This window comes from Ahaetulla prasina, chromosome 1 (assembly GCF_028640845.1).
Source record: "Ahaetulla prasina isolate Xishuangbanna chromosome 1, ASM2864084v1, whole genome shotgun sequence".
Classification (NCBI taxonomy): domain Eukaryota; kingdom Metazoa; phylum Chordata; class Lepidosauria; order Squamata; family Colubridae; genus Ahaetulla; species Ahaetulla prasina.
In genome coordinates, this window is record NC_080539.1 from 92,329,509 (window position 1) to 92,473,687 (window position 144,179).

Genomic DNA, 144,179 nt, shown 5'->3' on the forward strand with positions numbered 1-144,179 from the left:
CATTCTCCTCCCTTTGCTTCTCTTTTTCTCAGCTTGATGGTTTTATTAAAGGAGCTGGCCTGGGTCTTTGTATAATGTGCTCAAAATATGACAACTTGAGCCTGATTTTTTAATTTGAACTCGGGATTATTTTGATCATTTGCATTTTCAATGATCAGAGTAGTATCATCATTATAGTCCAAAGATTATTGGTTTTATTTCCTCCAGTTTTAAAACCATACTTATTTTCCAATCCAGTTTCCAACAATATATATTCGGCATATAGGCTGTCTCCCTCCTTTGCTGACCCAGAGGTGATCTGTTTCACCTTGTTCCACCTAAAGTTGGATTCATGTCCTGTGTATAGATTTCTCCCAAGGACAATGTTTCAGAATTCTAATTTTTCTGAGCACATTCCACATCTTGATATGGTCAGCACAATCAATTGTTCTGTAATTAACGAAGCCCACATTAATGTCTTTTTGGTATTCTTTGACTTTCTCAATTATTAAGCTTATTTCAGCAAGGACATTGCTTATTCCTTGCATCATATATATATATATATATATATATATATATATATATATATATATATATATGTAGGTCTTTGGTTATTCAGGTTTTCTCCCACTTCCAATTTTACGTGGGAGAAAACCTGAATAACCAAAGACCTACATACAAACACCCGCGAAAACCTCAGAAAACATATATATATGTAAAGTGTTCAGTTTACTTTCAGTCACTTTAACAACAGAATAATCAGAGAAGCCATCGAGATAGAAAAACGCCCACACAGCATGAACAAACGAGATGATACCTCCCGCCTACCAGCCATTTGGAAACCCGCCCTTATTGACAAACGAGTCCCTAACACGAGGAATGACACCAGACCCACACTCATGAGGTCCACACAGGATGTCACCACCACACATCCACCCAGAAAGCGGACCCAAACCCACACTGATCAGGAAGCACGACCAAGGACCAGAAGTCAGACCGCAGCTGCAACATTAGCCATTTCAAACCCCTCCAATCCATACATGCAGCAGACTGACACCCACTATGAAGATGTAGCACGACCACAAACACGAAGCCAAACAACAGCAATGCAACTTACCAGCTCAAATCCCCCTGCAACTCACATTAATCTGAGCACAACCAAGCCCCCACCCAAACAGGACACACACCCAGCCAATCAGAGCACAAAAAAACCCCCATCCAATCAGAGCACAGCCAAGCTCCCACCCAATCAGTTCAAACCCCCACTAGCAGTTAAAAAGGAAGAAACAGCTGCAATCACACATTGCTCCCAGAAGCACGAAGCTGAAGCCTGAAGATGACGAATGAGACTTCGTCGAAACGTCGCCAAGACACTTCCAATTTTACGTGGGAGAAAACCCGAATAACCAAAGACCTACATACAAACACCTCAGAAAACAAACAAACAAATATATAATATTTTCTAAAGTATTTTGGATATTTATATATCTACTGTACAAAATTTCAGTATAGGTAGTCTTCCATTTACAACAGTTTATTTAGTCACTGCTCAAAGTTACAACAGCACTGAAAAAGTGACTTATAACCGTTTTTCACACTTACAACCATTACAGCGTCACATGATCAAAATTCAGATACCTGGCAATTGACTCATATTTATGACAGTTGCAGTGTCCTGAGATCACGTGAACACCTTTTGCGACCTTCTGACAAGCAAAGTCAATGGGGAAGCCAGATTCACTTAATTAGCCAGCATTACTAATTAACAACTGCAGTGATTAACAACTGTGGCAAAAACAGTCGTAAAATGAAGCAAAATTCACTTTTGTTTTTTGTTTTTTTTGTTTACATTTATACCCCGCCCTTCTCCGAAGACTCAGGGCGGCTTACAGTGTATAAGGCAATAGTCTCATTCTATTTGTATATTTTTACAAAGTCAACTTATTGCCCCACCAACAATCTGGGTCCTCATTTTACCTACCTTATAAAGGATGGAAGGCTGAGTCAACCTTGGGCCGGGCTTGAACCTGCAATAATTGCAGGCTTCTGTGTTCTTAATAACAGGCTATTACCAGCCTGAGCTATCCGGCCCTTAACAAATGTTTCACTTAGCAACAGAAATTTTGGGCTCAATTGTGGTTGTAAGTTGAAGACTATCTGTACTCTTTCCATCTTTGATTTTTTTAATTTACTCTCTATCCATTAGCATCACTTCACTTACTAATTTAAGGTTGGAATCATCTTGTGAGTTAGAGATCTTTTGGAAAACTTTCCTTATTTTTCTGTGTTTGTTTCCATGGTGGATGCTTTTATATATGTCACTATATTCCCGCTTCTTGTCTCTAGTAACAGCTCTCTGAAATTCTTTATTAAATTCTTTCTGGTGATCTTTGCTTTCCTGGCTTCGATTTCTTTTCTTGGCAATTTCTGTGGTTTGTTCTGACAGCCAGAGTGTTTTCTTCTTTGTCTTGGTCCTCGGCAGTCTTTTCTTACCGTTGTCCTTAACAATGTATTTGATTTTATTCCATAGTTTCACTGATTCCCTATCAGTGAGGTTAAGGACTTCCAAGTGATTCCTCATGTTCTCCTTGAAAATGGCAGATACATGCTCAACCTTTTATGATTGAAACTGGTTGACTTGTAACTTTCATGTGAGCAATTTGTCATTTGTCCTACAGTCAGCCCTGGTCATATCTTTGCTCTCCGCCAATTTATGACAATAAGATAGTCAATTTAATTTCCATGTACTTGCCATTGGATTGATACTCAAGGATGTTAGACCGTAGCATATGCTGGAAATATCAGTCTCCATTGGCTGAAAAGATAGGCCTAGCACAGCTCCTTCCAGTGGTGGGTTGCCCCCGGTTTGGACCGATTCACAAGAACCGGTAGTAAAACCAGTGGGAGGCTCTGCCCACCGACCCCGACATCATCAGGAAACTTCTGCACAAGCGCAGAAGAATGTGCATGCGAGCAAAGAAAAGCACACACACACGGCCCCATTGTGAACGGGTAATAAAGGTAAGTACAACCCACCCCTGGCTCCTTCATGCAATTTTCCAACTAATAGCACTGTGATGGGATCGTTCTTTATCATTCTTTAAGAATATAGGGGAGGAAACCAGATTACTGCAAGAGATACATCAGCCATAAGGAGAAAGGAGCAGGAGAAGGAGACCCAGTAACTCTGTCTTAATTATGTCAGGTGTAAGTTGATCTGGAAAATTGCTTTAACAAGCTTTCAAGCTTTTGCAGCTTTTGCAGTTTACTCTACAAGCAGTAAAGAACTTTTCAGAAAACCACACATTTCATTTCTGAGTATGGCTGCCTCAATGCTGAGCTGGACAAACATTGTCAAGACAGTAACATTCCCCTCATGGGTGAAATTCACTTACGTTCCTTACCGGTTCGCAAATGTGCGCATGCCGCACATGCGCTTGCTTTGCTCACGTGCGCCGTTGTCCACGCATGTGAAAAGCCTTTCTGCATGCGCAGACGCTGAAAATCATCACAAAAAAGGGACGTCATGATATCCGCATGGGTAGGCGGGGCTTCGTGCAGTCGGTCTTACCGTATCTTACGATCCAGGTAGAACCGACTGAATTTCACCCAATTCCCCTTCTGTCGCACTGTGTCACTAACCTTGGCTGACATTTTATTTTATTTTATTTTATTTATTTTATTTATTTATTTTTGTCACAACATCATATAAAAAGGATTATTGACTCAGTGGTCAAGAGGCAATAACTCTGTGGAAATCAGTTTGTGAAGAAGATCCAAAGAAATTGCTTTATCTGAAGGTTGCCAGTCCAGCCATACAAATGCATTGCATGTTTTCAAGGAATGAGGCCTGTTTAAAAAAATGGCCTGTTTTTGTTCTTTAGGAACTGCAGGGGGGGGGGGAATCTGTTTTGAGATTTTTGAATTTGCTCAAGCAGTCAATGGAGATTTGGTTCAGTGAAAATAAACCATGTGGGAGAATGCAGAGTAGATCACAGACATTCCAGTCCAGTTTCTATTGTAGGATAGGCAATGGATGCAGCATACTTAAACCAGGATATATTTTTTGTCAGCTCTTGGATTGTTAGATAACATTTTAACTTGGCTATATAGAAAAGCCCTCGTTGTATCTAGGATTACATTTTCAAATTTTTATTTGTATAGTGTGGTGTTTTGTGTATTGGAGTAAGGATCAAGTCACCCTTTGTTAGAGAAAAAGTCCAAGCCAGGAATTTTCTGTCCTGTCAACCAGTGTCATTGAGTTATTGTGAAGAATTGCTGTAATAAAGATGGGATATAAACCTAATAAAACAAATAATGCTAGCCATAATTCAGACTGACTGAATGGGATGATTACTCCCATAGTCCACCAGCCATCATCATTAGTCATTTTTAGGTCCTGTTGATTCCAGCAGGAAAAGCTTAACTACATGCTCAACTCCCCAATAAATCGGTGGAGTTGGATAAGAGTTATGACTCAGAGTTGTAATTTAAAACATTTGATTTGTCAGTTGTGGAAATTTGTTATGATGAATAAAGCTTTTGGAAAAAATGTCACATGTACTGTTGATTTAGCAGCACAAAGAAAAATGTCACAACAACGTAGGTTAGGATTTGGACACTAAAATCAATTAGCCGTTACATGATTTCTTTGTGTTGGTTGAAAAGACATGACCTCATCCTACTGAGTGACAGTTTCAAGCAAAGTAGTTGATGGACGATCAGACATATTCCAAGCACTTCCCAGGAATAAAAACAATTGCTTTAATCAAGGAGAGCATGGACTAGAACAAAGACTAAAAGTACTGTCACTCTTCCATGTTTAAAGGAAAAAGGATCTCATTTTTTATTATTCCTAAGTATTTTCATCTGTAGGGACAATAGAACAGAGATAGCAAACCTTTTGGGATTGGTATGTCAAAAATTTGTCATGCCTAATATGACTCAGCTGGTGTGTCATCTCCATCAAACGAAAGAGAAACAATTCTTTACCTATTATTATTATTATTATTTTTAAAAAGTTACAGTCAAATTGAGGCAGCTCTGGGTTGCCTTTGTTCTTGAAGTGGCATCAGAGAATGCTCTTCCATAGCCTCTGCAGCCCCCAAGAACCATTCAAAAGCACACCCCATCCTCATGCGATTTTTGCAGGCTCCAAAGACTGCTCAAGGTACATCCCATTTTCACATGGTCTCTGCAGCCTGTGAATATCCTGCAAGAACAGGAAATACAAAGATTACACAACTTTAGTTGCTTATAAGGAGACCTGAATCAGGTCCTAATATCCCATGCATAAAACTGATTATAAGTAGTCCTTGAGTTATGACTATAATTAAACCTGGCAATTACAGTTACAAGGCACAATGGTCACAAAGCAGGCCACCATTTGACCAGACCCAATTTTTTTTTTGCAGAGATTGTTAAGAACAATATGAACCCATTATTCATTATGGGGTGATTTTTTTTTGCTGGTAACCGGAAGTAAATACCAGTTTCAGGCCAAACTGTTATAAATCGTGATCATGTCACTGTGGGGTGCTGCAAATGGCCGTAAATGCAGGCCAATGACCAACTGCTCAAAATGTGGTCACACAACCATGGAGTGAGCATGACAGAAACCAGGATGTAAGCAGCAAGATTACTTTATGCACAAAATGGAAGGACATTTAGATTCCCACAATGGATGAATGGCTGCAAAAGTTGATGGAGTTAGCAGGGATGGATAAATTGACTGTTTTGATAAAAGAAAAAAAATATAGGTACTTTTGTTTCTGCTTGGAAACCACTTCTGGACTTTGTGCTTATAGTGGAAAAAATGAAACTTTGATTTTGGGGTTTACCGATTAGATAGATTTGTTGCTATAGAAATGGCTAGTTTGTACTAATATGTAAAAGTAAAAAGTTGAGGTTTGATGTTACTATATTATTTTACTGAACCAAAGTCAACAACTTTTCTTTCTTTCTCCCTCCTTTTCTGCACTTTTCCCTTCCTTTTTCCCCTTCTTTATTTTTCCTACTATTTATTTTTATATTTTTGTATTTTATACTATAAACTAATAAAAATAATAAGAAACCAAGATGTAAGTAGATTTGGGGGGTCTGTTTGTAATTTCAAATGGTTGCTAAGCAACTGGTTATAAGTCAAGGACTACCTGTATTCAAAGTTCTGTCTAAAGCTTTGCAGACTCGGAGGCAGTGTTTTGCTATCATGCTGCAAGCCTCACCCATTTCATCCATTCACACAATCTCAAGATAACATATATCAAAAAGCCAGAGAAGGCGTGAGGACAGTGCAATTCTTCCCTCCTCATTGACCCTAACCCACCTCCTGTGGGTGTTTTTGGTTGAATTTAAAATCTAAAACCCCAAACCAATAAAACAGCAAAATCTTTGTCTAAAAACAGAAGATCTTTGGTGCAGTAGTTTTAAAAGACATTCATATCATTGTTGAAATTCACCATTCCTGCTGTTCTTAACTTGTTTTCCTTCCTCTCTTCCTCTTAATCTCTGCCAACTCTCGTGGAGCAGGTCAACAGTGCTATTTCCCCAAACCCCATGGAAGTCATGCCAGAGAAAAACTCGCAGAATTATTGTCAGTGCATTAAGTCTACTCTATCTTCTGAAAACAGACAAATCAGCTCATTTGCTTTGTCTTGCTGAGACATAATCCCTGTCATGCAATAGATCACACAGCACCTTATGTGGTCCAGAGTTCTGGCTAATAGAAGGAGAACAGATATATCTGGCCTTACTTACTTACTTACTGTCCTTTCTCGGGCTTTATAGGTGGGTAGATCTGCCAAAATTAAACTGCTCCTGGGGTAATGGAAATTTAAAAAAAAAAATTGCTACAACTTCATGTCATTATTTTGTTCATGACCACAGTCACAAAAAGTAAACAATCCTGCTGGGAACAGATCTTCATGTATATTACCTTACTAAAAGTAATTAGATTAAATATACATGTTAGTCCACAAGTTCCAGCCCATTATTCATATTCAGTCACTCACTTTATTTTATTTATTTATTTATTTATTTATTTATTTAGATTTTTATACCGCCCTTCTCCCGAAGGACTCAGGGCGGTGTACAGCCAATTTTAAAACAGTACAATATACAATTAAAACAAAGACTTAAAAAACATATTCCATAAATGGCTGAAATTTAAAATAATTAAATTTAAAACCTTAAAATACATAAAATAGTAACCCCAATTAAAAAAATAATTAAAAATTTAAGCCAGTCCCGCTTGAATGAATAAGTGCGTTTTCAGCTCACGGCGAAAGGTCCGAAGGTCAGGTAATTGACGCAAGCCAGGGGGAAGTTCGTTCCAAAGGGTAGGAGCTCCAACAGAGAAGGCCCTTCCCCTGGGGGCCGCCAGCTGACATTGCTTGGCAGACGGCACCCTGAGAAGACCCTCTCTGTGAGAGCGTACGGGTCGGTGGGAGGCGTAAGGTAACAGCAGGCGGTCCCGTAAGTACCCGGGCCCTAAGCCATGGAGCGCTTTAAAGGTGGTAACCAAAACCTTAAAGCGCACCCGAAAGACCACAGGTAACAGAAACGATTATTTTAATCATTTTGGCTAATTAAATTAGTTGCAATTCCATTTGTATTCTTTTTATATGAGCAAACCTGCTCAAATACTTTTTTATACTGGTCACTGTTTTGCATTCAATTCACATTAATAACCTGCCCATTCTGTATGTTTCTGTATGTTTCTCCTGACAAATCCAATGCTCACTACCATATAACAAAGGAGGTTCTTTGAAGGATGCTCTTATATATATAACTCAGTTTCACTACTTTCACATTCATTCCTCAGAAAAGACCACATTACTACCAGAGGTGGGTTTCAGCAGGTTCTGACTAGTTCTGGAGAACCAGTAGCAGACATTTTGAGTTGTTCTTGAGAACCCGTAGTAAAAATTCTGACTGGCCCCGCCCCCATTTATTCTCTGCCTCCCAAGTCCCAGCTGATCGGGAGGAAATGGGTATTTTGCAGTAACCTTCCCCTGGATTGGGGAGGGAATGGAGATTTTACAGTATCCTTCCCCTGCCACACCCACCAAGCCATGCCACACCCATCAAGCCACACCCATAGAACCGGTAGTAAAAAAATTTGAAACCCACCACTGACTACTACTATTCTGGCTTCTCATCCAGCATTTGCACATCTTAAAATTTCCCCATTCATGTCCCCAACATTCTACCAACTTACACAAACTCATCTATTCACTTTAGTGTTTCTCTTCTAATCATTCATTCCATTTTCCATGTCAAACACAACCATCTTTTCTTTCATACAACGATTTTCAGATCCATTCTCCTTATTGCAATGCTTTGATTGCAGCTCATTCAGGTTCTTAGCTAGGAACACAGCCTCATTTGCGTACAAACTATACATATATTCAAGTTTCCAAAAGCTTATATCTCATGTCATCACAAGCACTTCCCTGTTTCACTTCCAGATTCAAGTAAAACATTCCATAACCGAAGTCTATTTAGTTTCCCACATGTTTACTCTAATCAACATTTAGTAAATCTTCTTTCCTAAACACATACTGTATTCTCAATGTCTCATTAAAGTCTGCCTAGTTTTCCTTCACTTGAGTTTTACCCAAAATCATCTCTGTTTTTTTTTTAAAATTTCATTGCCCAAGACTCTTTGTTTAACCTCCAAATCCATTTCCATAACATTTTTTTCCATTTCCATCAGAATTATTCTGTATTTTCTCTTTGATTTTTAATTGTAAGCATTCCATTGTCCTCCCGGACTACATTTTTGTCTCCTCATTTATGAATCTAAATTGGAAATTAATGTTTTTGATCTTTGTTTCAAAAATTCACCGAGAAACACATTTTTGCACCTTCTGTGATCTTTCTGACTTTAAGGGAGAGGGGGATGCTGCCATTGATCCTCTGCGCTTACAGGACAATGATTTTTTTAAAAGATTCTAAAAATGTTGGAAAGCAGCTAATGAAAATGGCTTTCAATATGCCTTAAGGAATGATCTACCAAAATGCTCTGTAGAGAGAGATTGTTGATTATAGGAAGAATGATTTAAAGAAGAGACTGCCATTAACGGTGTTGATTTTCTTTCCTTAGATTCTTATCCTTATATTTTGCCCTAATTTATTGGTGCCATTTGCATTCATAAAATAAACTGTATCAAGCCAAATAAGAAAGGCAAAATATAGGCAGGGTTCAAGATCTTTTACTTTTGAACGCTATAGTCTAATTCCTAAAAATTAGAAATTAAATTAGAAGTTAAAATGCCAATTTAAATTCTTCAGCATATTCAAGGGACCCTTTGTAATGAACTTCATTCTAACTTCATAATCAACTATAAAAATAAAACTTGAAACCAAAGACATTGTTCTTATGCCAAGCAGATGATATAGATTATCTACATTTCTTCTTTTTCCTCCTTTCACTGTTAAGAAATCATATCCCCAAGTTGGAAAGAAAACTCACTGACATCTGGGCTGTAATATAAAGAAATTCTCTTCGAGAACTATAAATATCTTTTTGTTCTTTGCTCTTAATATACTCATAGTACTTAGTTTTGTACTTTAATTATATCCATCACAAGGCAAACAATGAACATGGGATGAATAAACTTGATTAGATTTTGTGACCCAGGGTCAGGGAAGAAGATAGCCGACTATGCAACATTGCCCTCAGAAACAATAAGATTTTACTTCCTTCTTTCTGCTCTCCCCAGGACACCCCAAAATTGCCTTTACAAGAAAGAGAGTATAAGGGGATAGAGAAGAAGGAGGCATTCATTCCTCAGTAATATCTATTGTGCTGGCAGAAGACACCATGGGAATGCATTGGCTTGAACTGGAAGTAGTATCCTGATTAATAGAAACTCTCTGCTGTAGTCTTACAGAATCAGAATACAGTATATAAACCTATGTATGGTGGTTATAGTATTGGACTAGAAGCAGGAAAAAACAGGCACCAGTCCCTCCTTGCCACGGAAGCTGACTCTGTGATTTTCAGCCTGTCATATTCTCTCTATAGAGGAATATAACTTTGAAGAATGGAAACAAGCACCATTAAGTAAAGATCAACCTGGGTCAGAAGGGGTGAGAAAGAAACTCAAGATGACCCTGTCTTGAGACTTGTTTTGGTATTAGAGGGATCCAACTCTACCAGTCTGGTAATTTACACCACAAACAATAGAAGTCCACCAGTCCTTGTGGTATCTGTCTCCTGACCTAGCAAAATATTAAAAACATTGTTTCAGTAGTTATTTGGCTATTTATGTACATTTTAAAACTGTTTTAAGTGTCTTGAAAGTATGTCTTCTCTAAATTGTCTTAACTGAATGTATATTTAGATGGGTTTCCTTATGCACTGAAAAGACAATGATTTTAATTAAAGAATTAAACTGCAGACAAAGCCATAATTGCAGGACAATAACCAATTAAACTTCTCTGTGTCCTTGGAGTTTGAAACAGATGATGACAAGGGACAAACAAACTACGTATTTCACACAAATGCATGCTTAAGTTTCTTGTGAATAATAAAAAGCAATACTAATGGGAAACTGGAGAATGTCCGTTTGGTATAGTGGTTAAGGCACCATGCTAGAAGCAGGAAACTATATTTTCTAGTCCCACCTAAGGCATGAAGACTAATTCGAACCTGTCGAAGACTACTTCATCCTGTTGAAGACTACTTCAGCTTCAACCACAACAATACATGAGCACACAATAGATTCAAACTTAAAGTGAACCGCTCCAATCTTGATTGTAGAAAATATGACTTCAGTAACAGAATTGTTAATGCCTGGAATGCACTACCTGACTCCATGGTCTCATCCCAAAATCCCCAAAGGTTTAACCAAAGACTGTCTACTGTTGACCTCACCCCATTCCTAAGAGGTCTGTAAGGGTCGTGCATAAGAGCACCAGCGTGCCTACCGTTCCTGTCCTAATGTTCCCTTTGGTTGTATTCAATTTGTGTGGTTATTTCATGCTTATACTTATATATATTGTTGTGTTTGACAAAATAAATAAATAAAAATAAATAAAAATGAAGCCAGGTAAGTCACCTTTGGCCAGTGAGTCCCTTGCTCTCTTACCCTAGAAAGAAGGGAAGGGTAAACCACTTCCAAAAATCTTGGTAAAAAACCCATAGGAACTAGTCTATGAAGTTGTCACAACTCAGCAACGACTTGAAAGCACATGCATGTAGATGGACAGAAAGAGAGAGAAAGACAGAAAGACAGACAGACACGGAAGCTGGAACAAAACCTGACATACTCTTAAGTCAGACTGGAGGCTCATGAGATTTCTGATTGACCTTTGAGGTATTTGGACTGTCAGAAAACCAGATTAGTTCTCAAAGATCTATGACTGTGTCTTAGTCATTCTGAAAAAACACATCACACAAAGGGAATCACCAAATTTTACTATTACAACCCATTCAATCTGTAAAATTTATGGACGATCGTGTAAATCCAAATTGATTGATCCCCACATGGAAACACATTGAAATAGCTGAGGAAAAATGGAGTGTCTGGAGCAAGAAGGGAAACAGAGCTCCAAAACACAATGAGGACTTATTTATTTTACAGTATTTATACCTTCATGCCCACAATCCAATTGGACTCTGTGCAAGTCAACAAAGTCAAAACAAAACAGGGGGCTAAAATCCATATATTATTATAAAAAACCAATACATCATGGATTCCATTAATTAAACTAACCTAAATGTCAAATGCTTGCAGAAACAATGTCTGCTTTGGCTAGTTTTTGTAATACAAAGGGAAGAATTTTCCTTTCCTTCAGAACAGGGGTGGGCAATTATGGCTCCCTTATGACCTGCTGACATGAACTCCCAAGAATTCTGGGAGTTGAAGTCCACAGGTCATAAAGGAAACATAATTGCCCACTCCTTCTTGAGAAGGATACGGTTTCATCAGATGGACATCCTCAGGATTTGAATCTTAAGAATGAAATATTCTTAGTCATCAACTGCAAATATTTTGACTGCTGCTTATACTGAATAAATCTTATACTAGATTCATGAAAAACCCTATGAGACAATGGTATGAGGCCTATCTTGATCAAATAGAAATGGGAAAAATCAACTGATGCATTTACTGAAAATCTTGGTATGCTTTTAAGAATGAAAATAAGAAGCAACAACAAACACAATTGGGTGTTGGAACAATGCATATTTTGCTGACTGAACAAATATATCTTCTTATGATTACGGTGTATATTTCAATACATTCATAAAACCTCTCAGTAACAATCGCTAATGAATATGTCCACATTTCTGGATGAAAATATAAAGTAAAATAGGCAGTGATTGGTGCTTGTTTATAAATCTTAATAGTGCTAAAAAAAGCAACTATAACAGGAAACTGGCTTATCAAGTTTCATTCATTCTTTTGCCCTCTCTTTTGTTTGATATAAAACTACTGAGATCAAACTGAAAATATTTTGAAACAAACTGGGCTTCTCAGGCAGTCCTTGCTTAACAACCACAACTCGGACCAGCAACTCTGTTGCTAAACAACATGTTCATTAAGCAAGACATCATATGATGTGACTTGCAATTCTACCTCCAGCTTCTCCATTGACTCTACTTGTGAGAATCCCATCCTGAAGCCCATAAATGGTGGTCATGTGACCACAGGTTTCTCTGACGGTTGTAAACACCCACCAGTTGCAGAATGCGTGAATCTAGATCACATGACTGCAAGGATGCTGCAAAGTTTGTAAGTGTAAAGACCAGTCATAGAGTTACTATTTTATCACAGTTGTAACTTCAGTTGTTAAAAAATAAATAAACTCAAGGATTTAAGGATTTTTCCATTGCAGAGGGCATTTACTTCTGTTCTGGGCTTCCCAAAAGGCTTCCCAAAAGGCTTCTTATCCAGGTAAGTTACTCAAGAGATGAACCAGAACATCTCTAGAACTTTCAGAAACATTTCAGTGATTAAAACTATAGGACATAAGTAGAGAATTGCAATGTGATTGTGGCCTGTTTTATACATTTAAATTCGTGATAGTTTTATTAAAACAGTTCAGAAGAGGAAGAGGAAAAGCAGTTCTCTTATGTTCTATGATATAAAAAGACCAAAGAAAACAGATGTGTATTTTATATATGTGCTAGATGATAAGTGAACAGGCCTATTCAATGATTCAGGGAGACACGAGCCATTTCCGGTTTTATAAATAATGTGAATATAAATAAGCAGGAATTAAAAAGTGACGAGATAATAAAATAAGGCACTGACCACCTCAATCAATTGAAAAATAGTGACAGATGATACAAACACAGACACATATGAGACTTAATAGGTCTTAAGATTTAGGCTATCTGCAGTGGTGGGTTTCAATTTTTTTTTACTACCGGTTCTGTGGGTGTGGCTTGGTGGGCATGGCTTGGTGGGCGTGGCAGGGGAAGGATATTGTAAAATCTCCATTCCCACCCCACTCCAGAGAAAGGATTCTGCAAAATCTCCATTCCCTCCCAAATCCAGGAGAAGATTACTGCAAAATTCCCATTTCTTCCTGATAAGCTGAGACTTAGGAGGCAGAGAATAGATGGGGGTGGGGCCAGTTAGAATCTTTACTACCAGTTCTCCGAACTACTCAAAATTTCCATTACCGATTCTCCAGAATTGGTCAGAACCTGCTGAAACCCACCTCTGGCTATCTGATCCTATCTCAGCTTTCACAGATCAAAGATGAATCTTTCTTGAAGATTGGCCTTCACAGACATAAGGACAATGGAGCTGGTTAAACCTCAAATGGTTCTTTTTAATGAGTTTAGGTAACTGCGTTGAATCAGAATCAGTTGCTGCATGTAGACATCTCCCTGTAGGTCTGTTGAGTTTAATTTTTTTATTAAAAAAAAAAGAAAGAAAACAAACTGTTTTAAGCCCGCCAGTCTTTGACTTAAATTTAAGGAGATTTTGATTGTCTACCTGAAATAGAGAAGATTGCTTTGAATACAGTAGTAAGGATGATTTAGTAACAGATGTGGCTTGTTATATAAATTGGCTTTGCAATATTCAGAGCAGGCAGTTCCTAGTATGGAGGGAATTGTACTGTAAATTGTTCTATTAAAAAGATTTAGATCACAGTTGGAATTAGTAACGAAACATTCCCCCCATCCTGGGAGCCACATCCTCTCAGGTTGCCCATCACTGGACACTGAATAATCCAGCATGATCTATCACAAATGTGCTGACAGCTGCTGCACTAGATGTTTATACTGACTTCACTAAAAAAAATATTGTTCCCCTGAATATGAAAACCTTTTTATGCTTTCTGCCATAATGGGAACCAGGCCAAGAATGGTTTAACTTCTGCTCGGTTAGTTCTATTTGATATTTTTCTTTGGGGATTTCTGCTGGAGTCAACCGAAATAATTTCTTTTGATTATTGGGCTGGTAGTTATTTAAGAAGGAGCAATAAACTGTGGATTCTGATGAAGTTTCTACGAAGACAGAGACTGGAACACAAACCGATCACTAGTATGAGAACAAAAGTGTATGCCAGCAATAACAGTCCTAGCTTTACTTATGAATATTTGCATATTTATAGCGGCGCAACATGCAGACTTCAAAAATGATTCAGATGAAGTGTTTTAGACCTCACATGTACATGTATGCAAGTCACTGCTAAAAGCATCACAACATTTTTTTTTGAAAGTGTAAGTCTGAAAAAAAAATGAAATCAAATGGCACATTAAAGAAATATAAATAAATAATAAAATTTCATTCAGTTCAGCGCTTTTTAAAAAATCATTTCTGAAGCATGAACAAGGTTAATCTATAGCAGGGGTCTCCAACCTTGGTCCCTTTAAGACTTGTGGACTTCAACTCCCAGAGTCCCTCAGCTAGCAAAGCTACTACACAAAACTACACAAGATAAAGTAAATTAAAAACAACTGTTTCATCCTAACAAGTGAGGACAAAACTTTACAGTAGACTCAAGAAGGAGACGCATCTCTACTTTCCTCTAATACTCACTTTTTTCTCCAAGCACTAATTTGAATATGGCTACCACAAGGTTCAACAGGAAGTTTTTGCTTTTTTTTAACCTCCATTTTAAATAATAACAGTATGATTTAAAAGACCACTCCACCTTGAACAAGATTGTCCTAAGAAGAGTGACTTAATAAAATTGTGGCTGTCGTGCACAACTCATTTGCATCTTGCTACAAGATAGGCAACGATTGTTCAAGAGAATAATAAAAATGCTAATCATAAATTTACTTAAATGGACTCGTTACTGTTTACTACAGGAAGAAAAGCTGGTCCATTTTTACTTCTTTTTTGTTGCTGAAATGCTGAAAACATTTCTAAATTACTCTAACCAAGTAAATATGCATTAATAAAGGATAATATTTGTAGCTCAGGGTTGAAATGAGGGGCCTTAGTACTCTATGAGCTTGCTTGTTTTCTTGCAGATGTTTCATTACCCAAACTAGGTAACATCATCAGTGCACTGAGCTACAAATATTCTCTTTTATTAATGCTTACTTACTAGGTTAGAATCAGAGGTGGGTTTCAGCAGGTTCTGACCAGTTCAGGAGAATAGTGGAAATATTGAGTAGTTCAGAGAACCGGTAGTAAAAATTCTGACTGGCCCCACCCCCATCTATTCTCTGCCTCCCAAGTCCCAACTGATCGGGAGGAAATGGGGATTTTGCAGTATCTTTCCCCTGGAGTGAGGTGGGAATGGAGATTTTACAGTATCCTTCCCCTGCCACGCCCACCATGCCACGCCCACCAAGTCATGCCACACCCACCAAGCCATACCCACAGAACCGGTAGTAAAACATTTTGAAACCCACCACTGGTGAGAATAATTTGAAAACATTTTCAGAAACAAAAAAGAAGTTTAAAAAAAGGACCAGCTTCTCTTCCTGTAGTGCACTGATGATGTTACCTAGTTTGGATAATGAAACATCTGCAAGAAAACAAGCAAGCTCAGAGAACAGCAAGGACCCCTTTAATAGGCATTTCCCAATAAACCCAAATTTCCTCTAGTACCTTAGTTACTTAAATGTATCTAATTCTTATGACCCTCTTGATGGACTGTTGCCTTATAGTGTTGAAAGGGCTTCTGCATCCCAATGATACTATGAGCATCCCAGAAGAGTTATTGTAGAGGGGCTGGTTTTAGGTAAGTGGCCAATCTAAGTTCTATCTACTGGAGGAAAAAATGGCAATCCATTGCCTCGAGTCAGGACAAAATCAAACTGATACAGGAAATTGATTCCATAGATCAAAAAGTTTCAAATGAACTATTAGGGAAGAGCAGGGGATATGTGCAAATGGCACTGGTGCTTGTAATATGGCAGAAAGAACATTCAGCTGTTGATGTTGCCAGAGGCAAAAAGTAAATCTGATGTTATAAAAAATATATATACCACACTGGTATGTGGAATGTCAGAACAATAAATCAAGGCGAACTTAACATTGGCAAAGCAGAAATGTCAAGACTGAATATTGACATTCTGGGAATCAGTGAACTGAAATGGACTGGAATGGGTCACTTCACTTCAGAGAATCACCAGATGTTCTGTAACATGAGCTTGCAAGAACTCGGAAGCAATGACTGACAGACATTCCTGGCAAAATAACACCCATCGGAACATGTAAGCAACTGAACAAATGAGCAAGAATGAAGTCCTTATGACTGTGGCTTCTTCTTCAGTTAGATATAATTGTAAGACTTGCAGATAAACCAGAAGGCGTCGACTGCTACAAAGCTAGGATACTGCACCAGGATATCAATTTGTGGCAAACTTGTGAGCACCAGCAGATCCTGTATTGAGGGGACATACATTTATCACACTAGTTCTTTTTTTTTTATAAAAAGTTTTTTTTTTATTTTTCATCATTATATTTAAATGTACAGTCTCTTATCCATCATTAATCATTACTCGTTCATCTTATCCTTTTCTTTCATTTGTTAATTGTTTGGGCCTGCTCTTTTACCATTTCCTCTCCTTTATTTTACAACCTTTCCTCTTCCTCTTCCCTTCTCTTCCTTCTTCTATCTCTTTCTATTTTCCTCATTCCTCCTCTCTTTTCCTTTTTTACTCCTTCTCCTCTTTCCCCACTCCTCTTCTTCCTCCCTTTCTAAGACTCTTTCCTACTCTTCTTTCCCCTTCCTTCTCTCCTTTTCCTCTCTTCTTTCCTTCTATCTCCTTACCTCCCTACTCCCCTCCTTCCCTCTCTCTACTCCTCTCTCCTTTTCCACTCCCTTGTTGTTTCCATTTTCAATTCAATCTAAGATGGTATTCGAGCAGCCCCGATTTTCTATTTATTTTTTCTATTTATTTTTATTTTATTTATTTATTTATTTTGTCACACAGTATATATAAGCATAAGCATGAAATAATTATACAATATATAAGCATGTATATGAGTATGTAATAACTATATTAATTGGAAATAATGAAAGGAAACAATAGGACAGGAACGGTAGGCACGCTTGTGCTCTTATGCACGCCCCTTACAGACCTCTTAGAAATGGGTTGAGGTCAATAGTAGACAGTTTTTGTTTGCAGCTTTTGGGATTTTGGGAAGAGACCACAGAGTCAGGTAGTTTATTCCAAGCATTAACAACTCTGTTACTGAAGTCATATTTTCTGCAATGAAGATTGGAGTGGTTAACATCAAGCTTAAATCTATTGTGTGCTTGTGTATTATTACAATTGTATTGTTGCAATTTACATACATCTTCATTTTGAATTCTTTTTTGCTTTATAATTACATCTCCTCTATCATTCCTGTACATCATTAATCAATCCGTTATCACACTAGTTCTATGTTTTACCATCAGAATGAAAAGAATATCCAAAAATTGTGAGCTTATCAGGGAATTTCTTCATTTTACCATGTGTTGTTCATTTAGAGATATTATCAGAACTGTTCATATGCTGCCAAGGTAGGGACCACATTTTACTCCATAAAATCCCAAATTGATGGCAAATTAATTTTACAAAGTTAGGTCCTAATACATTTATCTGGTATAAAGTTGCATGCTTTAGTTGGAGGATTTATTTATTTAGTGTATGGCTTTTCTGTATTTGCTCACTAGTGCATCTTGCCTTCATAAAGCTTGCGGTGCTTTATGGCTCAGAACTGGAAGCCAACAGGTTGGAGTGGTTTTAATACATCCGCATATATAATCTTCATGGCGTCATTGAATCTGGCATCTAACTTACTAGTATAGCTGTTGTTAAGCCATACAGGGGCACAGTAGGGGCACATAGAAGGGCACAGCTGCAGAGAAGACCAAATAATGCTAATGACCTGAGGGTGGCAGCAGAAGCTCTGCATTTAGTTCCACATAATTTATGGAGTATGTTGTTGCTAATATTGATTTTTGCTGCCGGATTCTTTAGGTGTATCTTATAGGAGAGTATCCGGTCCAATGTTACTCCAAAGTATTTTGAATGGGATCATAGGAGAGTAAATTGCTGTTTAAGTAAACCTTTGGGGCTTCATATGCTGTTGGAGGACATAGAATGCTTTTACTCCCAAGGAAGCACATCATTGTCCAAAGACAGGCACATTGAATTATGGGTCTAGTCACCATGGCTCAAAAGTTGAGAAAGTTTGCCAGAGGTCAGTATAGAAATAGTAGGTATTGTTCACAAATTCTGTTTAGAAAATGTTTTGCCCAGTGCATGTTTCAGATGAAATTTTTCACATACCAAAATAAAAAAAATGACCATATTATTTTTGAAGAGCAGACTGCTACATTTGTCATCCCTTATGTTATTAACACTTAAATAAGGCTGTAAAGACACATTGTATTCTATTACAAAACTTTTAAGGAAAAAAGCTGGTTTAGAATGGATCAACTTTACTTGCTAGATATTGATTTATTATTGATGTTGGCTAATTAATTTTGTCAAATATTGACGGAACATTGACCATGCCAGACAGAAACTCCAACTTACTTTTGGATTTACAGACAACAGACAGCATCATGGACACAGTAGAGTTTAAACTGGGCACCCAGTTAGGATGTTAAAAAAAGTTTACTTAAAGCAAGTAGATGTAACCTTTCAAATGACCTTTTAATCAAATGTGTGCCCACAGAAGGAAATAAAGGGAGTTGGATTGTGAAAGTCACATGATCATGGAAACCCAGGTGGCCTTCCCTTGAATAATGAATATGCATACTGTTGTGACCCAAGTTCCTGGACTCGGACTCCTGGACTTGGATGATTCAGAAAGTGAGGAAGAAGACCTGGCAAGGCCTGCTTCTCCTGGGCCCTCTCCCTCCCTGGCACCCACCCAAAGGGAGGAGGAGGGGCCGGCAAGGCCTGATTCCCCCGGGCCTTCTTCTGATTTGGCAACGCCCCAAGAACAATTTTGGCTTGATGCAAGACTGCGCAGACGTGTCTGGCGCACACAGCAGAGGAGGCGTTGGGACAAAGTCAAAGAATGATGAGTCACGGAGTGACACCCACAGAGGCTATAAAAGCAGGATGCGGAACTTCCTGGCTTTTTGTCTTGGACAAAGCAGTGAATTTGCAGTTTGCGCGGGCAAACTGTTTCAATGGAGGGAAGAATATCTTAGTAAGTAACTCCGGCCTTATCTATAATTTCCTAGTTATCTCCAGAGACTTGGCAGGCGCATGGGTAGACGTGGCCAGAACATTTATCTATGTAAATAAACTAGAAAAGAAGGCCTTTGACTGACTCTTTGTTGGGAGTTTTGGGGGAGGGAAACAGAACACATACACAGTGGAAAGTCCCACCTTCAGCTGTTTCTACTACTGTAGATGCAGTGTCTTCATTTTTCCACTGTTCAAAGTTTCTCAGTTGCTTCTTACAATTGATATTATCCTTCAGATATTCTTAAAAGCATATTCTGTAAAATATCTATGAATGTATATTCTGCTTTCCCATCCAAGCAAGCAGGGGTGAAATGCTCCCGGTTTGGACTGGATCGCCCAATCCACTAGCGACCTTGGCGGGTGGTTCGGAGAACCGGTAGCAATTGCAGTGCGAGGCTCCGCCCACCCACCAGGCTGTCGTTACTTTCTGGTTTTAACCAGGAAGTAATGTGTTTTGTACCCTCTGTGCATGCGCAGAAAGGTTTTGCGCATGTGGTGCGTGCACTTCCGAACCGGTAAGGAAGGTCAGTAGATTTCACCCCTGCAAGCAAGTGATTAAGAATACAATAAAAATGAGCAGAGAAATATATTAAAAAAACATTGTTTTAAATGCAATTCAAAGTATAGCCAAACATAATCCCAAAATCTCTTCTCATAATCCCAAAAGCTTTAACCAAAAACTTTCTACTATTGACCTCACCCCATTCCTAAGAGGACTTAAGGGGCGTGCATAAGAGCACAAACGTGCCTACTGTTCCTGTCCTATTGTTTTTTCTTATATATACATGCTTATACTTCCTTATATTTCCTCATATATATGTTTATATACTATATAATCATTTTGTGTGATGCTTGTGTATATTGTTGTGACAAAAAAAAAATAAAAATAAAGATGATGTTGAAAAGGCAAAATCTGTATGTGAACAGAGAGGTTATAACTGCTCTAACATGTTCTACGTGAGGCTAAATGTAAATAATTTCCAGAATATTTAACTGGTAAAGATACTGCTGCCAATTTGCTGGTTGTGAGTGGATTCTTGATATATGTTATTTGAACTGTATTGGTTGCTCTTAGGCAGAACTCAAGATTCTGAATGGCTTGGAACCACATATTTGAAGGACTAAACTCTTGTGTGTTCGAGCCAGGTTTTTCTCCTTAGTTTACTCTCAATTGGGCCTTTTTGGCTCTACCATCTACTACAATTTCTTGCCAAAGGAAGCCCAACTTGCCACAAACAATATACCTTCAGGTTCCAAATGGAATTTGGCTCTTTCAGGGATACTTGGAAGTGGCTGAAAGTTTTATTAGACAAGTTGTGTTTTCCTGGGCTTAACTGCCATTTCTTGTTTGTCTTTTTCCACTGTTGCAGTGGTTTGTTTTGATTAACTGGATTTTTAATAAATATATATATAAAGCTAACAGACTGGTTACCACAGGCAGTAGCTGATGGTTTAGTGGTAGCATTGGCAAGACTATCTGACCTAAATGCCTGGAATTATTGGTGCTACCATTCTACTAAGCTGGAGACATTGCATTCTGTGGAAATTAAAACACTCCCAAGCAATCCCACTTCCCAGTCCCAACTCATGCGATAGTCCTACTGTATTCGTTAATTTAATTATTGCATTAGGTATTAAGAATTCTAGGGGTTTTTTTCCTCCTCTAGTCTAAGTATGCTCTAATTTGGTCTCAACTAGAAGTATTAAGTTAGCATGGACATCATGTTCAAATGTTAAATATTCCTGATTTTGCAGCTAATAAGAATAGACCTCCAAGGGAATTATAGTAAACATTCCAATACAATAAAAGATAGAATATCTAGCTTGGAAAGTTTCTTGGACATAGGAAGAATATATATTTTGAAAATATTCCTTCAGTTGCTTGTAATCTCCGATTACATATTAGAGCATTCTGAAGCTGAAAGAACAGCTGATGTGTAACAACTATCAATTTTTTGCCAAATTTTTTTCCAGCTGAATAACTTTATGATTTAAGGTAATATTCAATAGAAACAAATACAGTTCAATGAAGGTATAAAAAACACAAAGTAGAAGAGATGGAAAAGCAAGAAAAAGACTACTAAACTGCACCGCCAATATGAGCATAAACATAATCAAGAACAGATTGTTGGTGTCAATTCAGAATATATTAAAGCATTTCTAATTTTAAAATCATATTGCCAATGCTTAGAATAAGAACAAGCCAGCTAGAAGATGAACAGACTTGTTGTACTCTACCTTTCTTGTAGAGATTGTAAGACTTTTTCTTTTCTTTTTTTCCACATTTCAGTAGTTGTTGTTTTTTAAATCGGCCATTCTGTAAGATTTTAACTAGGCTTTAGATGACTTTTCCCACAATTCCCTCATAAAGTGTGTCCAAAAAGTGAATAGTAGGATTATTTTATACTTTATTGTCCTGCTTATAATGCTAATATATTTTGAAAATTTTGAGTGAATTGAAACTTATAAACTCAAGATCCACCAAAGATTTGAGAAGATCCATCATGGAAAGTTTTTTGATGCTACCATGTAAGCGAGTGGAATGTATTTATGAGGGGTGAGGATTAGCGTTAATGGATTTATAACTGGGATCACCAAAACTGAAACAATTTCAATGGGGCTCCAATCAGCTCCAGAAGGCAACATTTTCAATTGGTACATAGAAGCAAAATATTATTTCTCCAGAGTATAATCCAAGGCCAGCAACATCAAGGACTGGAAGAGCAAAACAACAAGAAGTCAACATGCAGCAGATAGTCATAATTAAATGCAATAAGAAGCAAGTCTGCAAAAAGTTGATTAGGCTGAGGAGATTGCTTTGAATATTGAAGGTTACACATCCTTACGTTCTGAGTTTGATCACATACACCTGAATATATTTCTGAACTATAAACTCTTCCAGATGACTAACTATTTCCATCTTCCAGCTCTGCTGAATCAAAATTAAAACACACCTGGGGCTATGCTGAATTGTTTTGACTATTTTCAGATTTGCTTGGAAAACTGGACTTAGGCATGTTAATATTTTTGTGTTACAATTTGAGCCAGATTTCTACTCTTGCTAAATACAAAGCAAAACCAGCCTATCTGTTGCTAGACCATTTCTGACTACGCATACATCTCTTCAAGCTTTGTTTTTAAAACAAAGTAATAAATGTTCCTGTGCATCCAGGGTTATCAAACATCTGGCAAAAGAAGGATATATCCTCATGTTCTCTGACAGGCATGGCCTTAAAAGAAAATCTTGTCTACATTTTTGAGTATTTAATAAGCTTATCTCTTCCTGAGCTGCTTTTCTCTGAGGTGTAGAATAAGTGCTAAGCATAAGTTAACAAGCTCTGTGACCTTAATTAGTTGATGAAGTAACCTACTACTAGCTTGGGCTGTTGCCTGAAATTTAACCAGCTAGATGCTGAAGGCTTTTGTCTCCCAACTGGCCTTAGCACATTCCTCTCAAGCTGTATTCTCCATTCTGTGCCTGCCAGAGGTGGTTTCAGCAGGTTCTGACCAGTTCTGGAGAACTGGTAGCAGAAATTTTGAGAAGTTCGGAGAACCGGTAGTAAAAATTCTGACTGGACCAGCTCCCATCTATTCTTTGCTTTCCTAGTCCCAGCTGATAGGGAGGAAATGGGGATTTTGCAGTAACCTTCCCCTGCCATGCCCACAAACCCTGCCCAGCAAGCATGCCATGCCCACCAAGCCACACCCAGATAACTGGTAGTAAAAATTTTTGAAACCCACCACTGGTGCCTGCCTACTCACTTGTAATCCCTTCCTCTCCTGTGAATATAAATACAAATATTAAACAGGTAGCTTGTTCTCCTTTCCCCCATTTGTTCTCCTTTTCAATTGCCAATCTCCCCTTTTGCCTGTTCAAAAATCTGGTAACTATGTGTACCTGTATTCTCCAATGGTAAATTTCTGATGCCTTCTGGTTTCTTATGCTTTCACACCCAGCTAGCAATTCCATACCTGTGTTCCTTAAGTGAGGCCAGAATGCTGCTCTAATGCAGGGGTATCCAACCTTGGCAACTTTAACACTTGTTAATTTCAACTCCCAGAATTCCCATGGCTGTCTGAGGAATTCTGGGAGTTGAAGTCCATAAGTCTTAAAGTTGACAAGGTTGGAGACCCCTGCTCTAATGTGATCTCAGAAGTGTGCCAAACCAATAGAATAGAATAGAATAGAATAGAATAGAATTTTATTGGCTAAGTGTGATTGGACACACAAGGAATTTGTCTTGGTGCATATGCTCTCAGTGTACATAAAAGAAAAGATACGTTCATCAAGGTACAACATTTACAACACAATTGATGGTCAATATATCAATATAAATCATAAGGATTGCCAGCAACAAGTTATAGTCATACAGTCATAAATGGAAAGAGATTGGTGATGGGAACTATGAGAAGATTAATAGTAGTGCAGATTCAGTAAATAGTTTGACAGTGTTGATGGAATTATTTGTTTAGCAGAGTGATAGCCTTCGGGAAAAAACTGTTCTTGTGTCTAGTTGTTCTGGTGTGCAGTGCTCTATAGCGTCGTTTTGAGGGTAGGAGTTGAAACAGTTTATGTCCAGGATGCGAGGGATCTGCAAATATTTTCACGGCCCTCTTCTTGATTCGTGCAGTATACAGGTCCTCAATGGAAGGCAGGTTGGTAGCAATTATTTTCTCTGCAGTTCTAATTATCCTCTGAAGTCTGTGTTTTTCTTGTTGGGTTGCAGAACCGAACCAGAACCAAGAATATTTTCAAAAAAAGAGCAGAAATTGCTACTTCTGAAGCAGCATTTCTACATTGATTTAGCACCAGCGGCACTGGGGAATATCAGAATTTATTTATTTTATTTATTAAATTTCTATGCTGCTCAACTCCCCTACAAGGTGATTCTGAGTGACTAGTCATCCCACCTAACTACATTGACTGCATCACCAACTGGAAGATCTCAAATTTCTCTCAAACAGAGAACATTTATCCTTCATAATATCAGAGGTAGAGTATAGATTCCTGTAGGACCAAATATTTTCAAGTTATTTTATTTCAGAGCTTATGGATACCACACTGACACTTCAAAGAAAATAGGAAAATGGGTAAGCGCTGAGTCTCTTTTCAAAAGATCCCTTATCTATGAAAATAGAGAGATAAGCTTAAATGGCAGGCTTCCCATGGTCTCTTTAGAGAAAGATGTGATGAGAGGGAAAATGAGAAATATTGCTGAGTATGGTTGCAAAGAGGCCTGAAAACAATCAGAATGACAGTTGAACTCGAGAGAAATTGCTGTTTCCATTAGTAATATATAAATTATGGCAATATCTTTCAGGAAGGCTACTGTCAAAGCAAAAGGAAATGGAATTTTTGTAATACAGTCATTTCGTTACAGAGTGCACTGGGATGTTTGGTAGTTGAGATAAATGACATGCTGTCTTCATATATTGAATGCATTGAAATCCACAGTATAAAATACAGGAAGGTAGCAGGAAATAGCTTGGCTAGTAAAATGATGAATATTCCAGGAGGTATTTTTCTTTTCTTTTCAGGATGCTGCTAGAAAAGGTGGAAGAAATAACAATCAGCTGTGATAGAGAAAGATCTCCTGTACTGGTGCTGCTTATTAACTCCCACAATTTACATAGTGGCCACTGTTATTGTTCTTTCACCCAGGATTCTTGCTCTTTTGTTTTGCACCACACTCCAAAAGCAGCAGATGCAGAGAATCAGGTTCTGTCTACGTTGGGAAAATATTATTGAATGGAAAGTGTTTGCTGGTTTCTTAAACAGGAGGGATCCCTTGAGCCAGTCTCTCTCGGAAGTATAGCCAACTTGGTTGATTATTTGGGAAGACTGTAGGGTCTTAGCAACTCAGGGATGTTTTACAATTATGGTTCTCCAATGGAGGCTGCCAGAAAGCACTTAACTATGAGCATTTCATGTGCTGGAGGACATAAACCAGTGTTTTCTAAACTTGGCAACTTTAAGATATGTGGATTTCAACTCCCAGAATTCCCCAGTTCCCCCGTGACTTAAACTTTCTAGTGATTTTCAAGAAAAAGCTCAGATGTTCCTATCTGGGACAGTTCGTGAACTTTTGGATTACAGTAGTGACTTGTTATGCACCATTTATGTTCCAGAAAGAGAATTCCAGGTTTATACAGACGGTCAATAAAGTCTGCTTTGAAGGAGACATTTTCCTACATTAGCAAATCTTGTACAGAGGCTCCGGCTACAAGTCACCATGGTATCATTCAAGATATCGTTATGCACTTTCTCTGCTTTCCTCAGGACTACCCATGAAATATACCTGGCAACCACATCAAGAAGGAATACTGCAAACACTTATCAGTGCCTCCTTTTTTGGGATTTGTCTGGTATTACATTTGCACAATGTCCCTGAGATCGAAGATTAGAGTTAATCCTACGGATCAGTAATAAGGCCTTATTAGTGATGTCAAGGCTCTATAAGGCTTGAGTTGCTTTATCAGGGTGTTGCATATTGGTGCCAGGCCTAATGTTTGTATTTACAAACCCTCAACTATCTTTTTCTAGAAAAATACTGCATCGGCACAGGAAACACCATCTGGAATATGCAATTCTGGTTTTAATGGAGATAAGTGAAAAGTAAAGTCCAATATGTAAAGTATGGACATAAACCAAAAATAATAATAAACAATCATGCCTTCCAGTGTTTTCATACAGTAGCCATATTTGTCCATTGGCAATATCAACTGGGGCTCAGAGACATGGAAGCCTGGAAACCACAAACTTTGTCACACTTTGGAAATTGGTTATTTACATCCAGCTCTGTGGCTGCTTCCAATTGTTTATTGTTTATTGCTGGGAGAACCTGCAAGTCTGGCTTAAAATCAAGTGTTCTTCATGATTTTTTTCAGTTGCTTTATTTCCCAAAACTTTTGGTCTTTAATGGAGAGACATTATTTAGTACAAAAAGGTACACCCATTTTTAACAATTTCCTATTGCTTGCTTGTAACATCATGTAGTGTCACCCAACCAATGCTACAGAGATGTAAAGTCTGTCCTCGTTACTGTGATTTTGACATGATGTTGAATGACTGTAATTGACCAACTGTCAACTTTGGAAGCCATGCTAGGCCGAAGGCTTCCACACGCTGCCACTTTCTCCTGTGTGGGAAAGTAGGAGAAGGGGGTGGTGGTGGTACAAGGGGCTATTAGACATAACAACATTCTTTCTGCCAGTCAAGGTCAGGCTGGGCTTGCATCTGGAGGAGTGGCCAGAGTGATGTCTTGGGATGGAACAGTTGAAGATTGGAGCATGTGATTGGCAGACGGGTCATGAAGGTGGGGATTTTGGAGTTTGTATTACTGAGGGAGGAACCCAGATCCCCAGATTCGGATTTCAACCAACTGTGCCAGTTTACCTATGTTAATAAAAGTACTTTGAAAGATGTTTGCTTCGGAGTCTTTTCTGCAGGAGGGGTTTTCTGGAAGATGACACCAACACTGCCACAATTGTGCAATGCAAGAAAATTATACTTTCTATTTAGATTTCCCATATAAAATAGAAAGGAAAAGGGAAGTGTTATGTAATGTATATAGTTGTCAGTTGAAGTTCTCAGTTTGGTCCTCAGAATGGGAAAATATTCTCTGATTGGTTGTGGGCTGATCAGCTTCCCTATAAAAGGAGCTGTGTAAGCCAGGGAGCAACAGTTGCCTCACAGGCAGTATTGAATAAAGAGCTATTAGAAACCACTCTGCCCTCACCTCCATTCTTCACCCAGAACATTACAGGGAGGAAGACCCTTTCATCCAGCTAGGTTGGAGGGTCTCTGTCTAAAAATGCAAGGCATCATCAGCTTACTAAAAAAAGCTGAATAGCAAATTGGAAAGCAAAAAAATACCAATTTAGTATCTATACAGCTGTATCTGCATCCTGTACTTTTTAAACACATATGAAAATTCTGTGTGTATACACATGGTTCATCTGAGCAGAGGCTACATCATTATTTTTAACAATTTGGTTATACAGGAAGGATGTGACATAAACAGCTTGGTTCCATATGTGCACTGGAGAACTGCAAAGTATCTCAGATATCTCTTCTTAGAGAACAAGAAAGTATTGCCATACGGATGGGATTAGGATGTTAACAACATAAATTAAAATGTGAAAATAAGTCCTGCATAATATCTGGCTATATGTTAAATCAGAAGTGGGCAATTAATATTCCCAAGAGGTCACATGAGCAACTGGGACTATTGTGGAGGGCCACTGACGCCCCACCTCCTGCCAATGATGATGCCACTTAGCTCCCACTGCTGACGCCAACCCCCCTGCCGATGCTCCGCTGATTCTACAAGCTAGACAGGGACAGCCAAAAGGGCCAGATAGGGCCTGGGCAGTAAAATGCCCAGGTCTGTGTAATACTGTTGGTGAGGGGCTTTGCTTCTGAAAAAAAATAATGAGATACTCAAAATCTGAGTGACTCAAGCTATGTTTCAAGCGCCACATTTTTCTTCCTCTTTTGAAGCACGTGATCTCCAAGCGATATTGTGAACTGTTTTGAAACTTTCATCTCATCAAAAGGAACTTGATACTGTTCTTCATGAGAAATAAGCCTCAAATCCACCAGGTTCAGGGAATTCATTCTCAGAGTTTGACTTTTAAACACATATGAAAATTCTGTGTGTATACACATGGTTCATCTGAGCAGAGGCTACATCATTATTTTTAACAATTTGGTTATACAGGAAGGATGTGACATAAACAGCTTGGTTCCATATGTGCACTGGAGAACTGCAAAGTATCTCAGATATCTCTTCTTAGAGAACAAGAAAGTATTGCCATACGGATGGGATTAGGATGTTAACAACATAAATTAAAATGTGAAAATAAGTCCTGCATAATATCTGGCTATATGTTAAATCAGAAGTGGGCAATTAATATTCCCAAGAGGTCACATGAGCAACTGGGACTATTGTGGAGGGCCACTGACGCCCCACCTCCTGCCAATGATGATGCCACTTAGCTCCCACTGCTGACGCCAACCCCCCTGCCGATGCTCCGCTGATTCTACAAGCTAGACAGGGACAGCCAAAAGGGCCAGATAGGGCCTGCGGGCAGTAAAATGCCCAGGTCTGTGTAATACTGTTGGTGAGGGGCTTTGCTTCTGAAAAAAAATAATGAGATACTCAAAATCTGAGTGACTCAAGCTATGTTTCAAGCGCCCACATTTTTCTTCCTCTTTTGAAGCACGTGATCTCCAAGCGATATTGTGAACTGTTTTGAAACTTTCATCTCATCAAAAGGAACTTGATACTGTTCTTCATGAAAAATAAGCCTCAAATCCACCAGGTTCAGGGAATTCATTCTCAGAGTTTGACTTTTAGGCGAAACAAATGTGTGTCTGGAAAAGTCTAAAAAGGTTTCAGCAACTGAATGCTTGATGTTCAAGTTATTTAAATTTTCAAATTTAAGCACATGTTGTGCAGCCAGGGGACAGGGTATATATACTAGTTGTGATATTGTATGTTACACTGCATTTAATATGCATTTTAAAAATAACCACCAAGGGAAGGAGTGTCTAACTGAGGCTATGTGGGCAAGGGGAGAAAGAGGTGGAATTAATTTTTTAACCCTTTCAACATTACAATTTTGTGTAGCCTCCTTTTGTGCAAATGTACATAATATGGCAGATTAAGCAGCCTTTGGTTTCACTGAAATCAAACACTTTTTCTCTTCCACTTAAACAAGTTTGTGATTTAGGCTGCAAAGACCATCTACTGTAAAGTACCTTTAATGTACACTTGCTTAAATTTGTACTGATGTTGGACTCTCAGCCACATTAGAATATGGACCAAATAATCACTGCTGCTGAAACATGCCATGGTCAGAATTTGAAGCTGAAATTTTCCATTTTTTTCTTTTCTACGTTTTCTATTCCACTAGAGTTCAACCTCATCCACAAAAATAAAAGCCTGAGTCATATGCGATTAATGTATTGTGCATAGTATATTTTTCACAGAATATTTTCAGAAGATTTGTTATGAATAGCACCTTTTACATAAACATTAACCCATAAACATTATTTATCTAAATTCTTTTCTTTACAAAATCTCAGTTTTAAAAAGTATTTCTGCAACCAGATTGTACTGGTTGTTGATTGTTCGTGCTAGCTGAATTTACTGAGTGACCTGGTATTTTGTTCAGCCATGTGCAAACCCCAGAAGAAGTTGTGAGAAACCCTTCCATTTGGTTTTCAGGGGTGTCTTGTAACATAGTGCAGCTGTAAGCCAACATTCTGAAGCTCACAACCCAAAGTGGATAACAATAAAGAATTCTATTAATAGCAGTGGAAAGTGGTTAACATTCCATAATGCAAGCACAGCATGCTTAAGTCATCTTCTTGCAAGATATATCACAATTCCATTTTTTTCCTGTGTGGTTAATCAAATATATTAGGCTTCACTGAGCATAGATAACTGTTCATTTCAGTTACATTTCCAGGCCTATTACAACCAAAGGGTAAAAGGGAGGACAACCCCAAATTCATCCTATATATGTCCTGAAGCAAAATAACCAAGCAGCACCATTGATTTAGGATAAGGGCATCATTGAGTTCCAGTGAGCTTCTCGTGTTTCTTCTTCGAGGGATTTTTGTTTTCTTCCATTCCCAGATGCAGTTGCTCCAAGTCCTTCAGTGGTAGTTATTCAAAAGTTGTGATTAAGATCTGCAGAGGACCACAACACAACTACCACTTCCCTGGAATTGTTACACCACACTCATACCAGCCCACGTAGTAATAGGGTGTCATATATCCAATGCGTCCAAATGATACAGGCTCCTGTCGATACTGGCGATAATAACCTGAAGGAACCAAAGTATCGAAGTTAGTAGCAGAGGGATGTCATCACTTTATTAATTTTACTTAATACTTTTAATTTTAGTTCAATAATTACTTAATTTAATTACTGTAAAGAAAATGAAGATGGAGGGGGGAAAGCGAGATACACCTTGCTAGCTGAGCGTTCTTTAAAAATACCCAATTGGGAGGGATCAAGTAGGGAGTTAGCTTTGAGTCACTGCGCATCCACAAAAAGACTGACTTTTCCTAAATTCCATGGCACCTTATCTGCTTGTTCCCAAGAGAAGGCAAACAGTCTGAGCAATGTATTTTTGCTTTATAGGTAGAATAGAACAAAGTAGCCAATGTATACCCTTCACATGTAACTCTGGTTACTTGCGCCTGACAAGATTAAGGCCAGAGAAATATGTTGCATAACCACATTTCCATTCTCAAAACTGCTTGAGTGCATTGAGTGGCTGTATTCCAAGGCACTTTCTGGCTTATTGTGAGAATTAGAACAACCCACAGTAATATATGCCAATTTGAACAGACAGAAACATTATGTATCACATACTAACACAGCTTGCCATTTCACATGTTAGTGGGACTCGTTCCAAACTAATAGGCAGAGACAACTGTGTCCTGTTCTGATGTACCATTAATGCCAATAACGCTTTCATGTCTATTAAACGTCTAATTTCATGTCTAATTTCTATTAAAGTAGGAACGGCTCTTGCCACGTAAACACAAATTACACTAGTGATTTAGCAGATCATAGCATTTTTCCTGCAATCTGAAAAAAGTTGCAGAGGTGCATTCTGGCTCCGCCCCACAATCAGAGGTGACCAATGGAGAGAAGGGAACAGAGAAGGTTGAAATATCAGTGCTAGCATTAAAAAAAGAGTAAAATTAAGAAATCAAAAGGAATCAAAGATAACCATTTTCAAATGATGGACAAGCCTGTAGAAAGAAGAGGAAATGTTTAAATGTTTTAAAATGTTAACAAATTCACAGCACTCCTTTCCACACAGATGGAGGGCTACTTGAAACACTGCCTTCTGTGCTAGGTCCATTATTTCAGGGTATTTTGTGATTCTTCTCCATAGTAGGCCCTATCTGGATCACTCAATCTTGCATAGAAAGCAAAGCACAGCATGAAGCTAGGATTTCAGTAATTAAGTTATTTCCTTTTATGTGCTAAAATGCCAAGGGTTCTAAAAACTCTGCCAGTCACTGCCTAGACTGAAAATGAAATAATTTGCCATAAGCTTCCCCAGCCTGGTACTTTGCTAATGTGTTCCATCTCTAATTCTGTTGCTAGTTGGAAGTTGACATCCCAATAGATTTAGAGAGATCACACTGAAGGAAGACTGGCTTTTAATACTGAACTGCCTGAACACATTTGCTGATGTGTTGGGGGATCTGGGAAGAGAAAGTCCAACTTTAGTATTAAATTTATGTTTTACCCACGAAGAAATAAATAAAGGGAGATTAGTATAGATCTATTTCAAGCTATTTAGTTCTCATCAGCTAGCCATAGGTTTAGAGGTTAATACATCTACCTAATATGTAAGCAGCCTGGTTCGAATCCCAGAAGGGTATGGCTAGCTGATTATTTATTTATTTATTATTTATTTAATCATATTTATATACCGCCCTATCTCCTGAAGGACTCAGGGCGGTTTACAGGCACTTAAAAAACACATAAACACATAAATACAATATAAAAACAATTAAAAAACTTATTCTATAAGCCCGTTATTAAAATATAAAAATAAAACCCAATTAAAACCCATAAATTTAAAATCTAGCTCAGTCCTGCACAATTAAATAGGTATGTTTTAAGCCCAAGGAAGGTCCGAAGGTCCGAAAGCTGACGAAGTCCGGGGGGTAGTTCGTTCCAGAGGGTGGGAGCCCCCACAGAGAAGGCCCTTCCCCTGGGCGTCGCCAGACGACATTGCCTCGCTGACGGCACCCTAAATAGATGAGAACTAAATAGGTTGAAATAGATCTATACTAGTCTCCCTTTATTCCTTTGTCGGTCAAACATAAATTTAACACAAAAATAGTTTGTCGCGAATGCAACTACCTGTGAAGGCCTCTGGATTGGGGCTGAAAGGCAAAAATGGAAGTAGTATGCTCCATCGCATAATTGGGTAGACCAGGTTGACCTGATAGACTGGTCCCACTGGAGAAAAAACACTCCAACTTTAGTATTACAAAATCATAGTTTTGAAGAACTGGGCATAAGCTGCCTTTATTTTACAACCTGTATGCAATGTAAATCTCCAGGGGCCCATCAAATTAATGTCGCACTTATTTTTTCTTACCTTGAATAGGAGGCAGAGCATTCACATAGGACTGTGGTCCTGTTCGTCCATCCAGGTGTGAATCTACAAACTGACAGTGATCTTCACATCTTCCCCAACTATCCCCAATGCTGTAAAATGTATCTGGAAAAAAAGTGAGGAGGGTGAAAAGCACTTAGAATGAGTTTGCTGCAGCCAAGACGAATCCAGGGCGAAGAATCTTCTGTCCCTTCCTTGGTAGTAACTTATTTATTATGCTTATGAATTTCTGCAGTAATAGGAACATTAAAGTGAAATAATCCACTGTCACAGTATGAAAGTGAACCAATGGTCATTGCCAACATTCTTGCATTCGGTCAAAAATAGTTGGCTGAGAATCACAATTAAAGTTCTCTTGCCTTCAAGTGGCACATTTGCCATTGGGCTGGCAGCAGTCTTTTTGTATTGCGGTTACCTTTTTTCAATGAGTTAGGAACAATTAATATGTATATAATTAAGAACTTAATTTACACTAAAATGGTGTAAAGAAGAAGACAGTACAAATAGCCATACATGAATGCATGGAGAAATACTCTTCTCTCCCTCACTGAACTGAACCGAGTCTGAAAATTACAATTTGAGATGAGTAAATGAGTTTATTCCCAGACTGCATTTTTCCCCCCATGTGTAAACCCTTAAGGCTTACATATTTTACTGTACTTTTAAAAAAATCGCTTCTAAGTTACATGCGTACTATTTTAAGCATTTTCCCCTAAAAATAACCCATTTAAATTTTTTTCTATAACGATTTAAACATTAAAACGTGATTATTGCTTCTTGGTCTGGCTCTTTTTTAAAAAGTGGCACTGACTCCATTTAGATCAGAATTAAAATATTACAGCATCTCTTTATCCGCTTGCTAAAAATGAAGTAGTATTTCTCCGATTTTTAAGAATGTGAGGAAACAAGAAATCTCCAAATTTCCAAAACTGGTGAATTTAACTGAAATGATTGAGACTGAACTGATATTGTATTATGCAGCAAAGTGTAAATCCATTGTCTTGAATGATCCTACTTAGGGCATAGCACACAATAGCCTACTAAGATATAGGCTTGTTACTTTTTGAAGGGACCCAAACCACAGTTTTAACAAGAAAGAGGAAAATCTGCAGGCATCCCTTGCTCATTGCAAAATATAGCCTTTTTTTCTTCCTGCTGCATCTCATTCACTTGAAAGTGGATTAAGAATTCAAATAATAGAATTTCAGATTACCCCAAATTATTAAAACAGACCAGGAGACAATCTAAAGTGTTTACAAAATATATCTTGGTTAGGATTAAAAGGGAAAATGGGGGGGAAATGATGGAGCTATTTACTGTATGCCAGCCAATAGCTCAGATGCATTTTAATCACGCAAGGTAGTCAATTTATTTTTGAGACTTTACTGTATTTTACTTTTATTTATTTTATTTTATTTTATTTTATTTTACTTTTACTTTTACTTTTACTTTTACTTTACTTTACTTTTGAGACTTCAGCACTGCCAGATGACCCAAATACACACCTCTTAGATCATCACTGAGGTAAATCTTGTATCTCAATGAATTACAAAGAACGACACCTACAAATTTCCTGTACCACGTCCGTTTCACATATTGCTTCCCACTGCATTCTGAGTATGTGGGATCATATTTAAAATTGAACGGGATCCAGATGGGTTCGCCACCTACAAAACAGGTTAAAGTCTTGACTATGAAATGTGATAATATTAAACAACAGTAACTTAACAATAACTTACTAAATGTTACTACTTGACCAGACCAGTACATAATTTACTAAAACAGATTTACTTCTATTTGGAAGTGATCATGCAAGCATAATGGTATAAGTGGAAGTAGATTATTAAATGCTTTTATTTCCTTCATTATGGCTCTCGTTACCACTTCAAAATGTCTAGAAGAAGTCTAAATGAATAAGAAGAAGAAGTCTGAATAACCCATTCTACTAGACAGAAGTTCCCTGAGGATGGGCTCCAGCACAAATCCAAAAACTCAGAAACCTAAACTTCTAATCCTGGTGACCAACCCAGATTGGATCCTGTAACATTATCCTGGGACACATATATTTGCCTTCATTCAAAGTCTGAATGGTTACACAGCAAACCACAATCTGGGCACCACAGATTAGAAAACACTTCAGTGTGTATTCAATATTCATAGCAAAATCTGATACTCTACACTATACTCCCAAAGATTATAGGAATTATCTACCTTTCTTTTTGAAGTCAACTATCCCAATCAGCTAGCCATACCCTTCTGGGATTCGAACCCTGGCAGGCAGATCTAGCTGATGAAAGCTAAATAGCTTGAAATAGATCTATACGAGTCTCCCTTTATTTCTTTGTCGGTAAAACATAAATTTAACACAAAAATAGTTTGCTGCAAAAGCGATTGCCTGCGACGGCCCCTGGATTGGGGCTGAAAGGTGAAAATGGAAGCAGTACACTCTGTCCCATATTTGGGTAGACCAGGTTGCCCTGATAGACCCAGCCTACCGGAGAAAAAACAGGAATTCATTAGAGTAATTTGCACAAAATACTTCAAATTTAAGCATCTGATTTAGTAGGCTCCCTAGCAGATGATATAATAGTAATAGCAATAGCACATAGACTTAGATATCGCTTCATAGTGCTTTTACAGCCCTCTCTAAGTGGTTTACGGAGTCAGCATATTGCCCCCAAGAATCTGGGTTTTATCCACCTCGGAAGGGTGGAAGGCTAAGTCAACCTTGAGCGGGTGAGATTTGAACTGCTGAACTCCAGCTAGCAGTGAGCTGAAGTAGCCTGCAGTACTGTACTCTAACAACCGGGCCACCTCGGGTCATAGTAGCATAATAGCACATAAAAGTGCCTTCTTGCTTACAATGGTCTTTGCTTCTAAAATATGGCCTTTCCTTTTTTCTCTGATCTCTTACACTGGTGTCAGTTGTCCCAGGGCATGAGAAACATATTTTTTTAAAAAAGAGAGGAAACACCTACCACAGCACTATTTGGTCTTTTTTTTAATAATTTCTTTTCAACTTGAAAAAAAGGCATAATCCTCTAAGCACCCATCAATTGAGGAATAACATGCAAAGATAAGCCCATTGAGCTCTGACTGACATTATACATCAAGCTTCTCACTTTTCCTAGCATTTCAGCCACAATGTTATTGGAAAAAGGAGGAGTGGGAGAAAAAGGAAAGAAGAAAGAGACCTATACAATGAATCTGGATCACAAGCACTCCACATTCCTGCACTGTTCATCAGCAGCGTGGTTTCCCATAAAGAGGTGCCAGTGAAATCGACCATATACCACTACAGTTGCTGTTGTGAAGCCAACCATATGGTTTCTCTTATGCACTCAAAAGCAACATGCCCAGAGTTATTTGGCACTTTCTGCATTTTAAATATTAAACATGAAAACTCAGGAACAAATTATGATTCCAAGACATAATTTTAATCCATTGTACAATAACACTGTGCTAAAAATGTATTAAATGTCAAGTGGATAATCTAAGCTGGCATTGTCTTGAATTGTATAAGGAAAGATACACTGCAATATTCTAATCTAAGTCACTTCTAGAACTATAGCAAATACACAAAATTCATTAGCCTGAAATATTGTTTACTAAGTTTGACAAACATAGAGTTCTGTTCTTCCTCTACTCCAAGAGCTGATAAACCCTTTGGAGTTTCTTTGGAGTAGCCACTCATTCAAATGTTGATGTCATATTGGAACTTTTAACATTACAGAGAGTGAAATGACTAATCACACAGAGAGCAATTATACTGACAGGACTTACATTTTAATGAATCTAATTTAATTACAATAAACTGGATTAAACAAAGTGTAGGTCTCTTGTAGATGGCCCGATTAAAGTGCTATCCACTAGTCCTTTTTAAGGTAGACTAGACTAAGATACTAGAGTTATGAATGGTAATACTTTATTATAAGGTTATGGTAACAGAATCTTGCAACTCTGAATGTGTTTCCCCTCTATCTTTAAGAGAACTAGAGAAGAACATGTCTGAGATGCTAACTCAAATTATATTTTTGCCCTTCACTCAAATTTCTTTTATCTAAACATTGTCTTAGTTGTGGTTTTTCCACTGGTTCCTCAAAGTTATTCCTACTGCCTGCCCATTACTGTATACAACCAGAGGGCAGGGCTGTGTGACTCTCAGAAGCCTAAGTGGCCAATAGGACCTGAACAAATCCTAATTCCTGAATGCCATGTATCAGTGAAGCATGCTAGATCAACCCGAAATATATTGGGAGAAAAGGAAAAATATGACTTTGGAACATGTTCCCTCAGATACTGGAGGGGGATGAGACAAAGGCAACATCATGAGACACAGCAGAAAAAAGGAGTAACTGCAGTATATTCATGCAATGGTTAGAGAGCTGTGGAGAAGCTGTCCTGACGTAACACCTGTCCTGATGTAACACCAAGTAATGCTATTTCAAGGGCAAGCATGGCACTCAGATTGAACAAAGTTCTGCGTTTATGTTGTAAGGGCTCTTAAGATGAGGATACTCTTCCAAATGCTGCTTTTCACTGATTATTTCCTTCCTTCCTTCCTTCCTTCCTTCCTTCCTTCCTTCCTTCCTTCCTTCCTTCCTTCCTTCTTCTCCATCATAGATATTGAGACACAACTTTAATCTATGCTGCTCTTATGAGAAAACAACAAAGCACCAGAAAGCAAAACTGAAACTTACCTGGTGGTCTTACAATAAGAAGAGGATTATCTGTAAGGAAATAACAAGGAAATGTTTCAATGATTTACTTAAGAAATCAGCATCCACACTCAAAATAAGATAAGCAATTTCTGAATCTTCTTGTTGATTTGTATAATTTATATCCTGCTTCTTAAACTCTCAATGGCTCACATACAATATCATATAGAAATCAATTAAAGCAACAAGTGTAATTACAAACAGTTTGACATACTTCAAGAGCTTGACAAAACTGCAGTGTTTTTACCACCTTCCTTTACTGGAAGGTCATTTGAACTTCAAGGATAAATTATTTTATGCTTCACTTATCTTAACGTCTCTGATGAAGAAGACCCGAAGCACTGCTGCCCCTTTGTAATTTCTCCATATATTTAGGATATATATTTCGTTTGACTCCTCCTTCCTTTTCTTTTCCTTTTAAAGTCTCTACATTATACTAGTGTTTATACCTATAAGTGAAACCCCTTTTTTCATTGCACTTGCCATCTTTTATCTTTATTTTTCATTGATTGCATTATAATTTCTTTCATTGTTGTAAGCTGGCCAGTCATTGAACGTCAGGCAAGATAGAAATTTAATAAATTAGGATAGCTTGTTGCATAGTCACTCAGATGTTCAGACTGTATTTGGCATTTTTATCCACCTACTGAGTCCTTCCCACGAACCCGGGATAGGTAGGTATTGTTGTTTGTTGGTGTTCAAAGTATTTCTCACAGGATGTAAACTGTTCTAAGTAAAGCTACCTTTTGCAAGTGACTGACGGCAATGTTATCAATGCCAATGCAAATATTGAGAAATTCAAGTGGTGCTCCAGTTGTTTTGATATTATTATTAATTCTATTTTTGATAATGAAATCTCCACATTTGCACATTTCACTGCCATAGTCATGGTATGCCATAGTCAGGCTCTTTTTTAAAGTGCTGGAAATGATACCTTAATGTATGCTTACAACAAGTTTACCAAAATGATTCTTCAGTAAGTGTAGAAGCCTATTTTTTAAAAAAAATTTAATCAGTCTTATCAACTGATTAGGTATCTGCAGGCTTCTGGTGCTTTCATGATGGTTAGAGAAACAAGATAATCACTTGTGCTGCAAAATGTCCCCCTTTTCATTTGCACGTGACATCACTGCGCATGTCCAAAATGGACAGGACTTGCAATAAAATGATGTAATTGCTCTTTTTGCCATGCAGCCATGTTGATTTCCTTGCAGATATATCTGCTAACTAATTAAGGCTTCAATCAATTTTTCCAGGAATCCATGTGAGGGTACTCAGATGGACATTATTTTTACCTCCCACACATGCAAAAACTCCTATTCGAAATCCATAAGAACTGTTGAGTTCATCTGGATGCAGATTCATTGAAATATGGTTATGTATACAAATTCCAAGTCAGGAACTCAGGAATCTAAGGGTGGTGGTGGAGGAATAACCTTGGAATTATCCAGAGTTAGTTTAAGGCAGGGGTCTCCAACCTTGGCAACTTTAAGACTTGTGGACTTCAACTCCCAGAGTTCCTCAGCCAGCTTTTCTGGCTGATGAATTCTGGGAGTTGAAGTCCACAAGTCTCAAAGTTGCCAAGGTTGGAGACCCCTAGTTTAAAGTATCAAATTCTTCATTGGCCAAGTGTGATTGGGTACACAAGGAATTTGTCTTTGGTGTATATGCTCTCAGTAAATACTGAAAAATACATATTGCATTTCTAAATAAATAGTTAATATATTTATATATATAAATAAATAAATATTTTATAAATACAATATCTATTTGTATTTGTTGTTACATTATGCCAAATGACCTACCTATGATCAACCTTCCAAGTAAAAGTAGCATGAGAAAATATGTTAATAGCTGGGCATATTTTAAAATTATTTAAAAGCTTTTAATTTCAAAAAACAGAATCAGCTTTATGAAATGAAAACAAGCTTCAGATGACAAGGGGGAAAATCTAAAAGAAAATTTGTTGCCCAAACTTCTTGACAGATACAATTGTTTCCAATTACTCAGCTGCTCAGGATTAAAAGAAAGAAAAACTACAGTTACGTGTCTTGCCAAGCAAGGAACAGAAATGGAATTTCCTCTTTTCATTTTTTAATGTAACCTTTCTCCCCGCCCCCACTACCAGGGTAAAAGGTAAAGGTAAACTTTTCTTTGTGCTGAGCTTGACCCCTGACGACCTAATGGAAACAGTCATGTAGTTTTCCTGAGAAGAAAATAGAAGTGAGCTGCCATTCCTTTTCTTTATTACAGGATAGAAAAACTAAAGACTAAATCCACATCGGGCAACCTGAGAAGCTGTTAGAAAACATTGATGTTGGCTTTCTGCACTGAAAGAGCAAAAGCTGAAGCACGAATTCACTCCTATTTGGCCAGAGATGATCAGTACTTCATCATTTGGTTTTTGTTAGTTCAATTCTTAACCAGCCCTCCCTGACCAGTATTGTCCAAATGTGCAAATTCAAATCCCAGAATTCTCAACAATAACCATTCTGTCTGGAGAAGTTTGGAAATAAATCCACATATCTGAAGAAAGCTCAAGCTGGGCAAAGCTGCCTTTATTTCCTAACATGCCAACAGCTCCTCCTCCTCCTCCTCCTCCTCTTACTGGGTAGTTCCCTGATCATTCCTGTTGTCATTTGTTGTTTTTATTCTGAAAAATTAACACCCGCTGCATTCTTGTTGACAGTGCTCTAATTTGCAGTTTAAAATGTTTTGTATTTTAATACTATATTAAACCACCATACCAGATTCAGTGATATAGGTGATGGATGAACTTATAGGACCATAACCATAAGGATTCGTTGCTTGGACCTTAAAGTAATACCTAAATCAAAGAAAGAGAAAAAAAACCTCAAGCATCTATTAAAATGGCAGAATAACAGCTTGTGGTAATAAAATTAGACAAATTCCAAACAGGCTTTTTTAGAAGGAATCCTGAAAAGTTCCACAAAAGCTATAAAATACATCTTATTTTTTGAGGCACCTCTAATGATAGCTTCATCAAAACACGTTTTATTCAGTCATGAAACCATGCAAGAACCAACAGCATTTGATAATGAGCAAAGATGTTGAGACTCTAGAAAGAGTGCAGAGAAGAGCAACAAAGATGATTAGGGGACTGGAGGATAAAACATATGAAGAACGGTTGCAGGAACTGGGTATGTCTAGTTTAACAAAAAGAAGGACTAGGGGAGACATGATAGCTGTGTTCCAATCTCTTAGGGGCTGCCACAAAGAAGAGGGAGTCAGACTGTTCACCAAAGCACCTGAGGGTAGAACAAGAAGCAATGGGTGGAAACTGATCAAAGAAAGAAGCAACTTAGAACTAAGGAGAAATTTCCTGACAGTTAGAACAATTAATAAGTGGAACGACTTGCCTTCAGAAGTTGTGAATGCTCCAACACTGGAAATTTTTAAGAAAATGTTGGATAACCATCTGACTGAGATGGTGTAGGGTTTCCTGCCTGGGCAGGGGGTTGGACTAGAAGGCCTCCAAGGTCCCTTCCAACTCTGATGTTATGTTAAAGAGCTGACAGTGGTGAAACACAATAGGTGAAGTGTTTAAATACTCAGCATTATCTCAAGCACTATGTTTACTTTATGTGAAATTGGTTGATGAAGACAGATGGAAATCATCAAATGTTAAACTGCCATATTAAATTCTGTGGCATGGGCACATCCATGAATTAGCCCATACTTTCCTTGGAATGAGATGTATCAATATTTCCCCAAAGAGTTGGGGGCAAAAGAAAAATCTGGTGAATAAAAATAGCCTTCTGCATAATCCTGGTAATGTATATAAAAGCCACCTTGTCAATTTGAGTTGGCTCCAATTTCAGGCCTTATTTTAACAGCAATTCTGAGCTGGAAAGATAAATTGTCTGATGTCTGGTTTAAACTGAGCCCTCAGTTGTTCTACATGCACTGTTAGCTAACCAGGGCACATACAGCCAAGATAACTTTATGTGAATGAAATCCTAGAAGTATTCATCCATCCATTTTTTTTACTTTTAAAATTACCAAAGACTTAAAATATTAATGTAAACAATCAATTTCTGAGGAAAAACAACAATAATAATATGTTACTAAAAGTCTTATTTCCCAAGGATATTGATTTCATGGCAAGACATGCAGTGAAACTTGTGATTAACTGTAGGAAAATATATTATTTTGTTAAATGTCCAGCACTTGACATACTATTAAAAGCTGCAGAAGAAAAAATTATGCCAGAATTTGGAAACCAAAGTTGCTTTTCAATGAAGTGCAAGAGCATAAATGAAGCCCCAATCTTGAAATACTTAAAACATTTGCCTCTTCTGTATACTTTGAATGCTGTTACAGCTGCTCCTGCATGTGTGTTTATGCCCAGTCACTTCAGATTGTTTGAAAGAAAGAAAAGTACATCCCTTGAACAATGAATTATATATTGACACTGACACTTGCCATATTCTCAAATATCCAAATGAAAGGTAGGTGTCCTTTCAAAACTACCTGAAAGGGCTGTAAATTCTCATGTTGAAAGAAAAGAGAAACTATCAAAGATAAACTTTTGAGTTATCACTCTTTCTCAGCTCCTGGAAGATGGCACTGTCAAACTACCTCTGAAAATCTTTCCAAAAAACTGCAGGAACTAGTTCAAGTGGTTACTAGGAGTCAACACTGACTTGAAGGCACACACACAAAAATCATACTGCAATATAAAGACATTTTAATAGAAGAACATATGTGATATTGTTGGGGTTCTTTAAGCTTGATCTTTGGTTTACAGGTGTTTCATTTCTCTAGTAAGTAGCCTCATCAATATAGAAATTTTGGAGAAAGATTTCCATATTTCCCATTTGATCTTTTTAAATAACAGTCTTTGACAGAGCAAATGCCACCCAAATTTGGATGAATCCCATCGGCAATATCCCCTTCAATTTCTAATTAAATGTTGTACAGAAAAATCTGATATGATTTCAGGGCCAGATCTTAGTACTTCAAACTAAAGTTGGGCTGAAGAGAATTTTTTAAAAAAAATAATGTTGAAAAAGAGCTGACATCATCAGTGATTCATTTTTGGACAACTACATTTTTTTTCCTAACAAAAATGTAGAAATTTCTAACATCATCAATGATTCATTTTTGGACAACTACATTTTTTTTTCTACATTCATTTTTTTCTAACAACTACATTCAGTTGTTAGAAAAAAATCTGCCAGAACATTAGAAGATAAATCATGTAATTAATTGAATTGCACACAATATTTTAATTCTTATTTGCTTTTGGACTTGACTACTACTTCTGAAATTCAATAACAGTGACTTTATATCACCGGAGATCCAATATGATGGAAAGCAAAAACAAATTCCTTAATTTTAATTGAAGAAAATGTTATAATATATTATCTGAGCCACAGTTCTGATTTAATTATTTAAAACGTATCATGTGGTCTGTTTTCCAAAAAGAAAAAATACAGATCAGCTTAGACACAATATTTCTTGTCTTCCAATATTGTAAAAATAAAAATTGAGAAAGAAAGAATCATAGCAGAATAAGAAAACTAAGGAATATTTAAAGTTAAGTTTTACCCAAAATCTGAATAAATAAAGCAGTATTCAATTGCTATTGCAAAATTGCAAATTCACAAGAAAGCAATTGATTTTGTTTAAGAAGGGCAACTTTTTAAAATAATAAAATGTTTTATAGATTCTTTGGATAGCTGAGACAACCCTGCCCACATTAAAAGTAAATAATATTAAAAATAAAACCATACTCTTCCTTTCAGGGAAATAAATACAGTATAAACACTATGGCAAAGTATTTTAAACTTGATAGATGAAGCAATTTACAACATAGCTCGAGATTTAGCCATCTCTTTAATTACAATCCATCATAATTCTGAGTTCCAAATTCTTTAGCCAACCTTGGCTGATCCTTGGCTAAACAGGATTGGCCCTGATTAGAAATTGGATGGAGGAACACCTGGGAATTCCAGAGCTTCTGACTAGACTGGAAAGTTGAAAAAACACAGCAAATTACTTCTGTAACACTGCCACGATGGTCGGCAGGAAAGAGTAATCAGGAATTAAGCTCAACTCGAGGGTGTTTATGCTTCTACCTTGGTGTCTACAGATTATTTTTTACATTTTTCTAAGTATGATTTTTTAAGTAGGCAAGAGCTGAGGTATTTAGAAGGCAGATATCAAACAGTTGCAGAGCTTAGAAGGTACAGAGGTTAATAATAGTTAAGAGATAATAATATTAAAACAATGGCTTGCCACTTATTTGTATATTTTAACCTTTTTCTGACTATATTAAAATGTATACTAAATGAATGACTGTACAGTGTAAAATATCTTAGCCAGGTATTTAGCCAAGCAACAGCCTAAAGCTCAATTGAACAAGTAGACATAAGATCCTTCAAGCAGGAACCACAACAAAGCCTGAGGAACGCACCTCAGGCAGCTAAGTTTCTGTGAATCAGAGTTTCCTCACAATCTGTGTATAATCATGAACACAAGAGTTGAAGCTAGCTTAATCTCCCAGTTCAGGTTGCTATATTGCAGATATTTTACAGTGGTTGAGGGGCAATTTTAAAGTCACAAGTTAAGGAGCTATTTTTGCCTGGGAGTTCTGGGAGAAACACAGCACTGGTGATGCAGATGATACTTAGCTGTCAAAGAAAAGGCAAAGGCTTCAATCCTATTCTGAAATTCTGTTTCCTTATTACATAATCTAGAGTGGGAGCTTCTTGGTTAGCAAATATAAGCAACTGAGCATAAGGTCTTGAGTACAAATAAGTTCTTGGTGCTTTCTGAGCTTGGTTGAACTAAACTCAGAGAGCACCAAGGGCCCCTCATTTCAACCCTGATCTACAAATAGTCTCCTCTATTATTATTAACAAGTTTGTCATATGCTAGTGTCACTGCTACATTTTTTAATTTGTTGTTGTTGTTGTTGTTGTTGTTGTTATTCCTGATTGTTCCCCAGATTCTGAAAGATGAACATCTTTGCTTACAATGTTCCCCCACAATTGGGTATTGTTAGACTCAGATGTTCAGCCTTATTCTCAGCACTGTGAGACTTGGTGGTGGGTTTCTACTGGTTTGCCCCAGTTCGGGAGAACCGGTAGTGGTGGTGGCAGGAGGCTCCGCCCACCCACCCAGATGTCATCATGGATGCTCTGTGCATGCGCAGAAGGTTCTGTGCATGTGCGGAAGCGCCATGTGTGAGCAAAGCAAATGCACACACATGCATGCTCACAGTTTCTAACCGGTAGCGAAGGTAAGTGAAAACCACTACTGCTGTGGGTGCAAAAATGATTGTGCCCAACAAGGAGCAGAGGGAAAATGCCTAATAGCTACAAAATGACCCAAAGTATATGGAGATTCTCAATCATTCAGATCATGGTTGTCCCAAAAGTGCTTTTCAAAAGGCAATTGGACTTTCTTTTCAGTTGCCTTTTGAAAAGCGTCTTTGGTCTCCAATGAAAGGCTCCAAGTGGAGAATATTGGCTGATAGCAGTGGAGCTTTAATGGGAAGGAGGACACAAGCAGTGGTGTTTCTAACAAGCCACAATGATATCAAGATGACTATGTACAAAATGACATCCATTACATTATGACATCATAGTCCTTGATACAAATATATAAATGGCATATTTTAAATGATAGCAATGATGATAGCAATAGCACTTAGATTTATATAATGTTTCACAGTGCTTTACAGTCCTCTCTAAGTGGTTTATAGAGTCAGCATATTCCCCCCAACAACCTGGGTCCTCATTTTACCAATCTCAGAAGGATGGAAGGCTGAGTCAATCTTGAGCTAGATGACATTTGAACTGCCAAATTGCAGGCAGCCGGCAGGCAGCAGAAATAGCCTGCAGTATTGCATTCTAGCCACTGCGCCACTATGGCTCATATGCCCTTATTTGTTTCCCCACAATAGGCATATTAATGTTTCTATATCCCTTTCCCTCCCAACCCCTCCAAATCAGGCTTATTATCACATGTCTTTTGAAATAATACCTTGTATTTGGCTTCAAGTTTTCAATGGGCAAATTACTGTTCACTGCACTCTTGGCTGACCATTTGTTCCTGATGACATCTTCATAGGATGCACTGTAAACTAAATAACCTGCCAAGACAAAAATGTCATGGATATATTAGACCCCAAGGTATTTCAGCAGCCTAATACATCACGCAGCATCATGTGGCAAAAGTATTTCATTAGTATGTTCAAAGCTCAAGGGAATTCCCATTTCTGCCAAGAAGAAATGACAGCAAAGCTAGTTGGGGAATAGGGCTCAATCAACATTATGCAAGTATGCATTAGCTATCAGGTACTAGGTACTTCCCATGTCCAATAAAGATGTAGAACATTTTGGATTCTACCAGAAAAAAATGCTTCAAAATGTGAAGGGGTGCACACATAGCACTGCTCTATGGCTCATTAAAGCAACTGTACTTTTTCCCAAGATTATATGGCTCCTATAAACCTTTGAAAAATCCTACTGTCCACAGCCCCCAGAAGAAGGCCATGGCAAACCACTTCTGAAGGACTTGCCATGAAAAACACAAGGATTAATCCAGGCAATAGCACTTAGACTTATATACAGCTTCACAGTGCTTTACAGCCCTCTCTAAGTGGTTTACAAAGTCAGTATATTGTCCCCAACCATCTGGGTCCTCATTTGACTGACCTGGAAGGATGGAAGGCTGAGTCAACATTGAGTCGCTCAGAACTGAACTCCTGGAATGAGCAGTGAGTTGGCCTGCAGTGCTGCATTCTAACCATTGTGCCACAAGTTGCTAGTAGTTAAGATTGACTTGATGGCGCAAATACATAACATTTTATTAGTGGAGGACGAAAATAATAGCCATAGATAAGAGATCTTAGGCTTCTAAGGGCACTCAATTCTTCAACATTGTAATTTCCTATCTCTTTAGCAGCTTTTAAACTTTCCCATCAAGTAAAACTACACATTTTGGTTCTGAATCCAGGAAATAAATTAGCAGTATTTATAAAAGCAAAACATAGAATACATACAAGTCTGCTATGTATCCTCAAATGAGGCCCTTCTCCAAGTACTGTCAAATGTGGGTATCTGATATACATTTATAAGGGGCAGAGACTTTTTATGGTGGCATCTTAATTCTGAAAAAAGCCTCTCAATTAATAGATCAATAATGCCACTCAAGAAACATAAAGTAGGGAGACTGGTCCTCACAATTTGATTTTTCAGTAGCATGTCAAGACATTTTATTTATTTATTTAGTCATGTTAAAAAGAGTTTAGCTCTGTAGTTTAGACCAAAATTTATTTCTTATTGGAAAGAAACCAAGTGGAATATCATTGGCTGAAAGAAATCGGTGAATTTATTGAAAAATAAAATGCAGACAAAAAATGGGGAAAAAATGTTCTGTTCAATTCAGCCTCCATTTACCAGTCTAACCATTGCAGCAAGCATTAGTGTACCTGTGACCAGATCTCCATGGGTAGGTGCAGCCCAGTCAACAATCACAAAAGAATGACAGCCTTCCACAGCTACTATGGTGATGTTGTGAGGAGTCTTCTGAGGTTGCATTCCTGTATTCAAGTTCTTGGGAACAAGTTCATCCAGGCTCTCTACTTGGAAGTGATCTAGTGCCTCTGTCAAAGAACATGGAGCTGCTGGGTCTTTGTTTAGATAAGTCACATAAGGAGCTGGAAGAAATCACAAGAGGAGACCATTCAGTCTAAAAAGATTGTGGTGATGATGGATTAGTAAAAGGAAAACTCAAACTTGACATTCAGACAAGTTTCCAAGACTAATTGAAAGTGCAAATTGGGTTAAAATATACCAAAGACACTTCCTGAATTTAGGAATGATCTATTTTCCTATCATTTGCTAACTTTGCAAATTGAAAAAAAAAGACTTATTTTAAGTCTGCAAAAGAAGGACACAAAAATTTAAGGGGATTTATTTAAAAGATGCACAAAAATGGGCTTAGCCACTGCACTTATGTGTAGCAATGAATGGAGCGGGCAAATTTCTGTAAATTTAGACTAATGAGCCCTGGAAACATGTTGTATATATAAAGGAATATTGTGTTTGTTTTTAAAACTACAAATTAGGATAAATTACCTGTTAATTTACCTCATGATATTATCTAGTTTGAATAATGAAATGTCTGCAAGAAAACAACCAAGATCAGGGAGCACCAAATACCCTCATACCTACAGTGTTTCCCCGAAAATAAGACCCTGTCTTATATTTTTTTGAACTCCGAAATAAGCGCTTGGCCTTATTTTCGGGGAGGTCTTATTATTTTGGAGCGTGTGGAGCAAGATGGGGCTCCTCTTGCCATCTTACCTGATTTCCAGCTCTGTGTTTAAATATTTTCAGGGAGGGCTTATTTTCGGGGAGAGGCTTTTTTAGCACATGCACTCAAAAGCCCGATTGGGCTTATTATCAGGGGATGTCTTATTTTCAGGGAAATGGTATTAAAACACCTGTATAGCAAATAAAGGGATTTACAAAGCTCTGTATATTAGACAAAGTTGCAAGCAAATACAAGGTTGAATTTTTTTTTTTTAAAAATGACCAGAATATACCATATATTATATATATATTATATATATATGTAGGTTTTTGGTTATTCATCATCTTCAGGCTTCAGCTTCATGCTTCTGGGAGCAATTGCAAAAGAAGCACGAAGCTGAAGCCTGAAGATGACAAATGAGACTTCGTCGAAACGTCGCCAAGACACTTCCAATTTTACGCGGGAGAAAACCCGAATAACCAAAGACCTACATATATATATATGTTTTCTGAGGTTTTCGCGGGTGTTTGTATGTAGGTCTTTGGTTATTCGGGTTTTCTCCCGCGTAAAATTGGAAGTATCTTGGCAACGTTTCGACAAAATCCCATTCGTCATCATCAGGCTAGGTGCTTATAGCTTTGTATTTCTAGGAGAAATGCATGATCGCAACTGTTTCTTCCTTTTAACTGCTAGTGGGGGTTTGAACTGATTGGTTGGGAGCTTGGCTGTGTTCTGATTGGGTGGAGGTGTGTTCTGATTGGTTGGGGGTTTGACGAATGGGATTTTGTCGAAACGTCGCCAAGATACTTCCAATTTTACGTGGGAGAAAACCTGAATAACCACACACACACACACACACACACACACATATATATCATTTTTTTAAAAAAGCATCAGCATATAAAATTTATATACCAATAATGTTTCTACTTAATGTTCCCACATAAATTGAGCTTTATCTTCTTTTTGAATAAACTCAACACAAAAAGTAAGCAATTGGTGGTATTAAATGTTGGCTCTTTCAGCAGCACACCATTCTTAGAAGGAAGCTTAAGAAATAAGTAGGGTTGTATTGGTGACATTTTTTTAAATAGCAGTAAGCAGAAGGTGGGTTTCAGCAGATTCGGACCAGTTCTGGAGAACCAGTAATGAAAATTTTGAGTAGTTCGGAGAACCAGTAGTAAAAATTCTGACTGGCCCCATCCTTATCTATTCTCTGCCTCCCAAGTCCCAGCTGATCGGGAGGAAATGGGGATTTTGCAGTAACCTTCCCCTGCCATGCCCACCAAGCCACACCCACCAAGCCACTCCCAAAGAACCAGTAGTAAAAAATTTTGAAACCCACCACTGGTAGTAAGGCTGCTGTTTGCATATGCCTCACAACAACAATTAAGTGTGGAGGATTTGGTTGTTATACAGGTCCCCCACCTCTGGTGATCACAGAAGATGATGTGCAAGATCTATTTCACAGACAAAAGCCTGGAAAAGCACCAGGCCCAGAGAAGGTAACTCCTTTTGCTTGTGCTGACCAACTGGCCCTCATTTTCACCTACATCTTTAGTAAATCACTAGAGATGTTTATGTCCAGGGGTGAAATCCAGCAGGTTCTGACAGGTTCTGGAGAACCGGTAGCGGAAATTTTGAGTAGTTCGGAGAACTGGTAAATACCACCTCTGGCTGGCCCCAGAGTAGGATGGGAATGGGGATTTTGCAGGATCCTTCCCCTGGAGCGGGGTAGGAATGGAGATTTTGCAGGATCCTTTCCCTGCCACGCCCAACAAGCCACACCACACCCACCAAGCCACACCTACAGAACCGGTAGTAAAAAAAAATTGGATTTCACCACTGGTTATGTTCCTTCCTGCTTCAAATGCTCTACTATCATTCAAGTGCCAAAGAAACCCTCCATCAAGGAGATGAATGATTACAGGCCGGTTGCTCTGACATCCATAGTTATGAAAATCTTAGAAAGGTTAGTGCTGGCCCACCTGAAAACCATTGGCAGGTGATGCTGTTAATGTGGCTCTGCATTACATCCTACAACATCTTGAATCTCCAAGGACCTATGCAAAGGTCCTTGGTTTTAGGTCCTTTTTGTCCATTCAATACCATCATTCCAGATATTCTTCTAACTAAACTGATTCCGCTAGCTGTACCTGACCACACTTGTAAGTGGTATATAATCTTTCTAACAGACAGGAAGCAGCAGGTGAAGCTGGGGAAAATCACATCAGATATCTGTACAATTAGTACAGCCCCCCATGTTCTCTTCTCTCTATATACTGACTGCATCTCAAAGGAACCCTCTGTTAAAGTAGCTAAAAGCCAAGAGAATGGATTGTACAAAAGGTTATGATTATTATAGTCTCAACTAGAGATCACCATATTTTCAAACACCTTCTTAGAATATGAGTCTTAAGGGTTAATAATAATAATAATAATAATAATAATAATAATAATAATAATAATAATAATAATAATAATAATAATAATAATAATAATAATTTAATTTGTATACCGCCCTTCTCCCGATGCTCAGAATACTGCAGAGAAGGTACACTATGGACCTAAAACAATTTTAAGGTTATTCTTTTCTCTCTAAATTGAAATGTGAAATGATTAAATGATCCCTGATTGGCTGCACCACACATAGGAAACACACGAGGCATCAATTGTATTTTCATGGCCGCCATCTTGACGTATCTTTTTAACCATACCTTGTGAACAGCCTTAAGCAGCAATCTACAGAAATAATGAAGATAAATAAATAGTAGGCTTAGCAAGTATGCAAGAATGCCAGTTTGGCTTTGTGTCCTGAGACACAAAGTTCACCTTCCAAGTTTTACGAAGAATATTGCTATTCCAGTTCAATTTATCACTTTTATATTTTATAGCAATAAGAAAGGTTCACACAAACAGAACTTGTAAATTAATGGGCACACACATCTGAAAAGGTCAGCTTGAGGTTGAAAAATCTCTTTGCATTAGTCAGTAGAAATATTTATTCTGTTACAGTTTACATTTCTTGTTAGAACAATAATTTTTCCCTTTCTCCCCATGAATGCCATAAAATGTTTATAACAAAAATGTCAGTTAATCTTATTAGATTTTTGTCACTGTGAAGGAATTATTTCCAAGCATGCATTTATTTTTAAGCACTGAGATTGCTTTTTGTTCCCAAATGACCCAATCTCTGTTGGTGAGAGTAAAGGAGGACTTCTTGATAGCCTGATAGACATACCTCGTCAAAGGATTGATTGAAACCAAAGCAAAAAGTAGTTTCTTCAAAGGAACAAACTGATTCAAATTTACCACCTAAAAATCATTTTTACAAGCACTCCCACCCCCTTTTTAAAAACAGCTTTTTCGGAGACAAACTTTACATGCAGTTTCGTATCCTGTTATACAGACTGCATTTTAAAAATGAAAGTAATTCTATCATCTCTCTCTCTTTCTCTCTCTCTGTCTCTCTCTCCCTCCCTCCCTCTCTCTGTGTGTGTGTGTGTGTGTGTGTGTGTGTGTGTGTGTGTGTGAGAGAGAGAGAGAGAGAGAGAGAGAGAGAGATTGTTACTGAATGCTGTCATAAGAAAGGAAATTCAGCTATTTCCTCTCAAACCTTTTAAAAAGCTCTTTTTTAAAGAGAACATTTGCTTTGAGAGAAATCTCCCAAAGGATCACCATCTGATATAATAATAATAATAATAATAAACTTTGGATACATCCCCTCTTTTCCTTTTCACATGATGCAGTTCTTAATCCAGAAGTACAGCATTTTTCTAATTATTTTTCAAAAATACAAGTTTAGATTTGTTTTGTTCATAGATGTAAGTTAGACATTCAAGGGGTGTGCCATTTATTGCATTATAAAGAACTTTAAAAAACAATTATGCACCACAGCATAAAACAGAAAATCAAAGGCTTGCAATTACACTGAGGAGCAGAACATGTTGTCCATCACTTAATAACTATGGGTATATCCTTTCAGTTTTTCTTTGTTATGCCCAAAGGTTTGCATCTATGAAACAAACAAACAAACAAGCAAACAAACAAACAAACAAACAAACCCTGAAGAAACTGTATTCATTCCGACTATTCTTTTCTCAAATTCGGTTTAAGAGTTAAGACTTTGGAGCAGTAACATAATTCATAATGTTAAAATCACAAGTCCATATGAAGCTGAATCTATATCAAAAGAAGGAAAATGAATTGCCAGATGAAAGACGTTTACTGGACTGAAAAAATTCCTATATAGGACAACTTCTACATTAGAACAAGACACTCAGTTACTGTATAATTTCCACGTTTTCAAGAGGTTGATGAATACTGTACAGATTTTGAGAAAATATCATTCTCTTTGCCAATTCCAGTGAGAAAATACCTTTAACATTTACCACAGAATATGCTTTATTCTTAGAAGGAGCAGATAATGACTTGATTTTTCTCCTCCAAGTTGTTTCAAAGAGTGTCAGAATTGGGAGCACTATGTTGTCAAGTTCAGAATGAAGATAATTTCTTCACAACAAAAGGCAACGATGTCTGAATTACTTAGTATAGGGGAAAATGTGTGTAAAAAGGAACAGATCTTTGTCAGGCCTTTTCCATTTCAAAACTTATGTGGGAGAAGACTGCAAGAGTATTGTGTCTGCGCCCCCTGAGCCGGGCCCCCTGACTCGGAAAGTGAGGGGGAAGGGCCATCAGGACTTATCCCTGTTCAGCTCCAGGAGCCAGAGGCAGGTCAGGTGGAGGAGATAACAAGGCCTCCGTTCCATGACTCTTCCCCCCCAGGCCACGCCTCCAGACCCGGCTGATGGCAATCAGGCCTGGCTGGACCCTAGGTTTCATAGGCAGGAGAGGCAGGAACATCAGAAGCAGGGGTGGGGCAGGCCTAGGAAGTGCTGAGTCATGGAGCCACGCCCCACAGGATATAAAAGCAGCAAGGGCTGATATACCACTTCGTAGCAAGCAAATCAACTGCTTAGAGAGAGAATTAGAGCTGAAGTCCTGTTTGTTCCTGGTTTCCTGGCTGATTCATCGGCATCAAGAGAGATAACAGAGACACTTGGCAGACGCTCGCTAGTTTGCTGCCAGAGCTGATAGTTGCTGGCTAATTAAGTCATCATTCGTGTCTCCCGGACTGCGGAGGGGGACAGAACAAAGAGTTTTTAATGTGCCTCTCGTGCAAGAACATGTACATTTCTAAAGAAAGTGCACAAAACCAGAAAAACTTCGTGAGATTTTGTCAGTCTTCTAAAATCAGCATTCTAGTGCAAGACCTTAGATTTTGTAATCCTTGTACAAAATGATAAAAATCTCATAAGATTTTCCAATTTTTCAAGAATTCAGAGTTTTAAAGTTTTCCTTTGTTTTATCTTATGCGCAGGGAGGCAGAATTTCTATAGGGAGGAGGGTTCAGCAAAAGTTCTGATGCTCACAGATACACTATGCCAGTCCTTCTGACAGATGTTTAAGATATGAATTTGTAACTTTATCAATGGTGTAGAGAAGTATATTTTTATTTCCTCTATTTGACTATGATTCTTATGATCTCAAAAAGAAAATGGTCCCCAGCTGGTGTGCACAGGACGTGTCTGCCATTAACAAAATAATCTTGCTGACAAGTTATTGTTAGTTGCAAAGTCGTGTCCAACCCACTGTGACCCCATGGACAACTTTCCTCCAGGCCTTCCTGTCCTCTACCATCCCCAGGAGACCATTTAAGCCCACTTGCTGACAAGACGGACAGTCAAATGTTTAGCTTCGGAAGCCCTTATCATAGGATTGGTAACCTTTGTTTTTTAACCGAATTTACAGACTTACCAGTAAATCGTTTCTTTCCAGCAGAATCATATTCTGATAAAGGGTCTGTGCCTGTCACACTAAACTCTGAAAAGTTGTTTTCAGGCAATGCCTCAGTGGTGGTAATAGTAGTAGTAGTGGTAGCGGTGGTGGATGGAGGCAAAGTAGTTTCGAAAAGCTCATAATCTAGACAAAACAGAAAGAAAGAAAATGTGATGCATTTGTTTAAAGAGTGCCCAAGCTGTGTCATAGGTCACTGAAGAAGCAGAAAAGTTCTTTGGTCCATACTTCTATTGCAGAAGTCTACACAGCATCTCTGGCTATTCAGCCTCTGCTTGAAGACCTTTAGTAAAGGAGAATCCATGATTTTATGTGCAGTCAGTTCCACTGTCAACTTGCACGGTCAGAAAGTTCCCCCTGAACCTCTTTTTTTAAATCATTTTTTTTAACCTACTGGTTCCAATTCTGCCCTCCAGGGTAACAGAGAACAGAGAACAATCTACTCGCTTTTCTGCGATTGTATTTCTGCGACTGTATTTCACCTTCGTCCTCTTTTCTGTAGGCTCAATGTGCCAGGATCCTTTAACTGTTTTTTTCATAGTACTTGGATCCCAGAACTCTCTGGAACTCTCACCATCCTGGTAGTCCTATTTTAAATTTGTTCCAATTGTTACTGATCTTTTTTAACTGTGGGGTTGCATACGATTTCGTAATAAATGGACATTCTTTTAAAATTTGCAGTGTAGCACTGGAAAGAATTTCTTGCTTAGCGAAGGAGATCACCAGATGCTTTCTTGAACAGATCACCCTGTTTCAGTATAGTTTCTCATGAAGTGACAAGGAATGTTGATTAGTGACTAGAAAAGACCCAAGGCCAATATACAGGTAAATGCTATGTCCAATTAGGTCATTTATCTTGGTAAACAGTAATTGGAAAGAGATGGGTCTGGTTATAAAAGCTACAAGAGACTCCCAATATACATTAAGTCATCAGTGATATCTTGCTAATTGTTATCGCGCTCTCGTTGCAAACCGGTAGTAAAGGTAAGTGGAACCCACCCTTGACCAGTTCACCCTGGTTCGGGCGAACCAGTAGTGGCAGCGGTGGGAGGCTCCGCCCACCCATCCAGACGTCATCACAGACACTCTGTGCATGTGCTGTTTCTGCACATGCACAGAAGCAGTGTGCATGAGTGAAGCGAGCATGCGCGCACTCACAGTTCTGAACCAGTAGCAAAGGTAAGTGGAACACTACTGGAACCTACTATACATACTTACGGGACCGCCTGCTGTTACCGTTTGCCTCCCACCGACCCGTACACTCTCACAGAGAGGGCCTTCTCAGGGTGCCGTCTGCCAAACAATGTCGGCTGGCGGCCCCCAGGGGCAGGGCCTTCTCTGTGGGAGCTCCCACGCTCTGGAACGAGCTTCCCCCTGGTTTACGTCAAGTGCCTGATCTTCGGATCTTTCGCCGTGAGCTGAAAACGCACTTATTTATTCAAGCGGGATTGGCCTAAAATTTTATAAAATTTTATTGGGGTTATTTATATTTTTATATTTTAATTCGTTTTAAATTTGGCCACCTTATGTTTGTTTTAATTTCTTTTAATATTTATACTGTGATTTTTTACTTGGCTGTACACCGCCCTGAGTCCTTCGGGAGAAGGGCGGTATAAAAATTGAATAAAATAAATAAATAAATAAATAAATATTGGACATCACTGCTGAAAACTCCTTCTTTACCCAAATCTTCCTAGATGAATGTTGCATAAATAGTTTCTGTTTTATTTTCCTGCCACCTTTTTAATAAGCATGTTGTTTTAAACATTTTATAATATTGGATTTTAATTGAGCTGGGAAGTGATATATAAATGAATTATGATAATGAAGTCCAAAGTATACTGTGCATGCCCAGACCTCCACTAAATATTATTACAAGTGGACAGATCGTTAATAATTGGAGAGAAGTTTACAATGACATAGGGGAACCCATCAAGTATAATTGGCCCCATAAAGCCCCATAAGATATGGAGATGGATTTCCACCATGAATTGCCATCTCATATGTGTTCGCAACCAAAACAGTCCCAGAAGGACTTCTAGCTATGTGTGCCTGCAAGTTGGACAAGGTTCTTGGCATTGCACAATGGTTGTGTGGGGTTAGCTGGGATTCCTCCTGGGTGTCCTGCTGTTGCTCAATTTGCAATGATCTATTTTATGGACAACTTTACTCATAGAAGACAGTTTTTGTCTCCTGCTTGGAATGTTTACATAGAGAGCTTTAAATTTCTCGCTTGAATGCTCCAAGGAATAAAATAAACACAACAAAAAGTGTCCTTGGCCAATCAGATAGCCACTGCTGAAGGAAAGCAGCATTGTGATATTTTTTCCAGAGGGCACAACCTCTGGAAGAACAAGAGACAAAAATATGATCAATATTATTAACCAAAGGAGCAAAACAGATCACTGGGATATTTGCTCTTGATTTTGTCTTCTGTTCTGTAAAAAAAAAAAAGTCCATGCCAAATTTTAATCACTAAAAGTTCATTTAAGCCAAGATTAAGACACTCCTTCTGGTCTGTAATTTTTTTGTTTACTTATTTTCTCCATTACATTAATGGCATTATCCAAGCTTAATATAAAAAAAAATGAGCATGAATATAGATTAGGTCTTAGAAAGTAATGAATGAGCTAATCCTCAATCGATACCCCTCCCCCCAATTCCAGCTATTAAAATCTGCTTTCTCCATCCTGTTTCTACATGGTTGGAACAAACATTATTTAAAACTTTGTTTAAACAGACAAATCTGTCTGTCAAGTTTATGTTTATGTAGAAAGTCATGCTGCCTGCAGACCTGCTAATTTTTGTTTGGCCTGGAGACACTAAAATCAGAATTTGGAAGTCAGTTTTCATGCTTAGACCTATTTAGATTGGAGTTCTTTCTAGGCTACCAGTGCGTTCTTAGAAATGTGTTATATCTTTCTGGAAATGCATTTCTAGAAGCAAACAAGAAAGGTAAAACCCATTTTGGAAAAGGATTTTTCAAGTAATCAGTACCTTCATCATAAACCACATAGGATTCTGTAGTTCCCGTTATATCTGCATCAAACCCTGAGAATACATCTATGGAAAAAAGAATACATTCAAACAGTGAAACAGATTCTCTTTCATTCAATGGCTATTGATTATCCCTATCTAAAGTCAATGGCCTTTATTGTAAAGTACCGATCAAACAACAAATTGATCTCTATGCTGAACTGCTTTGGAAGGATAAAGAACAAGGTGGGATTTGTGGAGATAAATTCAGATGCATCATTTTTGCCAAAAATATCACCTTCCATTTAACTAGCTGCCAATATGGTAGTGAAAACTTGGGTGGGGAAGACATATTTTGTTTACATTTTGTTGAATTTTACCCTCACTGCAACGTATCTGTTTTCCCATAGGAATCAGCATTAGCTACTCACTTATAGGTAATTAATAAATAGAGGGAGGGAAAGATGTTCCACAATTAATTATTGATTAAGAAGCACCCTCAGCTCTTGCCTGAATAACTCTTTTCTGCATTCTCTCAATCAGTCTACAGAAAGAAAGTTTAGAATTTTTTTTCATAGCTAAACACATTTATCAGCAATCTATTTCAAAACATTAAGCTATAGATATTGATCGGCAAGCAGCACAATGAGACAAAAGATAGCATATACAGGCCTAGAAACATATATCGTATCTGTCTGGAGTAACTATTATATTACACTTTTAAAGCTCTATATAAGATATTCATTGCTACTCAAACAACAGTCTACTGCTAGAAAAAATTCACATGAATCAGAATCAGTGTTAAGGCAATCTTCTTCAGTTTGATATTCTCCAATGTGTTGGCTAAGATCAAGGAGCATACTGGCAAAGGATGATGGGAAATGTTGTCCAACACCTCTAGAAGATATTACAATGTGGAAACTGGTAAATCCAAACTAGTCCACTTCGATTACTCAACCTCAGTTGCAACACAGCCTCGTTTCTAAGCCTAAACTCTTCATCTTGGGTCACTTTCAGACTTAAGAAGAAAAATACAATTTTAGGAGCCATGCCAAAGCAAATCCTGGGAGGGGCAAAACAAAATTGACCATTCATTCTTCCAGAGCTGAGTTGCCAATAATTCTTCTTTGGCATATATTACCCACTTCATCTTTCTTCCCAGATCTCTTCATAGACTGAACTCAACATGTATAAAGGATCGAAAAGGATCATCTAATCATAAAAGGTAACCTAAAGGTTCGTTCACAGTTTCATGAATTCTGAGTACAGCTAGTTCAAAAGAATGCTTGCTTTACTAAACTTTTTCTTTTTTTAAAAAAAGAATGCGGCCTAGAAACTACTGGTTCCTTAATACGCTCATTACTGTTCGTGTTTACAGGCCTCTATTTTCCAATAACATGATTTTCCAGTAACATGATAGCATGATAAAAGTGGATTTAATGTTGTCTATAGTTCTTCAAAGATGTTGAGCCGTCTGGGATTTCACTACCGCATCATTTGGGCTTCCCAAATGTTCTTGTCTGTGAAACACAACCATCTCTGCTAAACTCATTTTTATAAAACCCCAAGGAGAAAATTGGACCAAAGGATTTGAGTGAAACCCACAGCAGCATTCTTTTCACACCGCATTTTCCTGAGTCCATTTGGAAGCCATCAATTGATTGGATTCCTGAGAAATGACAAAGTGTTTGACCCAAAATGCCGCTGCATTTTTCCATCCCCAGAGAACTTTCTGGAAGGGCCACTGGAAAATTATATTGATTATATTTGGCAGGACTGTGGTAAAGCTGTTATCTATCTTCCAGCATCAAATAAGGAAAAGTAAGATTCTTGCAACACATTGCCCGCTGCTTCTGCCAACTAGCTGGCATTCAGAAGATGCTCATCACATTCAGGTGCCCAGGATACCTCAGAAGCTCGGTCAGTAAGTAGCAAAAATAATTCACTCAGTATCTGGCCTGTTGACATGTCCATCTGAATGGCTGGCGAACCCAAAGTTCTTGAAATCCTGGTCTTTTGAACAGAGTCAGGTTTTGTATATTCCAGACTGGTTCTTGTGCTTTCAATCACGAATGACAGCATGTAAAAAACAACGTTAAGACCGTTGGAGAAGTGGTAGCTGGAAAAATGAGAGATAGAGAGATTGCATTTCAAAATATGATTTAGGCAGATCTCTGCATATGCATCACCAAAACAAACATCTCTCCATAGATACTACAAGTAATTTATATTACAGAGAGAATTCCACTGACATCTGTGTTCTCATTTATTCTCTTTACATCTACATCTACAGACAAACTCCCTTTTTTATTCTTTTTCTTAAGTTAGAATATGTATGTACTGCCCAATCCTAGAAGTTTTAACCTGTGAGTCATGAAATGTTCAAGTGCACTACATTGATTTTTTTCAAGTCTAATATCAGTGTAAGACTAGTTTTTTCTTTGTGCACCATCCCTTATTATTACTGTACTGCTATTGTTGACAATATCTATTCCACCTTTCTTCTAAGAATTCAAGACAATCTACATGTTAGATCAGGGGTGAAATCCAGCAGGTTCTGATCAGTTCTGGAGAACTGGTAGCGGAAATTTTGAGCAGTTCGGAGAACCGGCAAATACCACCTCTGGCTGGCCTCGGAGTGGGGTGGGAATGGGTATTTTGCAGTATCCTTCCCCTGGAGTGGGGTATGAGTGGAGATTTTGCTGTATCCTTCCCCTGGAGTGGGGTGGGAGTGGAGATTTTGCAGTATCCTTTCCCTGCCACACCCACCAAGCCACACCCACAGAACCAGTAGTAAAAATTTTGGATTTCACCACTGTAGTAGACTCCTTTTAGGTCACTGGCAACTTAAGCTGACATGGCACATTATGACATAATCATATAAAAGCTGCCTCTATAGACTTCTGTCAGGACAGCTGATGGAAGTATGGTAGATGAATTGCAACATACACATCATGTCCATGTCAGCATTCCACCCTCTGTCCTCCCTGTTCTATTTTAGCCACTGTAACATCTCATAAAATATAAAATATGCTCCAGATCAACAATGCTCATGGCAGATAGATAGGTAGAAAGACAGACACATATTGCAGGATCCAATAGGGGTCATTCACCTGGGACTAGAGGTGACCAATCCAGATTGGATCCTGCAACATTACCCTGGGACACGTATATTTGCCTTCATTCATGACAGACCAGAGGTGGGTTTCAGCAGGTTCTGACCAGTTCTGGATAACCGATAGCAGAAATTTTGAGTAGTTCAGAGAACCGGTAAATACCTCTGACTGGCCCCGCCTCCATCTATTCTCTGCCTCCCGAGTCCCAGCTGATCGTGGGGGAATGGGGATTTTGCAGTAACCTTCCCCTGCCACACCGACCAAATCACACCCACAGAACCAGTAGTAAAAAAATCTGAAACCCACCACTGTGACAGACAGATATTGATACATACGTTCAAGATATCATGAGAGAACAAAATCTGTAGGTTCCTTATAACCATAATTTTCTAAAAGTCACTTTTAATTATTGTTTATACTGATAACATGATGATGCCCATGGCTTAAAAGGAATCTATTCTCTGTCATGAACACTGGAAATCTCTGCCAATGCCGTTTCATAAGAATAAGCATATAACTTTTCAGAAAATGGCATTTATTTTTTTTAAAAAAACCAGATATGTAAATTTACACATGGGTTTGTGTTATCTATTGAAAAACTTCATTTCAAATGATGACAATTTCTAAGAGCTAAAGAATTGTTTGTGGCTCACTTTTTTTAAAAAAAAACTTCTACTACATGTAAGTAACCAGTTCATTATTTTCTCTTACTCACCTAGTTAGCTTTAGAAAAGCTACCACCAAATTGGTTCTTCCTAGATATGTTGATCTATGGCCACACTTGTGGAAATTATGGATTTGTAGACCAGCACATTTTGAAGGCATCACGCTGGAAAAGCTGAATTAGCACTTTCTTCATTACTGCTATAATACCCTTCTAATAATAAAAGTCATTCTTTCTTCCTGTTGCATATTTTAGCAGAGCAAATTACATACTCATAACTTAAATAGTGTTACATGGAAGAGGACCGCATTATGTTGCATGTAGAATTGGAAGGCAACTTTCAAAACAATTTTCAGTGCAGCACAGAGGGGCAGTTTCTATGAACAGCAAAGTCCATGGCAGATGTTGCTAATCTCCAGTTTCTAGTAAACTTTGTCATAGATCATACTGGGTAGGTTGTTAGAATTTGCAACTAACTCCAAAGGGTTTGGTCAGTGGTACTAAAAAATAATAAGTAATGCCATTCAGAAAAAAATAAAACAAAACATATATAGTGACTTACCTAATACCATTTTGGAGATAAGAAACCTTTGGCCATCTCTTGCTTTCACTTTGCAATTTTGGTTTATCCTTCAAAATCATGGTCAATTGCTTGATCCTTGGACTCTAGTTTCTTCTGTGTTGCCTTTAAAGGATTCCAGATCCCACACTTAGAGGCAATTTTGTAGGTAAGGTCTGGAAATAGTTTATCACCCTGCTAAATGTAAGTAACCATTTCATGATGTTATATTTATTTACTTATAGCATTTACTTATCACTTTTTTCTCTCTCTACAGCACTTACAGTATATGCCGCTCCAATGAAAGGCTCTAGGCATTTTACATATCAAATCTTAACACATTCAATAAAACCAACCAATTAAACCATCCATAAATAAATGCAGCTGGCCCAATACTTTGGGTTCTACACCCCAAAGATCCATTCTGCCTTCTCAGAAAGAGGGCTATCCTGGGCCCAAAGTATAAACTCTCCCTAAGACAAGAGAAGGGCCTGTGGGATGAGGGTAGAAATCTTCAACACAGCTTATTAGCTTACACACACAGTTTGGGTAGTGTCCACTTGGGGAAGATGATCCTGAGTCATAAGGATCCAAGGCATAAGAGCTTTAGATGTCAGAACTAGCACACTGGAAACATACTGGCAACCCACTCAGTATCAGTGTAACCTTGGTGAAACAGCTCTTGCATTACATTCTGCTCCAAAAGGAGTTTCTGAGGAGTCAAAGGTAAGACTACTAGACATGATCACAGTTCAAGCAGTGTCGTAAAGACACAAAAGTCAGTCTCTAATGTGTTAGGCATGAAAGCTAGTTGCCTGACTTTGGGGCAATTACTCTCTCTCAACCCAACCCACTTAACAGAGGAAAATAAGAGGAGGAAAGAGTATTAGGTATGTTTGTTACCTTGGTTATTTATAAAAATAATAAAGGTGGATATACAGTAAATCTAAAACAATAAATTGAAATTTGCTCGAAGAATGTTTTCAATTGGCAAACTAGCTGAAGTTGGGCAAAATCTGCCCTGGGTTTCACTAGCTGTTCCATGAAGGTCCAGAACCACCAGATTGCTGTCCTTCTCCTTAATGAGGAGTGAAATCCAACCCAAAAAGAAGCTAGCAGAGAGTCAGATGGTTTCTGGATAAAAAGCAAAGTACCGTTTTTTTGGGAGTCTAAGACACACTGGAGTATAAGACGCACTTTAGTTTTTGGAGATGAAAATAAGAAAAAAGCTGATCGGCAGGTGGATCGGCCTCCCAGAATACCCCCAATCAGCTGTTCCCAGAGGTGAATTTTAGCAACAGGTTCCTTGGTTGTGAGCTCTGTGCCTTGCCTTTTTTGGCTTTTTTGTCTTCCTCTGAAACTTCTGAAACTGTTTCAGAAAAAAAAAATTTCTGCCTCTGAAAGCCTCCAAAACAGCTTCAGAAAAAAAGCCTCTGAAGCTCTGTTTGGAGGCTTTTTTTCTAAAGCTCTGTTTGGGAGCTTCTTTTCTGAAGCTTTGTTTCTGATGCTTTTTTCAGCCTCTGAAACCTCCATTTGAGAAGATGGGTGGGGCTACATTCAGAGTATAAGATGCACTCAGATTTCCCCCCTCTTTTTGGGGAGGAAAATGGTGCATCTTATACTCCGAAAAATATGTGTAAATGGGCATTCAAAATGGAAGAGAGAGAAAAAATTCTCTGTTTCTGAAAATCTGAAGCATTTTCCTTAACATTTAATTAAGGATACACAGCATAGAACTTACCCTTGATAAACGATTGATTATACTGATGCCATGTCAGTGTGGAAAGGGATACTATACATTACAGGGACTGACAGAAGAATTTTAAGTGACTTCTGTATGATCAATGTATATGAGAGCTAAGACAGTGATTCTATTAACAGAAGAGCAGTCAGGTTTGAGAGAGATTATTACATGCAACATACACATACCCTCAGTGTTGATGAAATACAAGCTTAATCACAGAACAGGAGCCCCTCTTGAAAATAAACTGTTTTGTATAGTTAATGTCTTTCTCCTGGAGTTTAACTTTTGCTTAAAAAAACACTCTATCTGCATAAAGGTCTCTATCTACCTAAAGCATGCTTTTAAAATTTTTTGCTCTTATTTCCCCATTTTGCTGGTTTACACAGCTCAACAATTAGTCATTGCAACCGATGTGACAGAACAGGGAATTATTTCTTCCTCAACTACTAATTCAAGCTTTTGATAGCTTGAATCTTACCTGCTTTGTTAGCCCAGCAGCTGGAAAGCCTTGCTGGAAAGCAAGCACCTTCCCCCCATGTCACAACTTTTGTTGTAGATATACTCAAAGATATTGCTGATGTTTAACCAACATAAGAGAGGGTACCTTCTGAGTAGCATTCAGGCAGACCATCCGAGTCTAATACAAAATTCCCCTGTTCATCATTCTCTGTGTGGGTGCCTGGAGGACAGGTAGGTCGTGGTTTCTCTGTTGGTGGCACAGTGGTTGTAGGTTCAGGAGTAGTTGTAGTAATTGTAGTTGTAGGTTCGGGAGTTGTCGTAGGTTTGGGAGTTGTCGTAGGTTCGGGAGTTGTTGTAGTTGTTGTGGTATAAGGAGTGGTGGTCCTTTTAACCATTTCAAGGCCTATCAATGGCTTACCTCCAAGACTTATTATTGGCTTATCCTGTGCATTTGCTACAGGTTTGCTAAATCTTCCATGCCCAAACAAAGGTAAGCCATCTGGACTTATTACTGGAGCGCCTTTAGAATCTATCAGGAGACAAGAAGAGGGAACTGTACTTCAATCACTGCCTTATGATATTAGGAATTGGGAAGTACTGGTTTAAGTGAGATCATTGGCTAGAAAACCAGATACATGCAATTTAAGATGCAGGAACTATTGAACATTTAAATAATCATTCTCAGGGCTGTAGTTCCATTCTGTAAAACATACTACAGGTAGTCCTCAATTTATGACAATTGAGCCCAACATTTCTGTTGTTAAGTGAGACATTTGTTAAGTGAGTTTTGCCCAATTTTATGACCTTTCTTGCCACAGTTGTTAAAGGAACCACTGCAGTTGATATGTTAGCAACCCAGTTGTTAAGTGAACCTGGTTTCTCCATTGACTTTGTTTGTCAGAAGGTCCCAAAAGGGGATCACATGATCTTGGGCCACAGCAACGGTCATATATATGACTCAGTTGCCAAACATCTGAATTTTGATTACATGATCATGGGGATGCTGCAAAGGTCATAACTGTGAAAAATGGTCATAAATAACATTTTTCAGTCCCATTGTAACTTTGAACGGTCAATAAACAAAATGCTGTAAGTCGAGGATTGCCTGTTTACAAAATCTTTAAATAGCAATAGCACTTATACTTATATACCGCTTTACATTGCTTTTACAGCCCTCTCCAAGCTGTTTACAGAGTCAGCATCTTGCCCCAACAATCTGGGTCCTCATTTTACCCACTTCGGAAGGATGGGTAAAATGAGTCAACCTTCAGCCAGTGAGAATCGAACTTCTGGCAGCCGGCAGTCAGCAGGAATAGCCTGAAGTACTGCACTCTAACCACTGCATCAGCACCCCCTCCTAATAACCTCAGCACCCCCTCCTAATAACCTCAGCACCCCCTCCTAATATACTGACTTCTTCCAGGAAGCCCAAGAGAACTATTGATTCTTCTGCTTCAATTATTCTTTTCTATATGGTGAACAAACCTTTTAATAAAAAGATTGATGAGGCAATTATTCATTTAGATCAAAATGCCTTTCATAAGACACACAGAAAGCCATTACCAGTCCTTGCAATCTTATTTAATTTTGTTAGAAACAGCAGACTGTTGAGGCTACCACTGCTGCTCAATTAAATACAGCAGCTGTTGTCAAGAGACTAAGCCGTGTCACCAAACTATAAAAAGGCCAGTGGTACATTTCACAAGGAGCGCTACTTCAAGACTGTGACACCTTTCACCCAAATCATTTATTTTGGGAGGCAGAGGGTATAGAAGCTCCATTTCAGCCAACTATGTACTGACACCCAAAGAACAGTAAACAGAGAAGCACATTTTAAAATCTTTTGATGGCTTCCTGATGTACATTTTGCTTGATAGATGAGTTTTATTGAGAGGTGGAAAAAAACGGCTCATATGATCAGATTACCTGGTCCTAGCTATGTTATCTGAATAATGTGAATTATCTCTAGTTCTAAGAGGTGCCTTGGCTTCCAGTATGCTTCCAGGTACAATTCAAATTAATGATTGTTACCATTAAAGTCTTTACAACTTAGGACTAGTTCAGGGGTCTGCAAATTTGGCTCTTTTAAGACTTGTGGACTTCAACTCAGCTTTGCTGGCTGAGGAACTCTGGGAGTTGAAGTCCACAAGTCTTAAAAGAGCCAAGTTTGCAGACCTCTGGACTAGGTTATTTACACAGCTATCTTACTCCATGATTGTTTCTACCTGTCTTATCCAATCTGATAGGAAGGGCATGTGCCAAGTGCCATCAGCTAGAGAGTGACAGCTGGCAGGGCCCAGAAGGAGTGCCTTTTCTGCTGTGGTCCTCATTGCCCCTAAGTTTAGATTGGCTCCATCTAATCTAAAGGCTATGAAAACCTGGGTTTATGCTTGAGCCAGGATCCTTGGGCATGAGTTAGAACCCATCACCTGGTTGTATGGATGATGAATTAGATCATGCCCAGTTGCTATGTGTTTTTATTTTGATTCTCGATTACAGGTAGTCCTTTTTTTTTTGGTTGTTTACATTTATATCCCGCCCTTCTCCGAAGACTCAGGGCTGCTTACAGTGTGTAAGGCAATAGTCTCATCCTATTTGTATATTTACAAAGTCAACTTATTGCCCCCCCAACAATCTGGGTCCTCATTTTACCTACCTTATAAAGGATGGAAGGCTGAGCCAACCTTGGACCTGGTGGGACTAGAACCTGCAGTAATTGCAGGCAGCTGTGTTTTAATAACAGGCTTCTTACAGCCTGAGCCACACCGCGGCCCTTGACTTGTGACCACAACTGAGCACAAAATTTCTGTTGCTAAGCGAGATAGTTAAGTGAATTTTGCCCCATTTTGCAACTTTTCTTGCCAAAATTGTTAAGTGAATCACTGCAGTTGTTAAGTTCGTAGCATGGTTGTTAAGTGAATCTGGCTTCCCCATTGACTTTGCTTGTTGGGAGGTTGCAAATGGTGATCACATAACCCAGGACATTGTAACCATCATAAATATGACTCAGTTGCCAAGCATCTGAATTGTGATCACATGACTGTAGGGACCAGAGGTGATATTCAACCGGTTCTGACCAGTTCTGGAGAACTGGTAGCGGAAATTTTGAGTAGTTTGGAGAACTGGCAAAAACCACCTCTGACTGGCCCCACTCCCATCTATTCGCTGCCTCCTGAGTCTCAGCTGATTGAGTCCCAGCTGACTGGCTGGGTCTTCTTTTGTTGCCCTACACATGGAGCTGGAAAGCAGGTTAGTGGGGTGGAGAGGGAATGGAGATTTTACAGTATCCATCCCCTGAAGTCGGGTAGCAATGGAGATTTTACAGTATTCTTCCCCTGAAGTGGGGTGGGAATGGAGATTTTACAGTATCCTTCCCCTGAAGTGGGGTGGGAATGGAGATTTTACAGAATCCTTCCCCTGAAGTGGGGTGGGAATGGAGATTTTGCAATATCCTTCCCCTGCCACACCCACCAAGCCATGCCCACCAAGCCACAGCCACAGAACAGATAGTGAAAAATTTTGAATCCCACCACTGGTAGGGATATTCCAATAGTCATTTGAAAAACAGTCACAAGTCACTTCTTCAGTTTCGTTGTAACTTTGAACAGTCACTATATGAATTGTAAGCTGAGGATTCCCTGTATTTCATGTTTTCAGTTGTTTTATTGTAGGCTGCCACATAAAAGTGAGATGGGCAGGTATATAAATCAAGTAAGAAAACCAATAATTTATTTACTTTCAGGTTTTATCACAATGTAGAATTCTTTGGGAAGTTCATCGGACAAAATAAGCCTTAATCATACCATAGAACATCAGAATACAACATACCGACAATAGTGCGGCCATCTCCACCTAATTTTACTCTGAGAGGTTTTCCTTGGGAGTCTTGGAGATATCTCCCTTCGGCATTCAGCACCAACCCTCGGTCAAGATCTACAATCTAAAAGCAGTATGTTGATTGAAATGTCCTCCAACTCAAAGGAACATAAAATTAAATCTTTCAGATATTTTAAAAGAAGATCTCCCTACCCACTTTACTCCTTGTGGACCACTTATTATTTTTTGTCCATTTCGTTTTCCATTATTATTTGGAATTATTTTATTATTTGGATCTGTTTTTGTCTTCAGGTTGGGTCTCCCACCGTTACCTGAAACACACATGGTGAAAACACACAGCATTCAAACTTTTGGGGAGGAAATTACAATTCACGGCATTAAACTAAAATCTTTTCAACATGACAAAATACCCTGCGTAAACGGGCATGCATAAATGTGTCTTATACATATACTGTTTAAACAAGGTTATCTAATCATATTGGGTTAATAAATGTATCTGTACAAATTGTGTTCGCATGTTTCATATGGCTACTACTATTTTAGTATTTGTTTACACAAAACATACTTATCACTTTAAATTTTTTCACATTTTTTTTGCTTTGCTTTACAGTTCTGTAGACTACCTAAGTACATAAAACTTACGTGCTATCTAATAAATAAACAAATGTGCTATCTAACAAATAAATAAATAATGCATGGCTCAGTGGCTAAGATGCTGAGCTTGTCGATCGAGCTTGGCAGTTCGGCAGTTCAAATCCATAGTGCCACATAACGGGGTGAGCTCCCGTTAATTGTCCCAGCTTCTGCCAACCTAGCACGTAAAAAATGCAAGTAGAAAAATAGGGACCATCTTTGGTGGGAAGGTAACAGTGTTCTGTGCACCTTTGGCATTTAGTTATGCCGGCCACATAACCATGGAGACATCTTCGGACAGTGCTGGCTCTTCGGCTTTGAAACAGAGATGAGCACCGCCCGCTAGAGTTAGGAACGACTAGCACATATGTGCAAGGGGAACCTTTACCTTTTTAATAAATAAGTTTCTTTAATTAACCTAGTATATGAAACATGTAAAAAACATAAAGAACATACATCTACCAGGAATCAAGATTATGTAATATGATTATTGATTCCTAGACAAAAATATGACTTTCTTAGTGAGAGAGGATGACAAAATGATTTTCACTGAAAGACCTGTTCAATAATATCTGTGGGCAGAACTGTGCAAAAATTCAAAGGGATTGCAAGACTTTATGACACAAAACTAAGAGAATGGCTCCAAAACATTAGTTTCTTCTAATGAGTTTCTTACAGCCCAAACGTAAAACTTTTCTCTTTCAATTTAAATAGAAAGTTATGAATTTTACCTCACCTTGTCTATGAGGAAATCGAAACTGATGTCGTTGAGAAGGATTTAATAATCTTGAGTTCTGTATTCGTTGGACAGGGGGCACTGAGGGAGAAGTTGAGGAATGTGTTGGAGAAACACTAGAAGTCAAGCGACTATGAGAAGACACAGATTCAGATATATGTGGCAAAGTCAAGTTTAATTTAGGCAAGGATTTCAGTTTGTTAGAAATTTGTGAAGTCTTGGCTGATGAAGACAAAATAGGATCTTTGTCTACATCTGATTGGTCATAGTCTTCATAATCACCATCATTATTTGAAACTGACTGATGTATTTTTGAGGAGGGCAGTTTTGGAGATAGTTCAGCCTTTGTAGGGGTTGGTTGGAAAAGTCCATGCTTTTTGTTTATTTGGGATGCTATCCTACTTGAAATTCTAGACCCAGATGGATAATGGGGCTCTGAAAGGCGAGTTTGTTTCAAAGAAGTTTCTCTACTGTATTGATTATCTCTGATTGTGTCTTTGGAAGAGGTAGATATTGGCTGTACATATTTAGATCTTTGGGAAGATGAAGGCAATTTATACATATCAGAGGTAACTTCAGTAGAAGTTATAACCCTTGACCCAGCTTGTTTTTCTGGTAACAACTGAGTTTGAGATCTTTCATCAGTTCTATCAAACCGAGAATTAAAATGCTTTGAAAGAGAGCGAGTTCTTCCCTGAGAGAAAGATGTAGGTATTCTTCTAGATATGGGAACTTCTTTGGCAGGTATTAAAGGAGATCCTCTTTGCTCCTCTTTAACATTTGTTTCCTCGTCTTCTGAACTGTCATTATCAGTAAGTTCTTTGTCATTCTTTGAAAGCGATATCAGATCGCTTCTTGAGTTTAAGGAGGATCGGACTTGTGCCCAATCAGTTACTGCTTTTGAGGAACGAATGGATTCTGCCATTTTACGGGATAAAGCAGTGTTTGGTTTCTTTGACAAAGATGGTGTTTGTTTTGTCCTAGGAGATGTAGTCTTAATCTTGAGGTCATCAAGTTGAGACCTGGAAGTAGGAGAATGTAGAGGAAATGATTTTTCTGCAGATATTCTTGAGGAATCTGCATCTGTAGTTCCTTTTTCTTCATTATGGTTATTTTCTTGGGTGCTTACAAGATTAGGTTTGTTAGTAGGCGTAACTCTGTGGTGACTCTTAGTTTCAGCCACAGATCCCCTTTTGAAATCATCTACTGAAGAAGACTGCTTAGAAACTGGTGGTGAGTAACTACGGAGAGGAGTGGATGGTAGAGGATTTTCGTTTTTATTCCCCTGTTTTTTATTGATATTGAAATTAGACCTAAGACTAGTACTGCCAGATGCTAAACGAGAACTAAATTGAGGATGAACTTTGGAAGACTGTGTAGCAGAAGGATCTTTGGGTGCTTGCATTCTTGCATCATTATTATTGGTAGCTCTATTCGCAAATCTGTTAGAAGTAATAACAGATCTATATTTTAATAAATCAAAGCGTTCCGATGTAGCCAGACCTGAAGAGGGCCTAAAATTTGGTCTAGAATATGATGAGCCTTGTCTGTCTTCTTCATCGCCTTCTCTTTCACTCTTTTCATTTTCACTATCATCAGAATCATCTCTTCCCTTGGACTTATGTTTATCAGAAGATAAAACACGTGAATGAGGTAAAGTATGAGTAGCAGCAGCAGAAACAGCAGAGGTAGTTATTCTTGGATCTCTCAATGCATGGCGATTAGAATATGTGAGAGGCTTTGTTTGCACAGATGGAGATGAACCTCCCGGAGGAGAAGACGCCCTGGAATTTAATTTCTGCTCTCTTTTTTCTGTTCCTCTGCTCTTATCACTATCAGGACTATCACTGGTATCAGGCGTAATTAGTTTGTAAGAGAAGTGATGTGAATGATTTTGAGACTTTGCAGCTGCAGTTGGTGAAGGAGATTTAATTGATATAGAAGGAACACGCAATTTGGTGGGTCTATTATGAGTTGTCTTTTGAGATGCAGACAGTTGCTTATTTGAAAGTAAAACTGAATGACTCTCTTCTGGAATTCTAGGAAACACTGTTGGCTTATCCTCCAGATTGTCTAGTTGGTTCTTACTTTTATTATCTACAGGCAAATTATCTAAAGTAGCTTTAGGGACAGGAGAAAGGTTAGGTCTGTCCTGTCCTAAATTCTTTGTTTCATCCTCTGTATGTTTGGGAACGGAAGAAGATGGTAGTGATCTAGGCTTATCAGTATTTGTTTGCCGTATCCTTACTAATGTGCGTGTCCTGTGAAGTGCTTTATCTGAGGATGTGAAAGTGTGTGCAGGTTTAATGACGGAATGGGACTTAGCGCTCTCTTTAACATCCTGAACTTTGGGTTGCATTGTTGATGTCACCTTGACAGAATCAACCATGTCTTCTATAGAATGAGAAGCCATTTTCAGCTCTGCTTCTTTCTTTGAACCTTCTAACACTATATTCTTAGGATCAGAAACTGGATCTTCTTCAATATTTGTTTGTTGGTTTGTCTTCAGTTCATCTGTATTGGCTAAACAAAGAGGCAAGAGAGAAGTGAACACAAAAATAAAAAATAAGCAATTATAAAAGAAAGAAAAGAAAAGAAAAAAGAGAATGAAAGAAAGAAACAAAGAAAGAAAAAGAAAAAGAAAGAAAGAAAACATTGCATTGTCATTATCACAAGATAGTTTTTAAAATTATAATTATGGTAATATATTAATTCAGAATCGTTTATTAACAGGAATTAAAAGCCGATATGAATATTAATTAAATATTTCAAAATATGTGTTTTGAACATGAAAAGTTAGCTTAACACCTCAATTTTTAAAGACTTTCTTAACTTTCTTGCTTTTTTTTATTCTTGAGAAGAGTAAGGGAGGGAAAAATGTGCTGCTGGGGCACAAATGCTAAGGCATTGGGACAAACTAAATGCCATCAGCTGTGCCTTTAGAAATTGTATCTGATGTTCAATGCCACACAATATGATCACTATCAAAGTAAAATATCATTCAGTTTCAAATATACAGTAACTCTCAGATATTAATTTAGAGAATAAAGTCAAACATTGGAGTCAGGAAACAAAGAAAACATTTTGATGAAATAAATTTGTTTCTGAACATTCTGATTATGACAGTCCTACTATATTTTAATTACCCAGTGCAAGATGGAAATGGTACACAGGTAGCTTCATTGGATTAACCAATGGAATATGCCTAACCTCTGCCCCCATCTAGGCTCTGAAATATAACTGAAAATCCCTGCAGAACATTATGCCTAAAAGGATATGTTTTAGGATCCATCCAGCTAAGGGCTGAATGAGCCTGCATGAGAAAATTTTGCTGTCAAAAAAACCCCAAAAACATTTCTTCAGAGATTATATGCTGGAGGCCCCCACGGCAAAAAGAGGTACAGTTGAAGCCAACAGTGGGCAAGGCATTAGGAAGGGTATGCAAGAGCTGACTTGGGAGAGCCAATTGTTAATTTAAAAAAAACTCTTTTGAGCCAGTTGGCAGCAGAGATGAGCCTCAATGCCTGATACATCAGTCAGATGTTCTATGGAGCAGCACGGTTGCTGCAGCCAGCAATCAGCTCTTAAATATTAGCAGCACCCCTCTGGTTACATAGGCAAAGACCACTTCGCTGCTTTCACTCTTTCTCTCTTTATCACCTCATTTACCTGTCTCCCTTTTAAAAACCTCCAAGGCCAACAAAGGGGTCTAAAATTAGTGGGAGGGGGGGCTACAGAGATTTAAGAGCCATATCTGCCTTAGAAGATTTCTTACACCTACTCCTCAAACTATTCAATCATCTGGACAGGAGCAGGGATTGTTCCAAAATTATTGAGATGTGATAAATTTAAAAAGGAAACAAGAAGGGTGTGAACAATGGAGGCACTGTACTTACTTGCTGGCAGGGCGACACTGAAGGCTTTCGACTGAGGGCCTTGGCCTCTCCTGTTTCCAGCACGAATTTTGAAAATATAGCGCTCTCCAGGCAGCAGGCCCTCCACTGAAGCAGATGTGGTGTCTCCCGGGTAGGAAATGGACTTTGCGCCGAAAGGTTTGAGTGCCGGAGCGTATGAGAGAATGTATTCTGAAACAATTTGGCAGACGGTTGGAAGGAGGAAACTGAAAACAATCCTGTTTCCAGCGGAAAGACTGTATGGGTAGGATGAATTAGAACGTGCATTACTAAAATTAATACACTGGCAATGCACGTCAAGTCAAAAGCTGGGGTATAAAAGATATTGCATTATATATAGGTAGCAGTGGTGGTCAATTCTAATGCCCTGGGCAAGTAATAATAATAATAATAATAATAATATTTTAATTTGTATACCGCCCTTCTCCCGAAGGACTCAGGGCGGTGAACAGGCAGATAAAATATAAATACACACAATAATTAAAAACATCCCTTAAAAAACTAATTTAAATGCCCAAAATGTTAAAAAACGTACTCCCCCGTAAAATCACAAAATTTAAAAAACCCATCCAATAAAAGTAAAAATCAGGCTAGTCCAGCCATACGAAATAAATAAGTTTTAAGTTCGCGGCGAAAGGTCCTAAGTGAATCTGTTCTGAATATATTAGTATAAAATGAACACTGTGTGTGTACTAAGAATGTATTAAGTGTGTGAATTTGTGAGTGTGTATGTGTGTACATGTGTACACGTGTACATATATACACATACATATACACATACATACATAGTGGCACACGTTAACATGAAATTCCGATGCCCGGCTTTAGAAAAAAGGAACACCACCTTCAAATGAACAAGATGATCAGATTCACTCACTTAGTGCATTATAATTGATACTATCCTCCTATACAGGTGGTCCTCGACTTACAACAGTTCATTTGGTGACATTTCAAAGTTACAGTGGCTTGAAAAAAAGTGATTTATGACCATTTTCCCCATTAATGACTGTTGCGGCATCGCTGCGGCCGTGCGATTTACATTCAAACGCTTGGCGATTGATTCCTATTTATGACGGTTGCAGGGTCTTGGGGTCATGTGATCCCTTTTTGAAACCTTCTGACAAGCCAAGTCAATGGGAAAGCCAGATTCACTTAACAACCGGCGTACTAACTTAACAACTGCAACGATTCACTTAACGTGTGTGGCAAGAAAAGTCGTACAATGGGACAAAACTCACTTAACAAATTTCTCACTTAGCAACATAAATTTTGGGCGCAATTGTGATCACAAGTTGACAACTATCTGTATGTACTACACCAAGGGTCTCCAACCTTGGCAACTTTAAGACTTGTGGACTTCAACTCCCAGAATTCCTCAGCCAGCTTTGCTGGCTGAGGTATTCTGGGAGTTGAAGTCCACAAGTCTTAAAGTTGCCAAGGTTGGAAACTCCTGTACTATACAGTAATGGCCAAAATTGTGGAAACCTTTTGGGAAAATTGCATTTTTTAAAACTAGCTAATAACACCATTTTTTTTTGAAGTAGTACCATAAAATTATATATCAACGGAAAGATAATTTAATGAAGAGTGTAATGCAATAACTTCTATGAAGGATTTGCTATTGGAATAGCAGTTAAAGTATAAGGAAGAAAAGTGAAACACACAGAAAAAACGAGATATACAAAAATTATCACCATATCAGTTAATACTTAGTTGAATTACAGCCTTACGAAGTCTTCCCATGGAGTGAACCAAGTCTTTTAGTTCTGCAGCTGTTATAATGTGAAACCAAGATTGAATGATTGCTTCTATTAACTGGGGTTTATTGCTGGGTCATTTCTGATTAACAAGTTTCTTTAGTTGGCTCCATAGATTTTCAATTGGGTTTAAGGTCTGGGCTATTCCAAAGTCATTCCAGCTATGAAATATGATTATCTTGAAACTCAAAAAAAAAAAAGTGGTGTTATTAGCCATCAAACCTCAAAAATACACTTTTCCCAAAAGGTTTCCAGAATTTTGGCCACTACTGTATATATAGTGGCCAATATAAGATGAACATACACTAAAATGAACATATTCACTTGCCCAATGCTTTAGAGGTGATACTGCCACTGCTATCTTAAGCATGAAAAGATTATTGCATATACAAAATTAATGAAACTAACTAAACAAATTTCTCACTTAGCAACATAAATTTTGGGCGCAATTGTGATCACAAGTTGACAACTATCTGTATGTACTACAAGGGTCTCAACCTTGGCAACTTTAGATTAGGATTTCAACTCCCAGAATTCCTCAGCCAGCTTTGCTGGCTGAGGTATTCTGGGAGTTGAAGTCCACAAGTCTTAAAGTTGCCAAGGTTGGAAACTCCTGTACTATACAGTAATGGCCAAAATTGTGGAAACCTTTTGGGAAAATTGCATTTTTTAAAACTAGCTAATAACACCATTTTTTTTTGAAGTAGTACCATAAAATTATATATCAACGGAAAGATAATTTAATGAAGAGTGTAATGCAATAACTTCTATGAAGGATTTGCTATTGGAATAGCAGTTAAAGTATAAGGAAGAAAAGTGAAACACGCAGAAAAAACGAGATATACAAAAATTATCACCATGTCAGTTAATACTTAGTTGGGTAACCCTTAGCATGAATTACAGCCTTACAAAGTCTTCCCATGGAGTGAACCAAGTCTTTTAGTTCTGCAGCTGTTATAATGTGAAACCAAGATTGAATGATTGCTTCTATTAACTGGGGTTTATTGCTGGGTCATTTCTGATTAACAAGTTTCTTTAGTTGGCTCCATAGATTTTCAATTGGGTTTAAGGTCTGGGCTATTCCAAAGTCATTCCAGCTATGAAATATGATTATCTTGAAACTCAAAAAAAAAAAGTGGTGTTATTAGCCATCAAACCTCAAAAATACACTTTTCCCAAAAGGTTTCCAGAATTTTGGCCACTACTGTATATATAGTGGCCAATATAAGATGAACATACACTAAAATGAACATATTCACTTGCCCAATGCTTTAGAGGTGATACTGCCACTGCTATCTTAAGCATGAAAAGATTATTGCATATACAAAATTAATGAAACTAACTAAAACCAAAACAAAGACAACACCTTTATGTTGACTAAAGATGCACAAGGATAGTGCCACCAGTGGTGACATCTAGGATACTTCTAACGCTTGATTTGTGTTACCTCATTAGAAAATTGTTCTTCCCTTTGCATTCCTGATTGCACAAGAGCCTGGCATTAGCATTGCTAATGGTTTTGTGAAATAAACAATGCTAAAGGAACTTGTTTTCACAAATTTATAATACAGCATAACTGAATGACTTTTCAAGTTCATTAAGAAAAAATTGCATTTGGAACACTAAAAAGAAGAAACTATAAGGGAGATTGGCTTTCATTCACAGTTCTTTATTCATCAGGCAGAATCTTTTCCCTCTGTATGCGAAAAAATATTCATACGTGTAATATTTCCCCATAACCTGTAGTTTTATCGTTCAGAATTCATATGAAGAAAATCTTAGGAAACTTGAACAGCAAGAGAGCAACATTAATTAACTATTCGAATAAAACTTCAGGCCATGGAATTACCATTCTCAATCCATCAATATCATAATAAGACTAATGAATATGCATCTTATATTTATGCATTATTTATTTTTGTGTTATAACTTTCTTAAAATGACAGTTTCCCCTTTCCATATTAAAGATTGTCTTCTGTTTATTTCTCATGTTGATCTTGCAATCTGAAAAGAGCTAATTTTGCAGCTAACAGAATATAATATTGATATCTATTAGCAACAGCACTCCTTTATTGGATTAGGTATTATTTTTAAATTATAAATGTAATTTATAATTTATAAATAATTTTGTGCATCCTTTTATGGCTTATACAAATCCAATGCCTAAGTTACAAACAAGCAAAGAACAGATTTCACATGAAAATTGAACAGGACATACAGTAGAACATTCTATAATTAGCTTCTCATTTTTGTAGTTAAAAATGTGAATGATGTTAAAAACTGGAAGGAGTTTCTGATTACAGAATGAAACAATTCTGTTGCTAGCTAGTTGTAAGTACTTGAGCTTGATGTAATTTTAATATCAGTTGATTGTGTTAATTATTTTCTTTGAGTGTTGTCTCTATTCCATCGTTTCATTATACTTTCCATAAACTCTATATCATTTAGGTCAACGGTCTGAAAGTTGCAACCCACTGGCTGCATGTGACAATCCCATTCATTTGCTGAAGCTGCAAAGGTTTGGGAAGGAGCGGGCCAGAGTTATGGAGGGAACCTCACCTGGACAGGTGGGCCAGCAACTTGCTGATCTTGGCTAGGCACTGCCTGTCCTTCCTAAGGACGGAGTCAAGCCCCATAAAACTGGCAAACCAAAGAAGCAAGAACCACATGGATTTCAGAAATGCAAGTCTGAATTTAAAATTATAATCTTGAAAACTCTAAAAGGAAATTCCCACCCAGATTCTGAATGAATGAATCAATAAATAAATAAATAAGTGAAAAATGTTTCCCCATTTCTCTTGCATTTGAACTTGGTTGCCTTGCCCTCTTTCTCACAGTCACCTAATTCTGAAGGTATGTCCCTAGAATGGGAAGTTGGCTCTTTGCTAACCCTGCATCTCCATACTGAAGTGGTTGAACACAAAATGACTGCAACTTTTCCTTGTTGCTTTGTGTTGTGAGCCAGAAACTCCACAACCAGCTGCATTCCTGGCTTTGCACTGTTGTGCCATTGTGGTTAAGGCTGGGTCCTGGGGTGGAAGTGGTTATTTCCTGGAGGGGAGGGGGTTATATCAGTTTGTTGGTGGCATGCCATGAAGTTTTTCATTTTTAGCTTGCTGAGACTTGAGTTGGAGAGGGGCAGGGAATTCAGGATTGCAATCCTAAGGCTAGTGATCTCATCCTGACCTAGTTTATAGATACCAGAGCTCAAAATAAAAAGTCTTTCACTGTCCCACATATGAATCTCCCTCAACAACAATGTGAATGGGTAATGTCGCTTCAAGTTTTTAGCACACCCCTAAAATAGGGAGAAGCATTTGAAAAAAGGGAGAAGCATTCGATGGCAATGCATCTGTTCAATTTGCTGATTTAGATCAGGACTGTGCCTGTAGTTTTTTGCTTTTGCAATCTTTTTTTTTCTTTTTGTGTTCAATAAAATCTGCCCATGAAGTTCTCCGATTTATTCTGATTCATTTCCCCCATTTACCTTTGACTTTTCCTTCACTTTCTGCAAGGGCATCCCAGGTAGCCACAACAGTAGGAGTTTTGCCTTTAATTGACCACACATTGAGGTTTTCTGGAGCACTAGCAGGAGCTGAAAAATAAACAGCAGTCATGAGAAGAAGGAGAGGGAGCAGAAGGAGAAGGGGGGAGGGGGGAAAGGAAGGGAGGAGAAGGAGAGGGGAGAGTGAGAGTGAGAAAGAGAGTGAGAGAGTGAAAGAGTGAGAGAGAGAGAGAGAAACAGAGAGAGAGAGAAAGAAAGAAAGAAAGAAAGAAAGAAAGAAAGAAAGAAAGAAGAAAGAAAGAAAGAGATAAACTCTTCCTTTAAAGTCCAATAGGCTTCCTGCCTCACATCTTTCTTCATATGACACAGGGATGCTTCATTCCTAAATATTTGGCTCCAGAATTTTTTATTTCCAGTAATTCATCTTCAGGAATCCTTCAGATCCTGAAGATGAAACTGAAATACTTTCGCCACCTAATGAGAAGGAAGGATTCACTGGAGAAGAGCCTAATGCTGGGAAAGATTGAGGGCAAAAGAAGAAGGGGACGGCAGAGAAGGAGATGGCTGGATGGAGTCACTGAAGCAGTAGCCATGAACTTAAATGGAGTCCAGAGGATGGTAGAGGACAAGAAGGCCTGAAGGAATGCTGTCCATGGGATCTCGATGGGTCGGACACGACTTCGCAACTAACAACAACAAATTCCTCTGGACTCTGAAGAGAGCACACAACTTTTCTTAGAAAACAAAAGCGATGGATGGCTGCGACCTACTGCTTTTATTTGGAAATGTGCCCTTGTGCCAGGAATAGGACACTATCTAAAGACTAGGGGACTTTCTGATGGACTGGGGCTGATGGGTGGCAAACAGCATTCTGATCTAATGAAGCTCCACAGCAAGATTATAAACATGTAGCAGGTATTCAGTGAGACAGCAAGCATCTCTCTGGCAGTTATTTACAACATCCACAATATGTCCTTCAATTTCCAAACAATGGCCACCATTTGCAAAATGCTGGGGACTCTGAAAGAAGCAATATGGATGGTGGACTCCCATTTATTTCACTGCTTGCTTTCCATGCCACCCTTTTACAGTATAGTATAAACAATTCCGAGACGACAATTCCGAGCTATTTTCATGGAGAAATTACTGGAGCACCTCTATTGGTTAAAGATGAAGAAAATTAAAAGCAAGCTGACCTCATGTAAAGCAGTATGCCTGGCTTTGCCCAACTAGGTCGCACCTCTAAGCCAACTTTGGTTGATCTTAAAACAGAGGCTGAGCCTGTATGCCAGACTGAGAAAACAGAACCCCATCCTGGGAGAATGGCAAATCATGCTCATGTTGTTGCTAAGAAAATAAATAAATAAAGGGCCGGGATAGCTCAGGCAATAGAGAAGCCTGTTATTAAAAACACAGAGCCTGCAATTACTGCAGGTTCGAGCCCGGCCCAAGGTTGACTCAGCCTTCCACCCTTTATAAGGTAAGTAAAATGAGGACCCAGATTGTTGGGGGGGCAATAAGTTGACTTTGTAAAAAAAAAATATATATATATACAAATAGAATGAGACTATTGCCTTATACACTGTAAGCCGCCCTGAGTCTTCGGAGAAGGGCGGGGTATAAATGTAAACAAAAAAAATAAAAAATAAATAAATTTATTTATTTATTAACACGATTTTTATTTTATTTGTTTTTTGGACTGGAACTTTAACTCTTTCAGAAAAGATTTACAGGCACAATTTTGATTAATACTTAATACCAGGGGTACTGACCGGATCTCGTGATCTGGTAGAGATCGTGACTGGTGGTTTGGCGATCCAGTAGCGATGGCAGAGCAAAGCACTGCCCACCCGCCCGGGTGTAATGTGTTTTTTACCTTCTGCGCATGTGCAGAAAATTTTGCGCATGCACAGAAAGTCTGTGTGTGCATGTGACACATGCATGCAGCATGTGCACTTCCAAACCAGTAAGGAAGGTAAGTAGATTTCACCCCTGCTTAATACATACCAGTTTCTGGGGTTCTTTGGTAAACCGAAACACTCCACTTGCCCTCCTTTTCTCCTTGTGAGATTTTAACTGCAAATTCATACATAGTATCTGGAATTAGTTTGTCCACCAAAACCCGCTTGTTGGATACTTGTTTGTAATCCCACCTTGCCGATTCCCCTTTCTCTCTGTAACGGACAGTGTACTGCCTAGAAATAATGTGACAGAAGAAAGCAGGATTAACCAGAATCATTAAAAACAAAGCACAATAGCAAGGGTTCAAATATCACAACTTTACATACACAATGCACCCAACCTTTGAAGAACTTGGCAAATTCTTCAGGGATAGCAACCCTTGGTCTGAATATTCAGGATGTGAATAATCTCAGAATGAAACTCAGTTTAATACCTATTGAACCTCACATTACAGCCATCCAGCAAGAGATGCCTTTGTAAGCAGTCAGCTGCAGATTTTTCCATTAGTGGAAAAAACTCTGTTCACAGGTTCATAGTAAAGTAGTTAATGAGAAACTAAGAGAGTCTACACGACTGCAACTTAATATATTAGTACAAGGGTCTCCAACCTTGGCAACTTTAAGACTTGTGGACTTTAACTTTTAGAGTTCCTCAGCCAGCGAAGCTTGCCAAGGTTGGAAACCCCTGTACTAGAAGATAATGATTTCATTTCTAACATTTGGCGGACATGTTTTTAAACATCTTTGCTAGCCTTAATACCAGGCGCGTACTATTATATGTGGTGGAATTGCCCAAAGTAAAAAACAATTTGGGTGAAAATACATACATAGAAAAAATGATAAAGCAACATATAGATTTAAAGCCAGAAATATTTTTCTCAGGTATTTTGCCAGACAAAAATATAATAAAGTGAATATATATTTAATATTGCATGTTTTGATGGCAGCAAAAATTGTATTTGCACATTAGAAAAATGAGGAAACTCCTTCAGATGAAAATATAATCAAAAAAATATTAAATTGTGCAGAAATGGATAGGCTAACATTAAAGATAAAGGATAAAGAAGACACAAAATATTTTTAAACTTGGGGTTTGTTCTACCAATGGTTAGGTAGTAAAAGTAGAAATTAGAAGTTGGAAGAATACTATTATGTACAAGTAAAGAATATTGGGCATTTAAATTAGTTTTTTAAGGGATGTTTTTAATTATTGTGTGTATTTATATTTTATCTGCCTGTTCACTGCCCTGAGTCCTTCAGGAGAAGGGCGGTATACAAATTAAAATATTATTATTATTATTATTATTATTATTATTATTATTATTATTATTATTATTATTATTATTATTACTACTACTACTACTACTATTATGTATATGTAAAATGACCCAGACAATACCCTGTTTATTAAATACTTACATATGTTAACGAAAAATGTCTAAAGAAAAATATTTTTTAAAAAAGATAATGATTTTAAATTAGATACTGATGACTTGCTGAAATTCTTACAAGTCTATCCTTTCAACTCAATAAATCTTGTTAAAGAATGGGGGGTGGCAGGGATTTTTGCTCCCGGTTCTCCCAACCGCCCGCCATCATTACTACCAGATCGGGCGATCTGGTCCGAACCGGGAGTATTTCACCCCTGGTTCTTGCCTTCTGGCAGCTCTGTGCATGTGCGCACTAGGAACAGGCTCCCCCTGTTCCTCTGCCTCTCTGATTTCCGGCTCTGGAGGTTCTGGAGTCCACACATAACTCCCAGATGGCCCTGGCCCCATCTCTGCCTCCAATGCTGAGCCCTTGTCCGAGTCTTCCCCAGACTCCAGGACTGGCCCATGTTCCTCCCCAGCCTCCTCATTGTCCGACTCCGCTGCCAGCTCCGCAGGCTGCTGGCAGATCACAAGATTTGTTTTTCCTTAAAATATTGTCCAGCCCTGCTAGATTTCCAAAGCTGCAAGCAACAAGCTAGAATTGGCATTCCTACGGCAATCCTATGTAAAAAGCCCAGATAATGCTTAGTACCTAGAGGAGATGGGTCTTTTCTGCTTTTCACTGGAGGGATCTGTCCATGTGACCAGTACTGAGTGAGAGGACATGACTCGAACAGCAATATCTTTCGTTTCTTCCAGTTCATCTTCCTCTGAAATGAGACAACCGGATTTATGAGTGTTTGGGCTATGAATATGGAAGTTGGTTTTAAGAAGAGAGAAGCTTACATAGTCACTGGGATAGAGATTAGTTCCAAATTCCTCTAGACAAAAAGTCAGCATTCTGACTATTGGCTAAGAATCCAACACATGAAAAAATGGAGTTTGAATTGGCTTTTCTCCTCCTCCTTAATTTCCAAAGTAGAAAAATATCAAATTCCCTCCTATTTTTCTAAAGCCACCCAAAATTGCTGTGGCAGCACTTGACTGATTCTAAGAAAAATGTTTATTTATTTATTTACACATTTATTTGTTTATGCATCCAAGTATTCTACTAAAGCCTCCGGATGATTTACCATATAACAATATGAGATAAAAGCAAAAAAAGTTTTTTAAAAAAAGTCAGTACAACCAGACAGCACCTGCATTAACTATCAAGACTGTTTATAAGAGACTTTGAAGGCTTAAAAAAGCTACACAATTTCTGCAAAGAAAATATTTCTTTTTGATTCAAAGTGAGCAGAGCTATCCTTTGCTTGTAGCATCTACCACTTCCAGCTGCTGAATAGCAGCTGTCCTAATTGATGCTTGCCAGAGGCACCGAGGCTGCAACACAGAGAATTTCTTGGGAGTCATTATTCTAATATATTCCAAGGTCACTAGATTGTCTTCCCTTGTGTTAACTTGAGTTTCACTTTCTAGCAAAAAAAGGAAGTCAATAATATGACTTGCCAATGGCTGTGAAAGTTGGCCCATAAGAAAGGCTGAGCACCAAAGAATTGAGGCCTTTGAACTATGGTGCTGGAGAAGACTCCTGCAAGTCCCTTGGACTGCAAGATGATCAAACCGGTCAACCATGACCGCTCTTTAGAAGACCAGATCCTGAAGATGAAACTCAAATACTTTGGCCACCTAATGAGAAGGAAGGATTCACTGGAGAAGAGCCTAATCCTGGGAAAGATTGAGGGCAAAAGAAGAACTGGACGACAGAGAACGAGGTGGCTGGATGGAGTCACTGAAGCAGTAGGTATGAGCTTAAATGGACTCCAAAGGATGGTAGAGGACAGGAAGGCCTGGAGGAACGTTGACCATGGGGTTGAGATGGGTCGGACATGACTTTGCAACTAACAACAACAACAACAACAACAACAAAGACTTGCCAGTTTACTCACCGATTTCCAAACTTACCTGGGACTTTCCTCTTGGTTAATACAACCTGATGTACTGGTTGAGTCCGCCCTTGGAAGTTCCTTGAATGTGGTGAAACCAGATATACTGATTCAGATGCTGCACACAACAACAAGAAACATATACACTATTTTAATATTTTTATTACTGCAAAGATTAAATGTCAACAATGCTTGGCCCATTAAGGATGAAAGCCTCTGTTTCAAAGAATAGTAATTGATTGCCCTTGACAAAAACTGCAGTCAAACCAAGCACTAGTACCAGTTTTCTCAGCTATTGTGTCCAGGGGTCTCCACGGTAAGAGTAAAACAATGTCAAATCCTCACATATTATTTTTAGGGACAGCATTCTGAAGTGAAGCTCCAGATAAAACTTAAAAAAGAAAAGGGGAAAAAAAGCCTCAACCTGAAGCTTTATTTATTTACATTTTTATGATATGAATGTCATCTACCCCCAACTAATTAATGAATTTAATAAATAGTTAGCAATATATGCCGATATTTATTTCTGATGGATGTAAGTTAGAAGTTAAGTAAACTTGGACTGCAAATGTTTCACTTAGTTGTAACACTGCAAAAATACCTCTTCTTTCAAGTCCCTGCAATTTTAATCAAGTCTTTTATTAACAATGTATGTGTCTTCCTTTCTGAGTGCCCCATCAAATTTCCTCTTTTTTATAACATAAAATTGTTAATTTTATTGCTTGGTGGCCATGGAAGAACTTTGGCTTAACTTTGTTCTTTGCCGTTTAGAACTATTACAATCAATTTTATCATCATAAAATTGATTGCAGTAGATATAATCATTTGTTCTGGTGAATGAAATAACAAATAAAACAACGTAACAGTGAGAACAACAAGCAGATGGTCAAAAACGTTCATACAGACACATACCTATTTTTTTAGCATAATGGGCTCTTTCTTCTTTTGGTAGAGATTTAAAACTCAGTTTTCTGTTGCTCTCCCCATATCCATGACGATAACCTGGGTATCTCCGTGGGCTTGAGTTTGCCGAATGGGATGGTCTCCACTGAATGGACGACCTAGCAGATGATGAACGGAAGCGTGTTCTCAAAGGTCTGTTTGGCACTTTCTTTTCTTAAAAAAATGTAAAAAACACACAAACACACAAGTAAACAGTTACTCTGATGCATTCTTTCTGCGTCCACTGAAAAAACAACTTTTCAAAATTGTAGTATTCATTTGTTGAAAAAGGAACTGCTAACATGGGGATCTTGAATGAAAATAGAGATATCTATCTATCTATCTATCTATCTATCTATCTATCTATCTATCTATCTATCTATCTATCTACCTATCTTCATTCCAATTCCAAAGAAAGGCAATGCCAAAGAACATTCAAACTATCACACCATTGCACTCATTTCACATGCCAGTAAAGTTATGCTTAAAATCCTACAAGCTAGGCTCCAGCAGTATGTGGATCGAGAACTACCAGAAATACAGGCAGGATTTCGAAGAGGCAGTGGAACTAGAGATCAAATTGCCAATATACACTGGATCATGGAGAAAGCTAGGGAGCTACAGAAAAATATCTACTTCTGCTTCATTGATTATGCTAAAGCCTTTGATTGTGTGGATCACAACAAATTGTGGCAAATTCTTAAAAAGATGGGAGTAACCAGATCATCTTATTTGTCTCTTGAGAAACCTATATGTGGATCAAGAAGCAACAGTGAGACAAGGAACCACTGATTGATTCAAAATTGGGAAAGAAGTCCAGCAAAGCTGTATACTGTTACCTAGCTTATTTAATTTATGTGCAGAGCACATCATGAGAAAGGCGGGGCTAGATGAATCAAAAGTTGGAATTAAGATTGCTGGGAGAAATATCAGCAACCTCAGATATGCAGATAATAGCACTCTAATGGCAGATAGCGAAGAGGAACTAAAGAGTTTTCTGATGTGGGTGAAGAAGGAGAGTGCAAAAGTTGGCTTGAAACTCAACATTAAGAAACTAAAATCATGGCATCCGGCCCTCTCAATTCCTGCCAAATAGATGGGGAAGAAATTGAGGTAGTGACAGATTTTATTTTCCTGGGCTCCAAGATCACTGCAGATGGGGACTGCAGCCGAGAAATTAAAAAGCACTTGCTCCTGGGCAGGAACAAATTTAGACAGCATTCTAAAAAGCAGAGACCCTGCCAACAAAAATGTGCATAGTCAAGGCTATGGTTTTCCCAATTGCAATGTATGGTTGTGAAAGTTGGACTATAAGAAAGGCTGAGCGCCAAAGAATTGAGGCCTTTGAACTATGGTGCTGGAGAAGACTCCTGCGAGTCCCTTGGACTGCAAGATGATCAAACCGGTCAGTCCTAGAGGAGATCAACCCTGACTGCTCCTTAGAAGGCCAAATCCTGAAGATGAAACTCAAATACTTTGGCCACCTAATGAGAAGGAAGGACTCACTGGAGAAGAGCCTAATGCTGGGAAAGATTGAGGGCAAAAGAAGAATGGGACAACAGAGAACGAGGTGGCTGCATGGAGTCACTGAAGCAGTGGGCATGAGCTTAAATGGACTCCAGAGGATGGTAGAGGACAAGAAGGCCTGGAGGAACGTTGTCCAAGGGGTCACCATGGGTCGGATATGATTTCGCAACTAACAAAAACTATCTATCTATCTATCTATCTATCTATCTATCTATCTATCTATCTATCTATCTATCTATCTATCTATCTATCTAATTTCCAAATTGCTCTCCAAACCAAACTAACAATTCCAGCGGTTTTTGCCAAGAATTTTGCTCTGGAAAGCAGAAGGATACAAATAGAGCGGGTTGCTGCTTTTTAAATACTTCAGGGTGTCAAAGACAGACATCTGGAATGCAGATCACGTAGTTCAGTTAGTGCTAAGATCCTCAGATGCTATTAAAATTTTTTTGTTACACAGATGAAGATGTAGAAATCCCCGTGGCACCAAACTCTGAAGCCAAATCTGCTGCTGCGCAGAAGTAAGAATTTACGCAAAAAATGTGCTGGTAGTAATGCAAACACATTTTTTGAGTTCTCACTACACCAAATGGAACTTCAAATGTCCAATTAAAAGTTGAGCGAGGAATGTCCAAAATCCAGATAAGGGCCTGGAAAATAGGGATAAACTCCTGGTTGCAAATCCAGGATTTTTTCAGCTGGACTGACCCCTTTAATTTTCACAGATAATTTCCCTTCTCCAAGCAACAGGCTACCTAGCAGGAGTTACATTATATGAGTTTTCTACACCATTCCTAATCTCCCTAGGAAGCTAAGCGCCGGCTCATCCAAGGAATACAAAATACGGCATGAACAGTGGTGGGATTCAAATAATTTAACAACCGGTTCTCTGCCCTAATGACTGGCTGGGTATGTGTGGGCATGGTGGGCATGGCCAGGGGGTGTGACAGGCAGCACTCTGCTTCCTGCACTCGCCTGGGAGCAAAAACAGGCTGCGTGGAGGGGATATGCCTCTCTGCAGTCTCCTGGGAGCAAAAATGGGCCACAGGGAGGGAGGCATGCCGCACCCCCCTGCGCCCCATTTTGGGCCACAGGGAGGGGGGCATGCCTCCTGGGAGCGAAAACGGGCCACAGGGGGGTGCCGCACCACCCCCACACCCCATTTTGGGCGTAGGAGGCCTCCCTGCACTTACCTGGCAGCCAAAATGGGGTGTGTGGGGACTCCTGGAAGGAGGAGTGTGGGGAGGAGTAGGGCACGCCACCAATTTAACTACCAGTTTGCCCGAACCACTCCAAACCGGCTGAATCCCACCACTGGGTGTTAACAAATTAACAAGCTGCTTCTCCATTGGGTAAATCAGGGCATTTGGGAACAAACAAAATATTTTCAGAAACTTATTTTCCCCAGATTGAGAACTGCATTCTTTAAAGCCAGGCACAATTAGCTTCCAACTCACATTGCAAGGCAGATACTCTACAATCCCATTAATTCAAGCGCACCTACCTGTGTAGCGACAAAGAAAAAACATATCACATGAATTATTACACTGTACATTTTATAGTCTATTGATATTGGCCCTAATAGATTTCCAGGAAGGTCCCATATCTCAACAAGAATTTTCTCTTAGAAGACACAAAACTTGCATTTTAACTGCATAATTGCCAATTTTTACATTGCTGTAATGAAAATATATAATAAAATAAAAAAATATTAGATATAACCAGTTCCAATTCTAATTACTTTTTTTATTTCTTATTAAAGAGCTTAAAAATCTATACATTTGTAATTACTTGACATAGTTCTAGATAATTTCAGTCCCAGGATTTCAAACTGTCCATATCAGAGCTACCCCTGGGCAGGGGTGAAATCTAGCAGGTTCTGACAGGTTCTGGAGAACCGGTAGCAGAAATTTTGAGTAGTTAGGAGAATCAGCAAATACCACCTCTGGCTGGCCCCAGAGTGGAGTGGGAATGGAGATTTTGTAATATCCTTTCCCCAGGAGTGGGGAGGAAATGGGGATTTTGCAGTATCCTTTGCCTGCCACGCCCACCAAACCACACCACGCCCACAGAACCGGTAGTAAAAAAAAAATGGATTTCACCACTGCCTCTGGGGATGTCTCCCCTAAATACAACACAAAAAGTTTTGTGCATTTACTATGCAACATATCATACAGATCTTTTTCGAAGGTTCATATGAAACATCACTTTGTCCCACTGAATCACACCCACCCTTTCACAAATTCAGATTTTTAGTGATAGAGACACTACGAAAAAGTTGCAAATTTTTAGACTGTGTTTTAGCTTGTTTATTCACTTGCTCTATTCTCTACCAACAAATGTATTCTGGTGGAATATATTGAAGAGAAGAGCTACCTGGATACCTGATATGGTAGGTGCCTTTTTATTGTGTTTGCATTTCACAGCAGCTGCTCCAAATTCAACTTCATTCAACCAACATGTCTTCCCTGTGAGCATGGGATGTATTGCAAGGTTTTCCAACCATTATTGTGCCTAAGATAGCATTCCATAGTGTACACTTGATGTATTTAAAATATGTAGTCACAGAGTTGGCACTGTTTAGTCAACCACCTTAGATCTCATCAGAGGAGAAGGAGGAGGAGGTGGTTCCACTGCTAAATTTGTACTTAGTTTCCTGAATAACAATAGCAATAGCACTTAGACTTATATACGGCTTCACAGTGCTTTACAGCCCTATGTAAGCTGTTTAGAGTCAGCATATTGCCCCCAACAATCTGGGTCCTCATTTTACCCACCTCAGAAGGATGGAAGGCTGAGTCAACCTTGAGCCTGTGAGATTCGAACTGCCAAACTTCTGGCCGCCAGCAGTCAGCAGAAGTAGCCTGCAGTACTGCATTCTAAGCACTGCACCATCATTATGAAATCCCAAGATGCAAGGTAAATTAGAAAGTTGTGGGTCAATATTGGATTTGTTGAGGACAACTGGAATAGCGATCATAGAGAAAGACAATGGCAAAACACTTTTGTATTGTGCCAAGATAACTATATGAACATGCGCCTTCTTTCCTAGAAGACAAGATCAATTCAAGGGAGTCCTGAAAAATACAGTGTGAATTGGCTTTAATTTGCCACATGACAAGAGGCTTGTTTTTGTAGCTGTCCAGTTACATTTGGCTATCTTAAGTAGAAAAGAAGATTAGAATAAGTTTAGAATAGCAGTTACTTCCAAATGACCAAATCATTGAAAAGAAACTGGTAGAAATAAGCCAAGCTGAAGGTCTGTTAAGATGATAAAAATCAGCTGGCACAAAATTAGGTTTTCAGAATAGAAAATTAAAGACTTCTTAGATATCAAAGAATTAACAGTAGAAAAGGAGTAATTTTTCCTCCAAGAAGAATAAAATTGTTATTTTATATATATAAATGAAGATTGATGTGGGACATTTTGGCATGTCTACTCTATGAAATAAGTATGCATGCTTAGATGGAACCAATGGTACCCAGATGCACCAATATGTTTTTGGCACAACATAAGAATCAAAGAACCACATACATTTCTGATATGCTACAAAATACATAAGAGTGAGCCGACGTGCTTACACAACAACACCTACTTGTTCATTGAGGAACACTGTATAATGTAATTAAAGGCAATCTAAGTAGACACCAGTTATATGGTGAGTCTATAATCTACAACAGCTCCCTAGATACATTAGCTGCATTTTCAGTATTTGCCAAACATATATCCACATACCATTACTTCCCATAATAAAACTTAGCTGAAATATTGTACAGATGATGAAAAACCACAATGAGAAAAGGCCAAAAAAAGAGCAATTGAGAGTCAAGGCATGCATTTAAATTGGCTGAGCTATAGAAATAAACCACATGAGTTGAAGAAAAAAAAATATCACCAGCCCAGGTTGTTAATGAGAAGATTTGAAATATAATTTTCTAACCGAAAGTAGATAGACACAAACATTAGCGCACACAATGGAGATGAAATAAGAGGCAATATAATGAATTCAAGATCCAAGCCATTAAGATATTGCAGTAATGGAGCAAAGTTGAAAGGGCTCAATCATGTGGATGTGGAAACCAGTGGTGGTAAATTAAGTGGTAGGAAAATTGCAAGTCATATGTAGTGTAGCCAGAGAAAAGAAAAGAACACAAACATATTGTTTTAAACTGAAAAGGCTATTCAGCTGAAGGATATTTATAGGCAATCCCAAACATTGAAGGTGGGTGGCTTAAATTCAGGTAAAAACAAAGAAAAATGCACATATTTATCTAAAACAGGATGGGCAACTATGGCCCCTTTATGACCTGTGGACTTCAACTCCCAGAATTCCTGAGCCAACCATGCTAACTTGGGAATTCTGGGAGTTCAAATCCACAGATCGTAAAGGGGCCATAATTGCTCACCCTAGAAGAAATGCATCCAATTCCACCGTAAAATCATACACCCATGATGGCAAACCTATGACACACGTGCCACAGGTGGCACACGGAGCCATATCTTTGAGCACACAAGCCCTAGCTCAGCTCCAGCGTACATGTGTGCACCGGCCAGCAGATTTTTGACTGGCCCCACCCATGCTGCCGCTCCCCTCCCAGGAGTCTCTACGCGGCCCGTTTTGGATGCCAGGTGAAGTTTAGGGCTCGCACAGAGGCTCTGGGAGGATGTTTTCAGCCTTCGGAGGGTCTCTGGGGGTGGGGGAGGCTATTTTCAGCCCGGGGGTGTGTGGCCTGTTTTGGCCAGCAGAGGCACCGCAGGCAAGTCCTTTGTTATTTCCAGGTGGCCCCGCAGGCCAGATTTAAGCACCTTGTGGGCCAGATCTAGCCTGCGGGCCTTGAGTTTCACACTCCTGCCTTAAACCATTTGCACAGAATCTGGAGTACCAAGTGTCTAAAGCAAGGGGTCCCCAACCCCAACCCCAGGTCCATGGACCGGCACCAAGCCACAGTATCCCAGAAACCAGGCCATGCAAATAGGCAAAGTCCCATCTACAGGATGCAGATATCACACAAAAATCACGCCCCCTCCAGTCCATGGAAAAACTTTTCTCCACGGAACCGGTCCCTGGTGCCTAAAAGGTTGGGGGAGGGGGCACTACTGTAAAGGATTCCTTTGATGAAACTGGAATGCATATATTATGTACGTGGAACAAAGCCAGGGGTGGGTGGGGCTGAACTCAGCTGCCAAGGAGGATATCATGGGAAAGAAGAGCAGAGAGGTGATACTAGATTGGTATAAATGCTCCATGTGGAAAAGCTCTATTTTTCCTGGAAAATATAGCAAAAATCTAAATGCTCCTTAAGCCTAAAAGAATGTGTGTGTTCCCTCCCTCCTTAGCACACCAGCAAATATTCTGAAACTCCCACAGGGGATACAATTCACGTGGATCCAGTTAACCATTAGTGTGTACATTTAGCAGCTTAATTTTTTTTTTTAAATTCCTGGCAAGTGGTTCAACCACCGTTGTATCCATGTAGCTGGCAAGCAGATCAGTCATAAAAGTGATTACTGATTTTTCTGCGCACCAGAAAAAATGTCAGTAAGATTTTTATCTGATACATAGTCTGAAAAACTAGAGTTCCACAGGCAGACCGTTAAATATCAGTCCATTTGATACTCCTCCAAAAACCCACAGAAATGTTGTAATAAACCTGCTCATCTGCCAGTGAAGCTGAATTTAAAGATGCTATGGCTCATAATATATATCTCACCTGGATATAGCAGTAGCTGTGAATCCTCTTAAAGAGTAATTTTGCTGGCAACTCTATTAGGTCAACCTTCCATTAGGGTATTAAATAGCCATAACTGAAGGCTCTATGGGCTTGGCGCTTTCATATCCTGCTATAACTCCCTGGTTTTCACTTTGCAATAAATGAGACTTATTACTGATCCTTGACAAAGACTGAATACATTGCTACCGGCCACATAATTTAATTGAACTTCTGCTGGTCTGGTTTGGCAAGAAGGAAGTCTGCAATCGATCAGCTTCTTCTGCACCCTTTTCCAACTGGAACTAGTATAAAGACTCTTCGTGGGACAGAGGGTATGAAAAAAACTACAGCAGCCAAAAAGCCGTATGGAAAGTAATCCATTTAAAACAAATGTGGATATAGACAAGGATTTGCTTCTCTATCCTAGTTCTCTTTGGAGGCTTTTAAAAAGGGAAAAGATGAAGCCTACTACCGTATAGTGCAATGGTGATGAACTTTTTACTCACCGAGTGCCAAGCAGTGCGCACTTCACGCGCTTCACGTGGGCATGTGCCATCTGTGCTAACATGCGGCTCCTCTGTACGCTGCATGCTCAATCGCACCATCACCATCTGCACATGTGCACAGCTTTTGTGCATGTACAGGTGGTGCGTGCAACTGCACCACCTGCGCATGCGCATGGCTTTCACACGGCTCCCCATGTGCTGTGCGCGCAATCGCACCATCTGCGCATGCACACAAGTTCCACGCAGCTCCCCCATGACTGTGCATGCAATCATACTCTCATGCGCATGCGCATTTGCAGGAGAGCTCCAAAGACCAGCTGGGTCCCCTGAATTGCATGCATGCACGTTGGAGGCCCAAACACCAGCTGGGGCATGCACGCATGCACAGTGCAGATGGGTTGGGCAACAGTTCGCGTGCCCAGAAAGATGGCTCTGCATACACACCTCGGATACGCGTGCCATAGGTTTGCCATCACAGGTATAGTGGGTCTTAATATGCATTCCTCCCTGTAAGTGTTTTTTTCTGGTGAGATCGGTCTATCAGGGCAACCTGGTCGACCCAATTATGGGGCAGAGTGTACTGCTTCCAGTTTCGCCTTTCAGCCCCAATCCAGCAGCCTTTGCAGGCAGTTGCTTTCACAACAAACTATTTTTGTGTTGAAAGATTAAGAACCTTAATCTCTCCCCTGGTATAGCCAATAAAGCAAGGAGACCCTGTGGCTTAGAGGTTAATACATCTACCTAATATGTACCATATTTTTTGGAGTATAAACACACTTTCCCCCCGCCTAAAAATGGGTGAAAATTTCGGTACGTCTTATAGACAAAATATGGGCCTGTTTTTGGCCTCCCGAACCCTCCACACACCCAGTTTTTGCCCTCCCCGGCCCCTAGAAGCACTCTGCAGTGCTCCACACATCCTGTTTTTTTGCCAAAAACGGGCCTCTTTTTGGCTTGCAAAGTACTTCTGGGGGCCGGGGAGGGTGAAAATGGTATGTGCGGAGGCCAAAACCTTTTTTCTTGTTTTCCTCCTGTAAATCTAGGTGCGTCTTATAGTCCGTTGTGTCTTATAGTCCGAAAAATACAGTAAGAAGCCTGGATTCGAATCCCAGAAGGGTATAGCTAGCTGATGAGAACTAAATAGCTTGAAATAGATCTATACTAGTCTCCCTTTATTTCTTTGTCAGTAAATATAAATTCAACATTCCTCCCTGTAGATTTACCATCCATTGCATTTGCTTGCTAATCTGGTACCTAAGACATGGCATTCCTACCCACCCCAATGAACCATGGATCAAGCTGCTTGATAGATGGGAGAAGAACCACTTGTTTCTGTCTCTCTCTCAGACCTGCATCTTCTCCTGGGTTTAAGCCTTTGTCTTAGTCGCTACATAAGAAAGAGGAAAGAGCAGCAAATCATAGGAAATGCAATTAGAAGGAGTTTCCAGAAATAAAGATGGAAGAGAAATTTTGCTGAACAGAGTCTTTAGGAAAATATTCCGCTAAATATGTAGAACTTGGAATGCACATATAAGCTGAAATCTATACTCAGAACTTTCCAAAATATTTGAAAATTTAAAACATGCATTCAGGGAAAGTATATATGAAAACACAGTGCTCTGCCAATAACTTGGTGTTGATTCTTAGCAACACAGATTTTCTTCATGGCAATATAATCCTAACTTGGTCCTTTAGGACTAACTGTAACTAAGTCCATCTTCTTCTCTTCCACCTTTTCCAGCATTGCAGACTTCTGTAGAGAACAAGGCGCAATGTGTCCAAAGTAGGATAATTTCAGCCTGGTTATTTGTGCCTTAAACTCAAACTCTGAGTTGATTTTTTCAATGATCCATTTGTTTGTTTTTCTTGGCTATCCATGGTATTCTCAGGAATCCTCTTCAATACCAAATTTCAAAAATGCCAACACTCTTTCTATCCTGCTTCTTCAAAGTCCAAACATTGGAAAAGCAATGTATTTTCATATAGAAAAACTGGTTAACAAAATACCCACATCAGGACAAGTGTAGACAAAAATGTGAATTTCCAGCAATAGAATTGGTATGTACATCAGAGCATCAATATCAATATTGATCCAAGCTTCTTCTGCCAAATTTGCAAACTAGAGTAGAAGTCAGTAAGTTAAGAAATTAGGGAAACCAACATGAACAGAATTATCCTTTCTTACTAAGAATTAGCTCTAGACATTCACAGATTATATCTATCTCATCAGCATCATATAGCACAAAGGCAACCCTAACATTATTAAAACAGCTGTCTCAAGAGACAGATGTTAAGGTGAGAAGTAGGGTAGAATGTCACCTGTTCTGCACTGTACCCTAAGTGTTGTCTCTTCAGTAGAATTGGGAAGTAGAATTCAATGCCACTATGATAGATTGTTTATATATATATTGGGGTTGCGGGTTTTTTGTTTTGCCATATTGACCAGACTATAGAGGACATCAGTTTGTTTATTTATCAAATTTATACAGCTGTCTATGTCATGAATGTGACTCTAGGAGACATGTAGAAAACAAAATAATGAAAGCACATCTTAAATAACCAGTAAAAACAATTAAACGGGGGTGAGAGTTTGAAAGACTCATAATACAGCTATCTAGTAGGCTCCCTGTTTCCAAGGCGTTCCCAGGTATTCTGCAAAAATGACATTTTAAGAATTTTCTGGAAGGTCAATAGAATCAGGGCTAATGTCACCTCAGGAGAGGGAGAATAATGTTCAAAAGGGCAGGTGCCGCAACAGAAAAGGCTCAGCTCCTGAATAAGATGGAACCCCTTTGCAGACAAGATATGTTACATGCCTCTTTTACCTGACCTGCTAGGATGAATAGATGTGACTGGGGAAAGGTAGTCCTTCAAATACACTGGCTCCAATCAGAGGTGGGCTTCAAAAATTTTGGCAAGGGGTTGTCTGCCCGGTTGCTGGGTGGACGTGACCATGGTGGGTGTGGCTTCATCAGCCTCCTGCACCATGTGGGTAGGGGGCGTTTTTGCCCTCCCTGGGCTCCAGAGGCTTTCCTTGAGTCTCCAGGAGGGCAAAAACGGCCTCCCCAGGCTCTGAGGCCCTCTGGAGGCCAGAAACAGGCCAAACTTCCGGTAGACCCTTGCACCGCTGCATTTTGCCTCAGTTGAAGCTTCAGAATTCAAGGACAGCTCCACACAGAGCATGTTGCAGTAATCCATTAGGGAGCAAAATAGGGCATGAGTAACTCTGAGCAGTTTGCCTTTATACTGTGAATATGAAATATCATTGGGTCCTGAACCACATGGCACAGTTTCCATAGGCTGCACCACTAGGATTTTTCCCTTTTGAAAGTTCAGGTGGCTAATTGTTGTACTATCTCTGTATTTATGGAATTATCAAACTTCTATAGCTTCTACCTTGTTTGTCCAGAAACTACTTCTGAAGAATAAGCTTCATTATTGCTGCAGAGATGAACATGAATGTCATTCTGTAATGCAGATATCGACCCCAGTGGCCTACAAGAATCCATTTTTACAGTAAAAATTAAGCCATGAACAAATCTTTGATAATGTAACTTGCTGAACCAACCTGCTTTAGACTACACCACAAGAGGAAGATGAAAGTATGAATGTCCAAAAAGACCTCTGAAAAATGTTAAACCCAGTAATGGGGATGGTGTACCATTTCTGTTCTACTTCAGCCAGCAAACTGAATTTCATTCCATTGCCAATTCACTATATATCACAAAATTATACTAGGTAATGAAATGTACAATAAGAGCAAAGAAAGCTTAGAAAGTTTAGAAAATAGGCAAAAATAACCAGAACACAAAATACAAGCTGAGTGGACATGACCTTGTAGATGACCCTCACTCTGTCAAGGACCATGGAGTACTCATATCTAACAATCTAAGTGCCCAAGCCCACTGTAACAACATCACCAAAAAGGCATTAAGGATTGTAAACCTAATCTTGCGTAGCTTCTTCTCCGGTAATATCACACTACTAACCAGAGTATACGAAACATTTGCTAGACCAATTCTCCAATACAACTCATCTGTCTGGAACACGCACTACATATCAGACATTAATATAATTGAACGTGTCCAGAAATATTTCACAAGAAGAGTCCTCCACTCCTCTGCTCGCAACAAAATACCTTATGCCACCAGATTTGAAATACTGGGCTTAGAAAATTTAGAACTACGCCACCTTTGGTATGACCTAAGCGTAGCTCATAAAATTATCTGCTACAATGTCCTACCTGTCAATGACTACTTCAGCTTCAACCACAACAAAACATGAGCTCACAATAGATACAAACTTAAAGTCAACCGCTCCAAACTCGATTTAGCAACAGAGTGGTCAATGCACTACCTGATTCTGTCTACCTAAGACTGTTAACCTAAGACTGTCTACTGTTGACCTCACCGCATTCCTAAGAGGTCTGTAATGGACGTGCATAAGAGCACCAGCATGCCTACCATTCCGGTCCGAATGTTTCCTCTATTTGTATCTATTTTATGTATCCAATCCATGTTTATACTTATTACCTAATACATTCTTGACAAATAAATAAATAAAATAAATAAATAAAAAGTTCTTGTTATGCACCAAGGAGGTCCATAAAACTACGAAATGAGTTGGGCTAGGTCATGTTCTTGCCTTCAGGGATTTGAACCTGAATTTCTTTACTCAACATTCAATATTTCTTCTGTCCTATACTGGCTTCAGAGCAAATAATAAAAGGATAGATTGGAAGAGAAGAAAAGAGAATGACTTAGAACTGAAATGCTATGAAATTTTACATAGCACAAACCCCCTCATATGCAGTGGCATGTACCCTTAAGTAAACATGTGCCAATACAAGAAGAATCACAGGACAGAAGAAATGGATCAACCCAGAGTAATTTAAGGTCACTTAGCAGACATATCACTGGATCACTTAGGAACCTAAGGCTATTGACATTATAGATCTCTAGTACCATCCATCCATTACTATGCAGATACGGTACATACCTAAAGCAGACACAGTTTACATTGCCACAGTAATTGCAGGGTGGTGCTATAAACTGTTAATGTATTGAGGGTATTCTAGGTCAAAAATATTTCTGATTTTATACAGAAAAGGGATTTATTCTAGCTTTTATTTATAAACCACACTTGTACATCTGTTTCTCCCAAAGATTTGTTTTTTTGAAAAGAGCAATTATACCTTCTTCCTTCAAAATCTAAATCACTCAATAGCCATACCACAGCTATTTAGTCATTATATTCAAAGGTCTGCCAGCTCAAGGATTTCATCCAATGGATTCTCAGATCACCCAGTGCTCAGAAAAACTGTAGAGCTAGCAAATTAGAAAGCCAACCTAACCACCTTCCAATAGTTGCTGACTCACAGAGACCACCACATTTTCAAAAGTAGAAATATTTAATGTGACAAGTAAACAAAACCGAATGAAGACCTGTGGTGAAAGATAGGAAGATCAGAAACGACGTAGAATATCTTGCAGTATTAATGCAACTGCTTAAATACAGTGAATACTAAATATAGTGAATACTGTGGAACAGGCCTACCGAGAATAATTCCACAAGACTAGATGAGATAATCAATTTTATGAAAGCAGACTAATCTTACAAACTAAAAAAGCACAGGTTTATAACTCTCAAGCCTTCCCTTGAAGAATCTTGGAAACTTTCATTTTGGAAACTGGTAGCTACAACCAAATGCTGGGGGAAAAACGCTTATGAAAACCTTATGAAACTCACCAGTGGTGGGTTTCAAAATTTTTACTACCGGTTCTGTGGGTGTGGCTTGGTGGGCATGGCAGAGCTTGGTGGGCGTGGCTTAGTGGCCATGGCAAGGGAAGGAAACTGTAAAATCTCCATTCCCTCCCAATCAGGGACTTGGGAGGCAGAGAATAGATGGGGGCGGAGCCAGTGGTGCGATTCAAATAATTTAACTACCTGTTCTCTGCCCTAATGATTTCTTCCAACAACCAGTTCACCAAACTGCTCAGAAAGTTAACAACCGGTTCTCCCGAAGTGGTGCGAACTGGCTAAATCCCACCACTGGGAGGGGCCAGTCAGAATTTTTACCACCAGTTCTCTGAACTACTCAAAATTTCCGCTACTGGTTCTCCATAACTGGTCAGAACCTGCTGAAACCTACCTCTGTATCACACATGTGGAGAACAGTTCATGATAGCTGCTAGAAGTCCAACGTCACCATTCACATGGCTCCTACTGCAAATCACCAATGACATATCATGCAAAGAAATATATATTATCAGCCATTCCCTAAGAATGAGATCTTTTTATGATTTTAGCCTCATAGCCAGAAGAAACATGATCTCCTATGCTTGTGGACTTTTTTTATGGCATGGTATCTTCTCCCCCTGGTTGTTTTTCAAGTTCAGAGGCAAGTCCTATATGCATCTCAGAGGTTCTAGTGCTGAGGGCTATATGACGAAAAAATGAAATTGCATAGAGATATAGAGAGCCAATTAGGTGTAGCAGTGAAGGTGATCTTAGACCATAGAAGGACCACTCTGTGTCCTTTCTGATCTTCCCACCCTTCACTGCAGGTCTACATTGTGTTTTGCCTTCTTGTGATATAAAGCATGAAGGTAATTCAGAAAATGAATGTTTACTGAATACCAAAGAAACCAAGCTGGTCTATAAGAAGTACCAAATGAAGATATGGCAAAATGAAATATTACATACCAGTTACATCAGTGGTGGGATTCAAATAATTTAACAACTGGTTCTCTGCCCTAATGATTTCTTCCAACAACTAGTTCACCAAACTGCTCAGAAAGTTAACAACTGGTTCTCCTGAAGTGGTGCGAACTGGCTGAATCCCACCACTGAGTTACATGTATAAAAGCTAGCAGGCAACACAGATAACAGCAAGACCTGGCAATAACTAAGAGCAGGATAGCTGAAGAAAGAGACAGAGGGGCTAATTTTTGCTGCACAAAACTAAAACTTAAGAACAAATGCATAGAAAGCCAGGGTTGAGAAGACTTTAACAGACAGCAAATGTTGCCTCTGCAAAGAAGTTGCCTCTGAAAATAATAATGGTAAGGAATCTACAGTAGTTAGCTGCTGCAAGAAGATCACATAAACTGACTACAAACAACAGCATGACAAAGTTGCAACAATGGTGCACTGCAAGAAATACCATTTGCCTGCAAGCAACAACTGGGGGACCACAAAATAGATGAAGAGGACTTTAGAATTCAAACAGACAAGCTTCTGCTACACAACACCCCACACTTAACAATTGTTGATAAGAAAGACACAAAAAAAGTATGGAGAGTGGACACTGTAATACTTGGAGACCAGAGGTGGGTTTCAGCAGGTTCAGACCAGTTCTGGTAGCGGAAATTCTGAGTAGTTCGGAGAACCGGTAGTAAAAATTCTGACTGGCCCTGCCCTCATCTATTCTCTGCCTCCCAAGTCCCAGCTGATTGGGAGGAAATGGGGATTTTGCAGTAACCTTCCCCTGAATTGGGGAGGGAATGGGCATTTTACAGTATCCTGCCCCTGCCATACCCACTAAGCCATACCTACCAAGCCATGCCACGCCCACCAAGCCACATCCACAGAACCGTAGTAAATTTTTTTGAAATCCGCCACTGCTGGAGACAGCAGAAGAGAAGAGGGGAAACTGGGGGGAAAAATCACAAAACATAAACCACTGCAAATAGAAATAAAATGACTGTAGCAAAATAAGCAGAGCTAGTACTAATAACCGGCACCTGAGATGCAATTCCAAAACTTCTGGAGTACCACCTGAATACTATAGGCACTGAAAAAAACCACCATCCATCAATCACAACAGGCAGCTTTACTTGGAAGAGCTTACAACCTGCAACCATACATTTAATATTATTAAGCAACATCTGCCTATCCCAGATCCTTGAGAAGGACTCAATAGATGGACGAAAATGCAAAATCCAGTCCAAACATCTTGCTGATTGTGCGATCAACTGTAATAATAATAGAAGTGACAGGGCCTGTGGCCTTCTTAGTAGGTAATCACTAACTCATGTCAATCAAGTATGACTTAATTCATAAATCAGTGGCATCCCACTTCCACCCGTCTGCAATTTTAAATAGCACAAAATTTTAGCTCTAACAACACATGCTTTGTTGGCACCATTTATTCTGTATTATTTTGCATTCAATGTTTCTTAATATACATGATTTTGCATGGTATTTTTGAGCCAGTTGTCGACTCCAAAACAGTAAGAACAGCCATACATATTTGGATCAGTTTATGATTCAAAGAATAACTATATTCCATTTGTCACAGTAATTCAAATTAGGTAAAAAAAAATGGGTGAAATTAAGTTCTTCCCTGTTACTAGTTACTAGGCCCAAAGCTGGTAGAGAAATATTTTGCTTGGTATAATAGACCTTTCAGTCAATGAATTAATTAAATTTCTGCTGTCTATCTTTTTTCCCTCTTCAAGTCAGTCTTCAGTTCTGGCAACTGCCTGGCTAAGCTTCCAAGATTTTTTAGGGGAGATTTCAGAAATGATTTGCCTGAGAGAGAGTAATTTAGTACCTAAGGTGGGATTAGAACTCATGGCCTCTGATTTCTAGCCTGGTACCTTAATCAAAACACTAGTGGTGAAATCCAATTTTTTTACTATTGGTTCTGTGGGCATGGCTTGGTGGGCATGGCAGGGGAAAGTTACTACAAAATCTCCATTCCCACCCCACTCCAGGGGAAAGATACTGCAAAATCTCCATTCTCTCCCCAAGCTAGGGGGAAGGATATTGCAAAATCTCCATTCCCACCCCACTCTGGGGCCAGCCAGAGGTGCCATTTGCCGATTCTCCAAACTACTCTAAATTTCTGGTACCGGTTCTCCAGAACCTGAAAGAACCTGCTGGATTTCACCCCTGCAATACACCCAGCTGGCTGTCACATCTTTTAAATGCTGATAATTCCTTCTGGTTCATAATTTTTTTATTGACTCCAGAACCTACAACATATATTTGTGATATAATAATAACAGTAGCTGAAAAATTCCAGATGTCCAACATATTTGAAACCAGATGAAACTTCTCCTTGGTAGGTCAAGTTCAGCATGTCTTGAAATTCTGTTTGTACATTCTATAGTCCATCCATTTATTTGGCACTTGTATTTTGGACAGAAGCTCAGAAAGCTTGCTTCTCTGTATCAAGTCTTGTCTAGGCTGGTAAATAGACACTGACCACTGCCATGGGCAGTGATCGGATCCTTCCGGTTTAACAACCGGTTCGGGGATCATCTGAAGCTTTGCACGCATGCGCAGTTCAACAAAAAATCACCTTCCGCGTTAGTGCTAGGGAATTAAAATAGCTGAGGCACGGCAATCTGCTCTGCCATGCTAATCAGTTGCGAAGATAAAGGTAAGTAAAATGCAGGGGCGGGTGGGCAGGCCCAGCTGATCATTGGAGAGAACTGGTCCACTTCCAGCTGATCTTTGGAGCTACCGGTTCACGCGAACCGGTCTTAACTGGTAGAATCCCACCCCTGGCCATGGGTGAATACTTCATATGCTGATTCTGCATCCCCAGGTCATCTCAGAGTGAGAGAAAGGAAGGAAGGAAGGAAGGAAGGAAGGAAGGAAGGAAGGAAGGAAGGAAGGAAGGAAGGAAGGACAGAAATAAGTCATATTTCTAAAGCCATCCAGCGTCTTGGTGATTCTGGATGCCATAGGCATTTAAAATGGTCATTCCATAGAAGCAGTCATAAAAACACTCACAAAATTAGTTTACATCCCATCCTAAGCCACATCCTGGGGAAACAATCAGCTCAGTGATACTTTTTCAAAACCTTTTATTAGGGTCATTGGAAACCCTAATAAGATGCTGTTACAGGGGGCAGGGAATGTATGCTTCCTAAATCCCATCTCATGGCATTGTTTAGTGGATGAGACTCACAGTATATCAAATCTGTCTGATGGAACAATCACCAGGAGATTCTCAAACAACTATTCTTTGTAGGACTCTGAAGATAATAACCAGAACCACGAAACTAGTCAAAAAAACCAACTGGTAACCACTGCAATTCGTGAAGCCATGACATGCCCATAATTGTTTGCACTTCTGCATTCTAGATCATCTGAAGCTTCCAAATGGACTTCAAAGGTAACCTCACACAGAATTCATTGCAGTAGTCCACATGTGAACTAACCAAGGCCTTCTCCATCCAGGAATGGGCACATTTGATGCATATGATGCATCTGTGGGAAGTCCTTTCTGGCTACAGCCACCATTTGCTCTTTCAGAAGGAGCTAAGAGTTCTGGAAGATCCCCACATGGCATACTAATGCTATTTGGAGAAATACGACCCCATTCCAAACTAGAGACAGAAAAATCCCTGGATCTGGAAGGACCCGTTACCACTTGGTTTTGTTAGACCTGAGTTTAACTCTAATCTTCCCCATCCAAACCTACATGATAACTCATTCCTTGCCACATTTTGGAATGGGATCACCACTATAAGATGAACTACTAAAATATGAACTTAGACTTATTTTTCGTTTTTTTGGAAAATAGGAAAAAAGAAAAAAAGCTGGATACAATGAAATAATGATGATCAAATAATGCATCCAACACACTTTCATTCACCTAGCAAAAACAGAATTTCTACATTTCTGTGTCTGGTGGCTTTTCATTCTGAATGAAGGATATATATCCACAAGTTTTCTAATTAGTACAACTCACCACACAGGGTTGCTGTTATGGGGGGAAAGAAGAGGCATAAGATTGTGTATTCAGTAACGCACATTCCAGTGTGTCGAGCAAAATGAATTATAAGATGTCCTCCTTCAAGTCCTTTTAGAAGAAAATTAACATTGTTCCCTAAGACTTTACCCAAAACAATTATGGACAAAAGTCTAAATTCAGAACTCAAAACAAGGGCAGACTAACATCAGAGCATTTTATTCATCAAGGAGACTCCATTGCAGATTTTACAGAAGCCTCATGACCATGTTGGGTTATGATGATAAGACCTGACTACAAAATATTCTTCTAATTTGTGTTGCAAGATATATTTTTTTTGCCCACCTAAGAAAGATTCATGTTTATAGAAAGGTTTTCCACTCCATCTCTACCGTGCAAGTTGAATTTTCCACTGGTTCTTGCCAACATTCTCTCAGAAATCTGAAAAAATGTCAAGGAACACATACTCAAGCTTTAACATGCACTTGATGAAGAAATCTAACATCATTCTTAATTGTATTTTTAACAGCAAACACAACCAATAGATCAACAGATGCAACTTTTCTAGGGATTGGGAAACATTCTCCTTTGCCGAAGTCCAAACTATAAAATATCAAAACAGGCAAATTATAAAAAAACATTTTTATCTTTGTAAAATGTACCGTATTTTTCAGAGTATAAGATGCACGTTTCCCCCCCTAAAAGAGGCTGAAAATTTGGGTGCATCTTATACTCCGAATGTAGCCCTGCCCACCTGCTGGCTCCCACCCTTTGGCCTCTGCTTCCCAGCAATTTGCCTCCTTGCAGCAAACAGCAAACAGCCTGTTTCAGTTTCAGCTTCAGCACATCCTGATTAGCACAGCAGCTGATTGTCAGTTGGATAGGCCTCCTGGCGATCAGCTGTTTCAGGCTTCAGGGATTGCCATTGCCTATTGCTGCCTCCATGTGTTCCATTTTCAGCCTCCACATCCCATTTTCAGCCTCCGCGCATCCTGTTTTCGGCTTCCGCACACCCCATTTTCCACCCATTCCGATCCCCGCCACCCAGAACAGGTGGAAAATGGGGCGCGCAGAGGCTGAAAACAGGAAGCAGAGGCCGAAAATGGGGCATGCGGAAGCAGCAATAGGCTATGGCAATCCCTGCAGCCTGAAACAGCTGATCGTTGGGAGGCCGTTCCAACTGACAATCAGTTGCTTGTGAAACTGAAACTGAAACAGGCTGTTTGCTGTTTGCTGCAAGGAGGCAAATTGCTGGGAGGCAGAGGTAAGAGGCCGATTTTTTTTTCTTGTTTTCCTCCCCCCAAAAGGTAGGTGCATTTTATACTCTAAAAAATATGGTAAGTTGAGGTGCATTTTGTTCCTTTCTGCATTGCCATATACAGTAGCCACAAAACCATCAGTTTTACAGAAATTTTGAAGGTTGTTTCCTTAAAGCCAAGTTTTAGTTTACAAATAAAAAAACCCTGAAGTTATTTTCACAATGCAGGAATGTTAATGCATTTGGGCCCAATAATGCATTTATATGTCACAGTATTTAAAATTTTTAAAAATGCACCCTATTCAATACTTCATTCAATATTTTATATATTTATTTACATTTCATTCTTTATTTATTTATAAAAGTGAGACTTATGAAAACTGTTTTTCACAAAGCAAAACTTCTTTGGGGTCTTCGAAAGATGACTAATATTTTGTGTTTTAATTTTTAAAGACAAAAATAAATTTCTTAGATAAAATGTTTTAAGAAAATGACAGATATTGTCCACTGAACTTAAGGTTATATTCCGCAGTTTTTCATAACAAGAAAGAAAGACTGGGTTTTTTTTGAAGGAGAGGAGAAATAAATATACTCTGATTTTGACTGATTATGTGCCGTTGTTTTCAACTCCTCATGACCTCATGGATAAATTTTCTTCCTGAGAATCTTTCTCTAACCTGGTCTTTCAAGTCTTCGACAATAAATTCATTACCACTGTCACCAAGTCTATCCTCTTTGTGGCTGGACATCCTCTTCTTTCTCCTTCCACCTTTTACAAAAATTTGAACCTTCTCCAGAGAGCTAGGTCTTCACATAATGCGGCCAACATGGATAATTTGAGCCTGGTCATTTATGAAGAGAAAACTCTGGGGAGCTAGTGGCCTTAGTGAGACATTTGCATAGCTGGGACTTTTAAAAATAGTTCCAAGGCCTGCCTGAGACAGAGGCCTCAGGTTACCCATTGTTAAGGACAGAATCATAGAACTGCACGATGTCATTTAATTTTCTAGTTTAATCTCTTGGAGATTTTCTTGCCCAGTGGAAACCATCCCGCCTACATTAACTATGTTCAGTGAAGGAGAGCCAATCACCTTCCAAGTTATCCTTCCTTTGAGTCATGCTTGACTTTCTATCATTGCCTCAATCAAACAAATATTCCTAATATTTCCTCATGGTCTTCCATCCAAACATTATCGTGGTCTGATTCTGCTTAGCTTTTTGATTAGACCAGGCTGGCTTTACGCCGCCACCTGATCTGGGATCAGTTTAAAGTTCACAGCCATCAGCAAAGTCATAAGTTTGAAACAAAGATGTAGGTTAGGATTTTAACTACCCATCAAAACAAAATTTGAAAATATTTATCTGTTAAAAAAAACCTAAATTATTTCCAAATTTCAAATAGCTTCTCCATGTGCCCAGCTTCGATGCCAAGGCTTCTACGTGCTGTACAGCTAATGAAAAAACCATGATGTGGTTGGACAAAGGACAGTGGCATTACTTCTTTCTCTCCTATCTTTTTTTTAAAGCATGAAAATAAAAAAGGGTGTACATTATAGACAAGAAGCATTGCAATTTCGGAACAATATTTAAAGCTGGAAAAAGATGAATCTAAAGCCGGTTAAAGGACTCTTTGTTTTGCTCTATTTTATAGTCAATAAACTCCAAAGTCATGGAAATTGCAATATAGGACATTATTTATACTCTATAGAGTATAGAAACAAAGTAAATAGTAGCAGAAGCAGAAAATTTCCATTTTCCATAATAAGAATCCAATGTAACTTTAAGACGCTTTCAATATTCTGCTTCTGGCTTTAGTAACAACATTGTTTAGCAGATCTATCCAAAACTACTGTTGTTTTCCTTTCCTTTTCACAAAGCCTTAGTAATTCACTAAGATCAGTAGTTAAATGTTTCAATTAAAAATCTATTCTCTTGTTCTCCTCTTTGAGCTCTTGAATGTTTCTTATTCAAAGATCGCCCAACCATACATCATTCCAAATACTAGTGAAGCTCTTCAGAAGTAAGATTCATGCTAGTTGACAGAAAGACTGCTCCATTTTGGACAGATTTGGAAAATCCCTGAATTGTCAATCCAGAAGATGACCTTTTCTGATCTTTACTGTATAAATTTTTCATAGAGTACTTTGTTAAATTTAACAGATTTTGCCAAGATCTGCCTTCTTAAAGTCTTGAAAAGAGCACAAGGATTAAAGATCATGTACCGTATTTTTCAGAGTATAAAATGCACCGGAGTATAAAACAGCTTAGATTTTGGGGAGGAAAATAGGGGAAAAAATCTGCCTACCAGGTATTCATCTGGCTAGTGTCCTTAGTCTGGTCAGCTTCATTCATTCATTCATTCATTTATTAGATTTTTATACCGCCCTTCTCCCGAAGGACTCAGGGCGGTTCACAGCCAAAATAAAACAATAAAAAGTGCACAATAAAACAATAATTAAAAAACTTATTAGATATAAGGCCAAATTAAAATCCATTTAAAACCATAAAACCCCATAAAATTTAAATCCAAATATTAAAAACTACTAAAAATTTCTATGCCAGTCCTGCGCGAATAAATAGGTATGTCTTCAACTCGCGGTGGAAGGTCCGAAGGTCAGGCAGTTGACGGAGTCCTGGGGGAAGTTCATTCCAGAGGGTGGGAGCCCCAACAGAGAAGGCCCTTCCCCTGGGAGCCGCCAGCCAACATTGCTTGGCGGACGGCACCCTGAGGAGTCCCTCTCTGTGAGAGCGCACGGGTCGGTGGGAGGCAATTGGTAGCAGTAGGCAGTCCTGTACGTAACCCGGCCCTAAGCCATGGAGTGCTCTAAAGGTAGTAACCAACACCTTGAAGTGCACCCGAAAGACCACAGGTAGCCAGAGCAGCCTGCGCAGGAGTGGTGTTACATGGGAGCCACAAACGGCTCCCTCTATCACCCATGCAGCTGCATTCTGAACCAACTGGAGCCTCCGGGTGCTCTTCAAGGGGAGCCCCAAGTAGAGAGCATTGCAGTAATCCAAGCGAGAGGTAACAAGAGCATGAGTGACCGTGCATAGGGCATCCCGGTCAAGGAAAGGGCGCAACTGGCGAATCAGGCGGACATGATAAAAAGCTCTCCTGGAGACGGTCGTCAAGTGATCTTCAAAAGACAACCGCCCATCCAGGAGAATGCCCAAGTTGCGCACCCTCTCCATCGGGGCCAATGACTCGCCCCCAACAGTCAGCCGCGGCTGCAGCTGACTGTACCGGGGTGCCGGCATCCACAGCCACTCTATCTTGGAGGGATTGAGCTTGAGCCTGTTTCTCCCCATCCAGACCCGTACGGCTTCCAGACACCGGGACAGTACTTCGACAGCTTCGTTGGGGTGGCCTGGAGTGGAAAAGCACAGCTGAATATCATCAGCGTACAATTGGTAACTCACCCCAAAACCACTGATGATCTCACCCAGCGGCTTCATATAGATGTTGAACAGGAGAGGCGAGAGAATCGACCCCTGCGGCACCCCACACATGAGGCGCCTTGCGGTCGATCTCTGCCCCCCTGCCAACACCATCTGCAACCGGTCCGAGAGATAGGAGGAGAACCACTGATAAACGGTGCCTCCCCACTCCCAAACTCCCCAGCCAGTGCAGCAAGATACCATGGTCGATGGTATCAAAAGCCACTGAGTGGTCTAATAGGACCAGGGCAGAGGAATAACCCCTGTCCCTGGCCCTCCAGAGATCATCAACCAATGCGACCAAAGCCGTCTCCATACTGTATCCGGGCCGAAAGCCGGACTGGAACGGGTCTAGATAGACAGTTTCATCCAGGTATTGGGGTAGTTGACGTGCCACCACACTCTCTACAACCTTCGCCACAAAGCGAAGGCTGGAGACCAAACGATAACTTCCTAAAACAGCTGGGTCCAGGGAAGGCTTCTTGAGGAGGGGTCTCACCACCGCCTCTTTCAAGGCAGCAGGAAAAACCCCTTCCAACAAAGAAGCATTAATAATCCCCCGGAGCCAGCCTCGTGTCACCTCCTGCGTGGCCAGCACCAGCCAGGAGGGGCACGGGTCCAGTAAACATGTGGTGGCATTCAACCTCCCCAACAACCTGTCCATGTCCTCAGGAGTCACAGGGTCAAATCCATCCCAAACAGTCTCAACAAGACGAGTCTCCGACCTCTCACCCAGATCTACCCAATTTTGATCCAACCCATCCCGAAGCTGAACAATTTTATCATATAGATAACCACTAAAATCCTCGGCACGCCCTTGTAAGGGGTCCTCCCGCACCTCCTGTTGAAGGAGAGAGCGGGTCACCCGAAACAGGGCGGCCGGGCGGTTATCTGCCGATGCAATGAGGGAGGAAACGTAAAAACGTTTCGCTTCCCTCAATGCCACTAGGTAGGTCCTACTATATGACCTAACTAGTGTCCGGTCAGCTTCCGAATGGCTGGATCTCCAGGCACTCTCTAGGTGTCTTCTCCGGCATTTCATCTCCCTCAGCTCCTTGGAAAACCAAGGAGCTGGTTGAGACCTGCACCGGGTCAGAGGCCGCAAAGGCACGACACGGTCTAGAGCCCCAGCCGCGGCCTGTTCCCAAGCCGCGACTAGTTCTTCAGCCATGCCGTGGGCCAGACCCTCAGAGAATGGCCCAAGCTCCGTCAGGAACCTCTCCGGGTCCATCAGGCACCTGGGATGGAACCAACGTATTGGTCCCATCTCCCTGCGGCGGTCCGAAAGTTCAGACGAAGGAGAGAATGATCTGACCATGACAAAGGCTCGATGACTAAATCTCCTAAATCCAGATCATTCAACCACTGTCCAGAGATAAAAATCAGATCCAGTGTGCCTCCCCCAATGTAAGTAGGGCCATCAACTACTTGCGCCAGGTCCAAGGCCGTCATGGAGGCCATGAACTCCCGAGCCGTTGTCGATGACACGCCAGTCGATGGCAAGTTGAAGTCCCCCATGACCATAAGTCTGGGGGTCTCAACCACCACCCCGGCAAGCACCTCCAACAGCTCGGGCAGGGCTGTTGTCATGCAGCAAGGAGCCAGGTACATGATCAACAAGCCCATCTGAATCCTATGACCCCACTTCACAAAGAGGGATTCACAACCAGCTATCTGAGGTACAGTGGTTTCCCTCGGTTCTAGACTCTTCTTAATAACAACTGCCACCACCCCCACCACCCCTAACTAAATCAGCACATTAGTTTGCTGGTTTTTTAATCCCCTGCTTGGGAATAAAAAACAGCTTCTAAGGCACAGCTGAGAGGAAGCAGCAATGAGAAAAGCAGGCAAAGCACGGGGAAATCGCTTCACTCAGCTAGCACCTAGTTAGGGCTGAAAAAAAGCTTCTAATGAATAGCTGAGAGTCAGAGCAAAGCATGGAGATCGCTTCACTCGCTAGTTCCTCATTAAAGCACAGCAGAGAGTCGAGGCAGCAGGCAAAGCTGGGAAGATCACTTCACTCACTAGTGCCTCGTTAGGGCTGAAAAAAGCTTAGAAAAAGCTACGTTCGGAGAATAAGATACACTCAAGTTTTCAAACTCTTTTGGGAGGGGGAGTGCGTCTTATACTCTGAAAAATATGGTAATTATGGAATACCGTCTGGAAAGCCAAATTAAGCAGCAGTTAAGACACCAGACTAGAAATCAGGAGACTGTGAGTTCTAGTCCCACCTTAAGCACGAAACCAGCTGGATGACCTAAACTTAGTCACTCTCTTTCAGCCTTGGAAAGGACACAAGAGCAAACTATTTCCAAAATCTTGCCAAGAAAATTGCAAGTACTAGTCCAGCCAGTTGCCAAGAGCCAAAGTCACTTTCTTGCAGGAGCTTCTTCTCAGTTCTTCCTCTTTTTCTGAGCCATCTCTTAAAACAAGCAGAGTAAAAGACACAGAGGTGACACAGAGCAAATCCATAACTCTCTACCTATCCCCTACTGCTCCCTTGTGGTCACTAGGTCATGAAATGCTGAACAGTCTGTGCCACTGGAATTGGACCTCTAATAGGGTAGACATGATTCAGAGTCAAAATCTTATTTTATGTTGCTTTCCCCTGATTTTCTCAGTCTGGCTTACAGTTCTTGGATTTCCTGTTCTTCTCTAGCTTTCCAAGATCAAACAAGATATGCCGGGGTAGCGTTTTTCCCACACTTGGAACATTAAGATAAGTATCCCAAAGGTGCTTTTTCAAAGGTAACTGGACTTTCTGGTGTTTCTTTGAAGACGTTTCACTTTTCATCCAAGAAGCTTCGTCAGCTCTGGATCAGAAGGAATCTTCATGGAAAAACCAGAAAGTCCAGTTGCCTCTTGAAAAAGCACCTTCGGGACAACCATGACCTGGATGAATCTCCATAGACATTTAAGAAGAGTAGATTTTTCAACTCACAAAATTTCCCACCCAGCATAAAGTCCATGCCTCTTAAAGTGGCCCAAGTTTGAGAAACACTGGATTGGGGCTGCCACTTGGATGGGCAGTCAGATAAAAGGACATTCTAATAGTCAAGATGTTTTATTTTTCCTTTTTTTAGAAACAGTAATTGCAACGATAATAATAATAATAATTGCAATATTTATGGAAACTGCTATGGAAGGAATGCTATTAGAAATTTCTCTTTTCCCTTACATGTCAATGCATGCCAGCATTTGGAACCTTTTGCTACAGCCTGCACCATCCAAAAATAAAGTATGCTGTATTTTTTTCCTGAAAATTATTTCATTCATAAATTTTAATAGGGCAATTATTCATTAAAGGAATGTTTCATTATGAGAGTTGGCAAAACTTTTACATTTTTCAGAAAAAAAGAAAATAATTTTTTAAAGAAAAAGTGGCCAAGGATTTAATCCCTTTCTCAAAACTACAGGTAGTTCTCAAATTACAACCACAATTGAGACTGAAACTATGGTCATAAGCTGTGACCATCACTAAATGGGTCATTACGTTGCCAACCCCAATTTTGTGACCTTTTTGCAGTGGTTGTTAAGTGAATGCAGCAGTTGTTAAGTGAGCCCACGGTAAACACTGGTTTTTGGCAAATACGTTGTAAATCATGGTCACATGAGCGCAGGAGGCCATCAGTGGCCATACATGCAGGCAGTTGCCAAGCACATAAAATGTGGTCATATGCAAGCTGATCATCAGAACTTTGAATCTGGGCTTATAAATACCGTCTCTTTCAGAGTATAAGACATACCTAAAAGGGGGTGAAAATTTGGGTGCGTCTTATACACTGAATGTAGACCCGCCCACCCACTGGCCCTCACCCTATGGCCTCTGTCTCTCAGAAATTTATCTCCTTGCAGCAAGAAGAAACAGCCCATTTCAGCTTCAGCACAGCCTAATTAGCACAAGTTGATTGTCCCTTGGATCGGCCTCCCGACTCTCAGCTGTTTCAGGCTGCAGGGATTGCCATTGCCTAGTGCAGCGCAGGCCTCTGCTGCTTGCTGCAAGGAGGTAAATTGCTGGGAGCAGATTTTTTTTTCTTGTGCTAATCAAGCTATGCTGAAAATGAAAATAAAGCAGGCTAATTGCTGTTTGCTGCAATGAGGCAAAATTGCTGGGAGGCAGAGTCAGATTTCTTTTTCTTGTTTTCCTCACCAAAAAAGATTTGTGTGTCTTATAGTCCAGAGCATCTTATACTCCGAAAAATACGGTACTTTTATTTGGGGAGGGGTGTCTGTCGTAACTTTGAACAGTCTCTAAGCAACTAGTCATACGTTGAGGACTACTTGTATTTCATTCATTAACATTTCCTTCAAGCAAATCAAGGACAGATATTCAATAAGGAATGTTTCTCAACCTAGGTAAAAGTCCGTAGAGATTCTCAGTCATCCAGGTCATGGTTGTCCCAAGGTGCTTTTTCAGGAGGCAACTGGACTCTCTTGTGTTTTTTTTCTTTGAAGATGTTTTGCTTCTCATCCAAGAAGCTTCTTCAGCTCTGACAAGATAGTGGGGAATGGAAGGATTTATACTCCATGGAGACAGCTGATCATTTGCATCCTTTTAGAGGGTTGTTGAAGCACTTGGAGGTTTATCTGTGTCCTCAGGGTCACCTGAGTAGGGCTCCTGACTCCTGTAGTCTACAATTTTTCCTCTGGAAATCCATTCCTACTCCCACACCATTCAAAGGGTTTTCAGGTTACCAGCTGTCTGCAAGGAACATAAATCCTTCTATTCCCCACTATCCTGTCAGAACTATAGAAGCTTCTTGGATGAGAAGCGAAATGTCTTCAAAAGAGAAAGCAAGAATGTCCAGTTGCCTCCTGAAAAAGCACCTTGCGTCAACCTAGGTAACTTTTAAGATCTATGGACTTCAGCTCTCAGAATTCCCACACTGCCTGGGGAATTTGGGGAGCTGAAATCCACACTGGTCGGTTGCAACTTTCATCACCATCTAAAAATTGCCGAGAAACGCTGGTCTACTGCAGCTTTCCTCAACAGCTGCCTTCCAGAGATTCATTTCTTAATCTCATATTGGCAATGATGCTTAGCCACGCTAACTGGGAACGATGAGCTAATAGTCCAGCACATCTATTAAGATCAGTCAAGAATCAGATGAAAGGGTGCAGCTCTACAGGAAACTGGCAGAACCAACCGAAGCCGCAAATTTACTGACACGGATTCAGCAAAGAACACATTTTTCATCACCTCTCCTAGGCATATCTGTGTGCCCTTGGTTGGCTATGTGCGACATCTGGAGGTGGGAGAAAGGGTGGGGGAAGTTACTTCCAGAGTGGAATATCTGAAGCTGTGCTTGGACCATCTAATTTGCAGATAGTTGATGAGATAGAGAGGGTGGGATGTCGGCAGAATCCTTTGGAAACAGCTAGTAGGCAATGGGACTGTGTGGGTTTGCCTTAACAGAGTTTAATTCTGAGTGGACATGTAGAGGTAGTCCTCAGGTTACAACCGCAATTGAGCCCAACATTTATGTTGCTAAATGAAACATTGGCTTGGTGAATTTTGCCTCATTCGATGACTTTTCTTGGCACCGTTGTTAAGTGAATCCAGATGTCCCATTGATTTTGCTGGTTGGGAGGCTGCGAAGGCTGATCATGTGACCCCAGGGCACGGTGACCGTCCTAAATATGAACCAGTTGCCAAACATCTGAATTTTGACCATGTGACCATAGGGATGCTGCAACGGTCATAAAGCGTGAAAAATGGTCACAAGTCACTTTTTCAGTTCTGTTGTAAATATGGTTACTAAATGAACTGTTGCAAGTTGAAAACTACCTGTATAAGATTGCGTTGTTATCCTGCAGACTGGCCTTAAAGATGTGCTGGACTATTATCTCATCATTCCTGGTTAGCATGGCTAAGCATTGTTCTAAATGTGAGATTAAGAATCACATCTCTGGAAGGCAGCTGGTGAGAAAAGGTGAGGCCAAGATAGGCTGCTCAGGTGAAAAACGTCGCGGTAAACATAAGAAATGATCATTCATGCGGATGTCCTTTGACTAAATTCCAGATTTCTGAAATTCTGGCATTCTTTCCAAGCAGGTACACGTATTCCTTGACTTAACAACAGTTCGTTTAGTTATTGTTCAAAGTTATTGTTCAGCGACACTGAAAATAGTGACTTCGGATTGTTTTTCACATTGCAGCATCCCAACAGTCAGGTGATTTATATTCAGATACTTGACAACTGTCTCCTATTTATGACGGTTGCAGTGTTCAGAAGTCATTTTGCGACCTTCTGACCAGCAAAGTGAATGGGGAAGCCGGATTGTTAGTGTTACTAATTTAATGACTGCAGTGATTCACTTAACCAGTGTGGCAAGAAAAGTTGTAAAAGGAGACAAATTCACTTAACAAATTTTTCACTGAACATTCAATTGTGGTCGTACGTTGAGGACTACCTGTACTACCTGTCTCTGGATTATGACTTTGGATTATGACTGTAATACAGCCCTCCCGTTACCATTGTGAATTGTTAACAGTCAAACAAATGGGCGGTCACAATTTTACATTTTCTGTGGCGGTTGTTAAGCAAATGCAGCAGGCGTTAAGCAAACCAGTGGATCACAATGGGCACAGTTTTTGCCGAAAACCAGAAACAACTGCCAGTTTTGCATAATGTTGTGTTATAAAACTTGGCCATATTACTGCAGGATGCAACACACAAATGTAGCCGTGTTGCTGAGAGCCCAAAGTGCAGTTATGTGATTGCAGGGGAGGGGCGTCCATTGAAACTTCGGATCCAGATTGTAAATCCCCTTTTTTAGATAGGTCATAACTTCAAACGGTTGCTAAGCAACCAGTTGTAAGTCAAAGATTACCTATAACTGGCGTGTCAAACTCAATTTTTCTTTTCTTTTTTCTTTTCTTTTCTTTTTTTCTTTTCTTCTTTCTATATATATATATGCTTATACCTCCTTATATTTACTCATATATGTGTTTATATACTATATAATCTTTTTGTATGATACCTACATATATTGTTGTGACAAAATAAATAAATAAATAAATAAATATATAGATTTCATTGAGGGCCGCATCAGGGTTATGTTTGACCTCGAGGGGTGTGTGTGTGACTGGGATAGGCATGGCTGGGGTGGGTGTGGCCAGCTCGACATCACTCGTGTTGGGGGCTTCTATGGTGGCCTGATTTTTTGGCTTTGATGGCTTCCTGCAGCCCTCTGCCAGTGAAAACAGAGCTTGGGAGGGCAGCGCATGGTCCTCCCCAGCTCCATTTTCGCTGGCAGAGACACCGTGGGCCAGTCCTTCACTGTTTCCAGGGAACCCCATGGGCCAGATCTAAGCATCCCATGGGCCAGATCCAGCCTGCGGGCCTTGAGTTTGACATGTCTGACCTATGACAAGTTCATTTGGAACTGAACAGAATAGGGCCAGCAATTATTTTATCCCAGGCAGACTGTTCTGCCTTCAATATCTTGTGACTGTTTCCATATAACAGCAAAGACAAATAATAATAATAATAATAATTCCCTGTTCATCCACTTGGTTTTGTCCACATTATTCTCTGATCTGTGCATCCAATTGTTCTAACTGGGTTAATGGAACGGATATGTGCTCTGAGAACCAATAAATGGCCTCTGAGTGAATTGCAGGTGCTTTAACTGTAGAATTTCTGGACAGGACATTCCATATGACAGTATGCTGGGATGTTCCAGCAGCCACACCCTGGAAGCCACTGTCCTGCAATGTTATTGTTTTTTCCAAAAGAAACAGAAGAGCCGGGAAAAAATGCACTGGGAACTCTTCAGGAGTTGCCACACCTACCTTTATGATCTAAGGCATCTTGTTGGAAACAACCACAGTTGTATTGACACAATTTATGCCTGATGAAAGATATTTCACAGTGCATTTTTTAAACCACCATGAAATAGCTGATATTCAAAACCTGGAAGAGGAGAAACCGCTCAGCAAGGCTCATTTGTTTTTGTTTTAACTTTCCAACCTAACATTATTGAACTTACTGTATTTTCTCAAGTTGATGTTTCCTTGTTTCTAAAGGGATTTGCTTCCAAGCACTCTGTCTTGCTTAAGATTTAGCCCCTACCTTAACAATCCTATCAACATATCGTGGCAAGGAACTGGGCCTGTGGGCAAATATGCACTAGGAATTCCTGTACTTTACTCCCAACTCAACTTGTATGGGCATATACAGCTACTTACCATTTCTGCCCTCCCTGTAAGAGAAAAGTACATGCTTTTTTTTTTAACATACAGATCAAAAGGATCAAAAATAAAAGCAAAAAAAAAGAGTGGGAGGTGGGGAACATTCTTTTCTTATACATATAACTTTATTTTAAAAAACCAGCAAGAACTAATATTTAGAATAGAGAAAAAAGTGAGGAAAAGAAAGAAGAAAGAAAAAGACAAAGTCAAAAGGGGAAGGAAGGAAGGAAGGAAGGAAGGAAGGAAGGAAGGAAGGAAGGAAGGAAGGAAGGAAGGAAGGAATAATAGGATTTTGATTTTCTTTATGACAGTTATAAATTAACTTAACTTGTTACTCAGGGTTACATGACTTTTTTTACAATCTATTTTTTTTCCTAGTCATTAAAACCATATGTCACAATTTCATTCCCCTCCCCTCCCCTGTTTCAGACAAAATCTGTAGGGGCTTCCAGTCAGCATTAAACTTAGATAATGTCTTTTTCTTTGATCAGAGTTGTCAATCTGGCCATCCCAGCAAGTTCCATCATCTTCACCATCCATTCCTCCATCGTGGGTGGTATTAAACCTTATTTCCTTTGTGCTTATAATAGTTTTGTTGCAGGAGTCATATATAAAAACAAAGTTCCATGACTTTTCCCCAACCAGTTTATCAATCAATCCCAAAAGAAAAGCCTCCAGTTTCAGTTGTATATACCTCTTAAAAATCTTCTGAATTAATGTCTGTAATTGAATCCAAACCTTTCTAGCTCTTTTGCACATCCACCAAACACGATAAAAGATCTTTTTTGCTGCTTACACTTCCAATACAACTTTGAAGAATCTTTACACATTCTAGACAATTTTTTCCAATGACATATACCAATGATATGTAATTTTATTTTAAAAAATGATATGGGGAATGTTCTGAGCAGGGGAAAACAATCCAGACCCTGGAAATCCTCTCCAACAGCATGCGTGGCAAGTTCTCCCTCACTGTTTCATTATTATTATTATTTTTCCTCCAAATCTTAGTCCCAATCACTAACCATTTCTCTTCTGGAGTTAGCCTATGCAAATCTGCCCTGCAGCACTTGGTGAGGAATGCTATCCTTGAATTGCAACCTTTGCATTATAAATAGTTCAGAAGCTTCCCTGCATTCCTTGGAAGAGTTTGTATTTTGTGTTTGCTTTACACTTAGGAACAACTGGTTCAGGTTCGGCGTCTCTGTTGGGACTGGCACAACCAAAACAGATGTGGAAGGGTTACAGAGGTGGAGATCTGAGCTTTGGAGAAGTGAGGATGTGTGGTGTGTGTGTGTGTGTGTGTATTAAGCTGTGATCCCATGTACACAAATAAACATTTGCTCCATTGCAGAGGTCTCCAACCTTGGCAACTTTAAGCCTGGTGGACTTCAACTCCCAGAGTCCGCCAGGCTTAAAGTTGCTAAAGTTGGAGACTCCTGCTCCATTGCATTCCTAGGAGATTTTCTTTAAAAAAAAAAAAAAGAACTTTGTGGAGAGCCATGCTCTATCAATCCCCTTTTAAAAGAAAAAGAAGACAATGCTGGCCAATCACTTTTGGGTGTTCATTCTATGAAATGCAAAAAAAAAAAAGCGCAGCCTAGCAGAATTTTGCTCCCCCCCGCCCTCCCAGGAAGCCCAATTGACTGACAAGACCCTCCAAAGCAACGGAGGAGCTATGCGGGGCAAAGAGAGGCAATAAGAATTAGGAAGCGCGACATTTCTCACGCAGGGTATGTATGTATTCCTAGGGTGGACGGGGCTGGCGTTGCGACTGTCTTGAGCGCCTGCCCTCCAGATACACCACTCCCGTCCTCCTTTGGCCAACAAAGCCAACTGGGGAGCGTTGGAACTGTAGTCCCACGCATCCTGGGATGCCATGCTGAGGAATTGAACCGGAGATTGGAAGCGGGGGTGGGAGAGAGAGAAAGAAACGTCCCAATCCCTTCTGCAAACTACCTCAGGGGGGCTCCCGAGTTCCCTCCCTCTCCATAAGGACGCCCGCGGGCGAGCCTCGAGAGAATTGAAGCGGGGACCGTACCTGGGGAGGCAGAGTGGAGCAAAGCAACGAGGAGCACCAGAAGCGTCCCGACGGTGATCCAGAAGGTCCGCGAAGCCGAAGCAGCCATGGAGCTGGTGGGCGCAAGGGGCCAAGGGGCGCCTTGAAAGCTGCCAAAGGGAAGGTTAGGAAGCGGTGTCCGCAGAAGGTGGCTGGGAGCTGACGCCGACGGGCCGGTGCGCAGACCGCGCTCTTCCTCCGCGCTTCCCCTCTGGTTTCCCACTTAGCAGAGCTCAGCCTCGCCTCCGTTGCCGTCTTTGCTCGCCCCTTCTCTTCATCGTTGTCCCCGCTTCTCTCCGCGGGGCTGCCTCGCCGGCCTCCTGTCTCCTCCTGCTGGCCGGTAGCGCCATTGCAATCCCCGTGATTCGAACGGAATAGAGGCAGAAACCGATCGCTCGGCGGCGATAGGTTCCGTTGGGGATAAGAATCGGCCGGAGATCGATCGATCGATCTCTCATGATGTGATCGCTGGGAATCTCTTGCATCACAAAATCAATCAGAGACCAGCCGTCCAAAACAATGGCTCTGCTAGGCGGAGGAGGTTTGCTTGCCGTGTTAATTGAGACACTTGCAGGCTAGGAAAGTAATAGGTCTGAAGGCAATGTTTTTAAAAATGTGAAAGACAGAATACACCAAGGGACACGATGTTGCCTTTTTCTGTTCTGTTTTTGGAATTCATTCCATTGCATTTTTATTGCTCCTCTTTTAAAGGACAACATACAGGCCCAAACTTTTATCCACCTTGCGAAGTATTATGTAAGACAAGAAGAACCTGCTAAATTTCTGAAACCAAACTAAGTTCTGGCTTGTTTTAATCATGGTAGTTGATTTGTTTTGTTTTCTTCTTAAGGCGATTTTGATGGTTTAGCAAATTCAAATACGTAGGGCTATTGTAATTTTTACTATCACTCTTTAAGTGATAGTAAACTAAAAGTTTCCAGGTTTGAGTTTCTTTTTTAAGAAGGGCTATAGAAGGCTAGATTTTGCATATGTAATATAGTTAAACATACTGCTAAACTAGAGATATACAATTTTCAATTAGCTCAGGCTCCACATCAAGTTTAACTAGACTTTTCTTTTGGGCTCCCAAAATCTGGATGACCACTGCTACTCCTAATGTTGATGGCACACAACAAAAAGGGGTGTGATCAGAACTGAATTGGCAGAAGGATTGGGAATTATTAAGGTTGTGTAGAAAGTTAGCATCCATCCTTCTCCTAGAAGAATGAAATATTCTAGGAAATATTAAAAAGACAGAATATTATACCTTCCTGGATGAGAAAAGGAGATACATACTCTTGGGAAGCAGCCCCCATCTTTGTTAATAGCCCCAGAAAAACTGGGCCATTCTATTTACAAGAAAAAAGGCTGGGCCAGCTTATCTACAATACAAAACACTTTCACCCTCAGGACATAATAGGATTAGCCCTGTACCCATCTCACCACATGACACCTGAGAAGATTGCATCACCGAGCAAGATTGAACCAAGTTTGGGACTCAAGATAACTTACAAGTTATCCCTGCATGACCCCATGAGAATCTGACAACCAATCCAAATACATTTCTTTCACAGGACAGGAAACTCTAAGGCGGGGCCCATGTGTGTGTGTTGTGTGTATGTGTATGTGTATGTATATGTATATATCTTCCATGTGCTCATTTTTGCCCAGGACCCAAAAAACCCATGTGGTCCGACCCACCATTAAACCATCTTTCCAAGTAATCTCCATGTTTCCAGTGTCTTTCTCCCCACTTGGAACTGAACCCTGATGGACATTTCTTCCAACAGTTGAATGAATGTCTTAACTTCTCGTCTGCTTTAAAAAGACGAAATAATCTTTCCCTTATTGTTTTCAGCATCCTCCCTCAGAGGCTCACAGATTCAAGTGGTTCCCAAGTTTTATAGCTTTTTTTTTCCTTTTAGAGGTTTCTTTTCCTGAAAGCAGGTTTTAAGGCTTTTATTTATCCATACACTTCTATTATTATTTCTTCTCATTATTTCTTCTATTATTTCTTCTCATCCATCTTGTACAAGAACAATAAGTTACAAATGCTTATGAAGTGTCTGGACAATATTGTGGTGGATGCAACTGAAGGAAAATTATGGAGCAGATCATTACTCTCAGCCTTGATGTTGATATATTCAAAAACCCCTCCTCCTCCTCAAGTTTCCTTTTCATTAGAACACCTGATAGCACATGCATCTGAGCCAGGTTCATTATTAATCAATGCAATGTCTTTAGTCATGGACTTTAGATGCAATTTTAAGACTAAACATTGGGAATTTGAAGACTACAAAACTTATTCCCCCACACTTCCCTTCATGTTTCCCTGTACTAGACAGCAGAACAACATCTTGTCAGAAGGGTTATGTCTTGCACAGTGAGAGTAGAACCAACTATTCATTCATGCCAAAATCATTTCCTGTATGAAGGGTAAAAATTGTAATGGTAGTCCTCAAGTATCATTTACACAGCAGGAAATATATAACATAAGCCTATTAATGGGCTGACCTATAGATGAGAGGAAATTTTTCCAGTGTGGTACAATAGCTGAGGAAATTGCCTCCTCATACTGACATAAAGGACATTACATTACAATGGTGCCTTCAAGATATTCAGAGGAGCAAAGAGGCATTTGCTAGGCAGCTTGGCTTTCATCTTCTAACCCACGGCTTTTCAATTTGGCAGCTTTAAGATGTGTGGATTTCCAGAATTCCCCAGCCAGCATGATCATAACAAGGCATTCTAGGAGTTGAAGTCCACCCATCTTAAAGTTGCCAAGTTTGAAAATCAATCCTCAAGACTATCTTACTGCCCCATAAGTGTGGCACTGGACACCTTCCTAGTATCAATATTGATGATGTAAGAGTCGATCTCCTGACTCCTTTGTCTTGGTACAAAGAATCAGGAAAAGCCACCATCCATTGAATGAGTGGCAGGCCAAGGAAGCAAGTGAAGAATGTGCAGAATGGCATACTGCAAACATCACAACTTTTGTATTTGTGCCAGACATCGGGATGAAAGTATGTAAGGGCAGCATTCCTGTGAAGACATCACTATGCAAATGTCAGCAGCTTGGTGTCATTATGGTTTGTGTAGATTATATTGGCTTCATCGTGTTATTTTTCTCAGCAGGCTACAAAAAATCTTAGGGTGGCCTTGAACTTGTCTCTATATGAAAGGGATTTAAGTGTAAGAAGGGCAAAACCTGGGAAGTAGTTTGGAGTTCCCAGGCTTGTAATAAAACATGTTGCCAAGTCACAGCTAAAGTAACTACTAGATTCAAGGATTAGCATATCAAGATTTATGGAAGCATTCAAATAACTCCAGATTAGCATCTCTTACTGCTACCTATAACAGTCGATTTGGTCCAATAGTTAAGGCACTGGATTAGAAGTCAGGAGACTGAGTTCTAGTGGCTACATTTGCTTTGACTATAGAGCTGTCTTCATGATCTTGAGCCAGTGACCTAATCCTTGACCCTGTCTCAGACCTAGGCAGAAGGTACTAGTAAAGTCATCCAGCCATTCATGTGGACCAATTCCAAATAGGCTGCAGCCTGGGGTTTGGGGACCCCTGGACTAGAAGACCTCCAAGGTCCTTTCCAACTCTTTTATTCAGGTAATCTGGGGCTGTGTGGCAGGCAACTGAAGAGGACTGCAAGATTTGGTTGGGGGGCGGGAGGAGAGCTTCTCTAGGAAGGCTCTTCAGCCATAGAGAGAAGTAGCACCAACTGTTCATTTGCTCCTGCTGCATCACTAAACTCTTTGGGAGTCAATGAGAAATAAAATTTAAAAAGGAGTGACAAGTCAAAGTTCTGACTTTGACAAGATCCAACTTTTTTTCTGATGCGTAGCTTGGCCAGAGGAAATAGAAACCACTCAAGGCTTTGCAGTAAGATTTTTGTGTTTTGAAATTTCTTTCTTTTCTTCTATTTTTGTTTATTAAATTTATATGCTGCCCATCTCACTTTGAAGTGATTCTGTGGCTTCCTTAATCACAATGATGGAGGAGAAGGAGGAGGAGGAGGAATGCTTATTTTTTGATTGGGTAGGTTTATAGAATCTGTCTGTTCTCTGGGAAGCAAAACTTCATTATTACAGTCCTAAGAATTAACTATGGGAGACCAAATTCCTGTGACCTCCTGCTTAAGGCATGTGATATTCTTGCAACCCTACAGACCAAATTGTAATGGAAGTCAACAGAAGAGCCACTTCTTGAGTTATGCAGGCTGATGAGCCACAATATAGTTTTTCTCCATCCCAGTCAACCTCTTGTGCTGCTGTCCCCACAAGAGCTGGACAGACCAGAGAGGAATAAATATATATATATATATATTAAAAAAGAATTTTCCATGCTATTTCTCAAGGGAAATTGCAAATGTATCAAGAGAACCAATGGCAGAATGTAGCCATGGAAAACAAAAGAGCTGTAGGATTCCTTTACATCTGCTAATTTCTGCAAGCTTTGCACCTTCAGAGAACATTTAAGTGGGAAAGGAAAGTGAAAAATGGAATTCCTCACAAAATGGAAACAATACATTAAATGGGGTGCAATGTTTCAATAAGCCCAAACTTGTATCCATGTCCATGTGTAATCTGTTTTGTTCTGTTACACTAACTTTTGCCAAAAAAGTGGGGGGGGGTTGAGGGAGGTTACAACATCAAAGCATATGCATAATTTAAATGTTTCATCTAAAACTGACATCACCTCCAAGAAGGATTCTCATTTTGGCACTATATATATTTTTTAGCTCCACTAGCTCTCTCTTTATTGGTTCTGTACATGACTATACTTATCTTTACAATATAAGTAGTACAGTATCACAGTTCTGCTAACAAGCCTGCTCATATAACTTTTTTAGAGTTTGTGAAAATGTTCCACTTTTTTCCCCCAACAGAAATTCATGTATGCTCTTGGGCAATAACACTTGGCTGGTGCACTGATCTTTGCATCACATCTGCTTCCTTCTGGATGTTTTTCTGGCCATGGTCCCAAGAAGGATCTGTCTTTGCTTAGTGGGGTTTTTTTCTCTTCATATCTAATCATGCAGGCACCATTTCATGCAAAATATTTTGTTCTTCATCACCCACCTACATTTGATCAAATTGCCTCGCATCTGGTCAAAGTAGGGACAGGTTGTCTGGACAGGGAATCCTAAGCTTAATTAAAAGTCCTTAATGAATCATAGCTCAATGCTTGGAGAAGCTTCCTGGTAGAACAAAAGGGTAGTTAAAGAGGTTGAACAAAGGTACAATTCTGTAGGAGAAGAGAGGCAGAATTGGGTGGCTGAGTTAAACATGTCATCAGTTTAGAGTCCTTGTATTGCCACAAGACATCAAAGTCCACCACCCCCTTGAATTTCATTGACTCTTATCTAGCATCAAAGTAGTGCTGACCATCCGTTGACGAGATTCTTTTGTAGAGGCTTGAATAAATCTATGCTGCAACTTGACGAATAACCCTGATTGTTAGTGTTCCAGAAAACCCCCCATCTCCAAGTAAAAACTCTGAAGCAAGCATTTTTCAAAGTTCTATTTGCTAGAATAGGTAAACTGGCACATCTGGGAAAACCCGAATCTGAGAGGTCCAGGTTTTCCCTCAGTAAATTAAAACCCCCAAAAGCCATCCCATCACTCCTCAGTCGATCACATGTTCCAATCACCATCTGTCCCATCTCAAGACAGCACTCGGACCACTCCTTCTCCAGATGCAGGATCGGCCTGACCTTGACCGACAGGAAGAATGCTGTTATGTCTAAAGACAACCCCTCTACTAAATCCCCCCTCCTACTTTCCCACACATGAGAAGATGGCAGCATGGAAGCTTCCAACCTAATATGGCTTCCAAAGCTGATACTGACTCTTTCTGTTTAACGAAGTTCCACCAGTAGGGAATCACTGACCGCAAGCTCCCATTTTATGATTGCAGAATTATTTTCACAGGGATTTGTCCTGTGCCACAATTAAACTAGAAGTTTAAAAAAAGCAAACAAAGGCAATGTAAGGATGCAATGATATCATTTCTGGGTCAGTGGAAAATGAATAGGTGAATATAACCTCTTTCTTATCTGGAGATCATGTCAGAGACTGAAATGGGATTGTTTCCTTGTAGGGTATGTAGGTGCTTTTGCATTGAGCTAGAATCTGCTCAGATGGGACTCAGGGAGCATTGCAGGTACATAGTGATGGTAGTTCAATATATTGACAAAACAGTTTAAATAACTCAGCATTGGAAAGTAGTGGTTTGTCTGGTATTATATGAATTCCACCACAGAATATTTTTGGAAGATCAAGAGGCCAAAGGCATGTTTCATATTTGCAACAATTGCCAACCGAACACAAGAAACAGCAACACAACGCTGTTTGATGCCAAGTGTCCCATAAACTACATTTCTGGGTGAATGATGAAAAAATCTCAGTTGTTTCTTGAAAGTTATGTGGAAAACAATTATGTGCAATTCTGCACTTCTGTGCCAAAAGAGTAGTTCCTCAACAAATTGCCATTTAAGAAATAAGTAGGAGTGCCACAAAAGGTCTTTCAAAACATTCTTACCTACTGAGGTAGCAGATTTAAAAAAAAAAATGATTGGCAGACTTTTTAAAAGAAATCTGTCAAGAGAGCAATAATCCCTAGCAAGTTACAGTGCCCAGCTTTAAAATTCAGAATAATTAAATGTCTTATAGCTCATACAATCCTACTGATGTCCACAAACCAAATTGATAAATGGATTGCATGCATACTAAACTATTCTTGATGGAGCTGGCCAAGGAATTATTATATCCATTAGGGAATAATCAGGAAAATTTCAGTCTTTGGCCAATGCCTCAGCATTAACAAGAAATCTACTACTATTGTGACCTGAATTTAAAAATACTCATTTTTTTCCAGATTGTTTTCACATAGCACATAAATCCATGTTTCACTCTTAACAATGTTGGCAGACAATAAAAGGAGATTATTGAACCTTGCAATAAGACTGATGGGAAAAATAGAAAGAATATGTACATAAATACCTATGGAAATGGCTGGCAAATGCCACAGGAATAGGAAAAGAACAGATGAAACACACAGAATAAGGGTTCATGTGCCCTTGGTATAATACGGTTGGTGTGCACATGCTTCAAATAGATAAATCTGTTCCATTTATTTAATAAGTAAATAAATCTGTTTCATTCCCGTATCTTCTTTCCTATCTATGTAATTTTAGCTCAAGTTCTATTTCTGCAGTTTTTTAAAAATAGTTTGGGGTTCGTTTATGAAAATTTACATGCAAAATTACATGCATTTTAGTTAAGTGGTGATTCATGCCCTTCTGTTCCCTGTTTTCCTTAGCATTTTGTAATCTCTTTAATAATATGGATTTTTTCCTGCACTTTTTAATATGCCAAAATCAGAGAAAAGTGAAAAACAAAGGAAAACTGCATTCCAGCTCCCAAATCCAGCCAATCCATATGAAAATATTAACAATATGAATGCCTGGCTCATTCTTAGCATCAATCATAACACTTAGAATCTTCCTTGAACAAATAATATAATGATGGACAGATGTGAGGGCTGGAACTAGCAGGGTTAGAATGGTAGGGATAAAACGCTAACAATGTCCCAATGTTAACTATTTCCTCTACAGAAAAGCCACCAGCTCTCAATTTTCTAGGATGATTAGGCAGGAGAAAGAGGTGTAAAATTTCAAGTTTGAAACTGCTTGGTGAGCAGCCCCATATAAAACTCATTGTAATACTTAAATAGAGGTTGAAAAGCTGATGCCAGCAAAGCAAGAAAGTTTGAGATCAGCTAAGATCATCATCCAAACACAATGCTGGTTCCATCAACCTCCAAAAATGAAAAATGAGCATTAAAAAGTCTGTAACAAAGAGATACCAGGGGGAAAAAAGCTTTAATCATGGAGCTGATAAGTAAGTATACTTAGTGCCCTATAAGATCTTCCCAATATTTTTCTTTTTTCTTTTTGCTCCAAAGTTCCTGCTCACTACCTTTCCAACCTATACGCAACTTTGAATGTATTTAGATCTAAAAGAAAGAAAGCAAGAACAACCTTACATCTTTGTCACTAGGGGACACTCCAACCCACAAAAATTAATAGGTCAATGAATGAAAAAGTACAGAAGCAGGAACAGTGCTGACACTGGCCTAAAAAAGACATGGATGCCTTTTATCTAATCATAAAGATTTGGGGAAACAGTCTTTGGCCCCTGAAGTATCACAAGATGTTTCTTCAAACAGATACAAGATTGGTGGGTACCCAGTTAAAGTAACTAGAAGTCAGTTCTGTTTATAACAGTATATAAATATAATAAATAACTCAACAGAAATTATATAAATTAGTATAAAGTACAGCTGAAGCCAAATAAACTAAAACATAAACTTTGTTTATTCTCATTTCTTGGCATAAAGTTTGGCATGACACGTATTGAAAGAAAGAAAAACCAATCTATCTCAAGGATTTCCTGAAATCTGACAAGAATTCCCATTGATCGCTGCAAAAAATGAGCAGCAAGACAAGTCCAGAACTCTTATTGCACAAAAATACAAGCCAGCAATAAAAAGTTTATCCAAAAAAACCCCACTGCCAATAAAAAAGAGAGAGAACTATTTAACTTCTTTATTAGTACCATAGTGCACTTATATTTAGCAGCATTTCATCCTTTTTTTTTTTGCCTGTATACTGCTTTTGTAATTCCATTACAAAATATACATTAAATTCAGAAGTTTCAATAACGAAAAATGAAAGGGACAGAAGACAGATAGCCAGTGTGGCCTGGTAGTTAAGGCGAGTTCTCAAATTGTGGTTGTGACCTCTGGAAGCTGGCAAGCAAATTTCAAGGAGGGTTGCCCTCACTATCGCTCTGTGTGGACACAGACAACCTCCATCCAAGTATTCACTTTGGAACAGAACAGGACAAGATCCAGACACTTGGGTTCTCCTGTGGCAGTTTTATTTATTTATTTATTTTTATTTATTTATTTTGTCAAATACATATTAAATAATATATATAAGTATAAGCATGAATTGAATACATATGAATACAACTAAAGGGAACATTAGGACAGGGACGGTAGGCATGCTGGTGCTCTTACAGACCTCTTAGGAATGGGGTGAGGTCAACAATAGACAGTCTTAGGAGTCTAAGTAGACAGTCTACTATTAGCTTTATTTAATTGAATGGTTAAATGATTGACTGAGTGAATGCATTTATATCATGTTTTAATCCAAGTAAAGTCTTAGCAGTTTATAGAATATAGACAGCTTTAGACATCAGTGATGATGGTGATGTGCCTTCAACTCAGAGTCTGCTCTTAGTAACCATACAGATAGATTTTCTCCATGACAAACTGTCTCCAGTTGGGTCCTTCTTCTAATGGTGTCCCCATTGCCATTGTGAGTCCATCCACCTTGCTGCTAGTTCGCCTTGACCTCTCCTTCATTCTGTCTTTTCCAGTAATGGAGTCTTTTCCCTAATAGGAGATATGAAATGATTAAGCCCCTTCATTTTCACAACCTCATCATGACAAAGATAACTATTTTGTTAACTTTAAAATGAATATCTATGTGGTAGATTGAAAGCTTTGTGTACAGCAATACATTAAAAAAAACATTAAAAAACATCTACAGGGAAATATATTTTCACTCTTCTATAAGAATATAGCAACATCAGTGGTGAAATCCAATTTTTTTTACTACCGGTTCTGTGGGCATGGCTTGGTGGGTGTGGTGTGGCTTGGTGGCCGTGGCTTGGTGGCCGTGGCAGGGGAAGGATACTGCAAAATCTCCATTCCCACCCCATTCCAGGGGAAGGATACTGCAAAATCCCCATTCCCTCCCCACTCCTGGGCGAAGGATATTGCAAAATCTCCATTCCCACCCCACTCTGGGGACAGCCAGAGGTCGTATTTGCTAAACTACCCAAAATTTCCGCCACCAGTTCTCCAGAACCTGGCAGAACCTGCTGGATTTCACTCCTGAGCAACATCCAATTGCCCGAAAGTAATAACTAACAGGTAAATGGAGAAGAGGAAAAGCTTACATAGACACTATGAAATCCCAACATTCTGCAACCTTCAAATCGTGTAACCAAACGGAAAGTTCAAAGCACTAAGCTAGAGTTTAATTTTATTTCTTGAAGTGCAGATTTCATTCTCTGGCATTGCTTATGACTTCGATGAATTCAAACTTTTCCTTTGTTTCTGACTTGCATCATGCAATTGGCAATATCCTTTAATTTATTTGGACGGCCTGATCCAAATCAATGGGTCAGTAAGTTTTAATGTTTTCATTCCTGTTAAGCCCTTGGATTGATATACAGTTCCTAAACTGGTCAAGTATCCAAGAGGAACAGCTTGGATTAGTTCAAGATCATAGAACTATTCAGGGAAAATTCCATCAATTATTTTTTTTTCTATTTGCTGATGCTGTTACATGGAGGGGAAAATCTAATAGCCAAGTCTCAGTTCTGGAGCTGAATCAGCAAAATAATCCAGATAGAAAGGAAACAATGGAAGTCTCAAATGATGTTTAACACAGACTTTAAGTTTCTCTGTTAAGTTTGACAGCATATACAGTAAACTATTGAAATGAACGACTCTTCTTGGTATATAAAGAAAATAATCCAGATAAATGTATCCATCAATCATCTACGATAAGGTAAGAAAGGGAAATTGCAAAAATAAAAGGAGAACACTCTGGAATTGGCAAAAGGAAGGAGATTCATTGCCTAAGTATTGTCAACCAGGAAATTTCTGATTATCCATGGGCTTTGTTTTAATTGGATAACTATGGCTGTTAAGGTTATGAAAAGTTATGCAGGTTATGCAGAGGAGCCTGGCAAAACATTCCTTCCTGAAATTTTGAAACAGCCATGAAATCTCGAAGGCTTCTTTTAATTAAAAAATTGGAAAGTTGGGCATGTTGCAAAGCAATGTTCCAGCCTCAAATAGTAGTAGTACAGTCTCCTCCAAGATGAGCTCAGCTCCGTGTGACTTTTTTGGAGATGGTCCTGTAGTTTTTATGGCAACAATATGTGAGTGATTTTGCCACTGCCTTCATCCAGAATATTTTCAAGTTCTCGCTCTAACCTCAAGTGTTTCCTGATGGTCTTCCATCCAAATATTAACCAGTTTGGATCTATCTTAGCTTTTTGAGATAAATCAAGTGGAAACTTTTGGAGGCTATCAACACCTAGGAGAATTGACAATAAATACAAATGAGACAGGGCAGCTTAGGGCTGTGCTGGAAAGCTTCCACAACAACGACAGGAGCAAGTTAAAGAAACCCAGGCTACCTTGGAAAGAGAGATGGAAACAGCACCCACACTTTGCTTTCTAGTACATAGTGACTTGCTTTGCTCACCAGGGTAGTCATTTATAAGTATGCCCATAAGATGCTCTTAGAGTTTCAGATATGCCAACTATTATAAAATGATTAAAGTGTGTGTGTGATGAAGTTGATCATTGTAACTCCCTGTTTCAGATCAGCTGTGATCAACTGCTGGCTCCCTGCAATTGATGGCAATTTACAATTTTACAATTTAAAAATTTTTTAATTTACAAATGTAAAATTCTGTAAAGCCTTTGATTCAGTGGTACATGACAAACTACTTCTAAAACTAAAATCCTATGGCATCTCCGGACCCCTTCCTAATTGGATAACCGAGTTCCTGTCAAACAGACAACAAGTGGTCAAAATAGGGAAGGCCCTGTTAAATCCTGTATCTATTAATAGCAGTTTCCCCCAAGGCAAGATTCTAAGACCAACACTCTTCATACCAGTGGTGAGATTCAGCCAGTTCGCACCACTTCGGGAAAACCATTAGGGCAGAGAACTGGTTGTTAAATTACCTGAATCCCATCACTGTGTGTATGTCTTTTGGTCTATGGAATTTATAAGAAAACACATGTGCGCCATGCCATTTTAATGATCAGAAACAAGGAAAGGAGAACTAGGTCACCACTTGCTTACACCGACAGTCGAATGCCAATTCAAAGCAAACAGAATTAATTTTGCTTCCTGAAGAGAGACAGCATCTTTTCACATGTTAATTTTGGTGCATGATAGCCCTTTGAGAGAACTGATTTTCCATCTATAATAAATCTCAACCATTTGCTCTGACACAAATGGAAACCTAATAGAATTAATCTGGGCCGCACTGACTTCTATATTCTGCCTTCCTTCCTTCCTTCCTTCCTTCCTTCCTTCCTTCCTTCCTTCCTTCCTTCCTTCCTGTCATAGCTTTTGGGGGCCAGTAATATACCTAAAGCAAAAACCAATATTGTTAGCCAGGTTTGGCCTCATTAATTCAGCAACTGCTGGAATTAAAACAGAAAGAAAGGCACAGAAAATTCAAAGTTAGTATCACAATATCTTTTAAAAAGAAGTAAGCAAAAGTCTGATCTTCTCCCACCCTCCTGCTTTGATTCCTAAAGGCCTTCTGCTAAATATGATTGCAGCTTTGCTCTGTAGCAAACTGTACCAAAAAAAAAAAAAGCCAGAGCAGCTGCCTCAACAGAGTAGAAAGGCTGGCAAATGTAAGTGTCATAAAGAGAAAAAGACGGAGAGATGTAGGTGAAGAAAGTGAGCAATTGAAAGGAGACATGTCTAAAAGTGAGAGGAGGCAAGAAATGGTATATATAGTTCACTTTCCCTTAAACCAGTGGTGAAATTAAAAAAAATTCTCTACCGGTTCTATGGGTGTGGCTTGGTGGTCATGTGACTGGGTGGGCAAGGCTTGGTGATCATGTGACTGGGTGTGTGTGGCTTCATGGTCATGTGACTGGGAAAACCAACTATCACACTTTACACAAAAATAACACAAAAGCTACGCAACTGACTCACACACAATACAAAAGCAGCTGGACTTCACACAAAATGGCCCCTGCAACAAGCAGAAACCTCACAGAGAGCTCAAAAACAAACTATCACACTTTACACAAAAATACAGGTTCTGGCAATAAGTAGTAAAAAAATGCTTTAAAAAGTAAAAAAAAAGTTCGGATGATCGTGCAGCACAGCTGATTGTCATAGCTGATTGTCGGAACTTTTAAAAAACTTTTTAAAAGCATTTTTTTAACTACCTATTGCCCGAACCGGTAGTAAAAAAATGCTTTAAAAAAAGTAAAAAAAAAGTTCAGATGATTAGCTGTGCCGCGCAATTGTTGGAACTTTTTTTTACATTTTAAAGCATTTTTTTTACTACCAGTTCGGGCGAATCAGTAGCATTTCACCCATGCCTTAAACTCTCAGAGATCTGTACAGATGTTACATTATATAATATCCCCATGTACAAAGTTTTATATGACTTACATCCACCCCCTTGGAGGGAATTTTGTTGTGTTACAACAAAATGTGTTGTGTTAAAAATGTGTTGTGTTACACATCCTTGTAACTTGCAAAATTACACTGATCACCAGTGTAATTGGTGATCAGTGTAATTTTGATACCGGAGACAGTATGTGGCTGGTTTCATCCTATTTGGGACTCTTCAGATGTACCAGATAACCAGATGCTATTCTATGGGGTTGAAAACCCTCTACTAGGAATTGAATTCATGGACTTACACAAAGGTAATCTTGTCTGAGCCTCTTTGTGGGAAGAGAAGCTGGATGAGAGGTTCTCACCTGAGGTTAGAGATCCTATCAGGATTCTGTACAGATCTATTCTTTGGAAATTACAGGTTGAATGCTTGATCCTGAAGATACTTCATAACCCCTAAACTTATGAGGAAAGTTGTGGAACAATATAAACAAAGGTGCAATATAAATAAATAGGCTGGAGGCCAATTGCTTCAGAAAATGGTTTATCTCAGACTCAGGAATTTCTCCCGAGATCTTGAGGAGATAAAGAGAATCTGGGAGTTCAGGTATGTAGATTCCCCATTAGTCCCTGCATGAAAGCCTTGCGCAGAAGACAATCAAATGCAGGAATCTCTCTTTATATAGTAAGTTAGTGGTCTGGTTGGTTAGTTTTACTTAAAACATGTATCTCTCTACATCTCTGGGTGGCTTACAACCAATTTGGAGTTAGTTCAATTCAGAAGGGGAATATGACATCCAATTTCCCATTTCAGATCTATTTTTGTTCTCATTTTTTTATTCTAATCACAATTGTTTTATTTCAGTGAAGTATGGTAATATTTGTATAATATGATTAAAATGATTTAATGTTTTATTATTTTAAAAGCTTAAAATATTGAAAATAAGAAGAGAAAAGTGTAATTCCCATCGGTGCCTAACTGCCTTTAGGGTTTTAGTGTTACAAGCATACAATTACATAGCTCTTCTCTCCAAAACAGATAGATGAATAAGCCCCAAACAGGTGTTGGCTATCTCACTAGCTTCCAAGAGCCAGCTTTTAGCAAACCTCCTGAGGAAATGAAACCTGTGTGATGGCACAGACTATAACCTTGCAAGTAGGAGAGAAAATCCATTAATCTATATTTTTTTTAAAAAAAATATTTGTCAAGAACGTATTAGGTAATATATATAAGTATAAGCATGAATTGAATACATAAAATAGATACAAATAGAGGAAACATTAGGACAGGGATGGTAGGCACGCTGGTGCTCTTACAGACTTCTTAGAAATGGGGTGATGTCAAAAGTAGACAGTCTTAGGTTAAATTTTTGGGGGTTTTGGATGAGACCACAGAGTCAGGTAGTGCATTCCAGGCATTGACCACTCTGTTGCTGAAATCATATTTTCTGCAATCGAGTTTGGAGCGGTTCACTTTAAGTTTGTATCTATTGTGTACTCGTGTATTGTTGTGGTTGAAGCTGAACTAGTCATTGACAGGTAGGACATTGTAGCAGATCGGTATGCTCAGGTCATACCGAAGGTGGCGTAGTTCTAAGTTTTCTAAGCCCAGAATTTCGAGTATGGTGGCATAAGGTATTTTGTTGCGAGCAGAGGAGTGGAGGACTCTTCTTGTGAAATATTTCTGGACACGTTCAATTGTATTAATGTCTGATATGCAGTGCGGGTTCCAGACAGTTGCCAATTGTTTGACCATTCTGACCCAAAGTCAAGGTCTTTTGAAGGGTAGCAGCATTGTCAGTGGTGTTAAAAAATTTTACATCATCAGCGAAGAAAACGCAGTTGCTTATAATATGATCGCAAAGGTCATTTATGTATAGTATGAAGCAGTGGTGGGATTCAAATAATTTAACAACCGGTTCTCTGCCCTAATGATTTCTTCCAACAACCAGTTCACCAAACTGCTCAGAAAGTTAACAACCGGTTTTCCCGAAGTGGTGCGAACTGGCTGAATCCCACCACTGCATACACATAATACCCTGCACACATTTTGCAAAGAGTTAGTGTTATTGTAGGTTCTTTGTGTCATCAGCCCCTTACTGATTCAGGAGAAGTTCTACCTCACAGAGTAATAAGATAAAATACTACAACTGTAATAATTGGTGCATTTGGGGACTGCACATCTTAGACATAGCTTTGGGAAAGAAATGCCCAGGCTAGCTAGTCTGCTTGCTTGCTTGCTTCTTTCCACATAAGCTCTTAAACCAAATAAATACATGAAAGAAATTGTGCCTGTCTGGACAGAAATAAAGGATTTGCCTCTGTCTCATAGAGAAAGTTATTACTTATTCTACAAGATCCTATACAGGAGCCTGCTCCCCATCACTGCTATCCCACTGTCCAACCATGATCACTTAAGGAATAATTCCATGAGCCTAGGGTTTGATATGCCTGTCTGAAAATCCTATTGCTTATGCAGTTATATTACTATAAAAGTATATGACATAAGGTTTATCATTCATACAGTTTATTAAAGCAAAACCTTTAGATCTCTAATTGATGTAATAGTCCAGGACTTGCCTGTTTATGTTATAAATGTTCCAGCATTCCTGCAGCTCTTGGCCACAGTAATAGCCTCGGTAGATGAATGGCTCTGACATTTCTAGAAGGAAGGGATTATAAGGTAATAAGAAAGTAAATGCTTTCAAGATTCTAACTAAAGCAAGGGCAGATTTCCCCCCCCCCTCCGTGCTCTATCCAGAAACGTCTAATTATAAAATTAAAAAATGTATGTATCTCTTGAATCAAATTCAGATTCTGATGAAGTACAGTGAGGTCTTCATATTGTTTTCCTGCTTTCTTCTATGATTTTTTTTAGCATTTTTTATTGTAGCCTACAGTTTTGGGGAGTTCTGGTGGTCTCCCAACTCAGGGCTAACATTTTATCTTTTTTAAGATCAGCCAAAGTTAGTTACGTAGATAATACCACCTGCTGCGTCACGTAAGTAAAATTCTGGGTGAAAAGATTATGAAAGGTTTAGACACGGCCAAAACTGAATTATGAAACCCAGTTCTAAGCATCGTCACTTGGTTATTTTTATTTTCTTATGTCTTTGCTTGGGTGAATATTTTTACAATGTAATTATAGAATGTACTGCCTAATCACAGTACATCTTGATGCAAGAATAGAAGAGATTAATCTGGGAAACTATATAGATGGAATTTAAATACTGAGCCTGAAATCTAAAGGGAGAATCTTAATCTGTGTAAACATTTATGTGCCTCCTAGACAATAGGTAATATTTAGTCAATATGTTACATCAAACTATAAATATAGATTTAATTATTTGTGGGGAATTTAATGCTAGAATTGGCCTCGATTTGGAAATATTGAATTTAAAGCATAAATACTTTTTTGAATTGGGGGCCATCTGGCTTCTTAGACATGTATCTCATGATAAGACCCAGAATAAGCATGGACTAAGACTATCCAAATTAATATATAAATTACAAATGATCAGTTTACATCAAGGGTGAGCAATTAATTTTCCAAAGAGACCACATGAGAAACTGGGACTGTTGTTGTGAGGGCCGAACCAATAAGCTGAACTTAATTGTGCTCGATATGAATTTTATCACTTCATAAAGAGCAGTAAATTATATGGTTTTGATTAGCTACTATCGGTAAGAGTACATTTGATATCTAATTTCCGATTGACCTCACACAGGCTGGACAGGGACAACCAAAGATCTGGATGTGGCCAGGGGCTATAATAACAGTAACAGAGTTGGAAGGGAGGTCATCTAGCCCAACCCCCTGCTCATGCAGGAGACCTATGCCTAGGTCTGGTTTACGTGAATCACAGTGAAATCAATCTAGGAGTTCTTATACATAAGTCAGCCATAGAGGGGGAGCTGTTGTTGATTCATATCACCCTCTTGGATCCCATTAGTACAGTATTTTAATATTATAGGAGTCCAGAGAGTGATTACTTACCACCTGCCTTGGACTTAATGTGGATATGTGGAAATAAAGTAGCATAAGTGAGCCATAATATAAAAAGCATTATAAAAAAGTTACGAATTACTGAAGTGGAGAGGCCCTTTGGCCAAAGGTGTTAGATCAACATTATACAGCCCAACAAGGCCACAGTGGAGGGATACACATATTCAAAATCCAGAAAATCCACATACCATGTGTGAGGAAGTGGTTGGCAATCTCAAACTCCTAGTATGTAAACCATGGCAAGTGAAAATTACTGGAACCAGAATTTTGTGGTTCCATCATAAATAAAGACATGAAAGAAAGGAACTGGCTACAATAGTCAGACAAATTAAGAGGGATGAATCATTTGACAGGGTTGAGGCAGTGAGGGATAAATGCTGGAAATATCACGCACTGTTAAAGAGGGACAAACAAGATTACAGCTAGTGGCAAGAATTAAGACTGTCATGTTTACAGAATAATGATATAAAATTCTGAGAACTAGTTTCCCAAGGCCAAAGAGAAATCAAAGTAATAATACAAGCACAGATTTCACCTGAAGTGTGGACAGTTTATTTTAAAAATAAATTTGAGGATATCAGAATATCCAGCCAAGAACTAGTGGAATAACCATATCCTTATCCATAAGAAGCAATATTAAAGACTGTCAAGGGCTATCTTGAAAAAGATATGTTTTTATCCATCGCTAGTGGAATCACTATGAGAGCCATTTGGGTGTAGCGGTTAAGGCATCAGGCTAGAAAATGGGAGACCATGAATTTTCGTCCCATTTTGGCAGACGTTCACTTTCTTTCATCCCTAGGAAAGAAGCAAAGCACTTCTGGGTGAAAAACTTGCAAAGAAAATTTCAGGGACTTGTCTAGATAGTCTCTGAAAATCACACAACCGAATGGAATAATAATAATATAAAAAGCACCTGGAAACAACGAAGGACCAACCCGGAGTGCCTCTGCCAGCCAAAATAGAGTTCTGTTTAAAACAGAGTTCTGCCAGCCAAAACAGAGTTCTGTTTTGCCTGGCAGAGGGTTGCAAGATGTCGTCACAGCCAAAAATGCAGCTCAGGATCCCGTTTTCACTGGCACAACATTCAGGCCACCACAGGTGCCCTGACACAAGTGATATTGAGCTGGCCATGCCTACCCTGGCCATGATCACCTCGGCTCCCAAGATCAAACACAACCCTGATGCAGCTCTCAATGAAATAGTGTTTGACACCCCTGCTTTAGCTAATCAGATCCTAATTCTTTTAAAGTTTAAAGGCAGATATTTTCAATTTTTGTCTGGAAAATAACAAAAGCAAAGCTTTCAGTAGTATTTTCACTGATCTGGCCAGCTGCCATATTTACATTAACCGAAGATTCCAAACAATCTTGAGAAGCTATTTGACATACAAAACATTGCTGCATCAATAAAAGAAACACATGAGCAACTTTTGACAAATTAGATTTGGTCAGCAATACTATTTTGTTGTCTATTAAATTAAGTATACTGTCAAAAAAGTCCTTCTTGCCAACAATATCTGAAAATTCAGCTACAGCATCTGATCAAGGACATACAGTATTCCCCAGTTACAAATCTGATCTTTCATGGCAACACACCCTAGTGTTACTTCTTCCAGAATTGTAGGCTCTTCGAAAAACAGGTGTGGTCAGCGTCGTGGTGGGACGGTGTGGATCCTGGTGCTCCGGGGAAAACGCCAATATCTCAGTTGATTTGGGAGTCCTCAATGGACCATAGCTGTCCTGTAGAGACAGCAAAGAAGGGAGACACTGGTCGGTGTGAATAGGGAAGCTGCAAATTCCCTGGAGCGCCAGCATTAGCCTCTGACCCAGCGGTGAGGGAAGACAGCCATTAGGAGCTGTCAAAAGCTGGGGCTGCCACACAAAAGACTTGAGCAGGAGCGGTGATTGAATGGAGTATTGTTACCTGGTGAGTGATTGGCCAACTTATAGGTAAGAAGAAAATCTTTCAAAGCTTAAAACTTGAAATTAGTGGCTAACTGGCATGTGGAAATTTAAAGTGAAGAAAACAAAAAGCAAAGAGAAATTTTAAAACTAAAGCCCTAAAAGAAATAACTTTCCATCTGGATTTAAAAATGGATTTGGAAGAAATTAAAAATAATAAAAGGAGAAGAAAATTGAGGAAAAGCATCTTTTACTAACAAAAGGATTTAATTGAGGAAGACAAAGTAATTATCTTTGTGAATTAATAAGAGACATTTTGTTGCCAGGGATTTGTGAATTGGAAAGAGACATCGGCTGGAGGAAAGAATAGTATCGCATTGCTTAGACTACCGTGGGAAACAACTGGAGGAGTGCTTGTTTAAACAGCTGCAGTACAACTTCAAAAAAGGAGTGGAAAGATCAAAGATTTAAATTGGAGCAGCTTAAAGAAACATCTGAACTGAATATTATTTGGAAATAGAAAAGAAAAAAAGAGACAATATTTGGACTTGAATTTGAACTATATATAAGTTAAAATAATAAACAAAAATCCTTTCTCCTTAAATTGAGAATATGGAGAGTTGGGAGGATGAGTATGAGGAATTAATGGAGATGCTTCAAATGGTGCAAGAATAATTTAAAGGAAATAAAGAAGCAGGGGAGTGGCTAAAAAGTAAAAAAAAAGGAGGAAGAAATTATGAGGAAGAAACAAGAGGAACAAGAATACAATGCTGAAAAGGAAATAATTGAAGATAAAAACATAGATGATTACACTGGGATTGACAGTGACAGACTAAAGAGAAGAGGAGGAAATGGGGAAAGATCGAGGGGGGAAATCAAAAGAGTAAAAATTAGAGAAAGGAGGTGGAAAGGAAGACACAAGAAAGAGAAAAAGAAGATAAGAGAATGGGAGAAAGGGAGGAAAATATTGAGAAATGGAATTTTGGAAAGACCGAAAGAAAATGGTTAAAAGGGGTAGAAAAATGAATAGCACAAAAGAAATTAAAATAGTTGTAGAAATTTTAGGTAAAATATAAATTAGAAGAAATATATAGATTATTGTAAAAGGGAAGGATGAAATGAAGTGTACGTAAGAAGCAAAAAAGAAGAAATATGCTGTTTAATGCAAAATGGAGAAGTAGATGAAATGTGAAAGATATAATGGAATATATGTTTTACTGTCTGAGAATGCATGGAATTAGAGAGAATTATAGAGGATGGTAAAGAAATATATTTTAAATATAGAAAAGAATAAAGAAATTAATTGAAACTGAGATATAAAACTGAAAAGAAGTAAAAAAGGAAGAAGTATATTGTTTAAGAAAAATAGTCCAGCAGATGAAATGTGAGAGACAGTATGGTTTATAAGTGAAAACAATTGAAAGTGAGATGTAAAATGGAAAAAAAATGAAATATTAGTATATGATATATCCTATTGGAAGAGAAAAATATTGAATAATTATTGAACTGTGAATAAGAATTTAAAGAAAACAAGAGGTGGAAGGTTGTATTATTAAAAGGTTGTAAGGTAAAAATGAAATAAGATGAAAAAAATAATAATTAAAACATATGAGGGGAATTCTAAAAAATATACTCAATAAATGGGAAAATTGGGGTTGTCTGGACACCACAGTTAAAAATATTGAAATGAAAATGAATACAGCAATAGAGAGAGATAAGAAGAAGGAGAGAGATGGAAAGGGAGAAGGAGGGAGAGAAAAAGAAGAAAGGGAAGAGGAGAGGAGGAAAGGTAGGGGAAATAAGAGAAGGAGAGAAGGTTAGATAGGGAGGAAGTAGGGAGGAGGGGGAGAAAGAAAGGGGAAGAAGAGAAGGAGTAGGAGAGGAGAGAAGAAAGTAGGAAGGATAAAAAAAGGGAGGGAGAGCAATGAGAAGGAGAAGAAAGATTGCTGTGAAATGGAAAAGATGAAATGGAAGAAAGACAACCCCAAACATGTTTGAATATATCAGGATAAAAATTGAAATAGCTAAAAATAATAATTAAAACATATGAGGGGAATTCTAAAAAATATACTCAATAAATGGGAAAATTGGGGTTGTCTGGACACCACAGTTAAAAATATTGAAATGAAAATGAATACAGCAATAGAGAGAGATAAGAAGAAGGAGAGAGATGGAAAGGGAGAAGGAGGGAGAGAAAAAGAAGAAAGGGAAGAGGAGAGGAGGAAAGGTAGGGGAAATAAGAGAAGGAGAGAAGGTTAGATAGGGAGGAAGTAGGGAGGAGGGGGAGAAAGGAAGGGGAAGTAGAGAAGGAGTAGGAGAGGAGAGAAGAAAGTAGGAAGGATAAAAAAAGGGAGGGAGAGCAATGAGAAGGAGAAGAAAGATTGCTGTGAAATGGAAAAGATGAAATGGAAGAAAGACAACCCCAAACATGTTTGAATATATCAGGATAAAAATTGAAATAGCTAAAAAATAATAAAAGAGAATATATATTAGGAAAAAATGGAAAAACTAGAACTCGAGGGCGAAAGAAGATGTGATTTATATAAATGAGCATGGAAATATTAAGACATAATTAAAATATGGGAAAAGTATATTTTGGAAGAAACTGTAACTAAGTAAAATGTATTTGGATATACTAAGTTATAGAAGATATGATATGGCTCTGTTCATAAACTATGTGTGTGTGGGGGGGATAAAAAAATCAATAAAAACTTGTTTTTAAAAAAAAACAACAGAATGGTAGGCTCTTGGTTCCTAAGCCAAGCTTTCTAATGACCTATATCATTATTTATTTATTTATTTATTTAATCATATTTATATACCGCCCTATCTCCCGAAGGACTCAGGGCGGTTTACAGGCACTTAAAAAACACATAAACACATAAATACAATATAAAAACAATTAAAAAACTTATTCTATAAGCCCGTTAATTAAAATATAAAAATAAAACCCAATTAAAACCCATAAATTTAAAATCTAGCTCAGTCCTGCACAATTAAATAGGTATGTTTTAAGCCCGCGGCGGAAGGTCCGAAGGTCCGGAAGCTGACGAAGTCCGGGGGGTAGTTCGTTCCAGAGGGTGGGAGCCCCCACAGAGAAGGCCCTTCCCCTGGGCGTCGCCAGACGACATTGCCTCGCTGACGGCACCCTGAGGAGACCCTCTCTATAGGTCAAATCAATATTTGCTTTATTTGATTTTAACCCAGTCTTCATCCTAAACCCATCCATTGTTACATTCAGGTAAAATCTAAGGCTATTAAACATTTACATGAAGTTGGTGGATATAAAGTAATACTGGTGATTCTGCATAGCTAAGTGAATGGTTTTATTTTTATAATAGACGATGTATAAATATATGATATAATTTATATATATATGCTATATTATAAAATATATGTATAATACAGAATGCACATTCCAATGGCCTTGAGGCCAAACTGTAATGACTTAAGTACTTCTGGTTATGAAGCCAGCATGAAAAGCCAGAACTATGAAGATACAGTGATCAGAAAACTAAATTGTACTTTCCTGATTAGTTTCAAACAGAAATAAAAAGAACTTTTCAAGTAAATTGGATTAAAATTCTCTCTCTCCCCCTCCCATGCTCTCTCCGCTCTCCCACACAATACATGCAGTCTTTTAAAAACCAACTATCTTCCTCTTCAGATGTTTGAGTTTCACAGCTATGACCACAAAATATTTAGTATTGGAGAACTGTAGTGTGATATGGAAATTGTACCATAACTTTGCAAAAGCAATCAATAGAAGAAGTTTTGAAACCACAAGAAGTTGACAGGAAGAAACAGAATGTGTTGAAGGACATAGTTCACAGTGTCTTCAATTTCTTCAAGGATCACAGAGAAAAATATAAACATAAGAATGAGAGAAGGGACAAAAGCAGATTTCTTACAAATGAAGGTGATAATGAGTTAAGATTTTACTAAGAGAGGTAAGAAATATGAACTTTTTAAAAATGTAATCTGGAGACAATGTACAGATGCAGAGAAGGAACAAATAGAATATAATTGCTTTACTGTTTACTTTATGGAGGAGAAATTTATCTTTTCCACTCCTACACTAATTTGTTCCTCCCCCAGAGGACAATTTAAGCTATTTTTAAAAATTTGCTTTCCTTAATAGTGCTGCAAATCCACCACCTGCAGTGGCAGACTCATATTGTGTTATGCTAAGCCCTGCCAGAGGGCTAAGAAGCACATTTTTTTTCAGTGAAAACGTTCTTCAAAGAAAAAAAAGGATCAGATAACAAAAGGAAATACCAATAAGAGGAAAACATTAAAATAACTGACCATAAAAAAATAGAAAAATGAAGAGCAAATTTCATTAAATAGTGAGGCAAAGTGGAAAGTTTGAGCAGTGAGGAATCAAGCAAAGGGTATGTCTAGTGAGGAATAACATCAACAAAGGTGGAACCTTGACTTGTACTTTCATTCAAAGTTTGGGATCTGGAGTCTTAAAAAATAGTGACCCAATCAGGCTGGTGTAACCACGGATAGCCTGAGGACCCTTACCCATGTCCACTTTTTCTATCACTTTTTCATATGTACTCACACACAGTGTGGATGTAGAAGGAAAATAAAATTGAAACACAGTTCTATGAGATACCCTCATTTTGTGGGGCCATTTTAGGATTTCATTTCTGTCTCTGAAATAGGAATGTGCAGTTCTCCTCCCACAACGCATAATAATCTAGTTGCATGAGCCAGAGGACTTGGAGTGGGGTTGTTTTGCTATCCTGGATATATTTGGAGAAATATATCTCATTTGGAGAAATATATCTCATTTGCTGCGATTCTGTTGTTTCAGTTGCAAATGAGATGTATTTATCCATTGAATATCCTATGAGTAACAAGCTGAACCCTCTATTTCTATTTTTAAAGTATGGTTTTTTTTATTGCATATGTAATCTCATAGACATTCAAGGACAACATGGGGGGAGGTTAAACTCATACAACCTTGAAATGTGCAGCTTTGAGTTTGAGTTTTATTGATAGGATTAGGAAAGGAGAACCAAAACTAGGAACATCTACTTGACATTCTCTTCTGGAGAAGAGTGGATTGTTTTGCTGGCAAGACACAAAGTTATTTTATAACTTTTTTTCCCATGGGCAAAAAATGGCCACCTCATGGCAATTGATCATGTTCCAAAGTTTCCCTTAGAATAATAAAAGACTGAAAGATGATCTCTGTTTCATCCATTATAATCTTCCCTAAAGTGGAAACTACATACCTCCCCTCTAGTTACAACAACAGATTCTAGCATCATATTGTTGAGGCAATATGAATCTCACTCTCATTTTCATTCCAGAGGCACTTTATTCAGTGCAATTAAGAAGGGCAATTCTTTTGATGTGCATCTGCATTATAAAAGTTTATCTCTTTCATTGAGAAGGAGGGATAAATTAATTTCAGCAATATGCAAGTTTTTGTTGCTGTTGATTTTGCTATCTTCTCCTGAGACATTGACTCAGTAACCAACAGATGAATGGCTTCTGTGCTGCCACAGCAGATGCGAGTACAAGCCTCACTTTGTCTGCATTCAGAAACTAAACAGAGTCAAGCTTAGATTGTACAGTACTTGGATGAAGAATTGCAAAGGATCCCAGGACTGTAGGTTAGACAGCAACATTGCAAAATATCCTGGGAGAAGACAGTGGCAGACCAATTTTCATACTGGTACTAAAAATGCTTCATGAACGTCATTTTGTCCCAGTTACCTATTAGTCTACATGTCACGCAAACTCTTTAATCTATCCTATAATTCTCACATGTCAAGTAATGGTTGTAACCGAGCCAGCACAGCTACTTAAATCCTAAACTCCTTTGCCACTTAGTCCAACTAATTCAATCTAATCCGAAGAGATTGCAGAATGCTTTGCATCCTGAGATCCTCCAATATAGAGATGTGATCAGCAGGATCAACCTGTGTCAGCTAAGCTAAATGAATAAATAAGCTATTTTTACCTGTGATCTATCCCTCATCTCTTCTGGCAACTATCCTCTACTCTCAATCAGCAGGTTCTTCATCTATATTTGTATCTGTGTTTGTAGCCTTTATTTTCTGCTTGTTATAAAGTGATAAATGTAATTTCAGACAGTAGAAAAATGCCGAAGTAATATGAATTAATGCTGAATGAAACGTGAGATTCCAGATTTCAGATTATACTGTAATAAGGTTAGAATAGACATTTTACTAGAAAATTGCTTTGTCTTATATGCTATCAAGCTGTAGGAGGCGATCAGACTGTAAATAGAAGTGGGAATCAATTAGCTTGTCTATTCAATTCCAGCCTTAGCATGGTCTAGTAAACGTTACTCCTTACACAGATCACTCATACTATACCTAATTGGAAGTCTCAAAATGGGGAGCTATCATCACAAAGAGCCCATTGAGTACAATAGTACAAAATCAGTGGAATAATCTATTCTTCTGTTCTGCGTTACTGGATAGAAATAGATAATAATCCTAGATACGGATATTTATTCCAATTGATTTAAACTTAGTGAAAGACATGTACTGTCTCTGATAAATTACCTTGCATGGGTATGTCTTTTTGCAAAGAATAGGTGAAGCTCAAACCTAACATGGGTGTAGCAATAGATACATATATGTAAGGCAAATTGTCAGGCCTGGAAGCCATTTCTGCCATTGTGCCTTCCAGCCTGCCACCTTTCTTGGTATGGGAAACTGGGAGGGGGGATTATATGGAGCATGGGTGATGTATAGTCATAATAACATTCTTTTCTCAGAAAGTCAAGGCCATCTTGCCCTGCACCCAGTGGTGGGATTCAGCCAGTTCGTACCACTTAACCGGTTGTTAACTTTCTGAGCAGTTTGGCAAACTGGTTGTTGGGAGAAATTATTAGGGCAGAGAACTGGTTGTTAAACTACTTGAATCCCACCACTGGGATTCTGGAACTGGGAGGCCTCTCCAGCTGGGCTGGGCTGTGATTGGACCATGTGATGGACTTGTGGGTGTTGGGTAGGAACTTGAACTTTCCTTTGGGTGGGGAAACCCTGGAAGCTTTCAGATTCGGGTTTTCCCAGATGTGCCAATATGACATCTTTAATAAAATATAGCTTTGAGGAAATCCAAGCCTTGGAGGTTTTTTTCATTGGGGGTGTTACTTGGAACCTGACATTAATCTAGATTCACTTTTCTAAAAACTAAAAGGAAATTTTAAGAAAACTAACAATGACATGTTACTGGTTTGGGGAAGAGTACCGATGGTCTCACAGCAACTTCAAAGCAACAGGTAGAGCCACAGACAATTCAGGCAAAATCTTCTGTCTGATCAGTATAATAGTATGTCTATGAGATGCAGAAGACAGAGTCAGCCTTGGCAACACTTTCCTGTGATGAACCAAATGGACTAGCACATGAACGTATCCTTAATCAATATAGCCATTTACATCACCCTTGCCTCCAAGTGGGAAGCTGGAGGACACCGATGCGGAGATCACAAGAGTTGAGACACAAGTAACTCAGATAAGTTTTGCTTGACAGAGCTGCAAGGATAAAAAGGTGAAATGATATGGGGAAAGAGAAGTAAATGTTTCGATTGGGAGCTGTGCAGTCATCCTGGTGGCTCAGTGGCTAAGACACTGAGCTTGTCGATCAGAAAGGTCGGCAGTTCAGCGGTTCGAAATATCTAGTACAGGGTTTCCTGCGTGAGCAGGGGGTTAGACTAGACGACCTTCAAAGGTCCCTTCCAACTCTGTTACTGTTATAACTGCCTTCTCCAGGAAGGAACTTAAGAAGAGCATTGGATGTTTGGTAGGTGTCAAGGTTCCAGAAAAACCTCTTCTGC

At 39.1% G+C, this 144,179-nt stretch overlaps 1 protein-coding gene across 1 annotated transcript; it reads right to left on the minus strand.

The window, feature by feature from the left end:
• Nucleotides 1–29,571: 29,571 nt before the first annotated feature.
• On the minus strand, nt 29,572–117,373 carry FNDC1 (fibronectin type III domain containing 1). The gene is made up of 20 exons (XM_058168494.1): nt 117,151–117,373; nt 83,731–83,934; nt 82,838–82,936; nt 81,525–81,642; nt 79,549–79,736; nt 77,524–77,631; nt 72,262–72,450; nt 68,366–70,888; nt 67,189–67,307; nt 66,988–67,099; nt 63,305–63,688; nt 56,639–56,704; nt 53,603–53,767; nt 46,959–47,186; nt 45,509–45,617; nt 40,240–40,319; nt 37,475–37,504; nt 34,280–34,441; nt 32,757–32,879; nt 29,572–30,446 (listed from the first exon to the last, which is right to left on the minus strand). Exons 1-20 carry the CDS (start codon nt 117,236–117,238, stop codon nt 30,331–30,333), a joined length of 5,211 nt encoding a protein of 1,736 aa, XP_058024477.1. The 5' UTR covers nt 117,239–117,373; the 3' UTR covers nt 29,572–30,330.
• Between the last annotated feature and the right edge of the window lie 26,806 nt (nt 117,374–144,179).

Coding starts and splice junctions, on each gene's coding strand:
- FNDC1 (XM_058168494.1), bottom strand. CDS start 117,238: ATGGCTGCTTCGGCTTCGCGGACCTTCTGGATCACCGTCGGGACGCTT. Junction 77,632..79,548: donor CCAAAGAACCCCAGAAACTG/GTATGTATTAAG, acceptor TTTATTTTTCAG/CTCCTGCTAGTGCTCCAGAA. Junction 56,705..63,304: donor GCCTGAATGCTACTCAGAAG/GTACCCTCTCTT, acceptor TTTTTTCCATAG/ATGTATTCTCAGGGTTTGAT.